Raw genomic sequence first — 144,179 nt, forward strand, 5'->3', positions numbered from 1 at the left:
TCAAAAGTTGAAGCATAAAACCCATTTGTTGGAAGATGTATTGAGAGCTATTGACACGTTTTTCATAATTATAATTTATAATTCGCCATTTAAATGAATAGATAATAGTTGTAATCCATAATAGTACAAAACTGGCCGATACACTGAAGACTAAAGCGATAGATTTTCTTCGCTTTTCTATTTGAGGGTCGTTATGCTTCTCTCCAATTTTACTGTTAATGATTCTCCTGCGGACCCTGTTGGCTGTTAATATGTGTTTGATGGTCAGAGCATTGAAGAGGAAAATCAAAAGTAATACAACTACAGGGGTGAAAACGCGGTGGAACCATGTAAACACTCCCCATATAGGCAAAGTATAATAGGTTGATTTTCCGGTGCAGTAAAATGGTATATTGTTAATGATCACTACAGGAGAGAAGGCAAAGTACCACGGAATACATTGGACACAGCTGAACGCAATGACTGTTGATATAACCAAACAGGCAGTTTTTAGAGTACAATAAGTAGTTTTCAACTTCTGACAACAAATAGCCACAAAACGGTCGAAGCTGAAAACTACAGTAAACCAGGCAGAACATTTTATGGCTGTAGACAATAGAACGCCCTTGAGACTGCACACCGGAGTGTAGAACAAGAAATTAATGGGGAAATAAAAATTATTAACGCGATTCAATATTACATCAGTTATAATGACCATTAGATCTGCCGCTGCCATAGAAATCAAATAGAGAGAGACGCCTTTGGAGAGACCACAGTTTCCCCGGGAGAGAATTAGAATCGACAACAGGTTAACTGCGAAAAAAGTAAGATAAAATAAATAATAATCAGAATTCTTATATTCTATTTGGTACAGGGACAATGAACGATGCAGTTCATGGGGTAATTTTTAGGAGTAATTTTATTAGCGAATTAGGCAGCTAATTTTCGATACGCAAAGTTCTTGAAACAGCCATGGATCAACTGACCAATTTTATTTGGGTGACTGCTTCCAAGAACACTGGAAAAAACTGTCCAATGTGTGGTTGGATTTTTAAATTCCACCTGACCATGGAAATTGGACCACTGTCTCGCCGGAAGGAAGGCACATCCAACAATGCAAGACATTTTCAATATTGCAGTGCAGTATTAGCCCAGACAATATGTGTACAGTCCTGGCGGGTTTCCAAAGTACTGAACAAGTTCCAAGTTGACGTGCCTCACAAAGGAATGTCAAAAACGGGGCAGCTCCATTATCAGAGATGATCCATCAGATTACATTTTGTATCGTGGTCCCTTCATCTAGAGGCAAGCAGCTCTGATAATATAGTTCTTTAAGCAGCACAATGTAAACCTTGACTGTGAGTTCAAAGTCTCAACATAGAGCTACAGCTGACAGTCTTGCATTGCGGGTGACTGATACATGCAGAAAGCAAATAAGTGTTCAAGATTTTTATGTACTGATTACACATGGAAACATCCATGTACCTGAACTGCAAAACACAATCTCTCTTTTCATGTTTGCGTCGTAGTTTCAAAACACCCAAGTTCATTATGCACAGAACGCGGAGTGGCTGAGAGAGGTTCAAGCTTTCGTGATGTCGTGGTGTTCATTGGGGATTTGCTGGAAAACTATAGCTAAAAGCAGCATTGATTGCAATTGAATGTCCTGTCTATCCTGCTTTACTGATCCTTCTCTAGCTGGGAACAAACTACCCGATAAGGCTTTGATTTTCGCCGTTAACCGGATCAGAGACGTAATGGCAGCTGCTCTCAGTACCCCCGAGTTCCCGCTAATGAGCCACGCTGACAAAGCTTGTCTATCATCAGGAATATTCTGCTGTGTTATGACTCCGACCTCCGAGTCAGGAAACTGGCTCAGGAATTCGAACATCAACAATGCCAAATGAGTGATTGGGGTCTGAAATTCCTTTGCCAAGCATTTTACCTTGGAATCAGCTCAGTTCCAAGGATCATCAACCTCCACCCACCGGGAAGCATTGAACGTTGCTAGTGAGCCAAACAGAACAACAAATAACAGAATGCCCGAGCAGTCAGTGACTTGTATATTAATTCATATTTTAAAATAGCTTACCAGGAACTCCTACTACTGCAAGAATGGGGTAGTAAATTGCTTCCACGTCAAAAATCGTTATATAGGCCATGATTTACCTCAGTTAAGCCCTGTGCCTTTCTTCTTCAGGATGGCTCCTATGAACATACTGAAATGGCAGCCTGATCAGAAGATATTTATTATTGCATCAAACCTCCCAGGAGGAATTAATTGGTGTAATCACTGATGTAATTTTACGGCCACTCAACAAACATGTTGCATAAAAAACAGCTCTCTGATATGTAACAAAGAACATCAGAAACTACATGAACCCGAGACTGTTCAAGGCAATCGTCATCGCTTTTCGGTTTGATACATTTTTGAAAGGAGTTAACATAATCTCAGTCAAAATGAATGTGCATTTGAAAATCTTTGCTGCTTACGTTTACTGAACAATAATAATAATCCTTGCGCTTGCTTCAAGCGTGATCACATTTTCGAGACATCTCAAAGCTCTTCACAGAATACATTGTAAATTGAACCGTTTGTTTAATTTGTGGGAGAAAATAGCAAACGACAAATCGAAAAATCATATCTATCTCCTGCATTGATAAAGTAATTGGGTTTAATTTCAACATCTCAGATACCCGGCCATCAAAATTTTTAGCACATTCAACTTCAACCATACAATCAATTGGTATTTATGAATCAACGTATTAGACAGAAAATTATTGCAACAGATGACGGACAATGAAATCTTGTTTATATCAGGCGGGTGTCAGAAATCGATTATCCTGCTTATAGCAAGTTTGAAAATTCCATAATACCTACAAATGGGAATTGCTGTGTTTGGAATTGAAGGAACATGCTTTACCAGGAAATACATCCTGTATAACTAATTTCAGACAACATTTGGAGCAGTTTAGCAAGAACCAGGGCTGAGAGCCAAAACCACAATGTTGATAATTGAAAACTCTCTCTTGTGGACCTTTAATTGAAGTGAATTGTATTCTGATTTTGGTACCAAAATCACCATGTTAAAATGAGCATTCAATTCATGGCTGTTGCACATGGTAAAATTGGATGAACGCTCTCCGAAAACTTACACTGTCATAGTACCTGTCAGTTAAACATATCTTAGGTGGGTATTCGAGTCATCTCGACCTTGCGATAACACATTATCCGAATATACGAAATGCAGTTAATCAAATCAAATCGAAATACAATTATAATTAAGGAAATGAATAAAGGATTCATGTGCAGACAAGATTTTCTCCGAACAAATTCCTTGGTGGTTTGTCAGTAGTCGTGGCCGAGTGCTTAAGGCGATGGACTACAAATCCATTGGGAAACTTATTGCCAGGTCCGAATCCTGCCGACAACGGATATTCCTCTCTTACAATTGTGCCACTGTTTGTAGGAAGGTTTTCCACATTTACAATATGTTTTCATTGTGGAAACCATTCAATATATCTCTAAAAGGGATTGACGGAGGAGATGACACATTCTGCTTGACCAATGTAAAATTTACGTCACTGAAAGGTTTCCTTCATAATGTTGCATNAAAAATTGTCTAGGTCATTAAAACAGGCGTGTTACATTGATGCCAAACCTTTCTTCAATTTGCTGACCATTCCTGTTGAGTCATTTTTATTGTTTATATCGCATAAGCGGCACAACCGTCTCAAATTAAAATATGAAATCAATTATAGAAGATAAAGGGAAAAGATGAGATTGATTATACATGAGCTTTCTTGATTGTTCAGAGCAAGTCATCAATATAAAGTCTACGGCTGTACAAAATAATTTCACTCTTTTCATGGGAAATGGGAAATGAGAAAAGAAAGCTGTTGGATGAGGTTACCCGTCGTTGCTATAACTTTAAAATAAGCAAACGAGAATGACCTCATTATCGGTTTTAGTTTTAACGTGAATTAAGACGTTGACCTCGACATAATTTGATCAGCAGCCTGTGATCTGGAGTCAGGTGAGCCCCAATTGCGCCAAGAGGTCCACAGCTTCTCACACACAAAGGCTCGTTGTAGAGCCGGAAAGGAAAACAAAACCACACACTTTCTGTTGAAATAAATTATTGAGGAAATATCAAATCAGTAAAATTAGATTTAACTCTGGACTGATATTTTTGTTGTCAGCAACTTGGTATGTTTGTTCAGTTTGACTGTGTCACATCCTCGGTATTCCCCAAGTATGTACGTCATGGTTATCTCTGACTGTAACCCTTCTGATTATTCATGCATTTAAATCTCGCACGCATGACTGGGTATATCTAAACTGCTGAATCTTGAATGCATATGATGACATCAGTTTTGAGTCACAGTTTCGACGGTGAGCACTTTGGAATAAAAATCCAGCGATCCGAGTTCAAATCGTGTTGGAATCTTAGCCTAACAGCATAAAAGCTATCAACTAAGAAGCCAATATATAAGAGTTTTGCTTCTTATTTTATCTGACTGCAGCGATCATTTGCGCTTTGAAGAAAATGCGGTCTGAGTCCAGGTTAATGTGCTGCATGGTAAATCACAGAGAGCAGAACCATGAGTATAGAGTAGTCGGCAAAATAAAATAGTAAGCTGTGGTCAACGGGCGAAAATATATCACAGTGATTTTGTTTCTTCTGAAAGGTTTAGGGAGCAGACAACAGCACAATACCCCACAGTCTCTTCGTGGAGTAGTCTAGAATCAACCCAAACCCTTAATTCAGAACAGTTTCGCTATCTTCAATCTTGAAAATTGCAATTATTTCAAGGAAATCAGTATAAGTTAATGAAATGTAGGGTATTTCGACTACCAGAAGGTCTTTAGCAAAGTGTAAGAGGAGAGAATGCTGACTCAGGTCAATATTTGTGGAGGCATGGGTAACGTAGCAGACGAACGGTGTACGAAGGTACGGTAGAAGAAGAGAATTTTGAGACGGGTTTTGAAGTATTCAGATGCAGAGCTGTTGGGGGGAACAAGGTGGCAGTAGAAAAGCACACTGGAACTCAACAAACAGAGTGAGAAAACCGGTTGGAAGGGGAACAGGATATCACAGATATAGGGAGAAGCAAGACCGTAAAGGGCTTTCAAGGTGAGTACCAGTATCTTCAACTGAATACTCTGAGAGAAGGGGATCTATTGGATTCGGACAAAGGATAGTGGTGATGCAGTCACGGAGACTGCTGCGGAGAGGACATGTACATGGGCATTCTGTGGAGGGAGCAATTGGAAAGGCCGAAAATCTGGCGTAATTGAGCTTGGATGTGATGAATGCGTGGACGAGGATTTCGACCGCCTGCAGCAATAGATAGTTATGTAAACGGGCAAAGGTGCGGAGGTGGGGAAAGTCGAATGATGTCGTGGCACGTATTGGCGTTATGAATGAGCGTTGAGTGTCGATCAGAATACATGTTGACTACGTGAGATGCAGAGTGCATCCAAGTAATTTGACGTTGTCAGTGCCCGGGTTATGGGGCCGCTGAGGGGAGACAAGCATCAGTACTCGGTTTTGTTGACATTCAACTGGTGAAAGTTATCTCTGATCCGGGGCTGATACTGGCAGTCATCAAGTTTAGCAGTTGTCCTGGAGTCTCATCTCCTCTCCGCTCACCTGAAACTTCAAGATTCAGTTCTTGCTTAAGATCCTAACTTTCACACCATTTCTTCTTTGTCTCCACAAATGTCTTCCTCTCCAGCCGCCGCAAGGCGTCATTCAGCGTTCCTTGAATTTTCCCCTTGTTCCTCGTTGACTCCGGCTAACCATATCTCTGGACGTTAAATTAACTACGGATTATTATCACTTTATTTTATATGTTCACCTCCCTTATCTGCCTGCATCTTATGTCTTCTGCTTCTGTTTTGCGGTTCCGTGGAGTGGATTCTCCCTGCAAACAGTTACGCAGCTCCTGATCCCCAGCTGCTTCTATGACTGCTTGAACCATTACTCAGTGGAAAAGGATGTTTGAACCGCAATGTTATGGCAATTCTCACTCACATTTTATGCTGATTTGTGTTGTCCACCAGGAACAACAACAACAATATTCCATTTATAGAGCGCCTTTCACGTCGGGAGGATGTCCCAAGACGCTGTACAGTTGGGTCAGGACCCGAGCAGGGGTGAAATGATCAGGGTGAGGGGAGGGAAGGGAGGGAGCGAGGAGTTGGTAGAGACTCGCGATGGGGAGCTGAAGGAACGGTCAAAGTGAAAGGTTTTGAGACCGGCCTTGAAGGAGAAAAGGGAGAAAGCGGCGAACGCACTGGGGGATTGAGTTCCAGAGCCTAGGGGCTGAGAGGCTGAAGGCCCGGTCACCGATGGTAGGGCGGTTGGGGCGGGGGATGTGGAGCAGACCGGAGCCCGAGGAACGCAGGGTATGGGCAGGTAGGTTGGGGGATAGTAGTTGGGGATGTAGGAGGGAGCAAGGCCGTGAATGGTGAGGATGAGGATCTTGAAATCGATCCACTGTGGTATGGGGAGCCAGTGGAGGCGAGCGAGGGTGGGAGTGGTGTGGTCCCGAAACCTGGTGCGGGACAGTACACGATCTGCAGAGTTCTGAATGACCTGCAGCTTGTGGAGGGAGGTGCCGGGAAGGCCGGCGAGGAGAGAGTTCCCTTACTCCAGCCTTGAGGTGATAAAGGCCTGGACCAGAGTTTCAGCAGCGTGAGCGGTGAGGTAGTGCTGTAGTCTGGACACATTCAGCGCCTGAGTTGCGGTGGCGCTAACGCGATCCAAACAGGAAGGCCTGAGTTTTACGCACGTTGAGCTGAAGAAAGTTATCTCTCGTCCAGGACTCGATGTCGGACAGGCAGCTGTCAGGACATCGGTGGTCGTGGAGTTGAGGGTAGAGGAGGAAAAGTAGTGTTGGGTGTCATCCGCATACATGTGGAAGTTGACCCCATGTCTGCGGATTATGTCACCAAGGGGGAGCACATAGAGAGTGAAGAGGAGGGGACCGAGAACAGAGCCCTGAGGGACACTGCAAGAGACAATGCGAAGCTCGAGTTTTGTTATTGTTGCCTGCGATCAACTCAAGTAAAGATTCAAACCCGCGCTTGTTTCAGACTAGACTGTCCTGCTCAGCACAACTATAGGTGTTCATGAAGCTCAACTGGCTCGAAGGTGACATGTTTCTGCATCAGAAAGTCACTCACCTGTGTGATGTATTGTCGAGATGAATAACCACGAACTCCATCCACCAAGGTGGGAATCAACATGAAGCTAGGTAGGTAACATGATGGTAGGTGGAGGTGGTGAGAATCATGAGAGTTTAGTCATTAACAAGAGCCTTCTGGCTCCCGTATGGCTTCCGTCTTGTCAGCCTTCAACTCAAGGAAGTTTGCGTAGGGGGCCAAGGATGGATGCTTGGGTTACCCGCAGGTGACCGTGTGAGTGCGGGAGGAGAAGCTGTTAATGCAGATGTTCTGCTGGTGGTATGTGAGGTAGTACTCGAACCAGGCGAGTGCGGTCCCAATGAGGTCGATGCGGGAGGAAAGAATGTGGAGAAGGATGTCGTGATCGACTGTGTCCAACGCGACGGAGAGGTCCATTATGTCAGGAAGGCAGAGGAAGACCTGGTCACAGATAGAGAGGATGCCGTTTGTGACCCTTACAAGCGCAGACTCTGTACTGTGGTCGAAAACCGGACTGGAGGGTTCAGAAGAGGGAGCGAGAGGACAGGTGTGCGCGAAGTCGGATGGCCGCAACACTTTCTAGAGCTTTTGAGAAGAAGGCCAGGTTAGAAATACGGCGGTATGGCTGGGGTTTGGGGGATCAATGGAGGGTTTTTTTGAAGAGGGGGAGCATATCAGCAGTTTCGAGCGGGGCAGGACCTAATTCAGAGGAAAGAGGATAGTTGATGACATCAGGCAGTAGTGGGCAGAGGAGGGGGAGCTCTGTGTCCATCAAGTGGGTGGGGAGGGGGTCGACGCAGCAGGTGGTGGGTTTCTTTGAGGCGATAGTGAGTAACAGGTAGGAGGGAGTGATTAGGAGGAAGGAATTTAGGATGGGGATCGTGGTAGGAACTTAGGATGGGGCGGGTGAGGGGGGGGAGAGAGAATAGTTGTGGGTGACATAGTCAGGAGGGTGAGGCTGTCTGGCGGGTGTCTTGTATTTTGGATGAAAAGAAGTCCATGACTTGCTCGCACTTTGCATTGGATGTGAAGATTCAGGAGGCCATTAAGGTGAACGGTGAGGATAAGAGAGGAGAGTAAGGCAGTGATTTCAGAAGATTTGGTGCAAGGGGAGTTTAGGTTGAAATAAGCAGAAGCGACACACAGTCATGATATCTCTTGGTCACACATATAGTCACGAAACCTCCCTGTCACACACACAGGTTCACTATAGCTCCCGCTCACACACACTCAATACACAATCCTGTCACGTACACAGTGACTACGACTCCCTGTCACACGCAAAGTCATTACTACTCCGTGTGACCCACACTTTCACTACATCTCCCTGTCAAACACATACTCACTGCGCTTCCCTGTCACAAACATACAATCATTTTACTTCCCTATCACATGCACAATAACTGCATACCCTTGTTCCACACACAGTCTTTACACCTCCCACTCACAAGCACAGTCACTACGCCTCCCAGTCAGACAAACAGTCACTACAACTCCCAGACATAGACCATCACTACACTTCCCTGTCTGACACACATTCACTACTCCTCCATGTCACACACACATTCAATCTGTCACACATACACACACTAAACCACAACACATCCCGCCCACATACAGTCACGAGGCCTTCCTGTCTCACACACAGTTATTACACCTCCATGTCACACACAGTCACTACACCTCCCTGTCACACACAGTTGCTACCACGCCTTGTCACACACACAGTCACTGTTCCTCCCTTTCACTCACACATATATTTATTGCACGTCCACTCACACAAAGTCATTGCATCTCCCTGTCACGCAAACAGAGTAACGACACCTCGTTGTCACACACAGTCACTGCACCTTCCTATCATACACACAGTCACTACATATCCATGTCACACTCACAGTCACCACCTCAAATTCTTCTTTCAAGGTCGCTTTTCAATCCAACTAAGAGATGTGATGTTTCCCGTTGTAAGGAAACCTGTTGTTTGATTGTTGTTGAAATGAAATGATGTGCGAACATTTGGACACTAAACAATGATTTCTTCATGATAGATCGGCAGTAAATAATTATTCAATGAGTAAAAACATTCTAACACAAGACAGGATAACGGAAGCAAAAAAATTATCAAGAAATGAGTGTAGATCAGTTACCATATTTCCTGGAAGAGCAGAAGGCAGCCGGGAGTCAGTCAGATATGCACTTTATTATTTCTGACTGAACTCTCTATTTTTACACCTGATCATATGCTGTGTGAAACCCAGACCAGTCAAATTGCTTATACACACATTATGGTTAAAGCTCACACACCCGATGCCGTTGGGCATGTCAACCAGTTGTGCTTAGCTTCTGATGGATCAGAATGGAAATTTTGTAAGACAAGTCTAACCCCCGGCTTTAACCCTGATACTGACACAGATTAGGGTGAAAAACATTTTGTGTTTGTTCCTCTGCACTGTACTGTGAAGTCAAACACTGCTGTCCCTTCTTCTACGTATTAGACTAAGAAGTTGAAGTCTAATAATAATGAACATTAAACAAACGTAGAATGCAGAAGATACTGACAGACCTGGGATAGGAGACATCTGGTTTTCACTGTCTTTGAAAGAATAACAAGACAGCTTTGAAAAGGGCAGCGGGTCACCTCTTAACAGTAAGTGACAACACTGCCACAGAGGTAACGGTCCACGGCACCGGTCAACACAGGATCTCGACTTAGCAATAAGTCACGAGATTCTGACAGGGCCAAGCGTAAAAAGGCAATTTCAAGAATGGCAGCTAATGAGCAAGTTGTTTAAACTAGAAGACCTTGGTACCATCCCGGGATACTGATAAGAATTAACAATTCAGTTAAAAGTAATGTACTAATGATTCCCCAATGACGAAATAACAAGCACCAGAAGCAGCCCTAAACAGATCAATCTCCTATCTTAGAGAGGACAAATGGAAGACTTCGTAGAGACTCAGTCAGGTTGGCACCAAGCCAAATGTTTGATTAACCTGAGGACGTGACTGTATCAGAAGTGGGTAGCGGTGCCCTTGGAAGGACACTTGGAGAAAGGGTGTAACTATGGCACTCTTGGTGAGAAAAGTTAGAAGAACAGGATGGATTCAGAGAGAGAGAGACCAGTGTGGAGAGAGCCCTTTAAGATCACAAGGCAGATGTTCCGTGATGATCTGTGACTGTCTTCAAAGACTGGTAATATAATGTATTAGGTATTTGTAGTAACTTGTTAATGCATGACAAAAACTGAGACACCTGTCAAGTGAGTTTGACTGATCTGAGATGAACAATGGAAGTCGCTGGGAAATTTTCAAATACATTTTGTGTCACACAATTACGACTTTATCTGCTTCATTTTCTTGTACAAATGCCACAGTTGTCTAAAAGCCTTTTATAATTACGCTTGTTTCTATGGTAAATTCACAGCATTGTGTTAACTTTTACTGCTCTCAGACACGATGTTCTGGATGAAAGTGCAACATGAACAATAACTTATATTCTTGGAGCGCCTTTCCACAGGACAGTCCATGGGAGTGCTATCACGACGGGAAGGGGAGATGAACCCAATTCGAAGATTTTGAGGTGGAACTTAAAGATAATTAAAGAGGAGACGAGGCTGGGGATTGAAGCATGCAATTGCTAAAGTTTGGGACACAGTAGCACATGGCTTCGATACCCATTGGCGAGGTAGATTGAAACATAATTTCAAAATGTTTCAATAAACATGTTTATAACAGCAGTATTTCAATAAACTTTATTATGATACACAGTTACGGTTTGTTATATCAGTGCCAATATCAAAGCTCATAGGATTCTCCTTCTTGAGAACGCTGACAATGGTGGCTATTGAGTCTCACATGTTCTTGTATTGTCGACGTCTGTTCCTCTTTTCATGTTTCTTAATCCGATGTTACTGTAAAAATGGACAGTCGAGAGGGTTCAGTCAAAGAACCTCGGGTGGAAGCTCTGCCAACTTGGAGAATCGACATTCATGCTCAGTCTCTGACTTACTGGATCTGACCACTCGGCCTGACCATGTGTAGCTCAGCGATCATTTTGTATCATAGTTCCTTCTTATTACATTTGCTGACAGATGAAGGACCGCTCACAATCATCTATTGATTCAGGCCGACCTGAGTCCGAAGCCTGACTCAGATTAAGGCAATAAAAGACCAGATCATCAGTAAATATCGCAATAAACTGAAGCTGCACTAACAAGTTCACTTCTTCTCGCTTTGACAATTTTACTCTTCATTATACCAATACATGTTCATTTTATTTATTCTGTTGTTACGCAAGCTATGTGTTGAGTTGAGTTTAGTTTAAACAGGATTACAGTTCTACATGTTTAAGTGGACATAAACTAAAAAGAAGGCATACCGAGCATAGCTGACAATAAATTAAACAGCGATGCATTGCTGAACACAACAAGGAGACCAAAGAGGAACGTAGATGAGGGGACGTTTAGCAGAACTAAACAGTGATAGCATTATATGACACAAATATTATTGGTATGAATGATGATTTACAAGGTAAACACTGTAATAATTATAAATATATGGGTTAACAGTATTTGTTCGTGTAACGTGCGCTCCAGTTTGACTTTTTTTTCACTTTTTAGAATATTTACTAATTATTGTGAAAGGATATTTAATTGCATTCTTCAGCTCCTCTCTGAATTGGGTCTGGGTGACCACATAGATGGCTGTGTTTGTGCAGGAACTCAGCAGCTGAAGCATCAATCCTGCTTCTTCAAACATTCGTAAAGGGTTAAAGAAGCCTCTTGACCTGTAAATCTCTTTAACTCTGTATTGTATGTAGTGTGCAACAGATGTCACCCACAACAATATAAAGCTGAGTGATATAGTGAACAGTAAAATGATGGATTTCTTTCTATTCTCCATTTGCGGATCATTGCGATGATCAGCGCTGCTGGTGCAGACCCGCAGTCTGGTGCGGACTCGACTGGCCACAAGAATGTGTCTGACAGTCAGAGCGTTGAGCACCAAAATCAACACGAATGGGAGCAAAGGGACCAACATCTGCTCAAACCAATAAAATGCGATCCATGCGGGCTGATAGCGAATCTTTGCTTTGAAAAGGCAGCCCCAGGGCAAATGATGAATTCTGGCGTAAGGTTGGAATATAAAATACAAGGGAATATTTTCCAAGCAGAGCAACGCAATTAAAGTTCCTACAACCATAGACGCTGTTCTCTCTGTGCAGTATTTTTGCTTCAGTTTCTGACAACAAATGGCCACAAAGCGATCAAAGGTGAAAGCCACCGTTAGCCACACAGCAGAGTCCACGGCGGCTGCAGAAATGACATGAATGAAGCTACAGACAGGTGTGTAGAACAAATATGAGGTAAGTAAATAAATATCACCGATTTGTTTCAGGATTACTTCAGAGACAATGACTGACAGATCCGCCACTGCCATGGCCACCAGGTAGCGGGTGATACATGTGGACAGTCCACACTTTCCTCGGGACAGGATCACAATCGCCAGTAAATTAACTGTAAGAGAAACACAACAGGTAAGTTAGTTGGAAACTGACCTGTCAAGTAAAATACTGACGATTCGGTTTGTAAAAATATCGGCGAAACAAGAATAAAGTGAAATTAAACGGTATTAGTGTGTTCTAATGAGGAGGTATTCATAACAGAATTAAGCCGTTAAAAATAGAACTTCAGGTTTGTTAAAGTTTAATTTCGTATATTACTGTGCAGAAAAAGGAGAGACGTTCAAGGAATGCCATAGCTAAATCAGTGAGAAAGAGCCAATGGCGAGAGGGGGAATTTGAGCAGCATTACATAGATATTTGGGGAGGACACATTTACTGCACTATGGGGAGAGATCGAAAGTGTTGGGCAAATGGAATAAAGAAACTTGCCGATCGCTTAGGTTTGCTGGGAATCAACAAAGTTCTGTCGCTTGCGAGGGGAGTGCTCTAAACCCTGAGCTACAAAAATCCACTGGTAATTACCAACAATGATTAAACTGACCAGAAATTCCAACTGCTGCAAGAACAGGATAATAAATAACTTGTATTTTCAAAACTTTCGATCTTCGTGGCATCTTTCACAGCAGCGACACCTTTTGCGAAGATGGAGCAACGGCTTCTCTAACATTGACCTAATGCTGTCACCTATTTGTAGCGTTTCGGAAACTCCATGGTGGTTGTGAGATGATGTGATCATCGCATTATTATTAGATGGTGGAACAAACAACTTCATACACGTCAGCAATATGTTTCAGGTATCATTTTCCTGCATTTATATCATTGTGTATCTCAAAATCCATTGTGCAGCAAAATTTTAATAAGGACAGTTGGATTCAATATATTAGATTAGCAAATGCGGTTATATGTGTCCTCCATATTTAATTATTTTTGTGCATGCGACGGATGTTGCACAATACATGAGGGATAGCTGCTCTCGTAGATTGATATCATAGGTCACTATTTGGAGACAGAGAGGGTGAAGGGCAGGGAATAAAGAGGGAGACCGAAGGCTCGGTCTGAGAGGAAGGTCTTGAAACGCATCTTGAAGGTGGTAAGAAGGGAGCGTGGCGAAGGGAATGCGGGATAGAGTTACATAGGGTGGGAGCAGAAAGGCTGAATTCTCGACGGCTAATGATGGGGAGGGTCGGTCGGTGGAATGTGGAACAGGCCAGAGTTTGCTGAGCAGATGGAGGGAACCGGTTGTTGTGGGGTATGGAGGTCAGAGATAGGGATATGTAAGGTCGTGGAGTTATTTAAGGCCTATGTCCGAAACATTGTCGTTTGTGTTTTCAAGCTCCTGTGTTTAATGGAGATCACAAAATGCTCCCCATTTCGCTCTTCTTGTGACTAACTTACAAACTAGGCCCAAAGTCAGAGAGTATCCAATGGTTCATATAATTTCTCTTAGTCCTTTCTTTCAAAATCCCTCATATACTTTCCTATATGAGGTCCCTTATCAACCTTCTTTTTGCCAAATAAAATAGAGCCAACTTGTTCCACATTTCTTCAATACCAAAGAGACTCATCCATCTTTTCATTCTTGTGCAGCTTCCTGGCAACTCTCAAAAGCTTTATTTTGTTTCCTGAAAAGTTATGGCCGAAACTGAATGCAGAACTCCAGCTGAGCCTGAAGGAATGATCTTTAAATGCCGGAATTGTTTCTTTGGTTTCATACTTTTGGCTCCTTTGTGAATAAGTAAAAATAATAACAATATCAGCTTGGAGTTAAAAATCACCCTTCATGCAGGGAGAGCCTTAGACTGCTTGACTCTAATTTGAGGATAATGAATGTAGACGCAATCAAAGTCAATGCAAACATTGTGGATGCGCTGTACACCCCACGGAGCCAAGACGGAAACTTATTGTCCTGCTCGACCACCAACATTGCTTCATACTGCACATCGGTGCCATGACACACTCTGCTTCCCGTACCTGAGTATCATTGCCTTGCCCGGCTACACCATTATTCTCACCACAGGTCCACCGAGATCCTCATCCACACGTTCATCACATCCAGGCTTGACGGCCAAACTGCATGTTTTTGGACCTCCCCATCTCCTCCCTCCACGGGCTGCAGATCATCAAGTACTCCAGCCCAACAACAGGCTCCAAGACCCGTCCGCCCCAAAAATCTCCTCTGTAGATTTCCCACTCTCAACAAATTCCTTCACCAGTTTCACGATGTTAAAGCTTCACTCTGTTCACAACTTAACTCCATTGGGGTCTCTGCTGGAGATTTTCTACGCGTTTTTCAATCCATGCTTATCTCCCCCATGATTCCGCGTGCGCTGATTTTAGTCATAGAATTCTTGCATAATAGTCAAGTGAGTCAATACGTTTCTTGAATAATACCGCTACACCGCAACAGATGCTTACCTCCCCTTTTAAATTAGTTACTTGCTGCATTCCTATTACCAAGTTGGTTTAATTGTTTCAAAATAAAGACAGTATGAGAAACAGACAACATTCTACTAAAATTTGGGCTCGTCCGGGATTTGAACCCGGGACCTCTCGCATATTTATTTAATTGCTAACCCCTAAGCGAGAATCATACCCCTAGACCAACGAGCCACATGTGCACCAATTATCTGAAATATCAACAGGAGAACTTGGCATTTCGAAACTGAATGGAACTTTGTTGGTTTGCTGAACATTCAGCAAAAATCATCGTGATCTTCAAATCGAATCGTCAACAAAAATTATAAAGCAATGCTCGTTAATTGCTGATTCAATGTGCCAGCGAGGCCACGGACTGTAGTAAATCAACTCACAAACCATTTATCAATAAATATTTTCTTTGCATACTGACAAAGTGACGGTTAGTTTTCTGGCGAGTTTGATGACCAATGCAATATAATACTATCATTGCAGCTCAATTTACAGGACTGTCAATTTGCCTGCGATTCGACATCCTCCTGCGTTAACGTACAATGTCTCTTTAACAGGATTTTTTTTTACTTGAAGCCAAAGTTGATGAAATTCAACACCAAGTGCATCATTTATCTAATATTTATTTCCATTTCCTACGGCGCGGCTTCTAGAAGCGTTTATTGAGGTTTGGTAAAACACCGGAATAACCGAGGTTGAATCCGAACCAAAAAGTCATTACTCCGTGACCTGACCTGTTGTCCACTGATGCAACTCGCTTTACTAAACCATTGAAAAATACTGCTCTCGGTGAGAGTCGAACTGCAACCTCGTCAGGAAGTAGTGTCATATAAGTACCGCGCTCTGACCTATTGCGCCACCGGAGCTGCTTTAGTATACTTTTTAGTTGATCATTTCTGTTTTGTTTCAAAAAATGGCAACAATAAATTCCAATTATGTAGAGTGTTTCATTTGAGATAAATACGAGTTTCAATTTCTTCTACACGACAATTCTGTTCATTTTGAAGAATGTTACACAGCTCAGACCCTACCTTCCACCCTTCCCAATCCCGATCCCCAGCTCAGATCCGAAGCACATGCAGTCCTGTTGTGTGTGACGGCGCCTTGAATTTTATTGCTGTGATTGTGGTTGGTTCCGTGGGCCAAAGAAATCGTGAGCAGAAGCTTTGCTGCCAATTTTTATTTTCAGTAACGAAAATTAACTCCGTATCCAGTGACAAAGATTTAGTTTTTTCTTGTGAAGAAGAAAACAATAACAATTTGCATTGACATAGCCTCCCTCACGTAGGACAGCGTCCATGAAGACAGATAAAACCGAGTACAAAGCAGCCCTTCGAGTACAGTGACTACATTAGTTTAAAAAGTATGATTTCTTGGAGTTATAATGTTTCAGTATTGATTGAACAATTCGCTTCTGTGTGAAATAATACCAGTGTGAAAAAATGACGAAATGACGTTGGCAATAGATTCTGTGCTTCTCACAGAATCAAGTTATTTTTTTCTCTCCCTGACTTCCAAATGAACTTGAATTGCATTGGAAATTGATCCGAATCCTGATAACCAAACCAACATGGATTAAGGCAGGACAGTGAATCGATTCATGTCATGCAATTCCTTCTACCTGCATTTTAGATTCCTCTGTTTATATATTCTGTGACTGGTCACACTCACTTTCACAAAACAAAGGTAAATATTGCAGGGCACTAGCAAAGCAACCAATTCATTGATAATCACAAACTATTGTTGCTCTGAATTTCTGAGCATCCAGTGAAAGGTCCGATATGTTATCACGAGTCTGGATTAGCCCTTTTGGATTACAATGTTGCAATTGATTTAAGAATTGAATTCACATTCAAAGAAACATTCGCTCTCAAAATGCACAGTCAAATCACTCTAAAGGAAACCCCTGGAATCTTTTTCATCCTTTTTGCCGAAGGGGAAAATAATACTTCTAAAGCAATTGTTATTATTGATAACTGTTACATGACATTTTGATTCCCTGAAGTAAAAATGACAGCTCGGTTATCTACGGCGCTGTGGCTTAGTCGGTGAAAGCACCTGTCTTATAAACAGGAGATCCTGGGTTCAAATCCCAGTGGTGCATCTTCTGTTGAATTTTTTGAAACACTTAGTCAACAATTCCGTAAAGTGATTTCGGCAGTTTCTTAATCTTCAAGGAGTTTTGCTCTTGCAATTGTTGGCGTTGGAAAGCAGCTTTCATTCCACTGCAGTGTGCAAGTTTGCTGGATTGGCTAAGTTAACAACGAGAAGTTAAGCCGAGGCTACAGCTGACTAGTCAGGTCGACATTTGTGCTGTTGGTGGAATATTGTTGTGCGAAAATTTATTGTCCCATTCTCGCACAAAACACATTCACGGCACATTTCAATATATACTGTAAGGTGCTCGGACGTTCTTGGTCTATACCAATTCAATGGTTAATTATTTGTGTGACTGGTGAGCAAGCTGAAAGTTTACTCATCTCAGTGAGGATGAAGACTTACAATTGATGAAAATTATTTACTCGCCATGAATGACAAAATGTACAAAAAATTGCCGAAACTCGGGATTGAACCAGGGACCTTTAGATCAATAGTCTAACGCTCTCACAACTGTGCTCTTTCGGCTGTCAGTTATTATTCTACTGTAGTGTTCAAGGTACCTTCTGACCAGATCACCATAAACCGAGACAGGAAGGGGGGAATCAAAGAATTAGCGGAGAATGGTCATCCCACTGACATATATTTGTCGACGATCAGATCTTGGAATTTGAGGACTTTAATGTAGAGGGAGCAGTATTTTGCAGGGACAAACAGTTTGCTTGATGAAGGTGAGAGAGGTGGAGTGAAAGAAGGACAGTGCGACGTTTCTTCCCAATTGTTGTAACGCAAGGGCATCGGAGCGGAAATGGGTGTGAAGGCAGTCAGGGCGGCAGCTGTAGGACAACTGTCAGCGCGTACCACCATGAACCTGGCGGAGAATTCACACGATGGGACAGAGTGAGACGCTGAGACGGTCCAGGAGTGAAAGGACGCACTGAGTGAGGAGAACATTGTTGACAGGAACAGGAATGGGTGCATTTGGGGTATAAGGTAACCATGCGGATCATTGGATGCAAACGAGTTGAGCAGTGTGATAGGGTTAACCCTGACACATGGAGAAGAATCCAGTCGCCAATTCTGAAATCTTTTCCTCATTCCCTCCGCTGTGCCGCTTCCATTTTCAAATCATACCTGAAAATCTTCCTTTTTGATCTTACTATTGGTCACCTCCCCTCCTCCCTCTTCACTCTTTGGTGGCCAGACTCCACCACTGCCAAGCATACTGGAGTGCTAACCCGCGTGATGTGTGTGAAATAGATGCAGGTTGCTTTTGTATAAACCAAGCTACAGATATTTTGTATCTGAGAAATAATCCACCACTTCAAATCATGAAAAATTCCATATTTGGTATCGTGGTTTGCGACGCTCCTGGCAAAAATGGAAACTGATTTTGGGGATAAAACAAGTTTGGCCTGTTTCCATGTCAAGAAGTCACTGTCTCTGTTACAAGAAACCGATTGTCGATTTCGTTCCCAATGGTTTCCCAGGCTTCTGTGTGGATTCCAATGGGTTTCGGATCCCCTTTAGCTGTGTGAAATGGTTTGACACGTCCGTGTGAGCTACTTTAATACACAACTGTTGTTCATGTCGCTTATAACTGGAAAGTCCGCATTTATTTATGCACAAATGCATAAATAAGTGAAGGAGGCATTTGGCTGTATTTAACTCTGAGATGCAACCGACCACCAGTAGGATTCTGATGATTAAAAACTTGGACCTACAAGAGAGAGAATATCATCAGGCGAAGGATGAACCTGGTCAGCAAAAGTTTTATTATGTCTATACATTCATTGACAGGAGATTTATGCCGATACTTTAGCATCACTTTGCAGTGTTCAAGCTGCTGTTTTTGGGAGGTACTTCAATTTTCGAATCATTAGCTTCGCAACGATAGGTCTTTGTTTCAAATCCAGACGTCCAATTTTGTTGGGAATATTTTGCAAATGAAAGCTTTTGTCAATGTGGTCAAAGATTGATATGACAAACTTATGACTCAAGAAGCCAATTTCTCGACGTTCACAAACGATATAAACAAGTGCATCTAATAAACCAGTCCTGCAGCCATAAGGTGGGGCTAAACACCGACGGAGAAGTTAACAGTGCAAAGCACCCAGAATATTTGTGTTATAAGTAACGACCTCTAGCTTATTGGTCATACAGCAAGACATATGACAGAGAGAACACGAATGACTGATTTAGAATGTGCTACCTTAATAAGAACAAATCTCTGCAGACTTGTTGTTCACAGTGGCGCAAATTACTCATTACCCGCAACGTTCAGCAGAAGAATCATGAAGCACAGATTTTCTGCATTAAGAGCCTGAGTGCCTCAGTGGTTAGAGCTACCAGGTTTTTAATCTCATGGTCATGACACAATGTTTCGATTAGTTTTATTTTCCAGTTATTCGTTTCATTTTGATTGAAAGTTCACGGGGATCGTTTGCTTAATTATCAAACTTGAGCAATGACGTTCAGTCTGGAACATATAGTCATGTTTGTCTCGCACGAGCAAAGTCCAAGATTCAAAGTGTCCACTAAATTCAATTAGCGCCAGTTTTTTGACCAAATTGTTGCTGTCGACCTCACATTGATGGTTAATGAAGAGGGCTAATCTTCAATCCCAACAAGCTTTCTGTAAATAAAGAAAATCAAATGTAATATAATCTAATTATTTCAACATTACACGTTGAAATTCTGTCTGATATCGCTTCTGGTTTTCAATCAGAAAAAGACTTCGGAGGGCCTCCTGTCGTGTAGGGCACTCCATACATGTACAATCTTTACGAAATTCAAAACTGTGAGTTATGTGGGGATGTAGCTCAGAGGTAGAGCGCATGCTTCGCATGTATGAGGTCCCGGGTTCAATCCCCGGCGTCTCCACGTATGGTGTTAGAAACTTATGCTGGAATGTCGCTTTTCGAAATTTTCGTCACCGTTTATAATTTCACACTGATATTGTGTTCCTCCACAGAACATTGTGATCCAAAGCAGAGTAGATTATGGATCAAAACAAATAAAATTCCATAACAAAGATACCAGGAGGGAAAATGTTCTCTTTGTTGAAGAATTCAATGTAAAACAAAGTTCACGTGTAACGTAAGTCCGGGAAATTGCCATTAGTTAAAGCAATAGTTTCCGGGAATCGAATTGGGACTATGGCGGTTAAAGCACCTAATGTTCACCAATTCAACATCAAGAAACATCAAGGAACATGTGTCTGAAGCACCTTGCACTTCCTGTGGAAGTCCCAATGAGGATGTCGGGGGTTATGGCCAAAGCGTCGATCGACGGGAACGGTTTCGAGACGGATCTTGACGGAGACAAGGGAGGGGGTAAGATAAAGGTTATGTGGAGCGGATTTCCACAGCGTGGGAGCAGAAAGGCTGAAGATCCGGCCGCCAAAGTTTAAGCGGAGGATATCGTGCAGTTCAAGAACAGGTTGGTATGGGATGATCAGTTCACAGATGTTGGGCGGGGCAAAGCCGGAGAGACTTGAAGGCATGGTCGAGAAATTTGAACTCTATCCACTGCGGGATGGCGAGCTATAATTCACGTCACTGTATATTCTCTGAAGAGACTTGAGACGCCTTAATTTAGTCAATAGGCGCTATATCAAATATATCAAATGCAATGATTTTTTTCCGCTGTTATTGATGTCTTTATTGTATAACACTGTCAGTTTCCCGGGTGGTAAACGCAACACAAATGCTCATAGTTGTCAGCTGCATTGATGAATCGACGGTTTCCTCACTGCATCTCCAATATGGACACTTAATTATACTAATTTGACGATTACTCAACAATTTATTTTAATATAATATTTTTAGTATATTATAAATTATAATATTATAACAAATTGTAATATGTTTGATAACTTCATATAGATCTGTTCCGAAACTATGTCCAGCAACTTGAGACCTCGTGCCGACGTGAAACGCACAATACAAATTTATTGTTGTTGTTGTTGTTAATGATACAGGCGTTGTTCTGCTTTCCTTTTCCTCTCTACGGCCCAGAGTGTTGTGTGAGTGAAGAGTTGGACTTCGTGGCGCAACGGTAGCGCGTCTGACTCCAGATCAGAAGGTTCAAATCATGTCGATGTTAATGTTTTGATTCACAGTCTCATGAAAACCAATGAAAGTGGACAATCTTATCTACTCATTTTAAAGTTTTAACAACGGAGAGTAGCATCTTACCTGTTTAAATTTCTGTTTGTGGAGTCCTGTGGCTCACTGGTTTGAGCACTCGCTTTGCAAGCGAAACGTCTGGGGTTCAATTCCACACGCCTAATAATAATACCTTCAAAGCAAAACAAAACTAAGTTGGTCATTTTCAATCCAAGACTGTTTGTGGGACACTGCTGTGTGCAATTGGCTGCCGCGTTTCATCCACAAGTATGCAGTTAATTCACTTTACAGTCTATTCTGTGAGGCGAATTGAGACGTCGAGTAGACTTCAAAAAGCGCTGTATCAAATTCAAGGATTATTATTATTAAAGCAAAAGGGTGCAGTTATTTTAAAAAGACTTTTTACTATCCACATTTATACTTCTATCTTGTTGTGAATGGTAAAGTGAGCTGATCTGTAATCAATCCCAGCATTTCTCTTTACCTTCCAGAATCATGCGCTCATGTTATTTGGAGATGTTGCTGAGCCTTACGAGAAATCAGCAATAAACAACACACGAATTGTCGAAACTATGTCCATAAGTTTTACGATCATCCTGCACTCCCTGATCTACTTATCTACAATAATCATAATTGTCGTTGCGTTTGATATAGCGCTTCTCACCTCTTCTGGATGTCTCAAAGAGCTTCACAGAATATAACGTAAAGTGTATTGACTGTGGCTTTGCGGTCAAAACGCGGCAACCAATTGCATACAGCTGTGTCCCAGTCATTGATTGAGAGAAAACACTTCATCATTTATTTATTTGAGTTAAGATACTAAAATATGTTAAATTTACATTATTATGAAGGATCCCGTTCAGTGGGGGAAAATGCATTGGTCTCGTCTCCACCACGTTTCTTCTGCAGGTTTCCAAAATGCACAATTATTACAATAAAAGGAAACATTTCTAACAAACAGTTCCAGAATTATAATGAAAGTGAGCAAGATTCGTAGATTGCAGGATTCGAAATGAGTGGAAGGTTCCTCATGGATTTCCAACCCATCGACTTAATTATTTGTCCTCGACAACTGAACAACGAAATTGAACTCATTTGGAGTAAATCTTGCTTGCACCTGATTCCTTTAATGTTGTTTCCCTAATTATAATTGGTTTCAGTATGATTTGACTCCTTGCATTTCATACAGTTGGTAGTGTATTATCGCATTGTCGCGGCAACTTCAAAACCTTCGAAAAATATGTTTATAACTGACAGATATTGTGACAATGCATTTCTGGGTGACGATTGACAAATTTTCTCACAACGGATATCCATGAATTGAAATGAGAGAGGGATTTGGGGCTCCAACATAAAAAGTTACTCAATTCAAATAAAGTTCCACCAGACGTTGCTCTCAGTTGTCAAGCTTTGTAGTTCAAGCTTGTTAAACTCCAGTATTTCCCAAAGCACAAACTGTATTCCCACAGAATTGACCGGAATCAAGTCAACAATAATGTAAAGACTTATCTAAAGTAAATATATTCACCCGCTGAAGCATGTACACTCCATTCCAAACATAGGAATTTCTATGTGTAGGTTGCAGTTAATAATTAAATTAGCTCTCAGAATAATAATGGGTTTCTCACATCCGGTAAAAACCTGAAGATTTCAATGTAGGTCATCTGTTTAATATAATTCTTTCAATAAAATTTATTCCTACAGAGTGGTTGATTGCATGTTTGACGCTGGTTAAATGAATATTTATGATATCCGAATGGCTGAGTTGTTGCTATTAAATCCCAATTGTTTATATTAATGCAGGAGACAGATATATTCGAAGCAGTCGTGTATAATGTTTACGCATTTGATTAAAGTTTACGATATGGCATTGGTTATTTTCTCCCACAAAGTAAGCAGTGTATTCTGTAAAATGCTTTGAATCTTCTCGAAGATGTGATATGGCGCTATATTATATCCAATGACTTTTTTTTATTATTACTGATTAAGTGCAAAATGCCGGAAATTTCAAATGCACATTCAATGTGCACTGTCTCAGATTCATCCAGGACTTTTTAAATATATGTCAAACCAAAATGTGATGGCGTTTGCCGTGACTCGGATTCGAACCGAGGTTACTGCGGCCACAATACAGAATACTAACGACTGTACTATCACGGCTGCACATTTGCCTCCATATGCGCCGCAGATGTTCACAATTATAAGAAATAAAGTGCAGTCACGTTTCGGGAATTAACTTGTTATACGCTGCTGCTTTGGTTATGTTTTCTCTTACTCTTGTACCGCAGAATGCTTTTATTTTAAGGAGGTGAGCACAGCGAAAACTTGGCTTTTATTCCAGAAAACATCAATCCATAATATTTGATGAAGTATCATCCCATCAATACAATAAACAGCAACGTTCGTGTGTTCTGTGCACACAACCCTTGGACAGAACAAACCAATGAGTGTCGATCTGTAATGCACGATTTCTGGATTAATTGAATCACACCTGAATTTCTAACCGAACTGGTTGGTGAGCTCCAACCTCTCAGCATCGCGGAGACTGAATTTGTTGATTGTTTGAATGAGGAGAATCCGAGCGTAACTGATTTAGCCGATCCTGTGTCTTCATGGAGCGGCGTATCTATATAACAGTCCTGGATGAATCTTGAGACACTATTTGTAGTCACATCAGGCGAAAACGCCGAGGTCAACATCTTTGAGCCAATCAAATAAATCCAACATATCCTAAGACGTGTTGTTTGGAAATGAAAGTAAATGATACAGCAATATGTCGGTTAAAAATACCTGAAAATTGTCACTAAAGCAAAACAAATACAAATAATTACGAAATTGTTCATCATTGTTTCAAGTGTAATTAATGAATTGAAAAATAATATGCTTAATCCACAAGAGGATCATCCCTGGGTGGGCTTGACCACCAATCTTTCGGTTAACAGCTGAACGTGCTGACCCATTGCGCCACCGAGACTTCTGTCCTCATTCCTCTGCCACAAAGGTTACAGCTTCTTATTGAGGTAACCGGTTTCGGAGGCAAACCTTGAAAATGACAACATCTGTAAGTGACCCATTCAAGGGTGAAATCTGATTGCAAATAGATGGAAACAGTGATCACTTGTAATGTATGATTGTTTGCACATCGCGCTTCTTGATCTCTCACAGCATACAATTAAATGATGTACAAGTGGATTTAAAGTTTGACTTGGATCAATGGAGCAACTAATTCAGGAACAACGTTTTTTGCAGAATAGTTTGAAATGTAGTTAGAAATATAAGATTGATATGACTGTAGTTAACCTTCACTTTTAACAACTATACGGATTTTCATGTCAGAAGAACTTCTTCGGGACAAGGCACGTCACAGAATATATTGGGGGCGGAATGGGGGGAATGGGGTGTGTTCATCTGGACACAGGAGCAGTGTCATTCTCTTTAAAATAACTTCCCAACATGTTTTATTTCCTTGTGCACCAAATATTCAAAGTTCCTATTTTTGATACCGATTCCTACAGAGCCATTTGATTTGACATCGAGAATATGACACAACTAAAACCGTTTTGCGGGTAATACTGCTCTCAATTACCAGAAATTTCAAATCAACTACATCTAAATGAATTTAGGCGCAGATTTAAAATGAAAAAAAGTTTGTTTTCCCCACCCCCAGCTCGGATGTAAGGCTAGAATTGTATAGCGTTTGAGAGGATATGTCGTCTTGGAAAACTGTACAGTGTCAATGTACATTGCAATATATTTCTGATTCTTATCACTTCCTCAATATGGTGTAACTGAACGTGCAAAGGTTACGTTGTGTTGAAACAGTAGGGTTTCGCAAACATCATTGATGAGTAGCTACCAGTTTTCTAATAACTATATTGTAAACCTTACATTATAAACCATGCTATGTTTTCAAATCAAGTCGAGGTCAACAACTGATTAACGTTCACACGAAATACAATAAAATATGTAATGTTACCTGTCGAGTTTAATGTTTGAACGCAGAGGAAGAGCGGCATAACACCACAGTTGTGTTTTCTCCTTTTAAAAGCGAAAGACTAAAATTGCTTTGTAAATAAATTCAGCTCTAAGTTTCCTGGGTGCACGCCTGATGTACAAATTAAATAAACGTATTCAAAAAATATGATGACATTTCGGTTTGCCTAGTTTCACTTTGGTGATTTTCTTTATAATTTTGAGAGTTTAGTGTCAAAGTCAGGGTAATTCAAAACGCTGAACCTTCTCACTAAATATACCAGTAGCACAAGATAGGTGCGCATTGAATCAAAGTCTCTGAATGGATTTTTCTGGCCCATTGCTTTTAGCACTCAGCCACCACTACCGATATCCGGCTGTCGCACAAATATGCAGCACAAATGTCTGCACATGAGCTTTTTCCTGATAACAGTTATTCTTGAATTTAGTAAATTATAATTAGTTGAGGGTCTTCACGCTTTCTCAACACGTGTCTGAGCAACTCACAAATTTTCCGACAAATTGTAGAGACTGCATTCAGCAGAACGCTGCGTTAATATGTCCCCCGCAATAAGAACGCACAAGCAGCCATGCGGTGAATGATTAATTTTATCAAGGATTGTTGTCACTGGAACAATTTCGCTTCTCTTTTCTAATATTGCTTGTGGGATCTTCATAGATCGCATTGACTTGTGTAGCCACCAAAACCTTTATTGCCACTGTTTTTGTTTTACCTTCAGTGAATGAAAATGTCAAGTGAATGTTATTGTAATAGTGGAAATATTTATTGCATTTTATGAAGCTGTTTCGTTCTAGCGGTCATCCCAATGTATTTCATCGCGTTTAATATAAACGTTAGTGTATTTTGGACGTGAGTGTTATTTTTTCAAATTACGAATTTAACTGCATTGCTGACACATCGCAGCATTGCATTTGACTAACTTTGATATGATCTTTCCCACACAATCGAGACCGAATAGTAACACAAAAAGAAGGCCTTCTTTCTCTCTCGCTGTAAAAGCAGCGGCTGAATACAAACATGTTTTGCTTATTTATTGTGAGTGATTGTTAGAGAGCACGATTTCAAATGACATGAAGACTGGTCTTAGCTCAGAAGGTCATCTCGCCATCTATTTCACTTGTATTTAAAACGGCGTCCATTTTTCTTCACTACTTATAATAATAAAATTCCTTGCATACTATCCAGCGCCTTGTTACGTATTCGAGACGCCTAAAACCGCTTCAGATACTCCAATGTAATATAAATTTACTGTCTACTTTGTAGGCGATTCCTTCCTATGGGTGCACAATGCATGTAAAATATATGCACTACATTCTTTATTTCTAATTAAGGTCACAGAAGCTCTTTTACGATACAATTCGGGCCCCAGATCTCTCACAATAGCCTGGATTGTGATAAATGTTTACATGAAGGCAACAAAGCAAAGCTGTGCAAAGCAGTTAACTTTAAAGTTGATCCCAAGCAAATCTGATTCGGTGGGACATCAAATACTCCATTGATGGACATTCGTGCAATTACATTCCAATGTCAGTAAAGTTAGTTTTCTGAATTTGATGCAGTATCGTTTTCTACACGACGTGTACATATTTTTCAAGATGTCATAAAAGGTTTGCCTTAATTATAAGCGTGAATGTATGGCGACTACGGCTTCCACTATTCTTCATTCCTTCTAATAATAGAAGTCGATGCATTTGATCCAGTGCCTTATCACGTAACTGTAAGAGTGATTGTATGTCGACATGTACACGAATGCTGTTTTGTTTTCTTAACTTTAAAATGAGACGCCCAACGTGGGGCTCGAACCCACGACCCTGAGATTAAGAGTCTCATGCTCTACCGACTGAGCTAGCCGGGCCCTTATATTGCCTGTTGTTCAGATTGTGTTGTAGAACAGTTATTCAACTGCCTGGTTTCTCTCTGTGCAAGAGCTCGTAACGAATCGAGCAGGATTAAAGCTTTCTTTCTTTCCAGGGATATTTCTGTTTAAACTCGCAAGAATCAAAAAGCGAACTCACACTCGGCTTCATTTATACGAATGATGTATATCCACCAGCAAACAGATTAATGTTTTGCTTCTGCCAGTACTCTTGATTCCGTCTTAAATAACACTGTTTTTCTAAGCGATTGCCTGTAAAACTATCATGAATATGTGCTCCATCTTGCGGAGCCTCCGTGGATTGTTTGACAACAGAAAGAAAGCGATGCGCTGGGGCATGAAAGCATGTGCAGGTGCTGACTTTGAAGCCGATCAACTACGGATTAAGTGGAGCCCAGGTGAGATGTCGGGTGAATCTGGATTTGACTCCACGTTAGACGAGTTTCACTGCAGTTTGACTGCATTAAAGTATCACGTATTGTTTCTGATAACTTTTAATCAGATGTCCGACTGCTCACATTTAACTTGGAAAAAAGAAAATGATGAAATTTGTTATAAAAAAACGATGTTAATCTGATACTTAATTTCAACTGTTTGATATATGGGAGAAAGTGAGTGAACATATGTATGTACTCCAGCCAACCCACACACCCCCTCAAAAAACAGTAAAGCCAGAAATGATACTTGAAACTTGAACTATCATATTGCGGTTAAATTGGTCACTTTTAAACTTTGGTGCTATAATAACTCAGCTATCTCGGCTAACTTTTCTCTGTGTTGTAAGCCTGCTCTCTGTGTAACAGGCCTGGTATCATAACAGGCCTGTTCTCATTTGAACAAGCTTGGTCTCTGTCTATCAGGCCTGGTCTTTATATAACAGGCCTAATCTCTCTACCATAGCCATGTTCTTTATTTAACATGCCTGATCTCTGTGTTACACACCTGTTCTCTGTGTGACATTGCTTTATCACAGTACAGCCGGTCTGGTATCTGTATAACTGGCCTGTTCTCTTTGTAACAGGTCTCCTCTCTGTGCAACAAGTTCACTGTATAAATGGTCTGAACTCTTTACAGCTGGCCTGGGTTCTGCATAGCTTGTCCATTCCGTGTATAAAGGGTCTGGTCAATGTATAACAGGCCTGGACTCAGGGCAACAGGTCTGCTCTACGTAACTGGCCTGGTCTCAGTAAAACTGATTTGGTCACTGAATAGGACTGACCTGGTGTCTGTATAATAGTTTTGGTGTTCGCATACTGGTCTGGTCTGTGTATAACAATTCTGGCTTCTGTGTAACTGGCAACAAGGATAAATCCTGTCCTTGTAGATTCACTCGCTATGAAAACTAAACGTCTGGTTTTGACAGGCCAAAGCATTTTGTGTTCATGGTACCTCCACTTCAGGAATGGATGGTTTTAAAAATACTAGAAAGGCATGAAAGCAAATAGCGTCTGATAACAATCTGATAACCTAAGTGCTCAATCAGATGTAACCGATCCGCATGTGCTGGATTATGTTTGTTGCATCGACTGGTGGTAGCCGCGGGAACCACGCTGTAGTGTGGAGGAAAAAGATTGTAACATCGGTCAAGTAATCTGGGGAATGAGAAGCCTGGCGAACGAGGCAGAGGTGACCTTTCTGGAAGCAGAATTTCTGAAGAATATGAGAAGGCTTTTCCTATCGATGTGTGTCTCATTGACTGTGTAACTTCGTAACCTCCGTTGTTTCTTTTAAACTTCAGAAAATACAGCCTGGAAGTATTTGGCAATTGAAAAACGCAACTTCTTAACTGTCTGGAAAATTGTTATTCAGAGCACAATACTGACAAGCGACCAAAACATTAATATCGTCCACAAGTATCTCCCAAGAGAAGTGTGAGTTTGAATGGACAGGGTCCGTGTCTCCAGAACTGCGATTGTAACAATGACAGGAAACTTATTGTTTCAGTCAGTATTGTCAACATACTTTAAGTTTCCCCAGTCCATTTCTGAGAATTATTTCCAACTGGTTTGGGTGCGGGAGTGGAGAAAACTGAGACTTCTAGAGGAGAATTCCTTACAAGGTGCCATTCATCGTACCAGATTGGTGGAATCGAGTCGTTCCATTGTGGCGATCTCTTCAGTGCGGTCTCTGGGATTTCGAGGGTAAAGACCAATTGATTGGTACAGAGATTGATAGAGATCAAACAGCCAGACTCAGTCGATAGCTAACCCAATAAATCAATTAGCTTGTTGCTTCATCCAGGGAGAGAGTGCACTTTCGATTCCATGTAAACGTTAAGAGGAATTGCAGCATGAACAAAAAGTTTTCTCTTGAGTGACGAAATTGTCTGTTTACAAAAAATAAAATAATTTTTCATAATTATCCCTTGAATTTAATATTCTACATTTCCACCAAATATGAAATTACATCAGGTTACAGCTGATGCAATAAAATGAGTTTTTCGACAGTTATGCCACGATCCCCATTAACTAGGACTCACAGAAATAATTACAGAAGCTGTAAAGTTTCAGTGTGTAAATTAATTCTGAGAACGCGTTTGTAGGAAATTAATTCGAGCAATAACGCGCAAAAAGCCTTGTACGTCACATTCAACAACGCAACGTGCTCCCAAGCAACGATTTGGAATGTGGGCCCACTTGATATCTGTAAAATGTGGGTTTGAAGACAACAATTTCTTTCACAGAGTAGAGAAGACGTTACAGAAACTCTTATCGAATGAAATATATAACGCTAAGGAATAGTGAATAGTGAAGACTGTTCCATAATTATTTAATAACTGCAAATAATTTTATTCGCATATCTACAACTCAATAGTTATCATAAAAAGAGAATGTTGGTCTCATTCAACATCATCTTTTATATTTTTTGTTTGTGTTCATCAGTCTGATTTCACTGACTCATGTGTATGTACGCTTTATCTCATTGTAAATCATGGGATTCTTAAGGTCCTACACTGATTTATCTATGTTTCTCATTGAAGCAGAATGGTGGTAGCGGATTAAAGAGCAGGTAAAGAACTTACAAATTGTTCACGCATCATGAAAGCACAATCATCATTGGTTTTCCTGCCGGTTAATGTCATTGAGACCTCGCAAAGCACTTCAGAGAAACAAATTACTTCCGGTAAGGTAAATATTCCGCAAATATTCCGATAGCCCTGCATTTTTTCTTCTTTTTAAGCACTTACATGATTCATTCCTGAAAGCACCAATTAAATCTGCTTCCCCACCATTTCAGGGAGATCATTGGAGGCCCTAAACATTCTCATCGTCTCCCTTCTTGTTCTTTTCCCAAATATCTTAAATCGGTGACCTCTTGTTACCGACCCAGCCTCAAAGGAAACAGTTTATTCCTTTCAGATGATCCAAGAGGAGGGTGCACGGGCGAACAGTCACTACACTATTGACAATAAGAACATTAGCAACAAAAATAAAATATCGGCGATATCGATTATAATGACAATATCGACCATAGTAATAAAACTTCCATTTGTTATAGCGCATTTCACGTCGGGAGTACAGTACAAGCGCGACACCATGTTTGCATCGCACGTTTCACACTGAATCATGTGCAATAAGTTTTCACCGCACCTACTTTCTGAAATACTGCTGTTCTGTTAATTTCAAATACTGCTAAGCAATATTTTCAGGATTATTATTTTGGAAATAATGAAGTTAATCTATTCGGATTAAAGTGCAGGACATTAGCAGTTGCAAATCACACCATTGGTTCCAGCGCTTATTGATATTTTTGCTGTTCTTCTGTGGCAATCTGGGTTATATTTTCCTGAGCCCTGTGGTTCCGCAGTTTACCTGGTCTCGGCAGAATGGCCAGTGTGGGTACCAGACAGAATGTGTACGATCAGATTTTGTCTCTCTTACAGTGATTCTCCCACTCACTTTCTGCTAATCCTGAAGACCAAAACCCGAACAGGCCTAAAATGATCACGTATGGTAACTGTCAAATTTTGCTTGAGTCTCTGTGAGTTGCTGCCCACTGACCATGTCCTCGGTTTTTACTAAGTCCCTCGTTAGCTATGAACAATGTGTACGTTATCTTGCATTAACACTCAACTGTGATTTATCCGATGATTTTTTCTCTTTTGCTGCATTAACTCGTTAGCTGTGATCGATGAGCACTTCAGCCTGATCGTTGAGCACTTCCCGCCAACTCCCTCCACAAGCTGCAGGTCATTCAGTACTCTGCAGCTCGTGTACTGTCCCGCACCAGTCTTCGGGACCACATCACTCCCACCCTCGCTCGCCTCCACTGGCTCCCCATTCCCCAGAGGATTGATTTCAAGATCCTCATCCTCACCTACAAGGCCATTCACGGCCTTGCTCCCTCCTACCTCTCCAACCTACTATCCCCCTACCTACCTGCCCGTACCCTCCGTTCCTCTGGCTCTGGTCTGCTCCACGTCCCCCGCCCCAACCGCCCGACCATCGGTGGTCGGACCTTCAGCCTCTCAGCCCCGAGGCTCTGGAACTCCATCCCCCAGTGCCTTCGCCGCTTCCTCCCTTTCCTCCTTCAAGGCCGGTCTCAAAACCTTTCTCTTTGACCGTACCTTCAGCTCTCCTCTCGACTCTCTTCCCCCTCCTCGCTCCCTCCCTTCCCTCCCCTCACCCTGACCATTTCCCCCCTGCTCGGGTCATGACCCAACTGTGCAGCGCCTTGGGACGTCCTCCTGACGTGAAAGGCGCTTTATAAATGGAATCTTGTTGTTGTTGTTGAAACACACACAGGCACATTATCTCCGATTCATTCCGCGCTCTCCCCTCGGTCCATGTTCCTCATGTTAAATGTAGCATTGTGTGAACTCAAGGAATACACGGAATCAGTGAAACACCAGATTCATATTTTCAACATATTTTAAAGATTTCCCAGTCCACATTTGACTGTTTTTTCCTGCTGTCCTGGGTGCGGGAGTAGAACAAACTGGGTCTCCTTGAGGGAAATTCCCTCCAAGGTGTCATTCGTCGTAACGGATTGGAGGACTCGAGTCTGTCCTTTGTGGCGATCTCTGCAGTGCGGTCTCTGAGATTTGTAGGATAGACCAATTGTTTGGTACAGAGATTGATACAGACCAATCAGCCAGGCTCAGTGGATAGCTAACCAACAAACCAATTAGTTGGGTGCTTCATCCTGGGAGTGAATGCGCTTTTCATTCCATGTACACTTTAAGAGGAATTGCAGCTTGAACAAAAAGTTTTATCTTGAACGACGAAATTATCTCTTTGCAAAAAATAAAATCATTTTTCAAACTTACTCCTTGAATTTAATATTCTATATTTCCCACCCAAATATGAAACTACATCACGTTACAACTGATGCGGCAAAATGAATTTTTCGACAATTATGCCACCATTCCCATTAACTGGAACTCACAGAAATAATTTCAGAAGCTGTAAAGTTTATATGTGTAAATTAATTGTGACAACGCCTTTTGAAGAAATTTATGCCCAGCAATGTCTTAAAAAAGCGATTTCGAATGTGAGCCCAGATGATATCAATGTGGGTTTGCAGATAACTTCTTACACAGAGTAGAGAAGACGTCACAAAATCGTATCGAATGAAGTATATAAAGCTAAGGAACATTGAAGACAGATCCCTAATTATTTTGATACCTGCAAATAATATGATCCCCTTATTTAAAGCTCCATAATTAACTCATTTTTCAAAATATCTAAAGCGACGAAGGTGGGATTCGAACCCACGCGTGCAGAGCACAATGGATTAGCAGTCCATCGCCTTAACCACTCGGCCACCTCGTCTGTCACAAAGCCTCACAAAGCCTCAAAACAGAAGTCTACATTTGAAATATTGCTGACTGATAACAAAAGGGATGTTTTTGGGGCAAAGAACTGAAAGGAGAGTTGTGTAACTGAGTAAGAACAGAGTTTATTACCGGAAGAGAAATCACAATCGTTTATATTCGCTATTCGACGACAACAATTAAACTCTTAGTTGGAGACGCTATATTCGTCAACAACGCTCCTGCTGATGTTTTCCATGGGATATTCAACATTTTTTGAAATAGAAGCAAATTGCTATCGAATTCTTGCAGAGGTTGGAGTACCAATTAGGATATTAACAGCTCTCTGTTAGTTATATAATCCAGACACTGGTAGTGAGGTAACATATCTGTCCTGAAAGGTTTATTTCCATTATCCGTTTTTTACCTGTTTGCTAAATTGATCATTGTGAACATAATCGTTATGTTTAATACAACGCTATTAAAATCAGCAGTTTGTCTCGAAACGTCTCACTGGCTATGCTGTCAAATGCAGTTATTGTGCATTTCGTAGGCGTAGAAAGCAGCCGATCTGTGCAGAGGAACAACTCACAGACAATGATTAGACCTGGGTGTCAATTACACAAAACTTTCCATAATAGTGCAGTTCCCAGTGACAGATATTTATCTTGATTCACATTTTGCAGACTTCGAAATACCTTACATATATATGCACTATGGGCACTTGGACATCCGGACTTTAAGGCTTGAGCGGAGAAGCCTAATCTGTCTACTCAACGAGATGCCGACTCCCACTTCTTTCTGTTTTGCTGGGGCTGGGGATTGGCTGAGATCAGAGGAGACGCTGACCTGGACCTGGCAAGCCAAAAATAGTTCATGGCTGGTCCCGCATTATTGGTTAGATGATGGGGGTTTGCGAGTGTGTGGGTCTGTAAGGTGATTGGCAGATATCACCTACTAGACCAGGTGCCTGCACTCTACCGCTGTTGTTGTGTGGCTGTGTCAGTGAACCGGGTGATCTTCAATCATATCTGAAAGATTTGGCATGATTCTACCGGAATAATAACTTAGTATTTTTTACCTTTTCAGTGAACTTTTTGGCGATTCTAGTCCCGGGGAAGATGCGGACTATCCTAAGTCGTCATTCTCTACCTGGTGGCCATTGCAGCGGCGCAGCTAATGGTTATTATCAATGATGTTCTATTGAATCGCAGTAATAATATGTATTTCCGTTTTAGCTTCTTGTACTACACTCCAGTGTGGAAGTTACGAACTGTTCTGCAGGCTTCTGCCACTCGATCCTCTGGCTCACAGTCGCCTTCGCGAACTTCATAACCGTTTACAATCGTCCAGCAATTGAGTGTTTAACAAGACACAGAACCAAATGCATGTACTATGAAGTTCAATGAGTTTCACTAATCTCCCGATGTGAAAGGTGATTTGTATTTATCGTTTTGTATTGCGGTTTATTGTTCAGTAAGTTCCCTTCATGTTATAGAATCAAATTCTAATCTGATACGAGAGATTTCAGTTTCTAAACTGAGGAAAGGCTTATTTCCATTGCATTCAGTAAGACAAAAATTTCGAAATGCTTTCACTCTTCATGTAAAGTTGGAGATTTTCAAACAGGCGTAGTATATTTCACATCTTTTTTTAAAACTTAACTCTCACTAAAGCCACTTTCCGCAAGATTTGCCTGATAAAGAAGATGTGTCTTTATATCTGCACGACTTAGAGACATTCCACTTAACTGCCCGGAAACCAAACAGAATGCGAGATAACCCACAATAAGCCTTTTTATACCCCAAACAATCTTAATCCTTGGGTCGACTCACCTTTCGGCTCCTAATTTCAACTCATTGCAAGTGTGATATTTAAACCGCCATTTTTCGTGTTCTTATCGTGCTCTTTTGTAAAAAATTAAAGTAGCACAAGGGAATTGAGAGAAGAAAACGAAAACAGTCTGTGGCCTTTTGACGTCCTCCCAAAGTGAAAGGCGTTATTTAAATGCAATATGTTTTTATTGTTGCACTAACATTCTGTCCCGTCATGGATATCATTTTTCTTCTCTTTCTTGTGATGATGATTTACTTTATTCGAGGGGATTCATTCCCCTGTGTTGTTATCTAATATTGCGCAACACTATTCTGAGGTTTCAAATCAGTGCAGAATAATGCTCTGCAGATATTGCGTGCTGTTTGACAAAGAGCAAATATAGGTCAAAATGTGTTCATATTATATGTAGCAGACAACCGCCATTGTAACGCCAGCAATCTTAGATCAACCTGTTGTACAAAATTCGGAAATGTAGACGTTTGTTGTGAATTACAGATATTTCCAAGCCACAAGCAAGAATTAGGTGGTCGCCATCAATGGACATCAGTTTAGCAGAAACTTGTGAATAGAGAAATTAAAAACATGTTGTAAAAACAGAACCTTTTAAAATGTTTTCAACATAAATTTGAATAATTCTTTGACACTTTAATCCAGTCATTGTTTGATGAATCTTTCTTCCGACTCCTATTTAAAGCTTAATTCCTCCAGTCCCAACATCGCTCGTATCATACTCTTATGTTGGAAGTTCTACTGCAGAATTCCATCAACTTAGGCCTTCTCTTCCCATTCATCGCCATTTTCGAAACTTATATCTTTGATCATGGCATTCTTTGACAGTCTCGAATGCCCAATCGTTTTTTGCAGTTTCATGTGGATCAATGATTTGAGCACTCGCCTCACAAGCAATTAGTGGATTTGAGGATATCATTTTAGGGGAGATAATTCCTGCAAAAAAAAAATATATAAATGGGTCACTCAAACCACACGTATTTGCGGAACACTTCTGTGTGCAACTGTTTGCCGCGTATCGCCCACAAAACGTACTGTCAATCTATTTTATAGTATATTATGTTATCTGCTTTGATACGTTCGTCTCTATTGATAAGGTGCAATATAAAACGCAAGATAATTATTATTTATATTCTATGGGAGATCTTCTACATTCCTTCAATCTTTCATCCTAAGCGAAAGAAGATGCGCAAGTGCAAATTAGTCATACCCTCTTTCTCTATGAGGAGAAAGCCCACAGCTTCCTTTTCCTGCTTGATGCTTTTGACACAACAGTCCATCCACTTTGACCGCATTTCTTCCTTCCATCTTCACGAGCCTGCACTTCAAAACATAATCTGTACCTCATCTACGCTTCTCCTCCTAACGGTCCACAGTCACTTTTGGCCACATCAGGATTCCATTCTTGCTGCCCGTTTGCCTCACGCAAAGTTGGTAATATCATGTACCGTCTTGGATTCAACCTATGTTTCCATTTCAAGTTGCGAATCATTTTTATTGTCTATTGTCGGTTGCTTGCCGTACGATCTGAATAACAAGCTGGAAAGGAGGGTGACTGAAGGTACGGTCAAAGAGGATGGTCTTTATACGCTTCCTGAAGGAGGTAATGGGGAGGACATGCGGAGGTACTGTGAGGTGGAGTTTCAGAGGGGGAAATGCAGAGAGGCCGATTCACCGGCCTCCATTGGTAACGCGATGGACGTGTAGCATTCCGAAGCCCGCTGAGCGAAAGTAGCAGACATGTTGGTAAGGGGATAGTGGATCAGGGAGGTAAGAGGAGCAAATCCATGGAGGGCTTTTCAGGTGAGCAACAGGATATTAAACGGCATCGTCGGATTGATTGTGGAGCTGAGTGTGGAAGGCGATAATAGGGTTGTGTAGTCTGGTGCGAGAGAGGTCACGGGATGCAGATTTCTGGATGTGTAGCTAATAAGGGAGGAGTTGGGGTGGCCGACAAGCAGGGAGTTTGCACAGTCCAGCCTGATTCTGATGAACACGTGGATGGGGGTCTCGGAGATCTGCGGTGCGGGACTGTGGTGGAGCCGGAAATTTGCAGAGGTGGGATAAGAGTAGCCGGTCATGGCACAGATGCGTGGGATGACGTACAGTTGAGGGTCGAGCAGGTCTGTGAGGTGCTATATTGGCTCCGTGAAATGTAGAGCGATTATATCCAGTAAGCGTGATGCTGTCAGGGTTCGAGTTATGGAGGCGCTTAAGTGAGCCAAACCGGAGGACCTCGTTCTTGCTGATATTCAACTGATTCTCCTCCGCCATAAAAGTCCCTTCATTTTCTCCCTCCCTTATCTCCTTCAAAGCAAGTCTAGAGAGTCTCCTCTTCGGCCGCCAATTCAGCCGTCCTCCTAAAACTACCCTTCCTGCCCTTCAGCCCTCCGGATCGTAGCCGCCTCCTAGGTTTCAAATCCCTGACTTTCCAGCAACTTGTTTTGGACTCCCAACATTAAAGGCGCTTTACAAATAAGTTGTTGTTGTTGTTGTCTGCTTATGCCTTGTTCTCACAAAACTCACTGGAAAATGTTAACCAAGCATTTATCAATTCCTTCCTTGAATTCAACTGTACAAGCATGCATGTTGTTCACAGTTCCAGCTTCCACAAGGTCCATTTAATATAAAAATCCCACCGGCCATATCGCCCGTTCTAATACAATTCACCCTCTCATCACTTAACCCTTGCTGGGTTCCGCTGGGCCTTTGACTCTGACTGAATTGATACGCTCTCATCCCAAACTTTTCAAACTTAACAGCATGCTCTGCTATCTCTCCAATCAGCCAATATTGCACATCGCTACCAAGTACTTCCACTCAGACAACGCTCTCCTACTGCCCGTCACCAGCACTCACTCTGTTATCATCATTGACCAATTCTTCAGTCATTATCAATCACTGGGTCTCCTTGTCTGCATTCAGCACCTTTACCCGTCTCCAGAAATCTAAACTGCCATCTGAAAACTAACCACTTGGAGAACGCCTATGGTCACCTACATTTCTCCCATGCTCAGCCTCCAAACCTTCATTGTGAATCTCGTTGAGAAGCCATGTTACAACAACAATAATAACAAAAACAAAATTACATTGATAGAGCGCCTTTCACGTGGGGAGGACGTCCCAAAGCTCTGAATTTATTTTGTCCTCTTGCCTGACAATACAATACAAGTTGTTGCAGTTTTGTTATATAATAATAATAATAGTCCTTGCGTTTGATAAAGCGCTTTTTACGTCATCTAGAGGTCTCAAAGCGCTTCACAGAATATACTGTAAAGTGAATTGGCTGTATATTTGTGGGCGACACGCGTTAGCCAATTGTGCACATTAGTGTCCCACAAACAGTCGAGTATTGAAAATGCTAAAATTATTTTTGCTTTGTAGGGATGCTTATCAGGAGTGTGGAGTCAGGAAACTTGCCTAAGTTTCGCCCTGACTGGAATTGAACCCAGCTGTCTCGCTTGCAAAGCGAGTCCTCTGACCACTGAGCGACAGGACTCCGCAATGGATTGTTCTACTCAATTAGTTCAAATTGATTATTGTAAAATATAAACTTAAAACACAATGTTTAACGGAACATTATGCTGATAGTTGTGCCTCATCTTTTTTGAGACTTCAATATACCACTGCAGTTAATGACCTACAGTCTGTGGAGGGAAGATTTGTGAAGTACAGTCATCCGTAGATGACAAATGGTAAAACAATATCTTTATATCTGAATCGAACAATGGCATAATGTCATCAAGCACCACTGAAGTGTCATCACATATGCTGGGTGAATATTTAAATAGGCAGACATTGGAGACGACACACTAGGATGCAACTGAAAAATAGCAACAAGAAATTTAATTGCCTGACAGTAATGGTCACAAAAGCTAATTAGCTTCATTTGAATCGTGACCAAAAATCACTCGCTCATAGGTAAACGTAGCATGTAAGAGGTTTGATTTGAGTGGAGAGAACTCAATGAGACCCAGTGCCAGACAGGTGACGGACTACACTTTGCAAAATCTGCCTAATTGTACGGCAGCAGGTGTGGTGGGCGGCCATGGCCCGGATAGTGTTAAGGCAGAGGGTATAGATGGGAGGCCATTGCCTGTCTGATAGTAAGGCAGCAGATGTGGAGGCCATTAAAGCCGAGTCGCTGAAAGCTGCTCCGTGGGGTGAACAGCGAGCATCGCACTCAACGTCTCCAGTAAACGACAACTCGACTTGAAGCTGTCATCGCAGAGCTGGACTACATGTTTCTGCGGCAAACTCTCTATCATTGTTACAGAGTAGAATTCTAATCTCTATCCACAAGTAGGATAACACTAGTGGGAATCTAGATATGCAGAGGAATTTCACTGAGTTCCATTTTGTTAAGATATGGCTTCATATAGTCAATGTTTCACATGAAGCGGAGGTTAATGATTTGATCCGGAATAACTCTGCAGGATTACAGTGCCATTAGGAATATGCGAGACATCTTCACATTGTGGCTTACTATATGAGAGCAGAGATCGTCATGAGGCTAAGGATAAAACCCAACTGCTTTGATTTCATTGATTATGAATCCTTTTTTGAGGCTGGAAGCCAAGAAAATATATGACCAATGTCTTAGATGTAATTCAAAATCCAACTCCAGGATCCATGTTGTTTGAACCTATCCCTTTTGATGTTGGAGTAGGCAAGACAATTATCGCCTGTAGGTTTAGATGTATTTTGGATGGTACCGATGAGGAAGGACTTGGTGTAACATATTCTAGGCGTTCCTGACAGGAATCCTGTTTCTACACGGTTGATGCGGAGCCAGAGAAATTTAGTTTACCACAGAGTCGTTACTATTTGGATGGCATTGCTTGAAGGGGTGGTGCAAGCAGATGCAACAATAACTTTCATGAGCCAACTGGATATATTTTCAAAGAATACATCTCCAAGGCTGTGGGGAAAGAAAGGATGAATGACACTAATTTTATAGCTCTTCCAAAGAGGTGGCAGAGGTACAATGCGCCGAATGGACTATGTCTGGGATGTAAGATTTGAAGATTCTCTGCCAACTTTTCCTTGTGCACCGTTGAGTTCTGATGCCCTGAGCTGACACTGACCTACACTGTGTGTTTCCCGTCCTTCCGTTGTCACCAATTTTGTTGAACTTCAGTCCCCTTGTTTAATGCACAGCAATCACTCTATCTATTTTCAATTTTCACTGTAATACCTTAACGTGCACTTCTCCTGGCTTCATCTCCATTGTCCCATTCTTAGAGTTCCAAGTGTAAACCAAACACTCGCATTGCATTTTGTCAATTATTGTTAAATAAATGTTAAATATATGTTTCCGCCAGGTTTCGAATGCGGGACCATTCGAGTGTAAGGCGCACGTGATAACCACTACACGACGGAAACTTCAGTGAGCTGATGAATATCGAGAAATGGATGAAAATCAAATGCTTCTACACCTGGTTTGTTTGAATACGGGTTAAATAATTGTTGAAATTGTTGATGAATTTACTAACGTCGGTGCTCTTTTACGGAAGAAAAGTGAACAGTTTGTCGGAGTATGGACGCAGCTCTCTGTCATGGCAGGAGAAACTTTTGACATGAATAGTGAGACAGGACGGTATAATCCATCTTGCAGACAAGGGCAAGCAGGGGGTAGCGTGGCCGAGCGGTCTAAGGCGCTGGATTTAGGCTCCAGTCTCTTCGGGGACGTGGGTTCGAATCCCACCGCTATCAAATGTTTACGATCTTGGTCGTTTTTGTACATCTTTTATTTTTGGAACAGAAAGAGCTGTGACCTTATCAATGGCTATTCGACCACTTTCAATCCAGCATAACTCAGCTTCACTCCTTCAGCTCCAGCAATTCTATTCAGTGACAAGATATGAATACCTTCCTGCAAGTACTTTGAATGCAAGAATGCTTTTGAATGCATCCGGAATAAAGAAGGTAGGATGCCGTTGAATTTCGAAGAAAAAGTAAAAGATGTTCCCATTAAGTAATGAACCAATTGAGGAATATTTCAGAATATATTGAAAAAAAAGACACCGGAACCAACAAACAAATTCAATTTGCAATACTTCTTTGTAACGCTTTCCAGCTTAGCGTGAGTAATACCTTAAATTCTTCTCCGAAAATCGCTGTTCCTAAATTAGTTGCTGTTTTGATCCAAGTAAAGTTTTAAAGCCATTTGTACTTGATTTAAATATCTGTTTTGAGGGAACAAGGCGTCTGTTGAGCAAACATTCCAACATCACAGTGATCAGGGAGTTTCCATTCATTGGCATTAAGATATCAGCTTTGAGTAACTCAGTTACTGGTGTTGTGATGACTTATCAACTCAGTTCTTGCCCGTGACATTAATTGTGTCAATCAAACGCTGTAATTATCTTCAAAAATGTGTAGACAGAAGTCTCTGTGGCGCAATGGGTTAGAGCGTTCTGCTGTTAACTGAATGGTTGGTGGTTCAAGCCCGCACTGGGAAGATCCTCTTCTGTAAGAAATATATTCTTCTACAATTCTTTCCTCTCACTTGAAATAATGTCATGAACGACTTCAGAACTGCTGGTCTTTATATATTGGTTCCATTACCTGTTTTTTTTTAACCGACATATTGCTGGAACGTTTGATAACATTTCCAAACCACTCGTCGCAGGGTATGTTGGAACACGATTCCTGTCATTCTCTCGCTCCCATATTCTTTCTGCCTCTCTGCCTTTTTGTTTAATCTTTTCTCTCTCTCTCTCTCTCTCTCTTTCTCTCTCTGTCCTTCTCTCCCTCTCTCTCTCTCTCTCTCGCTCTCTCTTCTCTCTCTCTCTCTCTCTCTCTCTCTCTCTCTCTCTCTCTCTCTATCACTCTCTCTACCTCTATCTCTTTCTCTCTCGCGCGCTCTCTCTCTATCACTCTCACTCTCTCTCCCTGTCCCTCTCCCTGATTGTCTCTCCCTCTCTATCGCAGTCTTTCTGAATCTCCTCACAAGGATCCAGGAAATGAACACTGGGAATTGTCCATTCCTCACATCTCCTGTGGCCTCACTCTGTCCAAGGATCCTTGCGTTTGACACAATGCCTTATCTGAATTTCGAGACATGTCTATTTGAAGGGATTTTTAACCCTGAAATGTGAAACTGAAAACTGGTTCTTACTTACTGTTAATAAACAAAGGCGGTTGGGTGGATTAATGGAATTTTCCTAAGAATTTGCCTATCTGAGAATCAAACCCGTGTCCTCTCGCTAGTGAGGCGTGCGCTCTTGCCAATATGCTACAGGACTCCATAATAATAGGCTGGTGTTGTTACTGTGTGTCGTCCAGTGACTATGTGTGTTACATTGCAAAGAGGAGCCCATTGTTTAGCCTGTATGTGCTAGACTGCCCAAAGCAGCCTAGTGTACTGTCTTTGCCTGCTGTACTGCCCACAGGAGGCCAATGTAGTGACTGTGTGTGTTAGCCTGTCCACAGGAGCTCAATGTAATATCTGTGTCTATTACACCGCCCAGAGGAGGCCAATATAAAGACTGTGTGTTAAACTGACCACAGAAATCAATGTAGGAACTGTGTGTGTTAGACTGCCCACAAGAGGTCAATGTAGTATATGTGTCTGTTACACCGCCCAGAGGAGGCCAATATAATGACTGTCTGTTAAACTGACCACAGGAAATCAATGTAGTGACTGTGTGCGACATACTGCCCACAACAAGTTAGTACCCACACAAGGTTAGTGAAGTGACTGTGGGTTTTGTACTGCCGAAAGGAGATTAGTGTAGTGACTGCGCATGTGTTGCACTGCCCATTGGAGGCTGGTGCATTGATTGAGTGTGCCATACTGCCCACAGGAGGCTAGTGCTGTAAACGTGTGTTAAACTTCCCCCATTCTCATGTCCTCACCGCCATTCCTCTCCTGGACCTTGACATCTAACCCTCCAACTCTATTGCCTTGTGAGAAATGCAAGTTATTGCTGTTTAAAAATAGAAAGGTTGGCCACTGCTTTGCTGTGTTTGGCAAACTCTAAACTGATCATCATTGTAAACAGGAGAATAGATTGTGTACAATAAATTGCTTCATCCTGTCACTGTTTTCACTTTATTGTATTTTGTTTGCTAAAAATATTTCAACAACTTGGGATCAAACGGTACCAATTCCTACCCGTTCAAGTCACCCCATTGGCTTCAACAAGACACTAACAACGGAATTCACTTGAGTCGCAGGAAAAAGGTTTTGTCATAGAATAATAGTGTCATACAGCACCGAAAGATACCATTCGACATGAGACAGAAAGATGTCTGCGCCGGCTCCGAAAAGAGCAATCTAACTCAATCCCGATTTCCCGCTTTCTCTCCGTAGCCCTGCAGTCTTGTCCTCCCTAAATAATCATCTACTTCTCTCTTAAAAGTTATTGTTGAATCGGCTTTCACTTGCCTTTCAGGTAATACGTTGCCGAAACGAACAACTCGTTGAGTGAAAATTTCCCTACAATAGTTGGCACACCCTATCATTCTAACCATTCATCACTTGTTTACAGGGTGGAATTAAAGTACATGCTTCCATGTGAATCCTCGTTAGTATAGTGGTCAGTATCTCCGCCTGTCACTCGGGAGATCGGGGTTCAATTCCCCGACGGGGAGATCATTTTAGTATTTGTTAGCAAATTAATCTACGTTGTTATTGTTTTACGTCAATCAGAAAATATTGGGGGTAGAAGGTTCTTTTGACCCAAGTGTCTTTTCTCCCGAAAACTACACATTCCATACCCTTTGCACTATATTCAGCGAAGCGTTTTTAGAAGTCTCGAAGTTGTGATAAGACACTGTATCAAATGAAACAATTACTGATATTCAAACTCACAATAGACTCTTTGAATAATATCCTTTGACAAATGCGGTGATTATTACAAGTGATTTTGTAGAAGCTGGCGGTTAGCACAGACACACTCTCTCGATTAAATTTGATGTCCATTCATTGTCACGAACACAGTCCTAGGGATATAGGATTGAGGGATTGAGGTATTGAGGGATACCCCATTCCATAAATAGGGTGACCAAAAAGTCGTGATAGATATTCTGTTATCGAGAATAAAAACGTTCATCGTTTCTTTACTACTTATTCTACATGGTAATGGGTTAACCACACCCAAAACTCAGTCAGTTTTTCCATATGAGCAGATATTACTTTGTCTTACACTGTATCTATGAAGTTCGAAAAAACAGCTACTTTTTGCAGTTGGTTGATATCACGTTTTATGTCGTCAATTCGCTTTGAATAGTTTTCTTAATAGTACCCGTTGCACCGATGACAACAGCAACATTTGTTTTACATTGCCACCCACGTCTGCATTGAACAAGTAGATCGATATATTTCCAGAATTTTTGTAGCTCCTTATTTTTCGTATGGTAATTACTTTGGATATTTACAGCCAATCATATTGCACGTCAATTCTAATTACCCATTCATGTTGACATCTGGTCTGTTACAGCTGATTGAAATGCCTGTATGTAATTTAATGTGTCTGTGTCAAATGCAAGGATTATTATATTATTATAAATGTAAACCGCAGATTATTGTAAACTTGTTTAATTGTATGACATTCGCTGATGATATTGTTACGAGTTGAACTTTACAACACAGTCAATATTTTTACGAATTGTCAGTTAATATGTTTAGCGACATTGTTAAGTTTGATGAGATATTCTATTTTTTATTATTATTTATACGATAACTATGATCATGGTCGCGAAAATAATAACATATCGATGTACAAATGAACACAAGCAACAAAACCAGGTACCTTGAGAGGGAAGATAATTGTTAGTGTTACAAGATTACTGAATAAGAACACGGTTTGTAGTCGATTGACGAATCGCTTTTCTGGGGTAATAATCCCTTCAATTATAACAAGAATAAAAGCTATAATAGTAATGAATTGATCACGTTGATTCACAGGTGCTTGAGGGCTGCTTCTGCTAAAACCTGCTGCTTTTCGGTCACAAAACATCCAATAAATTCACTTTGCTTTATATTCTGTGAAGCGCCTTGAGACGTCTTGAACACGTGATAAGGCGCCATAACAAACGCCAGTCTAAATACTGTTATTATTGTTGGCAGCAGCACTGCAGCTAATGTAACATAATTAAAATTATGAACCGTACGGGGATTGAACCCGCGACCTTGGCGTTACCAGCACCACGCTCTAACCAACTCAGCTAACCGGCCTGACTTGCTGAGTGAGTCACAGGAAGCTCTGATTACTGATGTACGGTATGCAAACTTCTTACTAACATATTGTGGTGCATTCTCTGCACAACAGACAGCGACGTTATTCAATTAATCAAACCAATCTGCTGCTTGCAACATAACTTTGATACCTAGTTGCTCAGGAGAAATTATATACTCAGTAGTTCGAAAGAAGTGGTAACAAATCACATTTTAACTAAATTAATTTATTGTCAAACCAGTTCAGGATATTGTATGAGCTTACTCCCTGATTTTCTTTAATAAAGGAAACGATTATCGACAGCTTTTATTTGAATAAAACAGATCATTTGCCCATAAAATATAAAGTCAACTTACTTTAAACTATATTGTGTGAAGAGATTTGAGTCGTCTCGAAGACGCTATATGGGGCTATATCAAAGGCAAGTATTATTATTATTATTGTTGGTGCTGTGAAGCGCAGCCACATTGCAGGACATATCTGCCTGTTGTTTGTACACAAGCAAATTTCGGTTCCAATCGAAAAAACAAAATGAAATGCTTCCCTGACCGGGAATCGAACCCGGGCCGCGGCGGTGAGAGCGCCAAATCCTAACCACTAGACCATCAGGGAACACACAGGAGAGCAATAATCCTCGCATATAAAAAAAAGAGATCCAAAAGAGATTTGAACCGTCATTGAAATGCACGGAGAGAATCCGAGTGGCCAATGGAACTGAGCAACTCTCGTTGCTTCTCATCAACTACAACAACAACAGCAACAAAATTACATTTGTAGAGCGCCTTTCACGTCGGGAGGACGTCACAGAGCTCAATCTCTCATAAGAAAATGAGAATCATTGGGGAACATTGAAGCGCCTTTCTTTAAATTAATTTGCAGGGACGAGAAGAAGAGAAATCTGAAATTATTAAGAGTAGGAAATGTAGTTCTTGCAGAGAGAAACATTGATAAGCAATAGAACATTAGGCATCCAACGTAAGTGAGGGTTCCTCTTCCAGTTGTTCAATCTTTAATTGATAGGGGTGACTTCTTGACGAGAGAAATTCAGAGATAAGGAGATAGGTCGGGTAAATTGAGTTAAATTCGGGGATCAGCCATTATCTTAATAAATGGCGAAGCAGGCTCAGGGGCCGAATGGCCGAATGCTGCTCCTACTTCTTAAGAGAAGTTAAACCGAGGATCTGTACCTGTACAAGTTGACTGGAAAGACCGCATGTCACGGTTTGAAAAGAAAAAGTAGGTTTCTCCTTGTCAGCTGGCCATGATCCTCCAAACCAAGATTAATCAATCACTTCATGGATGTTAGAACCAACTGGTAGCCTCGTTTTCTGAAGCAATACTCCGCAGAACACTTTACAATGACGATAATAATAATCTTTGCATTTGATAGAGCCGCTCATTACGTTTCGAGACGTCTCACAGCATATAGCGGAATGTTCCTCACCATTATTTAGTTCAGATTTGTAATAAAGTGAAATGGCTTTTACATGTTATGGGCAAAATACGGAAGCCAATTGCGTACAACTGAATCCTACAAACACTGATTATCACTCTCATTTGGAAGAAATTGTTACCGCTGGAAAAGTATTCCACCAACGGCCAAACAAACAACCAGGTTCCTACATACGTAAACAGGTGTGTCGAGAACGAAACTTGCCGAACGTCTCGTCCTGCTGGGAATCGAATCAATTAACACACGAGCGAAAAGAGCAACACACTGTGTATTTGGGTGCATTTCAGCTGCAATATCTGTACACAAATCTGTGGTCACGATGTGCGAGACAAATTTTCTTACTCACATCCATCTCCTTATAGGTAGTTTTTCTTCCAGCAGGAACACAAAAAAAAGGACAATGAAAATGTTTTGCTGGTCAAGGTGAGCACTGAGCAGGTTATTTTCTGCCGGTTTGAACAATTCTCCTTCCATCGCGCTCTGTGTCGGACAAAACTCTTGAGCGCTGAGCCACATGACTGTGAGGCTGAGAGAACAAAATGTCAGCGAATATTACAGCAATGTCGTGAACATCTGGACTGGTTACTTTTATTGTTGTGATATTAGCCTCCATTTTACTAAAATAATAATAAATCTTGTTGATAATCCTTGCGTCTGTTACGGCGCCCTACCACATGATCAACATATCTTTGAAGCGTTTTATCAAGATTTTACTATCAAATTGGTCTTGTTACTTTAAAATGTTGTTGTTCTAAGCGAAGCAAAGTTTGTCAAAAATAAATACAATCGATAAATCCTTCTAAATAGACACATACTACCCCAGAAAAGCAGTTAAATATAACAAAAAATACTTTAGGAATTGAGCAATGATCCCAATTTTATTCTTATGAGAATAACAGAAATGCAATGATATTAATCCAATAATCACAATTATTATGATAATAAGAAAGTATCAAGATAATACAATAATGATAGTATATTTATAAAAATAATAAAAGTAATAATAAATTAGTAATAATAACAATAGTAATAACGGTCACTTTAACGTCGCTGCTCCCGTCTCGCCGTGGTTGGTTTGTCCCGCCGCCGCTGCCCCATCTCTCCTGCCCCACAACTGATAACTTACTATGATCTGAGCTTTCTAAACACTGTCGATTAATGCATATTATTATGCTATTAATGATTAGTAAACAATATTTGCCGGACAATCTCCCACCAAAACCCCTAACGCACTTCTTCCCTCTCCGTCACATCCTCCCTCACTATGTCCCGCACGAAACTCCGCGCCCCGATTCCCCCCAGTCCTGGACAGACTGCACTGGCTGCCTGTCCCAGAGAGGATCAACTTCAAGATCCTCACCCTCGTATGCAAGTCACCGCTATCCTCTGCACCCCCCGACCTCTCCGACTTCCTTTCTCCTCAAAACAGCGCCCGTTGCCTTCGTTCCTCCGGGTCTGGTCCCGTGCTCGCTCCATTACCAGATGTCTGTCTCCCTCTTTCTCTCATCCCTATCTGCCTTCATCGCTTCCTCCATCCCAACCATTTCCTCTGTACGTCTCCGTCCATTAACATCTCCTGTCACTGCATATAGTGACCTCCGACTCCTGTCATATAGTGACCCCGGCTCCTGTGACACAGTGACCCCGGCTCCTGTCATTGCATGCAGTGACCTGCGGCTGGTGGAGTGAAAGAGGAGTCAGAGACATTGAGGGAGAGAATGAGCTAGAGATAGAGAGAGAGAAAGAGCGAGAGAGAGAGCGAGAGAGAGAACGTGTATATGAGAGTTAAATAGTGTGTGAGAGAGAGAACGAGATTAATTTCACAGAATGAGGGGAGAGAGAATGATATGACTGTCAGAAGAGAATGAGAGACAGTGATTTTGACAGAGTATGTGTGTGCTTGTGAGTTTGTGAAAGCGAAAGAGAAAGAGTGAGAGAGAGGCAAAGGGGTGTCAGGAAGGATCAGGTCTGCATCCAATCTCACAAGCCGTGATGAGGAATGGGGTAATCGGCGGATAAGGGGCGAGTGGTCAACTCCTTCTTATTGAGGCGACGGCAGAAACCAAACTGCTGTACAAGATGACAGTCATTTTGATGTTAAACGATAGCAAAGGATGTGACAACGGCGCCGTGTCTTAGGAGCTAAAGCGCCTGTCTCGTAAACAGGAAATCACGGGTTCAACTCCCAGCGGTGCCTTGCTGAATTCCCGAACATCACACATGCTGATTATTGCTGGCATGTGTGTCACAGCATGATGTACCTTGTAATTCCAGTCGTTACAAGTAAAACTACAGCTTTATTGTGTCTCGGAAATAATGCACCATTGCTGCCAATTCATGAAAAATCTCTGAGTTCCTGGTACAGATTTATACTGATATCGGAGACACGACATTTGTCATTAGTGTCCTTTCGATGAGTCTATCAGTCTTGATACTAAAGTTGAACGGTTGTTAATTTAATTACCATTTGTTAATCTGACTCGGGTTCGGATTATTGTGGGTTTTAGAGCCTCTTTAGCTCTTTGGTTGACGCATTCACGTGAGCTACAGTAATGACAAAATGTTGTTATTATCACCTACTATGCCTATTCCTTTATGCACAAGGGCATTTGGCTGTTGATATCTAAGAAGCAACAGCCTTCAACCATTTTTCTTTGTACTGACTCAATAATTACATGATCACATGTTCCATAACCTCTCACCCATTTGACCCATTGTTAGTATGTTAATTCTGCACACTTTATGCTAACACAACCGACCAGCGGTGAGCTTCTGGTGAATAAAGACTTGGAACAATCTGTGAGAGAATATCATCTGGTGAAGGAAGAAAATGAAAAAGTGGATTTCAGTTTAGACTTTACATTCATTGACAGGACAGTTATGCTCCTACATTTGTATCTCTGAGCAATGTTCAGGTGGCGAAGGAGTTGCAGCCCTGTGTTGGACGCTTTGAGTACAAACAAGAGGTCTCTGGAACTAATCTATGCTATCCCGTTCAGTTGGAATAATTTCGCAAAGAAAATTTATTGTAACTGCTGTTATATTTTCAATTCTCAAACTTTTGACTCGAGAATATATTTTTCTCCAATATTTCAAAAGAGAAAAACAAATCTGCTTTTCAGAAACGAAACGTGTGGCCATAAACCGGAGCGAAACACCGACTCTGGCGTTATTAGCACAAAATAACAGCAACACTGTTTAACTACAACTTGTAGTTAAATGTTCGTGTAGCATCACGTTTGTCAAAGAGAACACAATTTACTAATTTGCAATATGCAAATTTCATAAGAAAAACGTTTGTGCCAAAAAGACCACGACAGGACTCGAACCTGCAATCTTCTGATTGCCTTCAAGTTCACCGAAGTCAGACGCCTTATCCATTAGGCCACGTGGTCCACGTTACGCACAGATACGTCAGTACTAACTGAAATGCTACTTCCAGTCATTGGGTTTAATTTTATTTTGACATCTCGTTTTCGAAAACGAAAAAAGAAAAAAAGGAAATATATAAGGAAACTTAAGTATTTTCAGTTTGCATTTGCAGCTTCTTCGCATCTATTTCTGTTTCACATTTAATAGTTTGGAATTATATCTCTCCAGCCACGTAGATCTCTGCCAAACCAGGGAAGTATAGGAAGGTATATTCATAGAAAATTAATGAATAGAGAGAGTCATGATTTTCTCGTTCCAGTGCCAGTCAGTTTCCCCAACGATGATCGCAATATAAATGCAAGTGATTGTCAGCATCGAGTGAGCGGAAAGGGTTAATCACTACTTCTCCATTGTCAACGCTTCATTTTATGAATTGCAAGATTCGTCTTTATTTTTCAACCAATCACGTGTTTTTGTGTTTTTATTTCCTGCTTTACAACCCAACCTGTTGTGCGAAATAATCTGCAGAAATCGTGTCTCAACGGTCGCGCGTCTGACTCCAGATCAGAGGCTGGTGTTCAAATCAAGTGGAGGTCAATGTCTTGGTTCACGTTAACACGACAATCAATGCAATAGATTGTCTCATCCACGAAATTCAAAGTTTTACCAAAGAAGAGCATCGTTATACCACAGCTGTGTTTTCTCAGTTGAAAACATAAAGGGAGAAATTATTTTGAAAACAATTACACTGTTATATTTCTGTCTTGCTTTGAACAGTAAAGAGAGCTCATCCCCACTCAACCTCAGCTGCCCTCCTTACCTGAGAGAATCGAGTCCTTATTCTATTTTAAGATGTTGTTGAGTTATATAAGAAATAAATAGTAAAGATAATTCAGAACACGACTTGTCAATAATTTGTGCAAAGATTTCCTGTCAACGTGTCCCATCTGATGTACTGATCTAAAATAACTTTTATCTACAATATTATGAAGGAAAACTTTCAGTGAGATAAGCTTTGCATTGGACGATTCTCCACCATGCCTCTTCCACGGGTTACCACAGTTCACATTTATTATCAATGTGAAACGTTCCTACAAACAGTGGCACAATTAAAATAACCGTAAAATTTCATATGTAGTCAGGATGCTTAGAAGGCTCCAACTTGCAATGATAATAATAATAATCCTTTCATTTGATATAGCGCTTTTCACTTCTTGTAGACGTTCCAAAGCGCTGCACAGAATATAATATAAAGCGAATTGACTGTATATTTTGGGCGAACGCGGCAGCCAATTGCGCACAGCAAAGTCCCACAAACAGTCGTGGATTGAAAATGACCAATTAATTTTTTTTTGGAGGTATTATTATCAGGCGTGTGGAGTAAGGAAACTTGACCAAGGTTTCGCCCTCTGCCTGGAATTGAACTCAGTTCTCTCGCTTGCAAAGCGAGGACTCTAACCTCTGAGCTACAGAAATCCACGTAGTAAACATGATGATGCGTTTCTGAAGCCAGTTTGATAACCAGAAGATTTCATTGTAGGTCATAAGTTACAATATTCATCTTCCAAAAAAATTGATTCATAAATGTTAGTATATTATATGGTTGAAGTGGTGACTAAAGCATTATAATTGCCGAATGGCTGCGATATTGAACTCAAATCTCAAGTGTTTTATCACCGAAGGAGATTGTTATGATCGCAGTATTAATTAATCTGGTATTACCACCGGCGAACAGAACTGACCATTTGGCATTGACTTTATTTTCACAGATAATGTTTATTCTGCAAAGCATTTGGAGACGCCTCGACAAGATAAAGCGCTCCCCCAAAGCATTATGATTATTAGCATTATTGTTGATTAAATGAAGACGGGGCAATTTCAATTTCAGATTAATTGTGCACTTAGTTACGTTAAAACATTTCAAAAATATGTTAAAAGGAAAATCGATGGCGATTGCCGTGACTCGGATTCGAACCGAGGTTGCTGCGGCCACAACGCAGAGTACTAACCACTATACGATCACGGCTGTACACCTCCCGCCACATACAGTGCAGTTGCTCACAAGTATAATAAACGATTTGCATTATTTTTTGTAGAATTAACGCTGATGATCTGGAAGTGTATTCACTTATTCCTGTAACGCAGAATGTTTTATGTTTAAACGAGGTGCATAATTGAGACAATTGTCTTCATTGCGAACATTTTAATCTGACCTTTAAGATCAATTATCATCTCATAGATAGTTTAATCAGCAATGACTGTACACACAATATTTGTGCACGAAGTATCAATAAGTGTGCAGCGGATTTGTGATACTTGTTTTGAATCGACTCTTACCTGAATTTCTAACCTAAACAGATGGTGAGCTCCGGCCACTCAGCGTATCTAAGGTTGACGTTGTGGATTGTTTGACTCGAGTAGGTCCCGAGTGTAACTGATGTTTTTCACAATATTTTTTGAAGGGCGACGGAAAATTGAAGAAGCATATGTTTCTTCCAGTAGAGGACCGTCCCTGGGTGGGCTCGAACCACCAACCTTTCGGTTAACAGCCGAACGCGCTAACCCATTGCGCCACAGAGACTTCTTTCCAACGTTTTGCAAGAGAAATACACCTTTCTATTGACATAATTGTTGTCACGGGCAAACACTGGATTGACAAATTATTACAACATATGTAGGTTAGTTATTCAAAAAGTGAAATCTGAATACAAACAGATGGAAACACTGACCACTGTGTAATGTGGGATTGTTTGCTCATCAGCACCTTATTCTCCCACAACAGACATTCAAGTGAAGTACACATGCCGCAAAACTTGATTTGGATCAACTCAGCAACTAAATTTGAAAGAATGTTTTTTGGAAAATAGTTTGAAATGTAGTCATAAATAAAAGAGTTACGTGATAGTACATAATGTTGTTCACGCTGATCTGGAAAGATTTATAAAGATATATAGTGAAATTGAATTTATTGATCTGTTTTGGTGTGGGTTTTTTTCGAAATATTGCAAAACATTCCTCATTTGGTTCATTGCTGAGCGGGAACAGCTATTATTTTTCTTACTTGTCGGAAGATATTTACCTCTTGACAATGAAATGAATTGCTGGAGCTGGAGAAGTGAATCTAATTTATGATGGAATCAAACTGATCGAACTGCCATTGATACAACCAAAGTCACGGGGTATTACCTCTTGGACAGTAAATATTGGCCGCTGGTTAATTATTGGAAGATGGAGGCATACTGGTAACTTCTGCCACAGCTGTTTCTGTTCCGAAAACACATCCGACGCAGTCGGTCGATGTAAAAGACGAACAAGAGCATGAGCATTTGATAGCATTGGGATTCAAACTCACGTCCCAAAACAGATTGGAAATTAAATCCAGCGCCTTGGACAGCTCGGTCACTATCCTTTGCTTGCCCTTGTCTGCAAAACATACGTAAGAACGTAGCTCACTGATTTTGTTAATTTTTTATTTGCTGCAATATCGGAACCACGGGATCATAATCGGACTATCTTTTGAAATACGTAGAGTAAAACAGCGCAAAATTTAGCAATATTGTTAAAGATTTCAAGCATTGCTGGATTGATATTCGACAAAGCTATTTGGGGATTTCTTTTAATTGATTGTCCTACTGTCCCTTTTTTAAATCAATTTTCAGAAATTAAACTGCTTGGTAGGATCAAGTACTATTGGTTTGAAATATTGCAACGCACCAGTCACTTCCTTCTCGACTGTAAGACCTTGAGCTATTCTTTTCTCCTATTACAGCGATTATAAACCATGACACTACGTGCATTCGGAAGATTCAATTTTGGTTCAGGTGTTACGTCGCATCGTTGAATTACAGGAGTTTTGTGAAAGATCTGAAAATTGGGTGGAAAAATATCTGAGTTTTATTCACTTCTCAACAACAATGAGTTCACATAAGTTTCCGTAATATAATGGTTATCACGTTCGCCTTACACGCGAAAAGTCCCAGGGTCAAAACTTGGCGGGAACATTATTTAACTATTATTATAAAAATATGATTCTCGAATATTAACGAACACACAATCTTTCAATTGAATTGGTTGGAGCCGCATAACAAACATACACTAAGAAAAAAATTGTCATTTTGTAAAGCTGTAAACAAACAAATATTTCAGGCAACAAACAAACATAAAACGTTGTTTCAGCCGATGAACTGAATTCCGTGGTTGCTGCAGTTTTGCAGCACATAACGTCACCTAAACACGTGTAGAGTCGGTTTCCGTTTCATCTGAACTTCTCGAACAGAATATAATCGATTAAATTGAAATGAGTAAAATGATGACGCCATCTATTGCGCTCAACATATTCCCCTGTTAGCAAAAATATCACTTGAGTGCGGCGATCACAGTCAGATGTGGATAATTTGTTTTCATTCAACAGCAATAACTTCCATTTCACACAAGACAATACAGAGTGGAAGGCTTCGACCTGAAACTCCAAGGATGGGAATATTAGGGATGGGGCGAGGAGACGTGCTTGATTAGGTTTTACTGTGGAGTTGAAGACACTTAGAGAGTGGTTGAGTTGCAGTAACAGAGGAAGATTTCCAGAGCCTGGTGTGTTACAGCTGAAAGACAACAACGTTAGTGACATTTAAAGGTCGGGCACAAACAGAAGGTCAGCGATAGCTGAGCGCAGGAGATGCACAGAGAAACATCAGGAAGCTCAGCGTCAGCTCAGTGCATGATGTCACCAGGCTCTCGTTTAACCTGGAAAGAAGAAACTGAGATAGTTTTATATGAAATTACGATATTTATCTCATAGTTAATGTCATACTTTTGACAGAGGAGAAAAGTAAATCAACATTTGTATGTTCTCATTTCCACCCCCCGCGCACACACACACACACAAAAAATTATAAAAGTAAAGCTCAAACAGGGACTTGAAACCTGGCCCCTCAGATTGCCGTCAAATTGGTCACATTAAAAGACTGATGCTCTACCGACTAAGATATCCGGGCTCCATGATATCTGTATCAAAGTGTTTTCTCTGTATCACAGGCCTGGTCTCTGTATAACAGGCCTGGTCTCTGTATAACTGACCTGGTCTCCGTATAACAGGCCTATTCTCCGTATAAGAGGCCTGGTCTCTGTATAACTGACCTGGTCTCCGTATAACAGGCCTATTCTCCGTATAAGAGGCCTGGTCTCTGTATAACAGGCCTGGTCTCTGTATAACTGACCTGGTCTGCGTATATCAGGCCTGGTCTCCGTATAAGATGCCTGGTCTCCGTATAAGATGCCTGATCTCCGTATAAGATGCCTGGTCTCTTTATAACATGCCTGATCTCGGTATAACTGGCCTGGTCTCTGTATAACAGGCCTGGTATCTGTATAAAAGAACGGGTCCCTGTATAACAGCCCAGGTCTCTGGATAAAAGTCTGGGACTCTGTATAACAGTCTTGATCTCTGTGTAACAGTCTTGATCTCTCTGTAACTTTCTTGGTCTCTGTACAACTGGGCTCGTTTTGGATAACAAGACTGGTCACTGCATAATGGCCTCATCTCTTTATAACAGGCCTTACATAAATAAATGAATAACGGGGGCATTATTCACGACTGATTAGATGTGGGGACAGGAGGCAAAGAAATTGTTAATTGTTCCATCGACTGGAGATGGGTTTGAAGGCCACCTGGTATGGGGATGGGAATGCAAAGGAATCAAAGAGATGGAAACCATGAGGAATGTAGAAGTTCCCATTTTTAGTGGGACCACATTAACATCATCTCATGTCTTATCTCTACAGGGCACAATCTGCAGCATTGATTTTGCCGATGAGTTCGCTCATGTTCGATGTTCTCGGGTTTTTTTTGTGGATTTGTTCAAACAAGAAGTCCGAATATATGTGCCTTGACACAAACGCACACGCACACAACGCGCACACAGTGACACACAGATATACACATAAGCTGAGTCACACACACACACATATACAAACATAGATACAAACAGATACTGACACAGACACTCACAGAAACTCACAAACGTAATACACACATACACACAGAGAAGCACACAGAGCCACCCACATACACACATATGCATGATCGGCCTCACAAAATAACACCAGGAATAGGAAGCAGACGGCGCTACCTTATATGGAGCAGATCTGTGTCTGTGAATCCAGATGCTCTGTGAAGGGATAAGTTGTCACTCTGCACTAACATGAATGCATTGTAATTGTGACGTTACTGCACTGTAATTGTCACATCACTAGTTTGAAATGATGATATGACTGGACTGTAATGCTGACATGACTGGACTCTAATGCTTATATCACTGAACTGTAATGGTGACATGACTGGACTGTAATGCTGACATGACTGGACTCTAATGGTTATATCACTGGACTGTAATGCTGACATGACTGGACTGTAATGCTGACATGACTGGACTCTAATGGTTATATCACTGAACTGTAATGGTGACATGACTGGACTGTAATGCTGACATGACTGGACTCTAATGCTGACATGACTGGACTGTAACGGTGACATGGCTGGACTGTAATTGTGACATGAGTGGACTGTAACGGTGACATGAATGAACTGTAATGGTGCTTGACTGGACTGTAATGGTGACATGACTCGTCTGTTATGATGATATAACTGGACTGTAATGTTGACATAACTGGACTGTAATTGTGACATGACTGCAAGGTAATGGTGGCATGATTGGACTGAGCTGGAGAGAGAACGGCAGCGTTTTACAATGTCAGCTCCAGTGTGAACGTCAGTCACTGTGAGAAGCTTCAGTCGCTGTAACTTCAGGGGCACTCGTGTCTATATTCAGCAACATGGGGTTCAGGTCAGAGGGAAGGGAGGCCATTCTGCACATGTGTGCACCTGGGTGGCCCACATTGAAAAGAATTAGCACATATGTGCACTGTAGAGCATTGTTAATTGTGATTAGGGCAGAGAAATAAACAACGAGAAATATATGTGCTTTGCTTCAGTTTATCAATATTTAATATTGGAGACATTGATTTGTTTTCTTCTATATACCATATAGTTTGTAGAACACACAATCCCAGAATGCCTAGATATAACTAATATTTAAAAACGCTATGAAGAAAATAAGTGTGTAAAATTATGCAAGGGCTGTTTTATTTATATTACATTGTAGGGGCAGCGAAAGAAAAGCCATTCTGCACATGTGCGGACCAGTGTTGTCCTCTTTGTAACGAATCAGAGAGAGAAATACATCCAAAAACACAATATCTCTTCCACTATCTCCCCAAAGTCTCACATACACAAGCAGACAAAGCAATCAATATAGAAACCAGTGAATGCGACACACGCAGACACAAACAAACACATACACACTGATACAAACACAAAGGATCAACTCTCGCAATGCCTCTTTCAAGCCAGACACAGAAAGAGGACCTTACACACAAACTCACACGCAATTTGAAAGATGCACTGACAAATACAGACAGGGATATACATATTTAACCATGTCACTCCGTCTCCCCTGTCACACACAATGGGCATCGAGAGATACACATTATGAGAGAGATAGAAAAGAAGGGATAAAAAAGAAAATTCCCCACGAGTTGCGTTTAGGCTCTATGATTTTTTTCCAATTCCCGTTGGCTGTGGTGCTTGTCTCAACCTGTCATGACTAACCTAGCACACACTTTTGTCTCAGCTCCAATCCTCACACTCTTTCTCGTCTGAAGATAATGTACATTCTCTCTTATTTATCTCTTAACTTAAAATGAACTCTTTCTTTCTCTGTCCAGTCTAAACAGCCTCTCCCATTTTCAAGTCTAGCACTATCTGTCTACCTTCTCACACTAACAACTGCGGAATAAGATAGCTCTCTCCCCCTCTCTGGACGAACTATCTTTCTCATCGTCTCCCAGTAACTAAGCAGATGACCAGGTAACTTACTCAGTAACTAACCAGAAGAAATGGTCAGTTAATCAGTAGCTAACCAGGTGACCAGGTTACATACGCAGACACTATATAGATGACCAGGTGCCCCGCTGACTAATCAATTAGCCAGATATCCAACAAACCTGCTGCATTTTAGCCTTATCTGGAGGGATTTCGCTGGGTCCCAGAGAGGGAGAAATTCCCTTTTCTTCCGCAAACTCGCCGTGGGGTCTATAACTTCCAACTGAACAGGAATACCGGAGCTGAGTTTCACAACTCATCTGAAAGACGGCGTCTTCGATAATGCAACACCACCAGCAGATTTGATTTGCTTCTGTGATGCGGTCGCGTTTCTTTGAGTAAATACTCACAGATTGAAATATAGAGAATGAAAATATTGTTTATTCCTTTTCCCTTTTTTAACATGCAAAAACGCCCTGGCAGTGGGCGGTGTGGTGTCGGTGGATGTGTCTGCTGTGGGGTGCTTGAGATATATATATATATATATATATATATATACACAGAGAAAAATAGAGATGAACTCACAAAGATACGGATTGTATCACCACTGCAGTAGAAGTAAGAGAGAGGGAACGGCGACTACTCCCGTGTCCAACAGAACCAAACACATACGCGCACACTCACACACACTGAAACTCAGGCACACATTGATGCATACATGCTAAAACACATAAAAACACAGACATGCACACACATGCACAAACTGACACACAAACACATACTGACCTGCACACGTACACACACTCACACATACTGACCTCATCACGCACAATCACACGCACAATCGCACAGACACTCAAACACACTGACCTTCACACACATTGACCTGCACAAGCGAACGCACACATTGACATATACATACTACAACAAACAAACACCCAGTCTCACAAACTCACAAAGACTGTCAATCACAAATTCAGAAATCTACAAATGCACGTAGACCCTGACATAAACTTGTCAACACACATTCTCGCACACTGATCTACGCACACATTCACACATACACAGGAAAACATATAAAAATGAACACACAAACACACACACTCACGCCCAAAGACACACGCACATACATTCATCTATATACTAACAGAGCCGTACTGGTACATATCTGTTTCAGCGATTTCTGTTGACCCAACAGGTTTTTCAGAGTCGCAAATAACTATTGCTAATGAAATAATTTATCAATTAGAAAGAATGGAAAAGACACCAATTTACTAAGCTCCTCCCTGAATTTTGTCTGGGTAGCCGCATAAATACATGTGTTTGTACAGGAACTCAAAAGCTGCAGCATGAAACCAGTGCTCAATGTGATAAACATGGGTCTGTGAAGGAATATATTTTAGAAATCCTCCAATATAAAGAATATAGAACATACGTCATCCATAATAATATAAAGCTGGTGGAAATAGCACAGACTAAAACGACGGATATTTTCCGGTTCTTCATCTCTGGATCACTGTCACTCGCTCCTCTATTCTTCTCCCTATTGCTGTGTATCCGCAATGTATTGCGGACTCGATTGCCCACCAGTATGTGCCTGACAGTAAGGGTGTTTAGTAGCAAAATCATAACGAATGGGAAACTTGGTATTAAAATGTGATTAAGAGTATCAAACGCTTCCCAACTGATAGAAGTGTAATAGCTTGTTTTAATTTCGCGCCCCCAATGTATATTATTAATCATGTACTGTGGCTCTACTATAAAAACCCCAGGGAATGCTTATCACAACGCAAAACACACTCAATACCGCTATCACTGTACCAGAGGATTTTCCTGAACAATATTTTGTTTTCAGAATTTGGCAACAAATTGCCACATATCGATCAAAGCTGAAAGCCACAGTTAACCAGACAGAGATTATCGTTGTACAGGTAAGCAGGACCATAATGAGTCTACAAAGAGTTGTGATGGACACAAATGAATTTGGGAAATAAGCAGGAATATCTCGATAGAAAATCACTGATGTGATAATCACCATCAGATCTGCTGTTGACATGGCCAACAGATACTGAGAGATAGATTTGGAAAGACCGCACCGCTCTCGGGACAGGATTACCATCGACATCAGGTTAGCTACAGAAAGAAAGAGAGATACCAATCACAAACAATACAACAGCCAGCATTTCCTTAATGCATTTCTGCAGTTGATTTAGTGCCGATAAATCGAAAGCAGTGGACTTTTTGCTTGTACGACAGTCTCCTCTCCCTCCCACTACAAATGTTAATCCTGTGGATTCGATTGAGATGACACAAAACCTGACTCCCAAAGATACGAAGGGAAAGAAAGAGAGATTCACAGATGGCGAAATACGCAGACAGAAAGTTACAGAGACACAGACCGATAGAGACAGATTCAACAACAATAACTTGTGATTATACAGCGCCATTCACGCGGAGCAACGGACGAGAGATTCACTGACACAAACACATATACAGAGATACAAAAACATGGGGGGACAGCAATAAACCCACCCAGAAAGAATGATAGAGTCAAAGATGAAGAGAAAGTAAAACACACACGAATAGCGAGGGAGAGAGACAGATTCAAAGAGTGAGAGACAAACACAAGCGCACACAGCAATAAACACACAGTCAGAGAGATACACACACAAATAGAGAAACAGGGTCCGAGACAGAATGATACACAAACAGTCAGAGAGTAGCACACGCGAGAGAAATACACAGAAAGTGATATCTAGATACAGAGCAAGGCAGAAACAGTGAGATTGAGAAATACAGCGACAGTGAGACACACAGAAGCACACGGACTGGCAGAGAGATAAAGTGATAAACAGAGATAGCTTCAGACAGATAGGGAGAAATCCATTGACATTGCGAGATACAGAGAGAAACACAGGCAGAGATTCAGAGAGATGGAGAGATTCTCGGGGAAAGACATACATAGGCAGAGAGAGATACTATATATTTATGCAGTGTGAGATACAAAGACACATACAGACAGAACCAGATACAGAGATACACACAGGCACATAGAGGAGAGTTTCAGAGACACGCTCATAAAGCCAGAGTGACAGACATAGAAACACAAAACGAGAGACACACCCACAGGCAGCCAGAGAGTACAGGAGCACAAGCAGACACTGAGATCTAGTGCAGCATAGAGACAGAGACACACATAGAGAGATAAACACAGAGAGAGATAAAGAGAGCGAGAGAGAAAGAGAGACAGAGAGAGAGAGCGAGAGAGAGAGAGAGAGAGAAACGGAGAGATACAGAGACACAGAGACACACGCAGACAGAGAAACAGATACAGAGAGAAAGAGAGAGCGAGAGAGATAAACACATGAAGAAAGAAAGACTCAGAGAGACATATTTGTAATTGTTGTAGCTATTATTGTTTGACAATTTGGATTATTTTTGATCTCCAATCTAAAGTATGAATTGTAAATCGTAAATTATATGTTCCTGAAAGACAACCATAAAATTATTGCTTATGTATTTGTGTTTGGCATTCGGCCCTCATTAATAATAATATTGCTAATACTAATTAATACAAAGGCTTGGTTTCGATTCAGCGCTTTAACATGTTGTGAGGTCTCAAAGCGGTTCGCATAATTATCTGAAAAGTGAATTTACTGCATATTTTGTGGGGGAAATGCGGTAGCCAATTGTAACAACCTAAACAACAATAACAAGATTTATAGAGCGCCTTTCACGTCGGGAGGATGTCCCAAGGCGCTGTAAGTTGTGTCAGGACCCAAGCAAAGGGGAAATGGTCAGGGAGAGGGGAGGGAAGGGAGGGAGCGAGGAGGGGGTAAAGAGTCGAGACGGGAGCTGAAGGCGCGGTCCAAGAGAAAGGTATTGAGACCAGCCTTGAAGGAGCAAAGGAAGGAAGCGAGGCGAACACACTGGGGGATAGAGTTCCAGAGCCAAGGGGCTGAGAGGCTGAAGGCTCGGCCACCGATGGTAGGGCGGGGAATATGGAGCAGACCGGAGCCAGAGGAACGGAGTGTACGGGCAGGTAGGTAGGGGGATAGTAGGTCGGAGAGGTAGTAGGGAGCAAGGCCGTGAATGGCCTTGTAGGTGAGGATGAGGATCTTGAAATTGATCCTCTGGGGGATGGGGAGCCAGTGGAGGCGAGCGATGGCGAGGGTGGGAGTGATGTGGTCCCGAAGCCTGGTGCAGGACAATTCACGAGCTGCAGAATTCTGAATGACCTGCAGCTTATAACATTGTCAATAACAGGTTCTCATTACCGACAGTATTTAATTTTGTTGGCATTTAGTTTCTTATTAAAAGGTGCATAGAGATGTTGTCTTCTGACAATGAGCATGGGATTTTCCACATGTAGGACAGACATAAATATGGCTTCCAGACTGAAAGTTCATTGGTCAAATTTGATGATGAAACAATCGCAATCTATGAACAAGGAAACTCAAGTGAAACGAGAAACTTGGGGGAAAACGGATTTAATGATGATAAACGCAATGCAACATAATAGTTATCATTGTTTGAACATTTTCTCAGGTAAGTCAATCTTCTACTCGGATGGTAGGATGAAAGTGAATAATGCGTTTCCTTTACCTGTTAAAACCAACGAGACTTGAAGAGCAACATTTTGTTTGAGAAAGCATCCTATGCGACAATATTTAGAATTGCATCTCAACTCTCTAAATTAATAAAACTACACCTTGTGAATATGATATGTGTTTTTCCATTGTCGAATATATTGCTAGAGTTTGAATAAAATTAGTGAAAGGGCATTCGATGGTGGTATTGCGGCAACGATTTACAATCAATCAGTCTAAATAGTGATATTTTATTTAACAAATTGAAGTAACAGAGCAAATGGGTATTTAAGAATCTTCTTCATTTCCTCTCTAAACTTGCTCTGAGTCACCACGTAGATGCAAGTATTTGTGCAGGTACTCAAGAGCTGAAGCATGAATCCAATCTGTTGGACGGTATACCGAATGCTATTTTCTTTCTTTTCATAGTGATAGTTTGCAACTGACCATTTTAATGAATAGACAACATTTGTCATCCATAAAAGTAGAAAACTGCCCGATATAGCAAAGAGCAAAATGATGGATTTTCTCCGTTTCACCATTTCTGGATCATTCTGTTCATTACTATTGCTGTCACCCCAGATTCGCTCGCGGGCTCTGCTGGCTACTAAAATGTGCCTCACAGTCAGCGCATTGATAAAGATTATGAGAACAGATACAAGTACAGGATTGAACACACGGATCAACCATTCGTACACTCTCCAATATTCTGAAGTGTGATAAATCGGTTTTGCATTGCAGTATGTCGGTATATTATTAATTATGACAAGAGGAACCAGAATAAAATAAAATGGAAGGCATTGTGAACAGCTGAGCACACACATTGTTGTTATAACCAAACAAGCCGATTTTACAGAGCAATATCTGGCTTTTATTTTCTGAAAACAAATGGCGACATAGCGATCAAAGGTGAAGGTGACTGTGAGCCATATGGAACATCGAGTGGCTGAAGCCAGCAGAACGGTTCGTAACTTACACACAGGAGTGTAGTACAAGAAGCTAAATTTGAAATACATATTATTAATGCGGTTCAGCATCACATCATTGACAATTACCATGAGATCAGCCGCTGCCATGGCCACCAGGTAGAGAGTGACGACTTTGGAGAGACCGCAGCTTCCGCGGGACAGGATTACCATCGCCAACAAGTTCACTAAATAGGGGAAAAATAAATGGATATTATTTCAGCAGAATCGGGCCGAATCAGTTAGATCTGATTGAAGATCACAGGTTCACTGACACAGCAACACAACTATAGCTGAAAAGTGCAGGCAACTGGGCGAGTGGGTGATACCTGCCAATCCCCTTACCGAGCCACACACCCGCAAACCATCGCTCATTTAACCATTATTCCGGGGCGAACCGTGTGGCATTAGACTCTTTTTCGCGAGCCAGGGTCAAGGCCAGAGTCTCCACATATCTGAACCCAGCCCCAGCCGCAGCAAACGGGAAAGATGTGGGTGTCGGCATCTCCTTAATAGGACAGATAACGCTTCTCTACTCGAGGCTTAAAGTCCTTGAGACCAAGTGCACACAGCTGTACATATATAATTAAAGTACTTCGGAGTCTGCACAATGTGAACCAAGTTAAATATTCTTCAATAGGAACTGTACTATAGTAGAACGGTTTGTGTAACTGACATCCAGGTCTCATGATTGTCAGTGATATGTTCCTCTACACATATCGGCTGCTCTTTTCACTTACAAAATGCACAATAACTGCATTTTACAGCATAGACAGTGAGAAGCTTGGAGACGATCTGCTGGCTTTAGCGGCAATGTATCAAACATAGGGATTACTAAGACAATGACCAATTCAGCAAACAGGTAAAAACGTATAACTGAAATAAATGTTTCGAGATAATATGTCACATTACTTCCAGCCTCTGAATTCTATGACTAAGAGATAACTTTTAATATTTTACCTGGTACTCCAACTACTGCAAGAATCGGGTAGTATATTGCTTCTATTTCATATAATGTTGAATACGACATGGCAAGATATCAGCAGAAGCGCTGTTGCCGAATACAGAGTCTATAACTAACAGTTTGAGATAACGCATTGAGAGGCAATATTATTTATTCTAATGGAAAACCTCTGGAGAGCTTCCGAATTGCATCAATTGAAATGTTAATACTGTCACTGGATGTCAAGCCAAGCGGTACTCATCTCTATGTCAGGTGCAGTCCTGTAGCCAATTGGCTAATGTGCTCACCTCACAAGCGAGACACTTGTAGTTGAAACGCTGCAGGGCAAAACCTTGCGCAAGTTTCCTTACTCGCACCACCTGTTTATAATCCCTCAATGAAATTAAATAAAATAATCAATTGGTTACGTAAATCCACGATTGTTTGTGGGACACTGCTGCGCGTATTTCGTTACAGGTTACGCCCACAAATATACATTCAATTCACTTTTCACTAATCTCTCTGAATCCTTGACTTCCAGAAGACACGGAAAGCGCTATACCAAATTCACAATTATTATTTTTGTTATTGTTTAACATTTAACATTTATAACATTTATATTGAATGCAATACGGTAACAGCACCGGATATTGATTGAGATATTCAGTTTCTTGTTAAAATCGCTTCGTGAAATCAATCAATTTCTGCTTTACATTTTTTTTTAAAGTCGATTCGTTACTGTGTAACTGAATGACATACACGAATCTAAGATAGTTAGCAATGAAGTGAAGCGGAGATGAGGAGGGATCCACTTACTTATTGGAAGTTAATGATTGAAAATCTAGTCGAGTGCAATAACAAGAATGGAATCATAATGGCTTTCCAAATAATATTATTAATCCTTATATTTCATACAGCGCGAGTGATATCGGGAGGAGGCCTCAAATCGCAGCATATACGGTAAGCTTACCAGGAGTCACATGCATCCCAGCTATCCATGGATCTCTCTCTCTCTTAGAACACATACTGTACACCTAACACCTGAGATTTCTTGGTACAGGGACGCAGGATAGCTATGCGCACTGAGTTGAACCAGCGAAAATTCCAAGGTTTTCCATTGAATGCAAAGTTTGGCAAGTTTCGTGCCGACTACAGTCAAACCTATACGATCGTGCTTTTATCTAGAGGATTATATGCTGCTGACTGCATAAATCGATGACCGCTCACTGGACTGCCCTTTGAACTCCGCCGATGATTGAGCCTGGCTGAACTGTTATCGGTTGTGCCTGGAGCAGTGGGTAAATATGACTATCACGCACAGTTGTCTGGATCCTGCAAAGTCGACACTCTGGAGCAATTCAACTCCTCGTGTCCCCGCTCTTTTACTCTCTCCAAGGAGGATAACTATTATTAAGTCACATGACGTCCGACAGAATGGGTTTTGTACCATCACCTGGAGGGAAAACACGGTGAACACAAAGCAGCTGCCTCAAGTCACATTGTTATTCTGACACTCGGCTTTGAATCAAAGATAACTTTAATTTCCAATAAAGAAACACCTGAGGCAGCTTTTTGTGTTAAAACATTGGAATTCAGTGGGGTGATCTTTTGGTGATGGATTTCTATTGAGAGTCTTTACCAGTGTTCAGCACTCAGTGATGAAGGACGAGCTTGGGGCTTGAATAGGTGAAATGTAGCTTTGATTTGGCTCTGTAACGCACATGCGACGAGCTCCGATGTGAAGAAATTTACCAATTAAATTTCTTTTTGGTGTCCCGAATAATCTTTTAGAACTAACGTTAATTTTGTTTGATGTTAATGTGTTTGAGAATTGACCAGCAGCGGCTTCTGTTGAACGAAGATTTCGATTAATATTAATGCTCCGTAATCTGTATGAATAAAAACTAGGAAATATGAACACATTGGTGTGTAGCTAAGCGGGAGAGTATTCAATTGCAGACCAAGTTCAAATCCAGAGTTTTTTTCAGGTGGAGTCAATATTGCCAATATAAAATCTGTAATTTTCTTCATATTTTAATCATCTGTTAATTAATTACAGTCACTGCATTTGATATAGCAGCTGTCACAATAAGTGAATCAATAGCGGGTCACACAAATTGATGCTCCAAAGACAAGAGACAAATGTATCTAATGTATCCATTTACTAAAGAAAATGTGGCCTGTAAATGGATGTAAGGCAACACAGCGCTAATCATATTCTAGTTATCTGAGTTATCAGGAAATCAGTTTCGGCTGGCTGGTGATCCCCACAACGTGCGCTGCTGCCCCTCCGTCCCTGGTATCGACTGATACCGGTTACTGGATGACCTGCTCTGCTTGCGCCTTTCCTCTCTCTCGCTGTCGAAAGACAGACTTGGCTGATAATCAAGAAGTCCGTCTTGTTACTAACATTCTGCTGTTCCAAATCTTCAGTTTCTGTGGTTTCGGTAAGAGAGGTCAGGCCTTCGCAAGTGTCACCACAGAGCTCCTCCTCTGTTCTCTTCCCGATCCGAGAAAACTTCATTCAGTTTCTAAACGTATTGACATTTACAGTCACATCACCGTCATACCATTTCCTAGCTTCAGATCTGGTCATCTTAACCTACAAATGGTGATCATCGTGTCGGTACCTCTCCGTGATGGGTTCACTGACCCCTCTTCTGCTTTCACCCTCCTCCACAACACCCTCTCCTCCACAATTGACACTCTTGCCCCAATCACATCCCGTAATGTCTCCTACTCTCGCTCCTCCACCGGTTCACCACCCACGTCAGTTCACTGAAGAGCCAGGTGCGGGCCACTGAATGCACCTGGGTCAAATCTGGCCTAACGATTCACGACAAATCTGGCTGGACCTCCTCAAAATCTACCGCTCCACTGTTGTCTCGGCCAAATCGTCCTTCTACTCCAGGATAATCCTGGAGGCGAAGAACAATCCCAGGCTACTGTTTTCTACCACATCACAACTCCTCCGTCCCCCCCGCCACCCCGCGCAGGTCATCACCTCCAACCTTCACTGCGAGGAAATGCTGGATTTCCTTGAATCCAAAATCAAGGGAATTCGCTCCGCGGTCACTTCCCCTCCAACATCCACCCACCCCCCACCCCTCCCTCCCACACTCCGACTCCAACCCATCCTCCCGTACAAACTTTCGTACCCGTTTCCCCACCCTCTGTCACCAAACGCATACCATCCCTGAAACCCACCACCTGCTCCCTTGACCACATTCCACTCCACTCCTTACCTCCCAGCTCCACCTCCTTGCCCCAAATATCACAGATATCGTCAACCTGTCCCTATCCTCTGGCTCTATTCCCTTAAAAACTGCCACCGTCACTCCCACCTTGATAAAACCCTCCCTTGATGCGTCGCAGCTATCATGCTACCGGCCCATCTCCAACCTCCCCTTCCTATCCAAGGTCCTGGAAAGAGTTGTCGCCTCCCAGCTGCCCTTTTTCCTCTCCACCATTCATTATTCGAACCCCTTCAGTCGGGTTTCCGTGCTGCCCATAGCACAGAAACTGTCCTGGTCAAGGTCACCAATGACATCCTGACCATCTGTGACCAGGGCTCCCTCTGCCTCCTCGTCCTCCTCGACCTATTGACAGCATTCGATACGGTCGACCATGCTATCCTCCTCCACAGCTTATCCTCCCACATAAGCCTTCAAGTCCCTGTCCTTGAATGGTTTAGGTCGTACCTCTCCCACCGTCTTCACTTTGTTTGCACGAATATTTTTTTCCTCCGGCCCCCGCACTGTCTCGTGCTGTGTCCCTGAAGGCTATGTCCTCCTTCCCCTCTTCACCCTCTACATGCTCCCCCTTGGTGACATCATCCGCAGACATGGGGTTAACTTCCACATGTATGCGGATGACACCCAACTCTAACTTTTCTCCTCTACACTCAACTCCACGACCACCGATGTCCTGACAGCTGCCTGTCCGACATCGAGTCCTGGACGAGAGACAAATTTCTTCAGCTCAACGTGTAAAGCTGAGGCCCCCTGATTGGCTCAGGTTAGCGACTCCGCACCTCAGGCACTGACAGCATCAGCATCCAAGGCTGCATTCTCCACCAATCAGGAACCTCGGGATTCTCTTCGACCCTGAGCTGTCCTTTCTCACTCATATCGGCGCCACAACTGGCACCGCCTTCCATCACCTCCGGAATGTCGCCAGACTACGGCACTACCTCACCCCTCACGCTGCTGAAACTCTGGTCCACGCCTTTATCACCTCAAGGCTGGACTATGGGAACTCTCTCCATGTCAGCCTTCCCAGCACCTCCCTCCACAAACTGCAGGTCACTCAGAACTCTGCAGCTCGTGTACTGTCCCGGACCAGGCTTCTCGCCCACATCACACCCACCCTCGCTGGCCTCCACTGGCTCCCCATCCCCGAGAGGATCGATTTCAAGATCCTCATCCTCACCTACAAGGCCATTCACGGCCTTGCTCCCTCCTACCTCTCTGACCTACTATCCCCCTACTTACCTGCCCGTACCCTCCGTTCCTCTGGCTCCGGTCTGCTCCACATCCCCCGCGCCAACCGCTCTACCATCGGGCGCCCGGCCTTCAGCCTCTCAGCCCCGAGGCTCTGGAAGTCTATCCCCCAGTGCCTTCGCCTTGCTTCCTCGCTTTCCTCCTTCAAGGACGGTCTCAAGATATTTCTCTTTGACGTGCCTTCAGCTCCCCTCTCTTACTCTCTACCCCCTCCTCGCTCCCTCTCTTCCCTCCCATCACCCTGACCATTTCCTCCTTGCTCGGGTTCTGACCCAACTGTACAGCGCCTTGCGACGTCCTCCCGACGTGAAAGGCGCTCTATAAATGGAATCTTGTTGTTGTTGTTGTTCTTCTATAGCAATCCTTCATACCGCTGGAGCTCATTCCGCCTCTCCAGCTTAATTCTGTTCACAGCTCCTTCCAGTGGCCTCTCTGCTGGCGTTTTAGTACACGTTTGTCTCGACCATAATTGCACGAGCACCGATTTTAGTCTGATTCCTCCCATGTGTCATTTTGTCAAAGCGCATCTGGAAACAAACCTGGTTTACATCTATTACGTTTCGCTTCTTTGATTCTGATCTTCCCAAATAATTCGCTAAGATTCATCACCATGTAATTTTTTGGGAAAATCCATATGGCTGCCGCTCACAATATTCTGCTTCTCCAGATACAATAATAATATTCAACCGCAGGGCAACGCAGAGACAGAGGAACAATGAATTAATCACCAAGAATCAAACATGGCTCACAACAATAGAAATTCTTGCATAATACCATTAAACCACTGGCGCTGCAACGGATGCTTATTTCGCCTATTGAATGGGATACTTACTGCGTTGTTATGACCAAGACAGTTCATTTGCTTCCATATACAATCAGAGTGGGAAACACGGACAATATTCATTAAAATTTAAAATTTGGGCGCGTCCGGGATTTGAACTCGGGACCTCTCACATATTTATTCATTTCCTAACCCCAAAGCGAGCATCATACCCCCAGACCAACGAGCCATTTTATGTACCAAATAACTCACGTATCAACAGAAGAACTTGACAGTATCATACTGAATGAATCCTCGTTGATTTGCTGCACATTAATCGAAATTCCTCACATTTTCAATCATTGCAAATAATAAATTGTGTTCTTGTGATTGAAACTGAAATATGCAGAAGAGTCATAATGTAATGACTCCCAAAGAGTCTTAACAGGACATACGTAAGCTATGAGTTGCAGCCAAACTGAATAAAAAAGATGCCGAAACCCGGGATTGAACCAGGGACCTTTAGATCTTCAGTCTAACGCTCTCCCAACTGAGCTATTTCGGCGGTTGTAAAATTACGTTTTTCTGCTTGTTTTCAAAAATTGCACAAATCTTGATTTCTAGTGAAACTCCTCTTAACTTATGGTCGCTAATTTTGGGGACTTTTAGGAAAGTTATATTCACAAAATGTAAACTGCTGCGCACCCCTTTCAACTTAGGAGAACTGGTTCTAAGGGATTTTTCACAGATGTTCAGGAACCCACTCAGAACATGCAGCGCATCGTCATCTTTCTTTGCATCAAACAGATGTTCAGGAGCTCCGAATATCGTCCTTCAAGCGAGAATTGTTTTCTAATGAAACACCTTTTTACTTCTGTTCGCTCATTATGGGGACTTTATAGCATTTGACTAATTTGTCGAATCCTCATTATTACTTTCATGATACAGGTGTTGCTCTGTTTTATTTTCCGCCTCTACAATTCTAGTCTGTTTTCCAAGAGAAGCTGAAGACCTCGTGGCGCAACGGTAGCGCGTCTGACTCCAGATCAGAAGGCTACGTGTTCAAATCACGTCGAGGTCAATGTTTTGATTTACGTTCACGTGAAAAACAACGAAGTGGACAATCTTATCTGCACATTTTAAAGTTTTACCAGCGAAGTGAAACATCTTACCACAGCTGAGTTTTCTCAGCTTAAAAGCAACATGTTGAAATTATTTTGAAAACAAGTATTAATTTACATTTCTGTCTTCCGGTGAAGAGTAAAGAGAGTTGAACTCTAATCAATTCCAGCATTTCTCTTAACCTTCTCTAATTATTTTCTTGTTTTATTTTGTGGATGGTGATGAGCCCGAATCCGCCACTACCTGACCACTCAGGTCGCTGAAACTCTTGTTCCTGCCTTCATCACCTCCAGGCTCGACTGCTTGTCGGCCTTCCCAACTCCCGCTTCCACTTCTGCTTGTCTGCGTGTGCAAGTCTGTGTGCCTCAGCGTGTGTTTGTGGGACTCAAGGTGCGTGTGTGTGTGTGTCTGTGGTCAAGGTGTGTGCGTGCGTGCGTGTGTGTGCGCGTGTGTTTGTGTGTATGTGTGTGTGTACGTGCGTGTATGTGTGTGTCTGTGTGAGCGTGTGGGTGTGTCTGTGTGCGTGTGTGTGTCAAGGAACATATATCAGGACTTCCTGTTGGAATACACCCACGGAAATAAATCAAGTGCATCAAACAAGAGCTGAATCATCGGCAGAATCAATACGGTAGGCACCACCCTGCAAAGCTAATACGTGAGATCAAGTTAATTTGGTGCCACTAACAATAGGATTTGCTTTGTGTCGCTCATGATTTCCAATCTTTCGATTCATTTGCGACATGTTCTTTTAAAAAATGTCCTCCACAATCTACAGTTAATCCAGAACTCTGCAGCCCGTGTCTTTTCCCGCACCAAACTCCGTGACTCCATCTCCCCCTATTCTCGCCTGACTCCGTTGGCTCCCTATCTTTCAGAGGATCCAGTTCAAAGTCTTGGTTCTCACCTACAACGTCTCGCACCACCCTATATCCTTGATCTCCTAACCCCATACCAACCCGAAATCTACCCTCCGCTCAGCCGGCTCTGGCCTGATCCACGTCTTCCGACTCATCGGCCGAAATATTGTCGTGAGAGACTTCAGCCATTCTGTCCCCAACATTTGGAACACCATAACTCAATCAATTAGCCTCGGCCCCGCCTTAGCCTCCTTCATGTCCCGCCTGGAAGCCCTCCGCTTCGATCATGCTATTGGTCAACCACCTACCCCGCATCTCCTTTCTTCCATCTGACCCCAGTTCGGTTGTGAAATGCTGTACAAGGTCCAGCGCCTTGGAACGTCCTCCTGACGTGGGATGCGCTACACAAATGAAAGCTTGTTGCTGTTACTTGCCTTTTTCATGAGCGATTTACAATGACATGGGAATCAGCGTTGAATTATGAAGGCTTGAATTTAGAACCATTAAGCTATGCTGTGGAAGGTAAAAGGTTATTCAGGCTTAATCTTGCTCCTCAGTCAACGGCACGTTACCTCCAGACACTTTTTGTTTCGGAATTTGCAGGCTTTGATATGAGCAACCGGGTGACTCTCATGAGACTCTTTGTACGCTGCGTCCTGTGTGAATTGAATCCTCGTTATTATCGCGGATAGTATTCCCGCCTGTCACATGGATTCAATTCTCCGACGGGCAGGTAGTTTTGGCCTTTTATTTTTTTAAGCAAACTGGAACCACGAAAATTTTAATTAAAGTAAATATATTGGTGTGAATAGAAGGAAATCGTGCAAAAGTGGTGTTTGCCAGTTGTATGTTCTTGGGGCTGGATGCTTATGGTGACAATTTCCTTTAGTATTATTCTCTGTCGCTTTCACAATCACATTCCTGGAGATTCGGACTCCTTTCGCCAATTTTTACGTTTGCAGATGCTTGTGTATGATATTTGCGATTTGGGCGCTACTGTGGATTCCTGTAGCTCAGTGGTAAGAGCACTCGCTTTGCAAGTGAAAGACCTGAGTTCAATTCCAGGCAGAGGGCGAAACCTTGGGCAAGTTTCCTTACTCCATACGCCTTATAATAATGCCTCCAAAACCCAAAACAATAATAAATTGTTCATTTTCAATCTACGACTGTTTGTGGGACATTGCTGTGCACAATTGACTGCCGCGTTCGCCCACAAATATACAGTCAAATCACTTCACAGTGAGTTCTGTGAAGCGCTTTGGGATGTCCTCCTGACATGAAAAGCGCTATATCAAATGCAAAGATTATTATTATTATTACTGGAATCTGAAACGCAATCGTCCAAATGGTTTAGAATCGGTGTTGTTTACTGTATACATGTATCGAAGCTATGTATTCTGAAGTTTATTGGAAACAAAGGAAGTTACAAATTGATAGTGTCAGAGAGGCACAAACCTAGAGGAACAGACGTCAAATATTATTCAGGAACCCAGCTTTCTACAAACTGCTTCTCTGTCTCATTTCCCAGGTTCCCATTCCCCAGGCTATTTCACCAAGGATTCAATCATCTTTCTCCTTCCCACACAGTGTGGCTCCCACACCCAGCCCCAGTCGATCCAACAAAAATAATCCAACAGATTCGGACCCGGTAAATCTGCTTGAACGCTTATATTGTTAGATTAGGTGAGGACAATAATTGCTGTCAAGATCTAGTATTATTTTCAAATAAATTATTCCTGAAGTTTCACAAATGGAGGAGCCACAATCAACCAACATCAAAAATTTGTGTCAATTCACAACTATTGCAGTTAGTTATACAGAGATCAGGTATACACAACAGAGAAAAGGACTGATATAGAGTGTAGAGGCCTGTGATGCAGAGATCAGGGCTATTTTAAAGAGACCAGGATTGTTATACTGAGAGCAAGCCGGTTATGCAGAGATCGTTCCTGTTATACAAAGTCCAGGCATGTTATTAAGTGACCTGTGTCTTTTACACACAGATTAGGGAGTTAACTTTTCAAAATGGTAAATCAATGCCACCGAATAAACTTACGTGGTATTCCAAATGCTACAAAAATGGGGTAGTAAATAGCGATGATTGCAAGCAGCGTTGGAAGTACCATGCTTTTTTTTTTACGCTACAACATTATTTTTGCTCAAGCCGGAGGCTTCAGTTGACACACTGATGTCACACTGAAAGCAATGTTTACTTATATCGAGCAAGTATATGATACTTGCATTAAGGATTAACTTCAATTAGTCCAATTAGTTCCAGATATGTGAACAAACAAGATAATGCGTTTATGTAAGTACTGCGCTTGTGAAAGTTGAAAAACGTTGGTTATTGTGAAATGGAAAAGAAGTATTTAAAAATCAAGCCTGGAACAAGTAAGTACCGAATGATCGGAACAATATTATTAAAACATTTTACATAAATTTCAAGAACAAATTTTCACTGTATCCAGATACAGCCACATGCAGATGCAGTTCATGCAGAGAAGTGCAATGGAGAATTTAAAGTTTAAATTATATTATATTCCCACACTTGAACATAGAATATTGAAGACCGAGATGGGGTGGTTGTCAAAAGGTGGCGAAGGAATAGTAAACAAGAGTGTGGTCATGTGGCCAATGAAGAATATCTTGAAACTGATCAAGGAAAAGGTGTATGAGCGAGTGAGCTCTGGATTTAAAAGCAATAACAACAATTTGCATTAATAAAACTTACGATCGATAAAGGCTTCAGTTCACAATATTCACTGCAGTGACATCAGCATCTCCTCAAGCTCAGACACTGTCAGCTGGAGCAGCCGGACGCACATTCTTCACATGTGCTTGTCCGGTACTAGCAAAGTAGTACCGGGACTTGTGTCCTGGACTTCCCACATGACTCATGATCTAAAATTTCAGCTGTTCTGCCATTTCCCCAGAAGTTTTTTGAAATATATAATCACGTAATTCCCCTCTGCAGATTTTCAACTCTCAAAAATTCCTTCACCAGTTTCACTATATTACAGCTTCGCTGTATTCACAGCTCACTCCAGAAAGATTTCTGCTGGAGATTTTCTATGAGTTCTTCAATTGGTGCACATCTCCTCCATGATTCCGCGTGCACTGATTTTAGTCATAGGAATCTTGCATAATAGTCAAGTGACTCAATAGGAATCTGCATAATATCACTACACCGCAACAGATGCTTATCTCCCTCTTTTAAATTGTTTACTTACTACATTTATATTTCCACGTTAGTTTATTTGTTTGAAAATGAAAACGGTGTGAGAAACACAGACAACATTCTGCTAAAATTTGGGCTCGTCCGGGATTTGAACCCGGGACCTCTCGCATATTGACTTAGTTGCTAACCCCTAAGCGAGAATCATACCCCTAGACCAACGAGCCACTCGTGCTCCAAATAACTGAAATTTCAAAAAGAGAACTTCGCAATACAAAATTTAATGGAACTTTATTGATTTGCTGAACAATTAACGAAAATCATCGTGATCTTCAAATAGAATCAACAAAAATGATCAAAGAGTGCTGGTTAATTGCTGATTTCATGTGCCAGCGAGACCACAGTTAATCAACTCACATACCACTTATCAACAAATATTTCTATGCACAATGACAAAGAGACGGTTCGTTTACTAACGAGTTTGATGGGCAATGAAACATAAGACTGTCATTGCAGCTCACTTGAAGGAACTCTCATGTTTCCTGAGATTCGATGTCCTCCTGCCTTAACATGCAATGCCTCTGTTGCAGGATTTTTTCACTTGAAACCAAGTTTGATCCAACATTTATGTTATATTTATTTCCAATTCTTACTGAGCGGCCTCCAGGAGCGTTTATTGAGGTTTGGTAAAGCACCGAACTGACAGAGGGTGAATCACAACAAGAAAAACACTACTCCGTGACCTCCCCTGTTGTCCACTCATGCAACTCACTTGACTAAACCAATGAAAAATACTGCTCTAGGTGAGGATCGAACTCACAACCTCAGCATATCTCGAGGAAGTACTGTCATATAAGTACCGCGCGCTAACCTATTGCGCCACTAGAGCCGCTTTAGTATACACTTTAGTTGATGATTTCAGTTTGGCTTTCAAAAATAGCAACAGTAATTACCAATTTAGGTTAATTTTAGGGAAGTCCGAGTTTCAATTTCTTAGACTCGACTTTTCTTCATTTTGAAGAAATGTAACGCAGCTCAGCACCCACCTTCCAAACTCCTCAATACCGATCCCCAGCTCAGGTCCGAAACACATGAAGTCCTGTTCCGTGGGACGTCGCCTCGACGTGAAAGGCGCGATGGAGCGCGATAAGTGAGGGGAGTAATCAGGAAATATATAGTACCCTAAATGTGTTGTGTTCAGCTGCTCAAAACAATAATTATGAACTCGGGAGAACTCAGCACCATGAATAACTGATTTGACCAGTGATCAAAGTGGTGAGTTCCGCTTGAAAGCTCCACAGGTAGTTCCACCTGCAGCACATTAGGGGCCAATGTCGTGTTTCAAACCATTCAGAAAATCCTGCAACAGCGACACCAAGAAATTCTGCCTCAGATCCATCGAATACTTGATTGATGAGCACATTTCACGAAGGAAGAATTCAATTGGAATATTATTTGGAATTTGGAGGTAAAATACACAATATGGATAAAATTTTTGCTAGATTTAGCCAGTTCGGAAAGTTCCCTTGCTGTCCAGTTGCATCGTGAGGGCTTCAAGAGGCTTTATATACATTATATATTATTTTTAAAATCACATATGACATACTATTTTTTATATAGTACGATGTAACCCGGCAATGCTTATTGAACTGAGCGTCCGTTATTTGTTAAAAATTTAATTTTTTTTGCAATGAATCAGAGTAAAGGGATATTTAAACACCTTCTTCATGTCCTCTCTAAACTTAGACTGGGTCACCGCATAGATACATGTGTTTGTACAGGAACTCAAAAGCTTAAGCATAAATCCCGTCTGTTGGAAGATATGTCGAGAGCTGTTGACTTGTGCTTCATAATTGTAGTTTGTAATTGGCCATTTCAATGTATAGATAATATTCGTCATCCATAATAGTAGAAAACTCGCTGATATACTAAAAAGTAAAATAATGGATTTTCTTCGCTTTTCCATCTCTGGATCTTTCTGTTTCTCCCCATTCTCATTGACACGGATTCTCCTGCGGATTCTGCTGGCTAATAAAATGTGTCTGATAGTCAGAGAATTAAAGAGGGAAATCAAAACTAAAACAACTAGAGGAGTGAACACTCGGTAGGACCATGTAAACACTTTCCAAATTGGCAGACTATAATAGCTTGCTTTCCCAGTACAGTAAAATGGGAAATTATTAATGATCACCAAATGAGTAAATGCAAAGTACCAAGGTGCACTTTGGACACAGTTTATCGCACTCACTGTTATAATAATGCAAACAGCAGTTTTCACAGAGCAATATGCAGTTTTTATCTTCTGACGACAAATGGCCACAAAACGATCGAAAGTGAAAGCAGCTGTAAACCAGACAGAACATTGTGTGGCGAAAACCAGCAGAACAGCTCTGATACTGCACACCGGAGTGTAAAATAAGAAACTAATAGGGAAATAAAAAATATTTATGCGATTGAATAATACGTCAGTGATAATGACCATCAGATCTGCCGCTGCCATGGCCACCAAGTAGAGAGTGACGCCTTTGGAGAGACCGCAATTTCCCCGGGCCAGGATCAGAATCGCCAACAAGTTAACTATGGATAAAGTAATAAAAGAGAAATAACGACCAGAAGCCTCATAGTATGTGGGTCAGGGACTTCAAAACTGTTAGAATGGGTTCTTTGTATGATGAGTAATTTTGTTAGCGAATCAGATTTTGGGACATCAATTTCGTCAAAGAAGCAATGAATCAATTTACTCATTTTCTTTCTTCGTTTGCCAGAACACCGATCAAAATGCAATTCTTTATTCAAAGTGTCATTGCTTTATTACAGTCAACCAACTAGTCAAATAGGATCTCTGTCTCATCGGAAGGAAGGCACATTCAACAATGCAAAGCATTTCCATTTCTGCACTCCTGTGTCAGACTAGACTATGTGTGTTAGAATACTGTCGTGTGCTCCTTGGGGCTGACCTGGTTTTAAATTGGCTTGCATCACAAAGTAATACCGGAAGCGAGTCAGGTGCATTATCAGAGATGCTGTACTTTAGATAAAATTTTGAACCGAGTTACCATAATCTGAAGGACAGCATCTCTGATAATCCAACCCTTCTCAATATTGCAATGTGAGCCTTGGTTGTGTGCTTAACTTACCAAAATGGATCTTGAACTGATATTCAGGGTGTGAATTGCGGGTATTGGTGGAAAATAGCCAGCTGTAAAGAGCATGGATGGCAATCAAATATGCTATCTCGCCTGCTTTGCTGCTCTTCCTTGATATCGCAACAACCTACGAGTTAAGGGATTCGGCTTTCAGCGTTGAAAGGTGCAGAGGGTAACAACCCGATTCCCTCAAGGTTCTACTGGTGAGCCAGGATGACACGGCTTATCTATGATCAGCAATATTCTGGTGTAACATAACTCCGACTTCTGACTCACGAACCTGGCTCATCAACCAAAACATCGACATTGTTCTGAAATTCATTTCCCAAGTATTTCTTCATGGAACCTGTTCAGTTCCAAGGAGAACACACTTCACTTCACCCTCCACCAACCGTGAAGGATTGAGTGTTTTCACTGAGCCACACAGAACACCAATTAACAGAATGCACAGCGAGTCAACGACTTTCATAATAATTCATATCTCACCAGGAACTCCAACTATAGCAAGAATGGGGTAGTAAATTACTTCCACGTCATATATTGTTAAATATACCATGTTTTCAAGCAGACAAGCCCACGTTCGTTCTTTCTGCAGGATGGTTCCTCTGAACAGAATGAATTGAACTTTATAACAACTGTAAGCCTCCAGGGAAGAATTAATTGGTATCATGACTGATGTCATTTTACGGTCATTGAACACATATATTGCATCCAAAACAACTCTCTGATATGTGACAAAGAACAACAGAAAAAAATGTGAACTGGACACTGAGAATTTCTGTCTTCATTCACGAACAAATATATTTACTTTTATTTTAAGTTGGTGAGACCCATGAGTTATCTGTCTTAAGTTATTTATTCGCGAAATTTTTCTTAGATTTTTCGCGAAGAATGCACTTTTAGACGTCATTCTGACGTGTCCTCTCCACCTGAAAAGCTTTGGCTAATGCGAAGATTCCTCTCTTTCTATGAATATCGTGTTTTTATTTGTGAGATACACAGTATGTGAGAGAGACAAAGGGAGAGTGTTAGATATAAAATGTTTGAGAAATTAGAGCCTGAGAGTATGGGAGATGAAGTGCGACAGAGAGAGAGAAAGAGAAAAAAAGAAAGAAAGAGATTATTATATGAGGATCACATGAGAAGATTACATTTCAAAAAAATATATTTTCAAACATCATTCAATATCTGCGGATTCTCTGTTACAGTTTCTTCACTTTCGTTCAAAATGTCACTTAATCCATCACAAAAACAGCAATTTGCCTTGAGTTTTGTCTTTCATACCGGGAAGAGGACTCACTCATGTAAAGCACATTTGTGAACTTCCACTGGAAGCTTTCACTTAGGATGTCCACAATCGTGGAAACTAACGTGATGCTGAAAGGAATACTATAGTACAGCACATGAGTTTGTTGATACAACACAAGGCAATATTCAAAGACCGTGAGCTGGACCAGGAGGAGGTGAAAGCCTGAAACCCATATTCAATACGTAGTAAATAAAAGGTCAAAAATATGAGCATATAAAAATTTCTAGGCGAAAGGAACCAAGGTCCACCGAGTTTACCTGCGACCATCGAGTTTACCTTCAAATCAATTGAGCGACAGAGACATGTCTGTATACAATTTTGCCAGAAGAAAACTGCTTTTGGTTGATGTAATTGCTGTCACAGTGAAGCCCTGGGTTGTCGTGAAATGAATACATTTGTAAGTAAGATATTCAAAGATAAAATCTGAATAGAACGAGATAGAAACACTGACCGCTGTGAGACATGGGATTGTTTGCTAATCCGGCTTCATGTTCTCCCACACCGGATATTTAAATGAAGTACAAAAGGCTTTAAAGTTTGATTCGGATGATATCAGCAACTAATTCAGAACATTTTTTTTGTTCAGCGAGTCCAGTAGCTCAGTGGTAAGGGCAGTCGCCTTGCAAGCGAGACACCTGTGGTCAATTCCAGGCAGGGCGAAACCTTGTTAAAGTTTCCTAACTCCACGCGCCTGATAATAATCCCTCCAAAAAAAGAAACAACAATTGATTGGTCATTTTAAATCCACGACTGTTTGTTGGACTGCTTGCGCAATTGGCGGCCGTGTTTCGCCCACATATACACGGTGACTTCACTTTGCATTATATTTTCGGAAGCGCTTGGAGACGTCTAGAATTCGTGAACAGCGCTATATCAAATCCAAAGATTATTATTTATTATTTATTATTGTCGTAGAATAATTTGGAATGAGGTTAGAAATACAGGAATTACGTAATCGCAGAGAATCATCAGTTATGCTATTCACGCTGAGCTGCAATGCTTACAAATAAATATTTCGAAAAAGTTGAATGATTCCAGAAAACGTTACAGACAAAATTTTCTGTGAGGCGATTGATTAGCGCCGTTGGCATTTAACTGAAAGGTTGGTGATTCAAGCCCAACTAGGGACGACACGCTCCTGGATTAAATATATTATTTTTAATTTTTTCTTTGCACTTGAAAGAAATCGTGAAAATGTGATTGACTCTGCGGTCTTTATTTTCTAAACACTGCAAAACATTCCGCAAAACCTTCATTGGTGAATGGGAATTTTTTTTGCTTTTTCTTGGAAATCGAAAGGATTTCTACATCCTGTCATCGGCACGCATTCGAAATTCAAGAACAAATTACTAGTGAGAAGATTTTTAACTCTTGCTGATGAATGGAATTGCTGTAGCTGGTGAAACTACTGAAATTAGTGGAACTAATTGAATCAAAGTGATCGAAGGGCCAATGACACTGTGTTTATCGTATATTATAATGAATGCCCAATTGTTTGACCGCAAGATGGTAGAACGAAGAATGTCGTCAGACTGGGAAAGTAATACCAGAGGAGTCCAATAAGGATTTCCTTTTGGGACTATTTTGTTTAATATGTTTATTAATCATCTTAAACCAGCAGTCACAAGCCCAGTGGCTAAGTTTGCATGTGACACCAATCTAACGACAGCAGTTGATTTGAAAGCTGAACAAGATAGGTTACAGGAGGAAATGAACAAGCTTGGGAATGCGGCCGATCAGCGGGAGATGAAACTCAATGTGGAGAAATGTAAAGTACTCCACATGGGGACAAAATAGACCTGTAATGGACTATTCTTTGGTTAGAAAAAAAAAGTATGGAAAATAAAAAGAATCTGAGGGTCCTGATTGACAATAAACGAAAGCTTTCCCAACAATGCTCTGTGAAAGTGATTAAAGCAAACTAGATTTTCGTATGTATCAAAAGGTGAATAGCAAGCCGAAATAGTAGTGTTATCATGCCATTGTGCAAACTATTGCTGAGAACCTACTTAGGCTGCAGTGCACAGTTCTGGTCGACGCAGTACCAAAATGATGTCAAATAATTCAAAAGATACAGAGGAATGCGAACAAAATGTTTGACAGAATGGAAGGATTGGACAATGAGCAGTGACAAAGTCAATTCGGCACGGAACTCAAACACTATTTCGGTGAGCAATAGAGAACTAGTGGAAGAGTCTGGAAAGAGAAGATTGACAGGATTTAAGATATAAAGTGGAGAGACAATATATATCACGCGATGCTGATTCAACTTGTCCAGAAAGGTAAAACTAGAGGACATTAAGGTCAGAGGTACATTGCTGAGGAGAATGCATTATCTCAACTAGAGGAGAATGCATTATCACATCTTCGAGACGTCTCAAAGCGCTTCCTTGGATGACTCTCAATTGTGTTGACAATATATATGGTCGGTGAAATGTGGCAGCCAATTCCGCACAGCTATTTCCCCAAATCAGTTGTGGATTTATTGCTCAATTTATTATTAGTTTTTAAAGTGAATGTTACACCCTGAATAAGCAGACTGCCAGTCGACTTGCAACTGTGATCCTACTTGCTGCTCAGCAAACAGAGGCACATCGAGTAGGAAAATTTGCCCAACATTTGCCCAGCTGGGAATCGAACCAAGTCTCTCTTGGGAGGCGAGAGCTCCAACGAATTAGCTACATTACTACAATGGACTGAAATGGTCTTTACAAGATGTTTTCCTTTATATGTAAAGCAATGAAAGTAGAGTTCGTTGCAGCGCTTTGCTATTGTCCTTATGCCGCTGTAATAGGTGGATTGAGTAAACAATTTACTATTATTATTTTTTAAAGAGATCATTAGCCCAGAAAAAGCGATCCGCCAATCGATAACCAACTGCGCTCCTACTAACTAAAAATCAAACAGAGGCGTGTGGAGATGGGAATCTTGCCGAATCTCGCGGAGTCCTGTAGCTCAGTGGTTAGAGCACTCGCTTTGCAAATGAGAGACCTGAGTTCAATTCCAGTCAGAGGGCGAAACCTTGGGCAAGTTTCCTTACTCCACATGCCGAATAATAATCCCTCCAAAACCCCAAAAAAATAAGAAATTGGTCATTTTCAATCCATGATTGTTTGTGGGACATTGCTGTGCGCAATTGGCTGCCGCGTTCGCCCACAAATATACAGTCAATTCACTTTACAGTGTGTTCTGTGAAGCGCTTTGGGACGTCCTCCCGACGTGAAAAGCGCTATATCAAAATGCAAGGATTATTATTATTATTGCCCAACATTTTGCCCGGTTGCGAATCAAACAAAAATCCCTCACTTGCGAGCAGAGATTTCTAACATCTAAGCTACGGGCCTTCAATGGACTGAAATCGTCTTGAAAAGAGGTTTTCGTTTATATGTAAAACAACGAAAGCAGAGTTGGTTGGGGTAACATTGTGGCTCAGCGTTAGCTCTGTTCCTGTACAGGGATTTCATTGCCTTGCAGCACTGTGCCTCTGACCTTAAGCCACAATGGTACGTGGCAGCGTCAGTGACAGTTACACTGGGAATGATTAATGTAGTTTCTCTCTTATTCTTGTCAAACTGTGAAGTGAAACGGCGTTTGGTAAAATCTGCAGTGTTGCCAATTACATCAGTAAGCCGGTAGAGAATGTATTGGGGAGCGAGGCCTGGGTGATGTCTGTAACAGTACAGAGCAGCAAAGGACGAACTGGCGGTATATGAGCAGCTCAGACTCACTGTGTCTCCCTCTTGTTTGCTCAGCACCGCTAAATCTTGTCTGACTAAATCTCCCTGCACCTCATCTACCACAAGAGAAATGGATCAAATTCAAGCATGGCGCTATTGTAGTCCTGTAGCTAGGGGGTAAGTGCACTCGCCTCGCAAGTGACAGGAATTGGTTTCCACTCCTTGGCAGGACAGGGAGAAACCTTAGGCCTTACTCCACGCACAGGCTTCCGTTTACCTAACAATACGATGGGATTCCGTTGTTATACGATTGGTGGAATCTTTTTCCGAGCATAATAACGCACAACAAAGAAAATATTGTCTCTCAATCCACGGCTGTTTATGGAATACTGCTGTGTACAATTCGCTGTCTCGTATCGACCACAATATCAAATTATTTCACTTGACAGTGTATCCTGAGAAGCGAGTTGAACCACCGCTAATACATGATAAGGCACAATATGAAATGCAAGGTTTATAATTATTCTTTTTATTCTTATAACTTTTATATTTTCCTTCCCACTATCACAATATTTATAGTTAATTCACTTTACAGTGTATTCTATGCAGCGATTTCAGACTTCTCGAAGACGTGATTAGTGGCTGTATCAAACGCAATGATTAATATTTTTGTTATATTTACCTTTTCACGAATGCGGCTCCCAACATAGTTTGAGAGACAAAGCCACGAATGTCAAGCAAATTCAGATGTCCCTGTTTGATAAAGGCTCTACATCAATGATAGTCTCTGTTGTATGTTAAACAATCTCACCTGCCATAAAGCTAAATAGGTGAAGGAGGTCGATGTACAGTGGCATTGTCGTTCTTCAACAACAACTATTGCCATCAGAGTTTGATGATGGAAAGTGTTTGTCGACGGTGACGGATTTCAAAGTCACAGCCGTGACCTCACAGCAGTGTTTCATTGACAAGCTCACCCACTGCTTGTGGTCAGGCTGATAACTGCGGGCGTTGGGCTGCACTCATTCACCTGATCAGTTAGTTCAAATCCACCAACACGGTCACAAAATTGCTGTGAATAAAGCTTTGGTGAGAAAGAATCATAATAATCATTGCAGTTCGTAAAGCGTCATCGAGACAACAATTAGAAAAAACAAATTGCTTTAAATAACACCTATTATGACAGTACAAGGAACCGAGTCACTGGACATTGAAGCGTTTTGCCCTCGAGCTGCTCTTTGATATGTGAGATGGGTGAAGTACACGGTGAGTGGAGGGACCGTCATCGAAGACAAGGTTGAAAAGGAAGGTGGTGAGATGGGCAACAAAGGAGGCAATGGGACAGAAACATTTGATTACATTTCTGATTACAATAGATCATCTTACACCTTTACATGCTACCACGGTGTCTGCCACCCAACCTCAGCGACCTCCACAAAAACTACAAATCCGGAGACTCACTTCTTCTGTCAGGGATATCGATAATCGTTTCGAGTCGTTCCGTGGAATCTCTTCATCATCGTGAACAGTCACCCATTGAGTGACCAACATTATGGTTGAAGGGCTTATTACCAACGGGATAAGCGATCTGCTCCATGCAATTATATAAAACAACGGAAACATGATTTGCTTTAATTTTATTTGCAAGCGGCATTAAATCAACACCTGGACATGTAACCGATTCATTAATTACACTCTGCATTTATGTGACAGTTAAGGCTGTGAACGTTTAGCTGACAAGTTGATGTGAGGTGAATGTGGTGTCCTCTGAGTCTGTCTACAGACAAGTCTGCTCCCCGCAGGGCCTCAAAGCCTGACCAAGTTTCCTCACACACTTCAACAGACAGATGTACAAAGTGAAGAGAGTTTTTGTACGAGACTTGCAGTGCAGTCTATCACTGTGGTGAGACTAAAGGCACAGTAATACATAGCGTTGTCGGACACCTGCAGCTCAGAGATGGATAAACTGGTGAAGGAACTGGATTTGTATTGTTGAGCAGAGCAACGATTTCCAAATCCTGTTCCTTTGTCTTGATTGTCTTTCCAAGAATATGTCACAACTATAAACTCTGGGTGCCTTTCTCGGTAATGTCGGTACCATAAGAGAATGTAATTGCTTCCAGTTGAGGGAAATGTACATTCAAAAGTGGCAGTCTCTGTTTCTTTCCTAACTATCTGGGCAACTTTCTGACTGACAGAATCCCCATCACAGAGGTCTGAAATAAACATGGAAGAAAACGACAATTCGTTAATCACTATTTTTCTCAATTATTGCTTTCAGCGTCTCGGGACGTTATCCTGATGAGAAAGGCACTAATCATATTGTATTTGTTAATAATGAAATAGTAATAATCAGTGTATATTACATAACAGATTATCACAATTGCGCACAGCAGTGTCCCACATTTATTCACGGAAAGAGTTGTCAAATTACTATTTTTAATTTTGAATGTATTTTTGTCCCCGGAAAAGAGATCCGCCAATCCACTAATAAGGTTTGGTAAATTATTATTATTCAGTTGATATTATTACCGCTTTTGTTAAAACCGTTGATGAGCAAACAAAGTTATTCTGATTGCTAGGTAAACAGAGGCGTGTAAGTGGTGTAAGGAAACGTGCCTAAGTTTTCGTCCTGTCCCGTCCGGGAATCGAACCCAGGTCCTCTGACTTGAGAGGCGACTGCACTAAAGACTTAATTACAGGTCTCCCTGCAAACAATTTTGTTGAATTGGTACTGACATTCAGCAGCAACACTGAATTAGCTCAACACATCCTCACCTGAAATAAAGGTTCCCAGCACAAGACAGACAGCAAACAGCCTCGTTGCTGCCATTCAGTCTGTGTGGTTGTGTCTATGGCATCAGTTTGATTTTCCTCTCTCCATATCTGCTGCCTATCCTACTGTGTACTTCCAGCAATCTGTTTTTATTTAAAATTATCAGCATCTGAAGTATTTGACCTTTTCCCCATGAAATTGGCAATGATTTTTGAACAGGGAAATTATTAATTGCCATAGATAGCTTTGTCATACGTATAAATCTGTGCTGTGTTCGGCAGCGTTTTCTTTCATTAGTTTCAATTACTATAAAAATCAGATAATATACCAGAATTCTTCCGGTCTCATTCACGTATGCCAAATATCCTTTAGTAATCCAGTAAGCGATATCAAAGCGCCAAACCATTTGGGGACAATAAATTGGGGCGTACATTTCTTTACAACTCCTGATTAGTTAGCCTCATACAGAATGCAGAATCCAGTTATTTTCTGAAATGTTTCATCTTGTCTTATCAACCAGGATCTCTCTACAAAACATTAGCAATAGCACAGTTTTCCTGAGAAAAGATGAGTGTAATATTCAAACTGAAAAATATTTTAGTTGATTATCTTAGACCGTGTTTTAAAAAAAATCCAAAGATATTACATGTAAACCAAGAAAAGGGAATAACAATTTTGTAAATTCGATTAATTATTTGTTATCTATTGTAAGCATGGTGCATCACTGAAATATGTGACTAAACCTTCGGTGTGTTAAGTAGTATTGCACATTATTGCTAATGTTGGTGGCAAATCACAGTCATCTTCTCCGTACACAATAGGGATGTCGAAGACCAGAAAACACAATATCAAGAAAATTCTTTAAAAATCCAAGTCACAAGAAATTACTTGAAGTACAAAGCTCTTATTGCACAGCTTCCAAAATAAGCCTCAACGTGGTATTTCTCAATCAGCTCATCTCCAAATAGCCAAACTGTTTGAAAAGCCCCGAACCGTATGTAAAATTTGTGATCTATTCAAATTTGTAGAAGTTTATAAAAGAGTCAGAGAAACATACAACACCTTAGAGTCCATTCGACCCTAAAGTCTGCACCAACTATTTGATGAACGTATGCATTCTGTTTTACTGACGTGTTTAACCTCATAATTTTTAAGGGTCTATTCTTCACATTTGTATCTAGTCTGCTCTTCAGTGGCAAAATGGTATATGACTCTGTCACGATAATCGACAGGGCATTCTTTATTCGAGCATTATTATGAGTAAAATGGATCATCAAAGCTCTCTAATTCGCTCTTCTTGCGGCTAACGTAAACCAAATTCAGCGAATATCGAATGGTTCCTATGGATTCTCACCGCACATTTTCAAAATCCCTCATTTGGTTTCCTCACTGAACTCCCTTATCTTCTCTTTTCCAAGTAAAATAGACCCAACTTGTTCAATATTTCTTCACAACCAAAGACCCTCAACCTTCGAAGCATTCGTGTAAAGCTTCCCTGCAACTCTCCAAACCTTTAGCTTGTTTCCCGAAAAGATGTGGCCAAAACTGAATGCAGAAACACAGATGCGCCTTAAGGAATGTTATGTACAAAGTTAGAAATTCTCTTTGCTCCAGTGTGAATGCGAAGAAATGTACTGACAATAACCGCTTGGAGTTCAAAACGAACCCTTCATGCTGGAAGCGTCTAAGAATGCTGAAGTAAGCCGGTGCTTGAGGCTAAGTTGGAGAGAAAGCTGCTTAAGTGTATTTAGGCACTATCAAAGAGGAAGGAACACAGTGGGTGGAATAAGATTGATAATTCTCGAGTTTAAGATTGAAAACGCGACCGTCATGAAGTCGAGGGATACTGGTCAGGCATATCGTATACGACAGATAGTTGGGATTCCATTCTGTCGTGCAGTTGTGCTACTTGGAAAGGCTATTAAAAAAATTTAGGGAGTCCGTAACTTCGGGACACAAATACAGCGCAGTGACAATGGGATAAATTGTAGGAATCAGAAGGAAATGTGTCACACAATGAGCTGGTGGAAGTTGCTATCTGAATCTTTATTTTTTTGCCACGTATTGAACAGCGCGACACACCTTTATGTGAGGGAAATGGTAACAGAAGGCAAAGGAGGGAATAAAGATTCATATAGATTACAAACTCTAGCACGGTCTGCTTGATCCGAATGGACTATTTACACTCGGTACAAACTTAGTAAATCTTTCTAAATCTTTGATCACAGCCCTTTCCACTTGTTTTGCTACATTCAGCGTTTATTTACTTGCACTTCCCAGTCTATTTGCTCCTCTGAACCATTTATCCCCTCAACCCTCTTTCTCTCTGCAAAATTATAAAGTGATATGTCACATTATAAAATGTCTTCTGCACCCAATAGAGTTAACTTTTCAAAATGGTAAATCAATGCCACCGAATAAACCTACGTGGTATTCCAAATGCTACAAAAATGGGGTAGTAAATAGCGATGATTGCAAGCAGCGTTGGAAGTATCATGCTTTTTTTTTACACTACAACATTATTTTTGCTGAAGCCGGAGGCTTCAGTTGACACACTGATGTCACACTGAAAGCAATGTGTACTTATATGGAGCACGTATATGATTCTTGCATCAAGGATTAACTCCAATTGGTCCAATTAGTTCCAGATATGTGAACAAACAAGATAATGCGTTTACGTAAGTACTGCGCATGTAAACGTTGAACAACATTGGTTATTGTGAAATGGAAAATAAGTATTTAAAAAATCAAGCCTGGAACAAATAAGTACAGAATGATCGGAACAATATTATTAAAACATTTTACATAAATTTCAAGAAGAACAAATTTTCATTGTATCTAGATACAGCCACATGCAGATGCAGTTCATGCAGAGAAGTGCAATGGAGCATTTAAAGTTTAAAAATATATTATATTCCCACACTTGAACATAGAATATTGAAGAGCGAGATGGGGTGGTTGTCAAAAGGTGGGGAAGGAATGGTAAACAAGAGTGTGGTCATGTGGCCAATGAAGAATATCTTGAAACTGAACAAGGAAAAGGTGTGTGAGCGAGTGAGCTCTGGATTTAAAAGCAATAACAATAACAATTTGCATAAATAAAAGTTACGATCGATAAAGGCTTCAGTTCACAATATTCACTGCAGTGACATCAGCATCTCCTCAAGCTCAGACACTGTCAGCTGGAGCAGCCGGACGCACATTCTTCAGATGTGCTTGTCCGGTACTAGGAAAGTGTCCTGGAGTTCCCACATGACTCATGATCTAAAATTTCAGCTGTTCTGCCATTTCCCCAGACGTTTTTGGTAATACATAATCACGTAATTCCCCTCTGCAGATTTCCAACTCTCAACAAATTCCTTCACCAGTTTCACGACATTACAGCTTCTCTGTATTCACAGCTCACTCCAGAAGAATTTCTGCTGGAGATTTTCTATGAGTTCTTCAATTGGTGCACATCTCCTCCATGATTCCGCGTGCACTGATTTTAGTCATAGGAATCTTGCATAATAGTCAAGTGACTCAATAGGAATCTGCATAATACCACTACACCGCAACAGATGCTTACCTCCCTCTATTAAATTGTTTACTTTCTACATTTATATTTCCACGTTCGTTTATTTGTTTGAAAATGAAAACGGTGTGAGAAACACAGACAACATTCTGCTAAAATTTGGGCTCGTCCGGGATTTGAACCCGGGACCTCTCGCATATTGACTTAGTTGCTAACCCCTAAGCGAGAATCATACCCCTAGACCAACGAGCCACTCGTGCTCCAAATAACTGAAATTTCAAAAAGAGAACTTCGCAATACAAAATTTAATGGAACTTTATTGATTTGCTGAACAATTAACAAAAATCATCGTGATCTTCAAATGGAATCGTCAACAAAAATGATCAAAGAATGCTCGTTAAATGCTAATTTCATGTGCCAGCGAGACCACAGTTAATCAACTCACATACCACTTATCAACGAATATTTTCTATGCACAATGACAAAGAGACGGTTCGTTTACTAACGAGTTTGATGGGCAATGAAACAAAAGACTGTCATTGCAGCTCACTTGAAGGAACTCTCATGTTTCCTGAGATTCGACGTCCTCCTGCCTTAACATGCAATGCCTCTGTTGCAGGATTTTTTCACTTGAAACCAAAGTTGATCCAACATTTATGTTATATTTATTTCCAATTCTTACTGAGCGGCCTCCAGGAGCGTTTATTGAGGTTTGGTAAAGCACCGAACTGACAGCGGGTGAATCACAACAAGAAAAACACTACTCCGTGACCTCCCCTGTTGTCCACTCATGCAACTCACTTGACTAAACCAATGAAAAATACTGCTCTAGGTGAGGATCGAACTCACAACCTCGGCATATCTCGAGGAAGTACTGTCATATAAGTACCGCGCGCTAACCTATTGCGCCACTAGAGCTGCTTTAGTATGCACTTTAGTTGATCATTTCACTTTGGCTTTCAAAAATAGCAACAGTAATTACCAATTTAGGTTAATTTTAGGGAAGTCCGAGTTTCAATTTCTTAGACTCGACTTTTGTTCATTTTGAAGAAATGTAACGCAGCTCAGCACCCACCTTCCAAACTCCTCAATACCGATCCCCAGCTCAGGTCCGAAACACATGAAGTCCTGTTCCGTGGGACGTCGCCTCGACATGAAAGTCGCGACGGAGGGCGATACGTGAGGAGAGTAATCAGGAAATATTTAGTACCCTAAATGTGTTGTGTTCATCTGCTCAAAACAATAATTATGAACTCGGGAGAACTCAGCACCATGAATAACTGATTCGACCAGTGATCAAAGTGGTGATTTCAGCTTGAAAGCTCCATAGGTAGTTCCACCTGCAGCACATTAGGGGCCATTGTCGTGTTTCAAACCATTCAGAAAATCCTGCAACAGCGACACCAAGAAATTCTGCCTCAAATCCATCGAATACATGATTGATGAGCACATTTCACGAAGGAAGAATTCAATTAGATTATTACTTGGAATTTGGAGGTAAAATGCACAATATGGATAAATGTTTTGCTAGATTTAGCCTGGTTGGAAAGCTCCCTTGCTATCCAGTTGCATCGTGAGGGCTTCAAGAGGCTTTATATACATTATATATTATTTTTAAAATCACATATGACATACTATTTTTTATATAGTACGATGTAACTTGGCAACGCTTATTGAACTGAGCGTCCGTTATTTGTTAAAAATTAAATTTTTTTTGCAATGAATCAGAGTAAAGGGATATTTAAACACCTTCTTCATGTCCTCTCTAAACTTAGACTGGGTCACTGCATAGATACATGTGTTTGTACAGGAACTCAAAAGCTTCAGCATAAATCCCGTCTGTTGGAAGATATGTCGAGAGCTGTTTACTTGTGCTTGATAATTATAGTTTGTTATTGGCCATTTCAATGTATAGATAATATTCGTCATCCATAATAGTAGAAAACTCGCTGATATACTAAAAAGTAAAATAATGGATTTTCTTCGCTTTTCCATCTCTGGATCTTTCTGTTTCTCCCCATTCTCATTGACACGGATTCTCCTGCGGATTCTGCTGGCTAATAAAATGTGTCTGATAGTCAGAGAATTAAAGAGGGAAATCAAAAGTAAAACAACTAGAGGAGTGAAAACTCGGTAGGACCATGTAAACACTTTCCAAATTGGCAGACTATAATAGCTTGCTTTCCCAGTACAGTAAAATGGGAAATTATTAATGATCACCAAATGAGTAAATGCAAAGTACCAAGGCACACTTTGGACACAGTTTATCGCACTCACTGTTATAATAATGCAAACAGCAGTTTTCACAGAGCAATATGCAGTTTTTATCTTCTGACGACAAATGGCCACAAAACGATCGAAAGTGAAAGCAGCTGTAAACCAGACAGAACATTGTGTGGCGAAAACCAGCAGAACAACTCTGATACTGCACACCGGAGTGTAAAATAAGAAACTAATAGGGAAATAAAAAATATTTATGCGATTGAATAATACGTCAGTGATAATGACCATCAGATCTGCCGCTGCCATGGCCACCAAGTAGAGAGTGACGCCTTTGGAGAGACCGCAATTTCCCCGGGCCAGGATCAGAATCGCCAACAAGTTAACTATGAATAAAGTAATAAAAGCGAAATAACGATCAGAAGCCTCATAGTATGTGGTTCAGGGACTTCAAAACTGTTAGAATGGGTTCTTTGTATGATGAGTATTTTTGTTAGCGAATCAGATTTTGGGAGATCAATTTCCTCAAAGAAGCAATGAATCAATTTACTCATTTTCTTTCTTCGTTTGCCAGAACACCGATCAAAATGCAATTCTTTATTCAAAGTGTCATGGCTTTATTAAAGTCAACCAACTAGTCAAATAGGAACTCTGTCTCATCGGAAGGAAGGCACATTCAACAATGCAAAGCATTTCCATTTCTGCACTCCTGTGTCAGACTAGACTATGTGTGTTAGAATACTGTCGTGTACTCCTTCGGGCTGACCTGGTTCTAAATTGGTATGCATCACGAAGTAATACCGGAAACGAGCCAGGTGCATTATCAGAGATGGTGTACTTTAGATAAAATTTTGAACCGAGTTACCATAATCTGAAGGACAGCATCTCTGATAATCCAACCCTTCTCAATATTGCAATGTGAGCCTTGGTTGTGTGCTTAACTTACCAAAATGGAACTTGAACTGATATTCAGGGTGTGAATTCCGGGTATTGGTGGAAAATAGCCAGCTGTAAAGAGCATGGATGGCAATCAAATATGCTATCTCGCCTGCTTTGCTGCTCCTTCTTGATATCGCAACAACCTACGAGTTAAGGGATTCGGCTTTCAGCGTTAAAAGGTGCAGAGGGTAACAACCCGATTCCCTCCAGGTTCTACTGGTGAGCCACGGTGACACAGCTTATCTATGATCAGCAATATTCTGGTGTAATATAACTCCGACTTCTGACTCACGAACCTGGCTCATCAACCAAAGCATCGACACTGTTCTGAAATTCATTTGCCAAGTATTTCTTCATGGAACCTGTTCAGTTCCAAGGAGAACACACTTCACTTCACCCTCCACCAACCGTGAAGGATTGAGTGTTTCTACTGAGCCACACAGAACACCAATTAACAGAATGCACAGCGAGTCAACGACTTTCATAATAATTCATATGTTAAAGTATCTCACCAGGAACTCCAACTATAGCAAGAATGGGGTAGTAAATTACTTCCACGTCATATATTGTTAAATATACCATGTTTTCAGGCAGACAAGCCCACGTGTGTTCTTTCTGCAGGATGGTTCCTTTGAACAGAATGAATTGGACTTTATAATAACGGTAAGCCTCCAGGGAAGAATTAATTGGTATCATGACTGATGTAATTTTACAGTCATTGAACACATATGTTGCATACAAAACAACTCTCTGATATGTGACAAAGAACATCAGAAAAAAATATGAACTGGGCACTGAGAATTTCTGTCTTCATTGACGAACAAATATATTTACTTTTATTTTAAGTTGGTGAGACCCATGATTTATCTGTCTTAAGTTATTTATTCGCGAAATTTTTCTTAGAGTTTTGGCGTAGAATACATTATTTACACGTCGTGTAATTTCGAGTAGTAGATCGAAAGTTCGTGTTGTTTTCTGGTGAGAAGTAATTAGGTTCATGAATTTGAGACGCTTGTCGGGATATGAGGATAGTAAAGGACAACAAGCTTCATTGGAGCCTCCAACGGATGAAAAACTGCCAATTTCACCTAAGAAAAATGTTTACCAGAAGATAAAATTATGCGAAGCGCTTTTAGACGTCATTCTGACGTGTCCTTTCCAAGTGAAAAGCGTTGGCTAATGCGAAGATTCCTCGTTTTCTAAGCATATCGTGTTTTTCTGTGTGAGATACACAGTATGTGAGAGAGACAAAGGGAGAGTGTTAGATATAAAATATTTGACAAATTAGAGCCTGAGAGTATGGGAGATTAAGTGTGACAGAGAGAGAGAGAGAAAGAAAGAAAGAAAGAGATTATTATATGAGAAGACTACATTTCAAAAAAATCTATTTTCAAACATCATTCAATATCTGCTGATTCTCTGTTACAGTTTCTTCACTTTCGTTCAAAATGTCACTTAATCCATCACAAAAACAGCAAGTTGCCTTGAGTTTTGTCTTTCATACCGGGAAGAGGACTCACTCATGTAAAGCACATTTGTGATCTTCCACTGGAAGCTTTCACTAAGGATGTCCACAATCGTGGAAACTAACGTGATGCTGAAAGTAATACTATAGTACAGCACATGAGTTTGTTGGTACAACACAAGGCAATATTCAAAGACCGTGAGCTGGACCAGGAGGAGGTGAAAGCCTGAAACCCATATTCAATACATAGTAAATAAAAGGTCAAAAATATGAGCATATAAAAATTTCTAGGCGAAAGGAACCAAGGTCCACCGAGTTTACCTGCGACCATCGAGTTTACCTTCAAATCAATTGAGCGACAGAGACATGTCTGTATACAATTTTGCTAGAAGAAAACTGCTTTTGGTTGATGTAATTGCTGTCACAGTGAAGCCCTGGGTTGTCGTGAAATGAATACATTTGTAAGTAAGATATTCAAAGATAAAATCTGAATAGAACGAGATAGAAACACTGACCGCTGTGAGACATGGGATTGTTTGCTAATCCGGCTTCATGTTCTCCCACACCGGATATTTAAATGAAGTACAAAAGGCTTTAAAGTTTGATTCGGATGATATCAGCAACTAATTCAGAACATTTTTTTTTTGTTCAGCGAGTCCAGTAGCTCAGTGGTAAGGGCAGTCGCCTTGCAAGTGAGACACCTGTGGTCAATTCCAGGCAGGGCGAAACCTTGTTAAAGTTTCCTAACTCCACGCGCCTGATAATAATCCCTCCAAAAAAAGAAACAACAATTAATTGGTCATTTTAAATCCACGACTGTTTGTTGGACTGCTTGCGCAATTGGCGGCCGTGTTTCGCCCACATATACACGGTGACTTCACTTTGCATTATATTTTCGGAAGCGCTTGGAGACATCTAGAATTCGTGAACAGCGCTATATCAAATCCAAATATTATTATTTATTATTTATTATTGTCGTAGAATAATTTGGAATGAGGTTAGAAATACAGGAATTACGTAATCGCAGAGAATCATCAGTTATGTTATTCACGCTGAGCTGCAATGCTTACAAATAAATATTTCGAAAAAGTTGAATGATTCCAGAAAACGTTACAGACAAAAGTTTCTGTGAGGCGATTGATTAGCGCCGTTGGCATTTAACTGAAAGGTCGGTGATTCAAGCCCAACTAGGGACGACACGCTCCTGGAATAAATGTTTTTACTTTTTAAAAAATTTCTTTGCACTTGAAAGAAATCGTGAAAATGTGATTGACTCTGCTGTCTTTATTTTCTAAACACTGCAAAACATTCCGCAAAACCTTCATTGGTGAATGGGATTTTTTTTTTGCTTTTTCTTGGAAATCGAAAGGATTTCTACATCCTGTCTTCGGCACGCATTCGAAATTCAAGAACAAATTACTAGTGAGAAGATTTTTAACTCTTGCTGATGAATGGAATTGCTGTAGCTGGTGAAACTACTGAAATTAGTGGAACTAATTGAATCAAAGTCATCGAAGGGCCAATTACACTGTGTTTATCGTATATTATAATGAATGCCCAATTGTTTGACCGCAAGAAACCAGACGATGGTAAAACGAAGAATGTCGTCAGACTGGGAAAGTAATACCAGAGGAGTCCAATAAGGATTTCCTTTTGGGACTATTTTGTTTAATATGTTTATGAATCATCTTAAACCAGCAGTCACAAGCCCAGTGGCTAAGTTTGCATGTGACACCAATCTAACGACAGCAGTAGATTTGAAAGCTGAACAAGAAAGGTTACAGAAGGAAATGAACAAGCTTGGGAATGCGGCCGATCAGCGGGAGATGAAACTCAATATGGAAAAATGTAAAGTACTCCACATGGGGACATAATAGACCTGAAATGGACTATCCTTTGGTTGGAAAAATAAAGAATGTATGGAAAATAAAAAGGATCTGAGGGTCCTGATTGACAATAAACGGAAGCTATCCCAACAATGCTCTGTGGAAGTGACTAAAGCTAACTAGATGTTCGTATGTATCAAAAGATGAATACCAAGCCGAAATAGAAGTGTTATCATGCCATTATGCAAACTATTGCTGAGAACCTACTTAGGCTGCAGTGCACAGTTCTGGTCGACGCAGTACCAAAATGATGTCAAAATAATTCAAAAGATACAGAGGAAGGCAAACAAATTATTTGACAGAATGGAAGGACTGGGCAATGAGCAGCGACAAAGTCAATTCGGCACGGAACTCAAACACTATTTCGGTGAGCAGTAGAGAACTAGTGGAACAGTTTGGAAAGAGAAGGCGGACAGGATTTAAGATATAAAGTGGAGAGACAATATATATCACGCGATGCTGATTCAACTTGTACAGAAAGGTAAAACTAGAGGACATCACTTGAGATTAAACAAGGTTATATTTAGAACGAATCAAATCAAACACTATTTCAGTGAGCGAATAGTGGACATATGCATCAGTCTTCCTTGGGAGGCGGTCGAAGCAAGAAACTGTTGATATTTTCATAGACCTACTGGATAGAGTTTTGGGAGGAAATAATATTATGGGATATAGCACATAGGTATTTTGAGGCATATGTGCATGCGATATTGAGAAATATTTTTGAGTAATGCAGACTTGATCAACATTTGTTACTTTTTACTGTTAGCTTCAAGTGTTACCTTGCCGTAAAGTTTCCATAAAAGGCCAAGAGTTTTTGGGATAGCAAGGAGGAACTATGTACGTTTTCAATTAGTGTATAACATTTCGCAAGAGAAATACAGCATTTGATTCATATAATTGCTGTCACAGTCTAGCCCTGCGTGATGGGTAATGACAACATTTGTAAGACAGACATTGAAAGCTAAATTCTGAATACAACCAGATAAAAACACTGACCACTGTGTGACGTGGTACTGTTTGCTCCTCCGCTTCACGTTCTCCCACGACAGATATTTAAATGAAGTACAAATGGCTTTAAAACTTGGTTTAGATCAAATCAGCAAGTAACGTTGGAAACCATTATTTTGTACAGGGAGTCTTGTAGCTCAGTGTTTAGAGCATTCGCCTTGCAAGCGTGGTACCTGGGGTCAATTGTAGGCAGGGCGAAACCTTGGGCAAGTTTCCTTTCTCCACACGCCTGATGATAATCCCTCCAAAATACGGACAGACAATTAATTGGTCATTTTAAATCGACAAACGTTTGTGCGGAATTGACTGCCGCGTTTGCCCACAAATATACAGTCAATTCACTTTACAGTGTGTTCTGTGAAGCGCTTTGGGACGACCTCCCGACGTGAAAAGTGCTATATCGAATGCAAGGATTATTATTTATTATTAAATATACGGTCTCTTCACTTTACCTTGTATTTTGTGATGCGCTTTGAGAAGTTTAGAAGACGTGAACAGCGCTATATAAAACGCAGGAAGTAATATTTTTTATTAATCATTGTTATAGTAGAATAATTTGAAATGTAGTTAGAAATACTGTAGACAACCATCGGTTATTTCATTCACGTTGAACTGGAATGCTTTACAAATAGATATTGCGAGAAAGCTGAATGATCTTTTAAAAAGCTACAGAAAAGAGTTTCTGTGGGGCAATTGATTAGCGCATCTGGCACTTAACTGAAAGGTTGGTGGTTCAAGCCCAACCAGGGAAGTTACTCTCCTTGAATAAATATATTATTTTTCAATTCTTTCTTTGCACTTGAAATAAATCATGAAAAATATGATTGGCCCTGCTGTCTTTAGTTTCGAAATATTCCAAAACACTCACATGGTTCATTGATAGTTTGGAAAAGATATCACTTTCTCTTGGAAATTCAACGACTTTCTTCATCCTATCTTCCGGAAGCATTCGGAATTCAAAGAGAAATTGCTTGCCGGAAGATATTTACCTCTTGCCGATTAATGGCATTGTTGGAGATGGAGGAGTGAAATTAATCTATGCTGCAATCAAAGTGATCGTTCGGCCAATCACACTGTCGCATTCTGAGGGATTTGCCTCATGAGCAAAAATGTTGGCTGCTCGTTCAGTGAATGGGAGAAGGTGTCATTTTGTTAGCTTCTGCACACAGCACTTTCAGTTCAGAAATCACATCTGATCTGGACAATGTACAAGATGAACTATATAATAAGGATTTGATAGCGGTGGGATTCGAAGCCACGTCCCCGAAGGGACTGGATCCTAAATCCAGCACCTAAGGCCGCTCGGCCACGCTACTCGCGTCTTGAAAACAAATTATACGGTCAAATCTCGCTATTCATGCAAAATGTTTCTCCGGCCATGACATTTTGTGCATTATTGGACAATCTGTTAACGTTGGTTTAGTAACAGAGTACCGACTTTAGCGATTACATCAACAATTTCAACACTTATTAAAACAATATTTAAACAAAGCAGGTGGAGAAGCTTTCGATTTTGATAAATTTCTAGATAGCAAACAGCTCTCTGAAGTTTCCGTACGCCTTACGGTTGGAAAACTGCTAAAAAGATGCACTTAACGTTTGTATTGAAACATTCACATAACTCAATACAGAGTGGTTGGGTTAGACATGAAGCTCCAAATAAGGGGACAATACAATTAAAGTAAGGAGAATCGGATGGTTAGGTTTTACAGTGGAAATTGAAGATAGATAATTAGACGGACGAACGGACGGACGGACGGACGGACAGACTGACTGACGGACGGACGGACGGACGGACGGACAGACAGACAGACAGACAGACAGACAGACAGACAGACAGACAGACAGACAGACAGACAGGCAGGCAGGCAGGCAGGCAGGCAGGCAGGTAGGTAGGTAGGTAGGTAGGTAAGTGGGTAGGTGGGTAGGTCGGTAGGTTGGTAGAGAAAGACAGAGACGGAGGCAGAGATAGAGACAAAGATAGAGACAATGCATATCATTTCAATAAATATTTCAGTAATTTCCATGTCTCCGAGTGATGCATGGAATTCTCAGTTGGTATGGATATCTTTAGCATGTTGATGGGTTTCCAACTGACAGAAAAATACATAAGTCATAGATGAATAATAACGGCCATTTTGAAACTGCAAAATTTATTTCACAACCCAATATCCTTTTCAACAATTGTTCCTTTCTTTTACCCAAAAGCGTCGTTGTTCCTTATTTGTCTATAACTTCTTAGGCCGTTTTTATTTAGCCATATTAGCTTCTTCATTTAAGTCGTCGCAATCGATATCATCCAATGTTTGTGTTACTTTTGAGCACTGCAAAATTTGTGGAAAGAGACATATCGAAATTATTTTGGCATTTTCTGGCTGCTCACAAGTATTAATCAGACTTATCTATTCGTGCGACTTCACATGCGCCAACAGGGCATCGCCCTGTTTTTTCAGCATCCCTATGGTTTCACTAAAGATTACTTAGCCATCGTTTCACAACCAATTAACTCTCCTTTACTGTCTTCACCATTACTTCCTGCACATGATGGACAATGGAAGTGGTTTAACACCACTATCATCCCCCTCTGTTTGCCTGGCTCTGTCTGTTTCTTACATTTTTATACGTCTCCTTCCCGACTGGTGCGTTAAGTCGACCCATGTGTTGCTTCTCGGAATCGAACCCAAACCAAAGTAACAATGGACTTCTTGAGACTGACAGCATCCAGATTGTGGTCCTTAATTATTTACTACTTCTGACAACTGTTGTCTGAGAGAAATTTTTACGTTTGGACGTCGTAACATTTTTTTAAAATTCAGATACCCTTTGAAGTCCAAATTTGAATGAAAAGTTGGACTTATCATTTAATTATTTATGCCATAACCGCAAGACTCAACTATGAGAGCAACCAGGTCTCAAGAAACAGGTATCGATGTAATAAATAAATAATTAAATCTTTGCGTCTCATATAGCGGTTTACACATCTTCTTGACGTCTCAAAGCGCTTCACAGAACATACTGTGTAGTGGCTTGACTGCATAATTGTGGGTGAAACACATCAGCAAATTGCTCGCAGTACTTTCCCACAAACAGTCGTGGATTGAAGTCACCAATTTAATATTATTTTTTGTTTTTGCGGAATTATTATGAAGCGTGTGGAGTAAGGAAATTTGCCCAAGGTTTCGTCCTGTCGGGAGTCAAAAACACATCTCTCGGTTACGAAGCGAGTACTCTTAACTACTGAACTAAATGACTCCAGATTATTTGTTAGAATATCACATGGGAGTCAGTGAGATCACGATATGACTGACACTGGCTAAAGCACGCACATCTGAGTCACATTTGTGCATGTGTCAGACGTGATCCCACCAGAAGAATATTCCAAAATTTTAGGCGATGAATGGTCGTAACCGACATTCCTGTCCAACTCCTGTTCCTTGTAGGACAACATTATAACAAGTCATCTATGGCCAACAAATTTACATTTTGAATCTACGTCCACAAATTTCCACAGTGCTGATCTTTACAATTTCCTTATAGCTGTTATTTTAGGACATCATTTTCCAAAGTGGCTGCTGCTTTTGCTGAGAAATCAATGCTCTACATTGCAGTGAATCCTGTCAGGCGCTTCGAGACGTCCCACTCTCCCTCAACCGACTTTGTGTTGAAAGTGAGAAACGCTGCAGTTGCTTCAGTTGAATGGGTCAGTGACCTAAGGGTAACGGTTGTTTGTTCATCCGCCTGTGAGTAATGCCCAGCGAGTGAGCAAATCAATGGTCTCGCTGGGACATACCCATTACTACAATTAGCGTTACGGGCATCAGTGCAAACCACCGCTACAACATGAAGAGGTTTCACAGTTTTTCGGAGAAGAGTTTTCGGAAAGAAACTGTTTTCCAAATAATGTACGTCGTCTACCCTACCCTGGGCCTTGTCGGTGTGCTCGGTGAGTCAACCAATGTGATCCATGGATCACTTCAGCTCCGAATGTATATTTACAGAAGATAAATCTTGGTGAACATGCATCCAATCTCAATGGTTATCACAGATTTTCACGCTGACACCATTATTCCAATTAAACTAGATTTTTTTCCGGTAATTTTGCCGACGTGTTGTCTGTACAATAATATTGGCATTTAGACAGTGCCCGCATCAACATTAATTGAAATATATGATACATATTTCTGGTTTCGGATCCTGTCAGTTCCTTGTCACTTGAGGCGCTGACAGTAACAAACACCACTGAGTATGCAACGCACCGCTGCTAGCAGTTGTGGGCACCACTTTGACAAATTTCACTCAAAGTCACTCGTTGAGATTTCTTGTATATGGAGTCCTGAAACTCAATAGTTAATCAGAACACTGCGGTTCGTGTCTTCTCCCGCACGAAGCTCGTGAGCCGATCACTCCCATCCTTGCCCGGCTTCATTGGCTCACTATCCCCCAGAGCGACGTGTTCCAGATCCTCGTATTTGCTTTGAAAGTCGTTCGTGTTCTCGCCCCCACCTTTATCTGTGACCTATTCTGACCATCCAAGCAGCTCCAATCAGTCGACTAGCACTCTCTTCTCCACGTCTCTTTGTCTCGCCGTCGGAAACCGGGATTTCAGCGTCGTGGTATCTACTCTCTGGACCTAAATTCCAATGTCGTTCTGCCTCGCTGCCTCCATCTCCGCTTTCCAGAGTCCCCTCAAAATTCTTTCTTTCAAATTTCACTCGGTCCGCACCCTTGGCTCAGTTGACTTCCCATAAATCTCAAGCGCTTTGAGATGTCCACTTGGTGTTAAAGGCCTGTACAGGTAATCATGTTACATTTCACACAGTGAAAAGTCTGAAAAATTTCCAGCATTTATTGTGAAGGTGAAAGTTTTGCCAGTTTGCGAAATAGTCGTAAACCAAGCCATATATTTTATTGAGGAAATTTTGTCTACGAAACACGGAGAATCTCCCTTCTCTGTTCCCATAGCGCCGCAGAAGATCTTTATCATCCACCTGAGCAGCAAATCAGGACCACAGCATAATGACTTATCCGAAAAGTGGCACCCTCTGCCAATATAACACCCCCGCCCCACCCAGAATTGCTGTCCTGCCATCAGCTTAAAACAAGTGATTCTAAGTCTCGACATATGGCTTCAACCCACAAACTTGTAACTCGGGGTGAGATTTGATGGACATTCGAAACCCAGATTGTATATCCGTAATTAAAAGGGAAGCTTTCATACATGTGTTCTTTAAAGTTAAACCAGCGAGTTGCTCTCTCTTTCCGTCTGTATCTCTTTCTGTCGATCGGTCTGTGCGTCTGGTTCTCTGTATTTCTTCGTCTTACTTGTCTTTCTCTCATTCTCTCTTTGTCTCTCTTTGTCTCTCTGTCTGTCTGTCTGTCTGTCTGTCGGGCGGTCGGTCGGTCGGTCGGTCGGTCGGTCTGCATTCCTGTGTTACAGATGTCCCTCTGTGTTACAGGCAACTTGCTGACGATCGTGATCCTTTCCCGAGGAAACTGTGGACTGTCCAAACGCATCACCCGCTATCTCATTGCCATGGCCGCAGCAGACCTGCTGGTTGTGATTTCCGACGTGATATTGACGCGGATGAATTTCCTTTTCTATCCCATCTGCTTCCTGGATCTAACACCCGTTTGCTCACTGTTAACGGCTGTGTTGTGTGCGGCTGCCGACAGCTCGGTCTGGCTGACTGTTGCCTTCACCTTCGATCGCTTCCTCGCCATCTGCTATCAAGGCGCGAGCGGCTCATGCGTCCCCGAGAGAATGGCCGCCATGGTGATAGGGGCGGTCTGGGTGCTGAGCTGTGCCAGCAACGTGCCCTGGTTCCTATCTTACGAGCCATGGTTCGTGATCGGAAACGTGTCTTGGTTCTGCAAGGTCAAGAAAAGCTTCTATGTTTCCCGCAATTGGACGCTGTTTCACTGGTTTGACATAACGCTGACACCGTTTCTTCCTTTCAGTCTGATTTTAACCCTCAACGTCCTCACCGTCAGGCACATTTTAGTCGCTAATAGAATCCGCAAACGCCTGCTGGGCCCCGGCCGTAGAGAGCGGAAAATTTCTGACCCGGAAACGGAAAACCGTATAAAATGCGTTGTTTTACTCTTTGCCATTTCCGGCAGCTTCATGTTGCTGTGGAGCACGTACGTTGTGTTTGTGATCTACGGACAAGTTGTGCATTATTACTACACAGATTACAACCACCCAGTCTACATCCTCTACCATGCGGCCATTATGCTCCAGCTTTCGAACAGCGCCACAAACACATGCGTTTACGCGGTGACCCAGACGAAATTCAGAGAAGAGGTGAAGAAGGCAGTGAAATATCCATTTCTTTTAATGATAAAGGTGTTTAAACCGTGAAAATCCTCCATCGGGGTCTAAAACATAGAACGTTTTCAGCTTCCAGCAATTTAAAAAACATAATTTGGAATATTGGTTCAAGCATCATTTCCTTGTTTTGCATAGAGAAGAAAAAATTAATATTTGATACACCGCCTTTCAAGCCAAGAAGATTCTTCCGAACATTTGCCTACAATCGCACAGCTAAAATTGGATAAGCATTACAATGGTTGTTTGTAATTTTGCAATACTCGGCTGCAAGCCCCTTTGACTAGATATTTAGTCTCTGAATTTCGTAGCAAAACGAGGGGGGACTTGGAAATCCTTCCGCAGTCTTGCAACATTCCACTTCTGCAAACACCTCAAATCTTATAAACCTGGCCATTCTGTGCCTCACACCTTCGTTTGCCTCTTTGAACGTCCGTTTCAATATTTTTCTCTTTGAAAGTGCTTTGAGTCATCTTTGCATCCAACCCAATTGACTTCCACCCTTCCTTAGTCCAAGCTAGCTCAAACTCCGAACCACACTGACATGTCGCTCAACAACGTGGACGCGGAGGCAGCCTCACGACGGGGAGGGATATTTACCAATTCCATTCACCTGAGCATCTGGATTAAGCAGCTGATGCTGATCTGGGCTGGTAGGTGGCATTGGATGGGGACCTCGAGAACATCAAGACGGCTGGAGATCGTAAAAGTCTGTGATTGTAATCCTGGGGTGGAGGAAAGTTAGAAGGATATTCTTGTTAAACTGCGATTTCAATGATGAGCTATAGTAATAATTATAATAATCCTCGCATTTGATGTAGCGCTTTTCACGTCAGAAGGACGTCCCAAAGCGCTTCACGTAACACACTGTAAAGTGAATTGACTGTATATTTGTGGGCCAACACGACAGCCAATTGCGCACAGCAATGTCTCACGAACAGTCGTAGATTGAAAATGATCAATTATTATTGTTTTTGGTTTTGGAGGCATTATTATTAGGCATGTGGATTAAGGAAACTTGCCCAAGGTTTCGCCCTCTGCCTGGAATTGAACTCAGGTCTCTCACTTGCAAAGCGAGTGCTCTAACCACTGAGCTACAGGACTCCACAAGTAAGCAGGAGAGATACTACCAAACAGGCAGGAAGTCATGTCGAAGTTCTGAGGCTGGCACAAAAAATAAACACTTCTCTGGTGAGCTTATGGCTGCAAATTTCTCTGGCTTGCTGCTAACTGCAAACGTTCAAGGTTGAACTTGTCCTCTTTGCGGTCAAGTCCACCTAGAGCTGGACTTATCCTCTTTCCTTTTATCCGCTTCTCTTCTCTTTCTCCATTTCTCCTCTCTACCTTTCTCATGAGAGGCTCCTATGAGACTCTCCAAACGCTCTCCAGAGGCTCTGCAGGGGTCCTTCTCGAGGCTCTTCCAAGTCTCCTCTCGAGCCTGTTCCGAGTCTAGTCCCGCGGCTCTTCCCACAGGTCTGCTCTTCTTCTCTTTTCCTCTCTTTCAACTAATTTTGGCTATCGGTTTTTATAGACTTTTTCATACCCTTGTTCTGCGTTCTAACTCTTTCCCGAGAGTTCTTTCTCACACTCTTTGCACTTTTCCAGGCATTCATTTCCTATCTTCAAGTTGTTTCTGCTTGCACCAGATAGTAGTATCTTCTGCAAGAGAACAATGCTCCTCGTACTACTTCTTACCTAGCCTTATTAAACCACCTGACTCTATGTCCCTGAAGTTTGGGTGCTGTTTCTAAATCTATCCATGGAACGTGCTCAATTTAAGCTTTCCCTCAGTTTGTATCCCATCCATTGTCCTGTCAATTATCCCATGTTCCTATCCCTCCTGTCTGCAAGTCACACAGCACAGCTGGCCTACCATCCATTCTCTGTATCCGTCTATCCTTATCTTCACTGGTCATGGGTCATATGCCCTTGTACTGCGAGATCGGTGCCCCTTTACTAGGATTGTGTGCGTGTGAGTGTGTGGATGTCTCACATGGCAGTTTTTATTTCTTTATTTTTTTCTACTTAATTCAATTATTCGTTACATTATCAATACCAATGATTCTTGTACTACAATCCCAATTATTTCAATTATACTTCTGGATAATATCTTTCTGGAGTGCACTGTCTCAAAGTGTCTGAAAGTGTGGTACACATAGATTCAATAAGAACTTTCAAAAGAGAATGGACAGATGTTTGGGGAGGACACATTTGCACGGAAATCTGGAGAGCGGGGGAGTGGGCATAATTTGGGCAGCTACTTCAACCAGACATGGGAACGGGCATGATGGGCTGAATGGGCATAATGGGATGGGCTTCAAGGGCATAATAGGCTGAACGGCCTTCCTCTGTTCTGTATAATGATTTGATTCTGTACATAGGCTAAACGGTCAGTCAAACTGTCGCCCGTTTGAGAAAAGCAAGCAATCAAGGTAATGTATTGAAAGCGTATAGGTGAACTGAGAATGAGGAATACAATCTAGAAGACGAATGTTAAATTTTAGAGAACAGAAAGGAGGAGCATGCTGCTTTTCACCATAATAATACAAGTTTTGTGCACTGTTGCATTGAAAAATGCCAATCTCATTCCTCTTACATTCAACAAATTGTGATTCCAGATTGAAGCCTTACCAATAATAATAATATTTGCATTCAATAAAGCACATTGTGTAAGGCGGCATATGTGAAGTGGAGTTATCCTTGACAGGGATGTGGAGCAGGAATGGCTGTTTGGAACTAATCTGAGGCACAGGTTATGCAAATTTGGAGGCTGTTATCACTTTTGGGTGAGTCCGTACAAAACAAGGGTCACAAATGTAAGATAGCGATAATAACAATAATAATCCTTGCAGTTGATTCAGTGCCTTACCATTTCATCGAGATTTCTCAAAGTGCTTCGTGGAATAATTGATCAAATGAATTTTGGGCGAAAGGATATTTCAAAACACATATTTTCACTTACCAACCTCAAACTTGCATCCACCCGTCTTTTTAAAATGCAAATTTTGGAAGGAACAACAAGAACAATTTGTATTTGTATTGCACCGTTTCCACGTGATAGCTACTGAGAGTGATCGACAATGACTGAATGTGACACCAAGCCACTGGGAGCTGGAGGAGGTGGTGACCATAATCAGGATGTAAAAGCAAGGTCTTCAGGCAGGATTTGAAAGAAACATAAAGAAAAGAACGGATCAGACTGTCATATTTTTTGATGTTTAAGAAAACTCAACATGTTTTATTTTGTTCAGAATAATTATACACTGGTAACAAACAAAATGCTTCCAAGTAACAAGTGTTCAAATTTCTTTGGAAGACAGTATCTTTAGAAATTTCAGTCATATTTTGTTAAGTATTTCTGACACAAAGCCTATTTCTATACACACTTCTTTCACCAATTTCAGGATACTTTATATTTACGTTTTCCTTTTTCTAAGGGGTAAAAAAGGTTTGGGCTACTGGTTGCTTGGGCTTACGCTCCCCCACTGAATTAAAGGAAAAATATATTTGGATATGCACAGTGCATAATGTATAGCTGTGCATCATTTTAAATATTTTCAGTTTTTGTGGAGGCAATCAATGATATTCGGGTAGTTCTACAATGTGCCTAACCAACTATTATTTTATCTTCATGAACTTAGCAATGATATCAAATGGATAAGCAAACCCTTTCTTGAGCTCTTCTCTGAATTTCGTCTGAGTCAATGCATAAATACATGAGTTGGTACAGCAACTCATCCTTTGAAGCATGCTTCCGATTTCTTGGTCGATATATTAAATGTTATTGACAAGATTTTCTCGATAATTCAAATTGGAACGTTGCCATTTGAATGAATATATAACAAACGTTGCCCATAACAGTATAAAGCTTCTTGAAACGGCGAAGAGTAAAATGACGGATTTTCTTCGGTTCTCCAATTCGGGATCAATTATTTTCTCAGCATTTCTCGGAACGAGAAGCGGACTTTACTCGTCATCAGACAACAACAGCAACAAGATACAATTTATTGAGCGCCTTTCACGTCGGGAGGACGTCCCAACGCGCTCTGCAGTTGGGTCAGGAACCGAGCTATATTTCCAAGGGGGAAATGGTCAGGGTGAGGGGAGGGAAGGGAGGGATCGAGGAGAGTGTAGAGAGTCGAGAGTGGAGCTGAAGGCATGGTCAAAGAGAAAGGCTTTGAGAGCGGCCTTGAAGGAGGAAAGGGAGGAGGCACGGCGAAGGAACTGGGGGAAGATATAAATAAAGAATTTTGCTCCATGAGCAACGTGAACTGGGTCTATGGACGGAGAGTGAAAAGGATGCTTTACTCTGTCTCTAACCCTGACTTGGTTGTGTGGACGGCCAGAGCATAGGTAGCTTTATTCCGTCTCTGAACTTGACCTGGATGGGTGGAAACATATTGTAGCATTTGCACTTTTTTTATTCAGGCAAAAGATTATCGACATCACTGGACAAATTTGTTAATGGAATAATCTAACAATTAAAATATGTGGAAAAGTTAACACTTTCTTCAGCTCCTCTCTGAACTTTGTTTGAGTTACTGCATAAATACACGTGTTTGTACAGCAACTCAACAGCTGCAGCATGTAGCCAGTTTCCTCGACAATATAGAAATGATCATTGGGGTCAGTGGGGTAATATGTTTTGGAAATCCTCCAATATAAGACATATACAACAATTGTCATCCATAACAATATAAAATTGGCGGAAACAGCAAAGAGTAAAACGATGGATTTCCTTCTATTCTTCATCTCTAGATCACCGTCAACCGCACTTTTATTCCTATCCCCATTATTGTTTCCACACAATCTCATGCGGGCTCGATTGGCCACCAGGATATGCCTGACAGTGAGGGTATTGAGCAGTAAAATCAGAAGGAATGGCATAATCGGGGTTAAAATAAGATCGAGCAGGTCAAACGCTATCCACGTGAGAGAAGTAGAAAACTCTGTTTTAAATGCACAACCCCTTGGCACATTGTTAACTACCTGCACTGATCTCAAAACAAAATACCAGGGAAAGTTTTGTCCAATGAGAAACACACTAATTACGGCCATCACAACACAAGCAATTTTTTCAGTGCAATATTTTGTTTTCAGTTGCTGGCAACAAATAGCAACATATCGATCAAAAGTGAAAGTCACAGTAAACCAGACCGAAGTTGCAGTTGTTGCTGTGAGCAGGAATAATATGAGTCGACATACATGAGTGACGAACACAAACGAATTTGGGAAATAATAAGAAAGAATGCGATTGAAAATCACATCGGTGAAAATCACCATCAGATCTGCCGCTGACATGGCCACCAGATAGCAAGTGATGCATTTGGAGAGTCCGCACCTCCCTCGAGACAGGATGACAATCGACACGAGGTTAGCTACAAAAAGAGAAACAAATAGTAATAATAATCGTTTACTGCAGCTAAATAACGCGGCAATGAATGGGCGAGGCGGAAAGACTGTGGCCTGGAGTTTCAGTCGTTGGGGGTAGAGAGTCTGAAGACTTGCCGCCAAAGATGGAACGGGAATGGCGTGGATGTGAAGTAGGCTGGAGCTTGATGAGTGGAAGGAGCGAACAGGTTGATAGGGGGTTAGTAGCTCAGAGTGGTAGTTAGGATCAAGGCAATTGTGAGCTTTGAAATTGAGAAACAGGATCTTGAAATGTATCCATTCTGGATGTGCAGCCGGGAAATGATGGGGGAGAATGAATTGGAGAAGTCGTGTCCTGCTAAAGATAGGAGGGCAGATGACCAAAACTGGAGATGAAACAAATGCAATCATGGCTCGTGACAAGATTCTAAGTTCAAAGAGTTAATGCTAGTCTCATATAAATCTTTAGTTAGCCTGAAGTTAGAACATTGCTTCCAATCCTCGACACGTTATGTTTGGTTTGAAATTAATGCGATAATCAGAGATTCCAAGGGAGATTTGCAGGATTTGTGCTGTGGCATCAATTTGAGGTAATTGTCAATCTAGTGAGGCTAAAAAAATGCAAAAGCAAAGAGAAGTTATGGTATGGAAGGCTCCGCTGTATTGGTTGAGAAAGAATCCATATCAGCTTCAAGAAAGCAACAGATAAATTAACTTCTGTAACAGCAAAAACAATAATCCTTTCATTTGCTATCGCACCTTAACAAGTCTTCAATAAATAACTAAGCGCTTCACACAATATACATTGAAATAAATTGACTCTATATTTTTGGGCGAAAGACAGCACGCATTTCTACACATCAGTATTGCACAAACCATGGTGAAGTAATTGACAACATTATTATTATTATTGTGAAGTATTAAAGTCCTCCACCAATCGACTAGCAACCGGCTTCCTACTTGCTGCTAGATAATCCCGAGGGTGTGAAGTGATTTAATTTACCCAACAGTTCGCCCTCTTTGTAATCGTCGTATTTGATCGCGGAGACCGGGAGAAATTCGACACAGACTATTTTGGTAGCAACGCCTCTGATTCACACGGTTGCGGGGTGCAGACCCCTATTCAATCTTGAGTCTTGCAATCAATTGTGGTTGCACTGGATTGTCGGAGATACCCTCCTTTCGAATAGACTAAAATCGATGTTCTTACAGTTAGGAACATTTCGAACTCATTGTAAATATGTGAAATATGGCAGCTAAATCTTCCCACATTTGTTTATTCCACAATAAATCTCAGTCTTTGAAAAACAGAGAGCATGTTGCTATTCGGCATTTTCGATAATCAATAGATCATCCGCCAGTGTTTTACATTCAGATAAACCTTTAACTTGAATCTTCTCGCATTAGCAGATTAATAATTAATATTAAAATACCTACGTGGGTTTAATAGTCACACGTTATCCCTTTCTAATGGCAGCGTGTTACGGACATATTAAAGTAACATTTTTACATTAAGAGATCGGTATTAATATCATTTTATGATGACTAGCAGTAATCGCTGTCGAGGATTCTGCTGTAAAGATTGCGGTCGTAAGCAAACGAGAAGTTAAGAAGGCAAACCGGCAATTTATCTTCTCATTCTCATGATAGCAGCTGCATCATTGGGAAATTCCAGTGTATTTCAGTCTCAGTCTAGAGTATGAGGTCTGTGTCCCAGCATGAGGCTTGAATAATATTCACATTAGAAGCTGATGAAAATCAAAGCGAAATATTCCGTGGAGTCATTTTACTGTTTGATATAGCATGAATTTCAGCCATGTTAAAAAAACATTTTCTTTCACTCTATTACCCAATTTAATTCAACATTGCATTTTTGATCAACCTCTTGTAACATCCATCCGAATATCCATCGCCATACCTATAATATCAGAGATGCTCCCACGTGAGAATCCCCATCACTTACAAATATAAATCACCTTTATTTGTAATGCAAGTCTCACTCTCTCCCTGGAGCCGCGCATCTTACTTAACTGATACAGCAGTGTATAAAGAGGAGGAATGCAAAAAGCAATGCTTTGTGACCCCTGAATGGGACTCAGGTGTAAATTGTTTCTTTTCCTTAAATATCCAAACCAGTCTGAGCAATTTAAAAATGAAAACTGCTCTGCGCCAGGAACACTCCATTTTAACTTTTAAGAAAATCCACCACGTATTTAAACTGCATCATAGAAGGCAGTCTGGCCGCCAGCTACTCATTCCAAAGAGAACAGCTCCAACACTGGAGCGAACCCGCTACCTCTGTATTCAAGTGTCAGTTTCCAGTATCAAGCCAGAGCCTGAAATCGAGCTGGAAAACACAGCTCTCTGATTCATAGGGATGAGAGCGAGCGAGAGAGAGAGAGAGAGAGATAGAGTGAGAGAGCTGCAAACAGTGTCAGGCTAAACAGTTTGCTACATATTCATCTAACTAATCAGATGTATAAATCACTTGCCAGGAACTCCAACAACCGCGAGAATCGGGTAGTAAACGTATTGAATCTTGTAAATTAGCGGAACTGGCATCTTCAGTGAGAAACGATGCTACCTCCTCTCGGTACAGGCAGTGCTTCACACTGACAAGATGAAGACCGAGATCATAGACAGAGTTTTATTTAAATAAGTAAAGGATCGCTTCATTTAGCAACCTAACCACGTCATCACGGAAATGTTGCACAAGTTAATATCTAAAATAACAAATTCACAAGTATATCACTTAGAAAGAAAAATCAACATTTCAATGTTGTTTGTTATTCAATCCTTACTCTCTCCCTGGAGACTCGCATCCTGCTTCGCTGATACCGCGGAGTACTGGGTGCAGGTGGGAAAAATCAAAGCTTTGGGACCCCATATTGTGTGATCAGGTGCAATTCAGTTACTTCTGAAGGCTTCACATCCGAGCCTTGCACAATCACATGCAAAACCGTTATTCTTGTCCTTCTTTTCTTCAGTATCAACAGGGATTTCGTTCATTGACATACTACACAGACCTCGTGTTACCATTAAAAATTATGCGACGTGACACACAAGTCTATCTCAGTCTCTGTCCTCGATTGGGTTAATCTGGACTGCTGTTCTGAACAGTCAGTCTTAGGTTGAACGTCAACAAGACTGACTGGTGCCCTGGCAGCAGTGTGATGCACTTGAAGACGTCTACATAACATTAAAGACATAATATCAATGCTTATTTTTAGTGAATTATACAACAATGTGGAAGCTAGTTACACAAATCTTTAAATAAAACGATTTCATTTTAAATACAAATTTACATAGATATAAAGGCTTTCAATTTGGGAGGACGTGGCAGGACTCGGTTAACATTACTGACAATAGTGGGTGTTGGAGCTGAGATGTGTGAGGAAGCGAAGGGTAACCGCTGGCGCTAGCAAATAGATTGGTCTTGAGACAGGCTTGCATAAATTAAGTTAAGCTGCTCCTTAAAACAATGGTGGCACGTAGTAAGGTTGCATGTCGCCATGATGGCTGATGTCTCATATTATGATGGATAATTTGATGTAACTAAAGAAGAAATTTAATGTTTGAGAGTTGCTGGCCGGATTTCACATTGCGGCAGAAATAGAGTAGGAGAAACGTCGATCCTCAGGGGGTTGGATAGCCAAAGGATATCGGCTAAAACGTAGATTGAGGCCCGCGAGCATTATGCATATAGCACATGAGCTAACGATATTTTGTCGATTGTGCAGGGAAGCCCGATTCAACTCAATGGGTTGGTGTTGTAATGCAAACGCGATTATACAACAACAGTATCTTGTGATACAACAGCGCCTTCAACCCGCGTAGCAGTCCAGAGGTCTTGAAAGTAGCGGAGCCCGACGCTGAGCCGGGCGAAAGGTAAGAATAGGCATGCTCGAATAGGAAGGCCTTCAGCTGCAACCTAACGACTGCGAAGGAAGCTGCAAACCAGATTGATAGAAGAAAAGTGATCCAGCATTTCTGGACAGATGGCTGAAAGGACAACCACCATTGCTGGATCGGAGGGCAAAGAGGACATCCAGAAGGCCGAAGCCATTTGAGCGGATGCAGCGGATTGTGGGTTGGCGGTAAGCAGATCGGAGATATAGGGAGGTTCCAGTGCATGAAGATACTTGAGAATGAGTTTTATATCTTGATATCGAACCGTTCGACGATGTAGAGCCGTGGAATTTGTTAAAATCTGTTTAGATACGAAATTCTGTATGTGTAAGTATGCAGAATGCGCACTTTGGGATCAGTTGGAAACTGTCCATGGTGGAGCTGAGGAGAATGGAAAGTGGGCATTTCAGAAATCCAGTTGTGAGGTTGGCATCCATAATGATTGTGTGGATAGCGGGAAACAGAATCATACCAACAGGCGTATGGCCATCTGACACTCGAGCCTGTTCCACATTCTACAAAATCGTGGCTGATCTGCACCTCATGTCCAATTATTCACCATGCTCCATACCCCTTGATATCCTGACCTAACAAATGTCTGTCCAACTCGCTCTTGAAGTTGTGAATAGATTCAGCATCCAGAACATTTTTGGGGGGGAGAGATTCAGATTTTCGTGACCATCAAAATCTCCTAATCGCATTCCCAAATGTCTTAACTCCAATTTTAAGATTAAACGTTGGACCCGCACTAAGGCGAGTATATCCGCTGTGAGTTAAGGAGACCAAAATTGCACACTTTATTTCAGCTGCTGTCTCTCCAAGGTCCTATATAATTGCAGCAAGCCTTTCCACTCTTGTGCTCTAACACCTTTGCAATAAACGTTAATATGTCATTAGCCTTCACAATTGCTTGCTGTAACTGCATGTTAACTATCTGTGTTTGGTGAACAAGAACACCTAAATCCCTCTAAATACGAACATTGTCTTGTCTCTCCTCCTCTAGAAAATAATATGCTTTTCCATGTTATCTACCAAGGTGAATAACTTTACACTTCTCCACATTATACTCCATCTGCCTCCTTCGTGCACATTCACTTAACCTGTGAGTGGGCAAGCAGCTGGCAGATTGAATACAATATGTGGAAATATGAAGTTAGCCACTCCAATGAAACTTCCCTTACTTAAATTTTGAAAATTGGTTTCTGACTTTTTCTTCTTCCTCAAATCTCATTTCTAATTCGGCCATATTAACGTCACTATAAGATAATCCCTTAACGTCGGATTGCTAACTAATTCCGGTTTGATACTAAACATCAAATTTGGCAAATTTCCTTGTCAGTTTTGAATTATGTTGAAGAAAACTGTCCTAACTATTTTCTATAAATTAATTGCCTCGCCTTCTTTAGCTGTTCTGCTTCTCGCAGTGTATGTAAATTAAAATTTCCGATTGGAACCACATTGCGCTACCTACAGTGTTCCCCAATCTCGTGTGGGGTCGTGTTGCTCAGTGGTTGGAGGCACTGCTAAAGTCCTAAATGCCGATTCCTGCCAGGGAAAAAAGTTGGACATTTTCCTTTCTCCACACGCCTTATAATAAACCCTCAAGATAACACAATAATAAATTGGTCAATTCAATACAAGTGTTTCCGGCGAAATTTCAGTGCGTAATTGGCTGCCGAGTTTCGCACACAAATATTCAGTCAATTTACCATGCAGTCTACCCGGTGATGCGCTTTAAGTTCTACAGACGACATGAAAAGTGCTATATCAAATCCATGGTTTATTACTTTTATTATAAGAGAAGGTCGAGGGATTCTAAAGGGACTAGTTAAGATTCTAAAAGGACTAGATAATGTATAACATGATTAGCTGCTTTAAGTTGTCTGGAAGAGAAAACCAGAGTTCATGGCCTGATTTTGAAAGGGGATGAATCCAATACAGCTCGGAAGAAACACGACTTCAATTGTTGAGAAGTAAATGTACTGAAACGGCTTCCAAGGGAGACTGTAGTAGTAGAAATTTTTGATTATATCTTTTATATTACATCAGAAAAAATTAGGTAGGCCTTTGTTACAAAATAATATCTTGGGATACATTGTATAGTTTGGGGCATCATATATGCATGTGACTGCCAGGATCGTGGAAAGCGAATTCTACGGACATTGGTCTTATTTCGTTTGACAACTTTTACGTTCTTATGCTCTCATTTAGTGACTACGTATAGGGTGTTGTGATTCTGCGTGGCGTTGTCAAGGTATCTTGTCTCCGGGTGCGAATTACACGCTCCTCACTGTTGTAATCTGAAAGAGCAATCCTTCCCGTTTCAATTTTTTGAAGATATGTGCCAGGTCAGAGCGGTCTCACAAAATAATCCCAACGCTTGACTTTAAATAAAATAATTTCTATTTTTCCAAACCAACTTAATTCAATATATGCATATTCCGTGTTCATGGCTATCCTTCGTTCGACAGGCCTGCTTCACTTGACTGTCCTACCAGGCCCACCATCGGCGGTCGGGCCTTCAGACTCTCCTCCCCCAACCTCTGGTTCACCATCCTGGAATCCCTTCTCCACTCGCACCTCCCTTGCCTCCTTCAGGCCGGCCTCAAGACCATCCTCTTTCATCGTGGAGACAATCATCCTCAAAAAGTAATTTGCCCTTTTCCCATTTTGATCCAAACCCCAACCCACGTTGAAATCATTGGTTTTACCACTTAAGTGTAATGCGCTGTGTAATTACAAACTTTTGTTGTTTTTGATGTTCATATAATGCTTCACCGCTACATTGTATTGGATTCTGATTCTGTATTAATGCGAACTTTTCAGGGTTTACTATTTTTGAATCGCATGATAATTCATATAGAGCCAGGTATCCTGACAGAAAAAAACCTTTCTGGCTGTGCATTGATTGCAAGTGAGGAGTTTTTTTAGAATGAGGCAGTGAGTGAGTGAGTTGAATAGTCCTACAAAATGTAGAAGTTTGGGAAGAGCAAAGAAGTCCGCAAAGAAGATGAGAAGACTTGTTGAATATAGGAGGACATGAAGAACCAGGTTGGTGGAAAGTTCTGCAGAGCGTAGGACAACGGCAGGAGCGAGGGAATGAGCGATGGAGGTGAGGTCAAGTCTTTTCTGGAAATTCCAGGATCAATATTGCTTGACGCTGTCAAATACCATTTGAAATTCCTTATAAACAGCACAAAAATCAGTAGGTTTATCCAAGCGTTCTATTACTTACTTCAGTAAACCAATCAAGTTAGTGGAATCTGCTTTGTTGTCATCGGTTAATCCAGGTTTTGGCAAATCGGAAATAATTTTGTGTTGGATTAGACTCTAAGAATTTCCCAATCACCGATCATCTGCTGACGGGCACGTTATAACGGTTTTATCTTATCCTCTTTGTGAAAAGTTGTTAACATTTGCAACCCCCACAGTCCTCCCCCACGCCACACCCCCATAGCCCCCATCAGGAATCCAAGTAGGATTGAAACATTGTGGCCAGAGCCTCCGTCATTACTACTCTTACTTTCCTCATCAAACAATCAGAACCGGATATTCTGTGAAGCGCTTTCAGATGTCTTCTTAACACAATTAGGCGCTCCATCACATTTAAGGATCATTAATATTATACTATGCTAACAATAGAACGAAACTGAATTGAAAATTATTTCTTGTTTTGTACCGTTTATTCATATATCTCTGTTGTAGCTTTCCAGTACATATGCCGTTTGATTTTGGCAAAACATTATGTGACATATTATCTTGTGTTCAATTAAACTCTACGGATGTCAAATGATGATGTAACTAAACATTTCTCTGGAGATTTCTCTGAAGATTTATCTCATTTATAAAGCAAGTCTCGCTTTAGTTCTCGACTGATTTTTTTTTCTTGAGGAAGAACGTGTGTTCATCCGTTCTCACAAAAAATGGCAAATAAATTTAATCCACTTCCGACAAACTCTAACATAGAGTTTATTTATTGCCCTTTACTTGGAGCTTTTGGTGTTCCTGGTACGTTTGCATAAAAGGCTTTAGAGTCCATTGTGTAAATTATGTTAAATCTCTATTTTCAGTGACATAACTAACAGCAATTTGAATTACTGAAATTTCAGCACTGTTAGTATCATAATGCTTATCTAATAATAATTCGTACGTAGATTATTCCATTTAACACGGCGTTAAGACACCTCCAATCAATGAATACAATGCAGTCTAAAGTGAATTGATTGTGTGTTTTGAGGCGAACATCATTTCGCAACAAATCGTGGTGGATACAGTTATCATTTTTTAGGGATTATTAACCCGTGAAAAGCAACGGATCGATTAACAACGGAGATCCTACTAACTATTAAGTAACAACAACAAGATTCCATTTATAGAGCGCGGTAGGTAAACGGAATAGTGTGGAGTAAGGAAACTTGAAAAATGTTTCGCTCAGCTCGCGAAACGAACCCTGTTATGATGATTTTTTTATTTTATAATCGACAATATTTTTTTCTGGTTTGTCTTACCGTGCGGCAGGTGGTAGTAGGTGGGTGAAGAAGGGCAAATAGGTACAAGTCGGAGTCTCCACTGTCTGGAGACTAAACAGGGTTTGCATAGCAATAAGAGTCCAGAATGGTGACATCCTTACCAAAACAACTAGCATTTATATAGAATCCCTCACGCCGGCCAACATCTCGGAACGCTTAACTGTGGGCGAACCTGATATTGGGCCACAAGTGGAAGGAGACGTCTGTAAAAGAATACGGAGAAAGCTCTTGAGTCGCAATCTGAAAGAGAGGTTGGAGAGGACAAGGAATATAGATTGGGCACAGTTGCTGAAAGCACGTCCGATGTTGGGGACGAGAGACAAGCAATAGATCGGAGCCAGCCTAAAAGCAGCGGGAGTTGTGGGGAGAAAGCAGTTCTCAGTAGTTATTGGGTCGCGGAGCTGTAGAAATGGGCGAGGATGGCATTGAGCAAGTGGAGGCAGGAGGTGGCAGATTAGTATGTATAACAGGGCGTGTGATATGAAAGCAGAGACGGAAGTTGAGGAAAATTCGGATACATTCAGTTGAAAAGACCTGTTATAATCTGAGGATAACTGCCTGTGCCATATGAGAGTAACCACCACACGAACGTGCTCACCTCGCAAGCTTCAAGGCCTAATCGTCGATTGAATAATTATTCCGTTAGTTGAATAGGAGCGGTTTTAACAGAAACTTGTGACATACAATTTTTATTGAGGGATTATTACGGCAGGAAAGCAATTCCAAACGGTTAGCATTCGGTTTCTTACTTGATGCAAGGTAAACAGAGGCATGTGGAGTACGAAAACTTGTCTAAGGTTTCTCCGCGTCGGGGAAACTAAATGGTCCCCTCACTTGTGAGGCAAGTGCTCCAATATCTAAATCATGCGTTTGACACTAAAACATACGTGTGTGTGGTGGTCAGTTGGAGTAGAAGGGTGAATGAAGTTTTAACCTGGAAGCCGGTAAATCTGTTAGCGGTTTTATGGTTTGCACGATTATTAATTTGATATGACTAGAAGAATTTATAGTGTTCTATTTCAATTGCAAGGATTATTAATGTTATTATTATAAAGAAAGACTTGAACAGCATAAATCTCATTGGTGTGTAATGTGTAATCGCTTAATTCGTACAAGACCCAGCGAACTTCCTATTTAAACCACTTGAACGTATATGCATTGGTCGTATTAACAATGATGGAAACCGTAACACTGCTATCGAATTTAACAGCTGCCGGCAAAAAACGTGATTCCCGCGCCTACCTCCAACTCACCACTGCACACATTACTATTGTTTTTAAAAAGTGATTGATAGTTGAGATACATTGATGTTGCTGTAGTTATTTGTAAGAGTTTATATTTTATTAAAGCACGTCGTTTTTGAAACCGCTTTGGTTATACCATTCCTTCCACAGGGCATGTGTTCTGCACATGAGTTAGAGTAAGCGCTCTGAGATGCCATCCGACGTTGAGGGCTCTATATAAATCCAAGGTGTTGTTCGTGTTGCAGTATTATACAGCACTTTTTACGGAAATTATGTACTTCCATAGCTTTGACATACATAGGTGATAGATAGTACAAAACCTTGCCTTAATATCATCAGATAATCCAATACTTGAGTATATGTTTTACGTAATCATACAAAATCTGGTTTGCACACAACTTTACATAAGACTTATGCAAGGTTTACATATCGCATACATTCCACTGTCAAATGTAATGTATCATGTCGACTGTTAAGAACTGGAGCACCCCGGGTTAATTATATAGTCAGTCAAACATCCGCGGTGGGCAATCCTTCAATGGATATTGTATTAACAACGGCTTTGAAAGACATGATTGGTGTGCAATCGTTATTGTTAAAAACTGCTGCGTAGATTTGTTCAATACAGAGTCTGCCGCATTGCATTGAATCTTCAGCTATTTTCTAAAGTTGAACGTTTTCGGCGAATTTGAGTAACACTCCTCTTTTGTCCTTCTTTCTTACAGTTAACATAGTGGCGATTGTGATCCTATCTCGAGGAAATTGTGATCTCTCCAAATGTGTCACTCGCTATCTGGTGGCCATGGCAGCGGCAGATCTAATGGTGGTTGTCACTGATGTTATTTTACGATGGGTTATTATTTATTTCCCACTTACTTTCCTGGACATCACTCCCGTTTGCAGTATCGTTATGGTGCTTATTTTTGCAGCCACTGTGAGTTCTGTTTGGTTAACTGTGGCCTTCACATTTGATCGATTTGTAGCAATTTGCTGGCACCAACTGAAAGCCAATGTTTGCTGCATGAAAACTGCTTCGTTGGTGGTAGCAACAGTGGGTGTGCTGAGCTGTTTGGAAAGCATACCTATGTACTTTAAATTTCAACCTCGCTTGAAAATTAAAATTGTGCCCTGGTTTTGTGATGTAAAGCAAAACTATTACAATTTCCGCGGATGGGCAGCATTTGAGCTGCTTCACCGCGCATTAACTCCATTGATTGCATTTCTTTTTATATTGACATGCAATGACCTGAGCGTCAGGTACACTTAAGCTGCCAGCAAAGTCAGGAGAAAGCTCCGAAGCCACGGTACATTGAGCAGCACAGTTATCCTGAAATGAGGAAACGTAGGAAGTTAATTATCCTACTCTTCAGTATATCGGGCAGTTTTATCCTGTTATGGATGGCATATGTGGTTTATTTTATATATCAGCGAGTAGGGTTCATGTCACATTCGTTTGTGCCTTCCAATTTGGCAGCGACTCTCGGATACATGCTTCAGCTTTTAAGCTCCTGCACAAACAGCTGCATTTATGCCGTGACTCAAACCAAGTTCAGAGAAGAGTTGAAGAATATGGTTCAATATCCCTTGCGGTTTTTTTACTGCTGATTCGGGAAAATAATAATGAAAATATCTTGCAGTAGAATTTGTAATTAAAAGTCAGCTTGTTTCATGAACGTTGGAGTATCTGAAATCGAATTACTTACCCTCTGAAATGAAGCCCCGGCAGGAGCGAGGGAATGAGCGATGGAGGTGAGGTCAAGTCTTTTCTGGAAATTCCAGGATCAATATTGCTTGACGCTGTCAAATACCATTTGAAATTCCTTATAAACAGCACAAAAATCAGTAGGTTTATCCAAGCGTTCTATTACTTACTTGAGTAAACCAATCAAGTTAGTGAAATCTGCTTTGTTGTCATCGGTTAATCCAGGTTTTGGCAAATCGGAAATAATTTTGTGTTGGATTAGACTCTAAGAATTTCCCCATCACCGATCATCTGCTGACGGGCACGTTATAACGGTTTTATTTTATCCTCTTTGTGAAAAGTTGTTAACATTTGCAACCCCCACAGTCCTCCCCCACGCCACACCCCCATAGCCCCCATCAGGAATCCAAGTAGGATTGAAACATTTTGGCCAGAGCCTCCGTCATTACTACTCTTACTTTCCTCATCAAACAATCAGAACCGGATATTCTGTGAAGCGCTTTCAGATGTCTTCTTAACACAATTAGGCGCTCCATCACATTTAAGGATCATTAATATTATACTATGCTAACAATAGAACGAAACTGAATTGAAAATTATTTCTTGTTTTGTACCGTTTATTCATATATCTCTGTTGTAGCTTTCCAGTACATATGCCGTTTGATTTTGGCAAAAACATTATGTGACATATTATCTTGTGTTCAATTAAACTCTACGGATGTCAAATGATGATGTAACTAAACATTTCTCTGGAGATTTCTCTGAAGATTTATCTCATTTATAAAGCAAGTCTCGCTTTAGTTCTCGACTGATTTTTTTTTCTTGAGGAAGAACGTGTGTTCATCCGTTCTCACAAAAAATGGCAAATAAATTTAATCCACTTCCGACAAACTCTAACATAGAGTTTATTTATTGCCCTTTACTTGGAGCTTTTGGTGTTCCTGGTACGTTTGCATAAAAGGCTTTAGAGTCCATTGTGTAAATTATGTTAAATCTCTATTTTCAGTGACATAACTAACAGCAATTTGAATTACTGAAATTTCAGCACTGTTAGTATCATAATGCTTATCTAATAATAATTCGTACGTAGATTATTCCATTTAACACGGCGTTAAGACACCTCCAATCAATGAATACAATGCAGTCTAAAGTGAATTGATTGTGTGTTTTGAGGCGAACATCATTTCGCAACAAATCGTGGTGGATACAGTTATCATTTTTTAGGGATTATTAACCCGTGAAAAGCAACGGATCGATTAACAACGGAGATCCTACTAACTATTAGGTAACAACAACAAGATTCCATTTATAGAGCGCGGTAGGTAAACGGAATAGTGTGGAGTAAGGAAACTTGAAAAATGTTTCGCTCAGCTCGCGAAACGAACCCTGTTATGATGATTTTTTTATTTTATAATCGACAATATTTTTTTCTGGTTTGTCTTACCGTACGGCAGGTGGTAGTAGGTGGGTGAAGAAGGGCAAATAGGTACAAGTCGGAGTCTCCACTGTCTGGAGACTAAACAGGGTTTGCATAGTAATAAGAGTCCAGAATGGTGACATCCTTACCAAAACAACTAGCATTTATATAGAATCCCTCACGCCGGCCAACATCTCGGAACGCTTAACTGTGGGCGAACCTGATATTGGGCCACAAGTGGAAGGAGACGTCTGTAAAAGAATATGGAGAAAGCTCTTGAGTCGCAATCTGAAAGAGAGGTTGGAGAGGACAAGGAATATAGATTGGGCACAGTTGCTGAAAGCACGTCCGGTGTTGGGGACGAGAGACAAGCAATAGATCGGAGCCAGCCTAAAAGCAGCGGGAGTTGTGGGGAGAAAGCAGTTCTCAGTAGTTATTGGGTCGCGGAGCTGTAGAAATGGGCGAGGATGGCATTGAACAAGTGGAGGCAGGAGGTGGCAGATTAGTATGTAGGTCATGACCCAACTGTGCAGCGCCTTGGGACGTCCTCCTGACGTGAAAGGCGCTCTATAAATGGAATCTTCTTGTTGTTGTTGTTAACTCCAATTTTAAGATTACATGTTGGACCCCCACTAAGGCGAGTATATCCGCTCTGAGTTAAGGAGACCAAAATTGCACACTATATTTCAGCTGCTGTCTCTCCAAGGTCCTATACAATTGCAACAAGCCTTTCCTCATCTTGTGCTCTAACACCTTTGCAATAAACGTTAATATGTCATTAGCCTTCACAATTGCTTGTTGTAACTGCATTTTAACTATCTGTGTTTGGTGTACAAGTACACCTAAATCCCTCTAAATACGAACATTGTCTTGTCTCTCCTCCTATAGCAAATAATGTGCTTTTCTATTTTATCTACCAAGGTGAAAAACTTTACACTTCTCCACATTATACTCCATCTGCCTCCTTCGTGCACATTCACTTAACCTGTGAGTGGGCAAGCTGCTGGCAGATAGAATACAATATGGGGAACTATGAAGTTAGCCATCCCAATGAAACTTCCCTTACTTAAATTTTGAAAATTGGTTTCTGACTCTTTCTTCTTCTTCTTCTCACATCTCATATCCAATTCAGCCAAATTAATGTCATTATAAGATATTCCCTTAACGTCGGATTGCTAACTAATTTCGGCTTGATACTCAACGTCAAATTTGGCAAATTTCCTTGTCGGTTTTGAATTACGTTGCTGAAAACTGTCCTAAGTATTTTCTATAAATTAATTGCATCGCCTTCTTCAGCTGTTCTGCTTCTCGCAGTCTATGTAAATTTAAAATCTTCGATTGGAAACACATTGCGGTACCTTCAGTGTTCCTGTTGCTCAGTGGTTGGAGCTCTCCTAAAGTCCTAAATGCCGATTCCTGCCAGGGAAAAAAATGTTGGACATTTTCCTTTCTCCACACGCCTTATAATAAACCCTCAAGATAACACAATAATAAATTGGTCAATTCAATCCAAGGTTGTTTGTGGGACAATTCCGTGCGCAATTGGCTGCCGCGTTTCGCCTACAAATATTCAGTCAATTTACCTTGCAGTCTACCCTGTGATGCGCTTTGAGTCCTACAGACGACGTGAAAAGTGCTATATCAAATCCAAAGATTATTATTATTATAAGAGAAGGTCGAGTGATTCTAAAGGGAGTAGTTCAGATTCTAAAGGTACTCGATAAGCTATAACATGTTAAGCTGCTTTAAGTTGTCTGGAAGAGAAAACCAGAGTTCATGGCCTGATTTTGAAAGGGGATGAATCCAAAACAGCTCGAAAGAAACACGACTTCAATTGTTGAGAAGTAAATGTACGGAAAAGGCTTCCAAGGGAGACTGTAATAGTAGAAATTTTTGATTATAAAAAAAAAATAGGTAGGCCTTTGATACAAAATAATATCTTGTGGTACATTGTATAGTTTGGGGCAACATATATGCATGCGACTGCCAGGATGGTGGAAAGCGAGTTGCATGGACATTGGTCTTATTTCGTCTGACAAATCTTCCGTTCTTATGCTCTCATTTAGTGACTACGTATAGGGTGTAGTGACTCTGCGTGGCGTTGTCAAGTTATCTTGTCTCCGGGTACGAATTAAACGCTCCTCCCTGTTGTAATCTGAAAGAGCGATCCTTCCAGTCTCAATTTTTTGAAGATATGTGCCAGGTCAGAGTGGTCTCACAAAATAATCCCAACACTTGGCTTTAAATAAAATAATTCCTATTTATTCAAACACACTTAATTCAATATATACATATTCCCGCGTTCATGGCTATCCTTCGTTCGACAGGTCTGCTCCACATGAATATCCTACCAGGCCCACCAACGGCGGTCGGGCCTTCAGACTCTCCTCCCCTAACCTCTGGAACACCATCCTGGAATCCATTCTCCACACATACCTCACTTGCCTCCTTCAGGCCGGCCTCAAGATCATCCTATTTCATCGTGGAGACAATCATCTCAAAAAAAGTACGCCTGTTGCCCTTTTCCCATTTTGATCCAAACCCCAACCCACGTTCAAATCATTGGTTGTACCGCTTACGTGTAATGCACTGTGTAAATACAAACTTTTGTTGTTTTTGATGATGATATAATGCTTCACCGCTACATTGTATTGGATCTGATTCTATATTAATGCGAACTTTTCAGGGTTTAACATTTTTGAATCGCATGATAAATCATATAGAGCCAAGTATCCAGACAGAAAAAAAATCTTTTTCTGACTGGGCATAGATTGCAAGTGAGGAGCTTTTTTAGAATGAGGCAGTGAGCGAGTGAGTTGAATCGTCCTACAAAGTGCAGGAGCTTGGGAAGAGCAAAGAAGTCGGCAACGGAGATGACAAGTCAAGTTGAATATAGGAGGGCAGGAAGAACGAGGTAGGTGGAAATTTCTGCAGAGCGTAGGACAACGGCAGGAGCGAGGGAGTGTGCGATCGTATGAGGTCAAGTCTTTTGTGGAAATTCCAGGATCAATATTGTTTGACGCTGTCAAATACCATTTGAAATTTCTTATAGACAGCACAAAAATCAGTACGTTTATGAAACTTTCTATTACTTACTTCAGTAAACCAATCAAGTCTGTTTTGTTGTCATCGGTTAATCCAGGTTTTGGCAAATCGGAAATAATTTTGTGCTGGATTAGACTCTAAGAATTTCACAATCACCGACCATCTGCTGCCTGGCACGTTATAACGGTTTTATCTTATCCTCTTTGTTGAAAAGATGCTAACATTTGCAACCCCCACAGTCCTCCGCCACGCCACACAACCACACACCCCCACCCACCCGAATCAAGTAGTAGTGAAACATTGTGGCCAGAGCCTCCGTTATTTCAACTTTTACTCTCCTCCACAAACAATCTGGACCGGATATACTGTGAAGCATTTTCAGATGTCCTCTTCATACAACTAGGCACTGCATCACATATAAGGATCATTATTGTTATACTATGCTAACAATAGAAAGAAATTGAATTGAAAACTATTATTGTTTTGGACCGTTGATTCATGTATCTCTGTTGTAGCCGTTTATTTTGCCGTTCATATGCCGGTTTGATTATGGCAGAAACATATTGTGACATATTATCTTGTGTTCAGTTAATCTTACGATGTCAAATATTGATGTAACCTCGACATTTGTCTGGAGATTTCTCTGAAGATTTATCTCCTTTATAAAACAAGTCTCGCTTTTGTTCACCACTGATATTGTTTTCTTGGGGAACAACGTGTGTTCATCCATTCTCACAAAAAATTGGCAAATCAATTTAATCCACTTCAGACAAACTGTAACATAGAATTTATTTATTGCCCTTTACTAGGAGCTTTTGGTGTTCCTAGTAAGTTTGCATAACAGATTTTAGAGTCCATTGTATAAATTAGATTAAACCTCTATTTTCAGTGATATGGAGTCCTGTAGCTCAGTGGTTAGAGCACTCGCTTTGCAAGCGAGAGACCTGAGTTCAATTCCAGGCAGAGGGCGAAACCTTGGGCAAGTTTCCTTACTCCACACAGAGCCTAATAATAATCCATCCAAAAACCAAAAACAATAATAACTTGGTCATTTTCAATCTACGACTGTTTGTGGGACATTGCTGTGCGCAATTGGTCGCCGCGTTCGCCCACAAATATACAGTCAATTCACTTTACAGTGTGTTCTGTGAAGCGCTTTGGGACGTCCTCCCGACGTGAAAAGCGCTATATCAAATGCAAGGATTATTATTATTATATAACTAACAGCAATTTTAGTTACTGAAATTTTAGCATAGTTAGTATCATAATCCTTATTTAATAATAATAATTCTTACGATCATTATACCATTTTAGCACGTCGTTAAGATATCTCAAAGCAATGAATGCAATGTAGTCTAAAGTGAATTAACGGTTTGTTTTAGAGAGAACATCAGTTCCACCCAAATAGTTGTGGATTCAGTGATCATTTTTTAGGGATTATTAACCCTGGAAGAGCAACCCATCAAGTAGCAAAGGAGATCGTACTTCCTATTAGGTAAGCAGATTAGTATGGAGTAAGGAAACTTGACTGACGTTTCGCCCAGCTCGCGAAATGAACCCTGTTATCAGGAATTTTTAATGTTATAATCAACAATAATATTTTCTGCTTTGTCTTACCGTGCGGCAGGTGGTAGGACGTGGGTGAGGAAGAGCAAATAGGTACAGGTCGGGGTCTCCACTGTCTGGAGACTAAACAGGGTTTGTACAGCAATAAGTGTCAAGAATGATGACATCCTTACCAAAGCAACTAGCATTTATAAGAATCCTTCACGCTGGACAACATCTCGGAACGCTTAACGGTGGGCGAACCTGATGTTGGGCCACAAGCGGAAGAAGACGTCTGTAAAAGAACATAGAGAAAGCTCTTCAGTCGTAATCTGCAAGAGAGGCGTGAGAGGACAAGGAATACGGATAGGGGAGAGATTGCCGAACCTTTCGGGCACAGTTGCTGAAAGCAGGTCCGATGTTGGGGACGAGAGCCAAGCAGTAGGTCGGAGCTAGCCTAAAGGCAGCGAGAGTTGTGGGGAGAAAGTAGTTCTGAATCAGTTGTAGTTAGTGCGTCGCGTAGCTGTAGAGATTGGTGATGTTGGCATTGAACAAGTCGAGGCAGGAGGTTGCAGGTTAATATATATAACAGGGCGTGTGATATGAAAGCAGAGATGGAAGTTGAGGGAAATACGGACACATTCAGTTGAAAAGACCTGTTATAATCTGAGGATAACTCCCTGTGCCATATGAGAGTAACCACAACACGAAAGTGTTCACCTCGCAAGCTACAAGGCCTAATCATCGACTGAATAATTATTCCGTTAGTTTATTACTAGCGGTTTTAACAGGAAACTTGTAACCTCCAAATTTTATTGAGTGATTATTACGGCAGGAAAGCATTGCCAAACGACTAGCACTGGGTTTCTTACTTGCTGCAAGGTAAACAGAGGTATGTGGAGTAAGAAAATTTGCCTAAGGTTTCTCCGCGTCTGGGAATCGAAATGGTCCTCTCACTTGTGAGCCAAGTGCTCCAATCACTGAATTATGCGTTTAACTCTAAAACATTCGTGTGTGAGTTGGTCAGTTGTAGGTAGATGCGGGAATGAAGTTTTAACCTGGTAACCGGTAAATTTGGTAGCAGTTTTACGGATTGCACTATTATTAATTTCATATGACTAGAAGAATTTATAATGCTCTATGTCAAATGCAAGGATTATTATTGTTATTATTATAAAACGAGACTTCAACTGGCATAAATCTGATTTGTATAAAATGTGTAATCCCCTAATTCGTGCAAGACCCAACGGATTTCCCATTTAAACCATTTGAACGTACACGCACTGGTCGCATTAAGAATGATGCAAACCGTAACAATGCTATCGAATTTACCGACTGCCGGGACTAAACGTGATTCCCGCGCCTACCTCCAACTCACCACTGCAAACATTACTATTTTCTTTAAAAAGTGATTGATAGTTGAGATACATTGATGTTGCTGTAGTTATTTGTAAGAGTTTATATTCTAATAAAACACGTCGTTTTTGAAAGCGCGTAGCGTATACCATTCCTTCCACTGTATGATTTCAGCACGCGAGTTAGAGTAAGCGCTCTGAGATGCCGTCCGGCGTTGAGGGCTCTATATAAATCCAAGGTGTTGTTCTTGTTGCAGAATTATACCGCACTTGTTTACGGAAAGAATGGACTTCCATAGCTTTGACATACATAGTTGATAGATAGTACAAAACCTCGCCTTAACATCATCAGATAATCCAATACTTGAGTATTTGTTTTACGTACTCCTACAAAATCTGATTTACACACAACTTTACATAAGACTTATGCAAGGTTCACATATCTCACAGTTTCCACTGTCAAATGTAATGTATCATCTCAACTGTTAATAACTGGAGCACCCCGGGTTAATTATATAGTTAGTCAAACATCCGCGATGGGCAATCCATCAATGGATATGTTATTAATAACGGCTTGGAAAGACAAGATTTGCGTGCAATGGTTATTGTTAAAAACTGCTTCGTAGATTTGTTCTCGACAGACTCTGCCACATTGCACTGAATCTTCAGCTACTTTCTAAAAGTTGAACCTTTGTGGCGAATTTGAGTAAGACTCCTCTTTTGTCCTTCTTTCTTACAGTTAACATAGTGGCGATTGTGATCCTATCTCGAGGAAATTGTGATCTCTCCAAATGAGTCACTCGCTATCTGGTGGCCATGGCAGCGGCAGATCTAATGGTGGTTGTCACTGATGTTATTTTACGATGGGTTATTATTTATTTCCCACTTACTTTCCTGGACATCACTACCGTTTGCAGTATCGTTATGGTGCTTATTTTTGCAGCCACTGTGAGTTCTGTTTGGTTAACTGTGGCCTTCACATTTGATCGATTTGTAGCAATTTGCTGGCACCAACTGAAAGCCAATGTTTGCTGCATGAAAACTGCTTCGTTGGTGGTAGCAACAGTGGGTGTGCTGAGCTGTTTGGAAAGCATACCTATGTACTTTAAATTTCAACCTCGCTTGAAAATTAAAATTGTCCCCTGGTTTTGTGATGTAAAGCAAAGCTATTACAATTCCCGCGGATGGGCAGCATTTGAGCTGCTTCACCGCGCATTAACTCCATTGATTCCATTTCTTATAATATTGACATGCAACGACCTGACCGTCAGGTACACGTTAGCTGCCAGCAAAGTCAGGAGAAAGCTCCGAAGCCACGGTACATTGAGCAGCACAGTGATCCTGAAATGAGGAAACGTAGGAAGTCAATCATCCTACTCTTCAGTATATCGGGCAGTCTTATCCTGTTATGGATGACATATGTGGTTTATTTTATATATCAGCGAGTGGGGTTCATGTCACATTCGTTTGTCCCTTCCAATTTGGCAGCGACACTCGGATACATGCTTCAGCTTTTAAGCTCCTGCACAAACAGCTGCATTTATGCCGTGACTCAAACCAAGTTCAGAGAAGAGTTGAAGAATATGGTTCAATATCCCTTGGGGTTTTTTACTGCTGATTCGGGAAAATAATAATGAAAATATCTTGCAGTAGAATTTGTAATTAAAAGTCAGCTTGTTTCATGAACGTTGGAGTATCTGAAATCGAATTACTTACCCACTGAAATGAAGTCCAAAGTTGCTACACAGTGTTCCAGATAACTGCTTTGAATGATTTGATATTTCAAGTAATTAAAAAATTCAATATTGATTCCCCATCATCGAACGCATCGACTTCAAGATCCTCAATCTCAATTTCAAATCCATTCACACCCTGGCACTTCACCCCCTCCCCCCCCCCCCCCCCCTTCTCTCAACTGGCAAAGTCGCTAACAACCGCCACTCCACCATCGGACGTTTCAGTTTCAGCCATTTCGCCCCGAAACTCTGGAAGAGTTTCCTGCAACCCGCCGCCGCCTCTCTCCACTTTTACATTTCCCGACTGAAAAATCTCCTTTACTGGGGCTATAGCGTGGAATCCCCTCCTCGTGTTCTTCAATGCCAGATAGCAATGGCATGCTACACATCCCTTTAGGTTTCTGCGGAGAACCTCGGATTACGTTAGCCAATGATTGATTTAGCAATCCCAAAATGGATATAAAGCAGAGTTTGTTGTATAATTTGTAGAATCATTCGTACACACATTACATCAGCGATAATTAGTTCAGCGTCTTTTAATCTTGTTAGAATCTCATCCAGCAGGAATAAATGTTCCTCTTGCGATTCCTTGGCGATTAGTATGTCACCAGTATGTTCGATTATGGAATCCTTGTGGTCGGCAAGTCTATGTATACTGCTAAATGTTGAAAGTGAAGGCAAATTTATAAAGCTCGTCGGCTTCTACTGTGACACTCCATAATCCATTAGCAATATCAAACGTAGAGAAATATTTTGTTTGCTTCGGAATTTGGGCAAGAAGGTAAGCAATTCGCTTACAACTGGAATGGATGCAGGAATAAAAAAGTTTTTTCGATAATCGATCGTTAGTCTACAACAGCCATCCGGTTTCTTAGCTGGCCAGGTTGGGTCATTAAAAGTAAAATAACTCCTTGCTTGACCAGGGTGTCTGCAGTGGCTTGGACCTGTGGATATCTAGCAGTGGGAATAGTATGTTGTTACACAACCCGTGAGGGGGACAATTGACCCTCTCTACTGATATTAACCTGCCAAACAAATTTGGGCGTAGCTGCGACCCCCTTCCTCCGATCCAAAAACTACCACGCCCCATTATAAGCCTGAATCAAGGGACAATATGGTGCATTTTTTTNATTGCAAACGCATCTAATATTAGGCATAGTTACTTGTCCTTAGAGGACCCTGAAGGCTGTCATTGCATTTGCGGGCCCCGCTCCGCCTGTTCTCCCAAGAAAGGAGGTGCCATGCACTGCACCGCATTTACCTTTCTCATAGCTGTCAGCTTCTGAGTGCTCATTAGGGCTATTCATTTATTCATTTTTGGTCTCTCTGAGAGAGACGATGGGACATGTAAGGGGATGCGTTATAGCGTTGTTGTCTCGATTCTGCCTGTTATTTCGCGAACGTAGATGGCCTCGACATTCTCGGGTGAAATGTCCGCACCTCCCAACCTGTAGCATTCTTCGCCATCCCTTGCAATGTTGCTGCCCGTGCCGATACCACCGCCACGGTTGTTATTACAGCGACCTCTAACTTGCCCAGTTCCCTTGTTCGGATAGGGAATCTTTAAATTCAATAATTTCTCGATCTTAATGTACGGTTGGGTATCCGCTTTTGTTGGCTGAGCCTGTGGTTCCCTCCATGCCTGAACAACCAAATTCATTATCTCATTGCAAGGAGTGTTCTCGTTCGCTGCCATCGAAGAGCCACTTATGGGGTAAGAAATAATTTTGTCCAAAACAGCCTTTTACATTCTGCCTGATTCCAGAGAATAGTTCTTGCTGGAGCTGGAGCTTGTGGCAATCCGTGTAATGTTAACAGTCTTTTCTCTGACAATTTCAGGTGCTCCTTCTGACCTTGGGTACAGATCCCAACGGTCCCGATTGCATCCAAACCTCGCATACCTCGGGCGTCTGCTTCCGCCCTCTTGCTTTCATGGGAATTTGAGGCAGGCGTGAACATTTTCTGGCCTGACATTACTTTCAGAATAGATTTCAAACAATACAATAGGACGCATTTTAGATATTGATCGCCCAATTCGGGATGATTCTGAACAACTGTGTCCCAAGATCGGCTGCATTCCAATAGCACCTGCTCTCCTGGACTGCCCCCCTCTCTCTTCCCCCAGAGCCTGACACTCCTGATGAGTGATGGGCCGTTTCTCCTCAGATGTAGCGGTTGTACCAAGGATTCCACGGTCCTACTTCAAGGGGTTGAGACGATTACCTATGAGGAGCTGTGGATCAAACCCAGTAGTCATCAGCACTATGATACTTTGCCGCCTCATCGACCAGTGAATGTATACTATTGAAACTACATTGAATATCGACATGAATACTCTAGTGTTTTCCCTTTTTTCAGCTTCTTTATTTCAATCTGCTCTTGTGTCCAAACACTAATTACCTTGCATGGTTACTCTGAACCATTAATAACACAAGTCAGTAGTTTTACTTGGTCACCCTCTTTCCTCTTTACCTAATCCTCTTAACGTATGAAATCCTCCAGCGAACCTATGTTTCCCTGAACTGCCTTCTTACATTGGTTGTTCTTGCTCATGCTGATTTTTGTACGTTGGTGGACACCCTCCCAGTTTCCTAACGTGCAGTCTGTTTCTTACTCTGAGTAATAGCTTGTAAACGTTGCTGCACGGAATGTTTCTACCTACTCTACTTTTCCTTAATTAACTTTTGAAGTTATTCCGTGGTTGGAAATTCTTTCGGCTTCTGGGGTGAAGCCTGGGATTACCTTCGCCAATCATTCGATTTCAAAATCGCAATGTGCTTCTAAAGAAGATTTTATTGAACACTTGAAAAATCACTTGTACACCCAGAATATAAATGATAATTAATTGAAACGGAACATTATTACACGTTCCGAGCTATGGACAGCGTTACAGCCCTCGTGTTCACCAGGTCACCCTCGTTTCTGATGTGCTGTACAATATTAGCGATCTTTCTTTATACACTAATAAAAAATGTTAATGTCCATTGTACCACTTTATTCCATCCACACGTGGGGTTGTTATTTCTAGTATACTACTTCCCTATATTATCTCAAGTTAAATCATTGATTCAGGTTCCAGTTGTGTCATGGTACCCTGCTGGTCACGCGTGTGATTTAGACCACACACTCCTGTCACGTACCGACGTGCTAACTATTTACTACCTTTTTGCCTTTTTGCCTCTCAAAATATGTATCAATATAAAATGCACTTAAATTGCTATATTCAAAAATATTGTGTCAATTTAAGTTCTCAGTATAATTCCTAACCCAAATAATACCATCTTTCACAGAGCTCAGATCACTTTTGATTTTCAGAATTTTGTGTGTTTCGTGTGATATTGGCTTAATTTATTGAGGGAATTATTTCCCTGTGGGATTCACAAATGTTACAAGACAATGTTGTGCGATTTAATATCAGTGTAGAAAAATACTCTGCAGATATAACGTAACATTAGGCGAGGCGTTCATATAAATTGGAGTGGTCAAAATGTTTAATCACATTCTTTGTAGAGAATCAAAATGGTTACGTCCCTACTATAAATCAGGTTGCTGTGCATAATGCGTGCATGTCAACAATGATTTCAAACATTGTTACCCACCAGTTTGGATGTATTCATCAATGGCGTTTCAGATGGCGCCGAGGAGGAAGGGCTTGTTTGTATCTCTTCCAGTCTTTCCTGACAAGAATCCTCTTACTGCATGGTTCATCAGCAGAAAACTAAGTTTATTTACCCAGCGAATTTACTATCTGGAATGTATCGTATAAAAAGGCGGCAAGCGGTTTCAGTAACAACATTAAAAAGCGAATTGTATGTATGGTTGCAAAGGAAAGAAAAAGGAATTCTGCGGGAAATTAATGAAGAAGGATATTGCTTAGGGTAGCTCTTAGAAAGAATGGGTACAATGGCCAAATGCCCATCGTCTGTGGTTAAATTTTCTATGATTCTATGTCCATAATCTTACAACATTACTTCCAAATACAAAAGTCTCAATAAGGGATTCGAATTATAAAAACATCAGGAAACTAACCGTTGCAATTCATATAGTTCCTCATCAGGTCGCCAAAATCACAAACGCTCACATTATCAACTGTAAAAGTGGAAATTATATGTATATTTTGGTGAAACATAAGTACATAGGAAACAATAGATGCAAAAACGACCAAGGGCCATCTAGTTCTTCCATACACTTGGCTTTCGCAAGCACATATGGCCCGAACAGCCCAGTTATCCACATTTAGTGCTTCAACCGTCTTCCAAGGGGACCTGTTCCACAGCTTTACTCTTTCATCACTCAAATAGCATTTCTGTAGATTCCAAACACAACAGCCAGATTGCGCACAGCAATGTCCGAGAAACATTCATGAAGTGAGTGATTAATTGTATCTGGGGGATTGTTGGCCAGGAGATGGCAGAAACGCTTTGCGCTTTTTTAGCAGTGCCATGAGATATTTTAACATTCATCTGAACAGGCAACCGGAACCTCAGTTTAACGTTTAATTCAAAGGCCGGCATTTACAACAATGTCATACATCCCCAGCAATACATTGAACCCCAAATCATCTGAGTTAGAATTGATATTACTACCATTGTGCCAGGATGAGACCTTGGCATCTGATACAGCAATTCACAATGAGATGTAAGTTTATAAGTCAGTCATATTGGAATTGTACGGAGTAGTATACTCTGTGGCATGTATTTCACAATTAGCTGGCTGAACTTCAACAGTATCCTCAATGCCAACACTGAGTTCCCAAATTCTTTCTGTGCCCAACACCTTCTGCTATTCCTTAAACATGACGTTAGTTGAGCAGCGTGTGTGTCCCTGCAGGGTCACATTTGTATCTGTCTGTTGATTTAGATACTTTATTTCAGATAAATACATTTGCATTTACGCATTGTTGCGTATGGAATATTCTTGGCTAATTTTTAGCTTGGAGGAGTCAACCATCTGCTAATAATGAAATCACTCAGGCAAATTGCATCAATCTGGGAGGTTGTGTTTTCCACATGACTCGAAGTCATCCATGATCATGTGGTCAAATTGTTCAGCAAAACGTTCTCCCCTTTTATTTAAATAAGACTTCGTTTTATGCTCTAAATTATCATCATATTAGCGTGAGCTTCTGCCTGCAGGAAGAGGAGGAACCATTTTTATTTCACTTGAAAGATGTCAATACCGATCATTTTTAGGATAGAAAGCGTTTACGACCCGATTCTCGCTGCTGTTGGAGTTCCAGGCAAGTAGTTTAACAAATTCATTATTCCGATTAATATACAGTTGGTTTTTCAGATTGACTCAGTTGGTTATACGCTACTCTCTCAATTGGAGAATCGTGGAGTTCAGTCCCATGTCCAGACTTTGACATCACAATGGAGAATGACAACAAAATCAAAGTATATTTGTACGGTGCTCCTGACATAGGGTAGCATCTCAGACCTTACACACAGCGATGGAGGGTGATTGTTGGTGATTGTTGGTGATTGTTGGTGGTGCCGTCATGAGAAATAAAACTTGAAACGAAAAGAGAGGCTTGTTGCTTGTGTTTTTTAACGTCTTGCAGTAATATTAATATTAAGTCCACTTGATGTAGCGCCTCTTCAATTCTTCGTGACGTCTCGAAAAGAAAAGCAGTTTTTTATAGGTGTCCTGGACAAAAATCTGCGGGAAAAAAATGATCACCCACTTCATGGATGGCTGTGAGCCGTTTATCTGCAGTGTTGGTATAAAATACAGTCATTGCAGTAAATGCCTTTCTTGCACGTTGAGAGGTTTGAACGACCCCAGATGTCGCTTTATCAAGTGCAAGGCTGTTTGACATTGAGTTAATAAGCAGGTATTAATATCGTTCTGTTAGCCTTAAATGCGACTGAAAAAATGTTTATTGCAAAAGAGAAATATATGTTATTGAAATCAACAGGGTTTGTTAGATTGTATCTCGTTACCGGAGAAATAATGCTATTAAAATGCAGCAATTGTATGAACATTACATACGGCAGATGAGCCAGTCTCCATTATTGGAAGACGCACGGAAATATTTGTGATTGACAACCTGTGATTTGTAATGTCATTAAACACGCGCCTTCAGATTGAACAGTCTAAATTTACTGCAGGGCTATATTAGCTGACGCGTTTAACCCGCATAATGTACACTTTGGCATATTTTGTGAAGTGCTTCGAGCCGTCTCAAAGACATGGTACGGCGCCATTTTAAATCCAAGGATTATTATGATTAAGGTTGTCGATTGAAGTCCAAAGTATTATCTTGAGCCTGGGTGATCCACCCTCTTTTAGCAACTGACTGCCGGACGCGACATTTGAGAAGGTTCCTGGGGACACATAAGCAGTATTTTGGTGTTTCCCGTCCGAAAATATAACCTGCAATAGTAACACAGAAATGCTATATTTTTAATGTTGTAACTGCATTACGTAAACTCACTCCATTTTAGTTACATGTAGAAGGATATTTTGAAAATTTCGACAAATTTTGAACAATAACAGAGGTATTTTTCTCTAGGTGTCTTTCTCTCTGTGTGCCCCTGCATATGTGTCTCACTCTGTTTGCATAGCTCTGCATCTCTCTCGCTCTCTCTCTCTCTGCCTCTTTATGTCTGTGTCTCCTTAAACCTCTTTCTGTTGGTGATTCTGTATCTCGCTCTGTCTGTGTGCCTCTCTGTGTGCCTCTCTGTGTCTCTATATCTATCTGTATGTATGCGTTGTACCTGGATCTGTATCACTTTCTCTGTCGGGCCATCCTTATATCTCTCTGCATATATGTTTGTGTGTCACTGCATCTCTGTATATATCTGTGTGTGTCTCTCTATCTCTGTGTATATCTGTGTCGGACTCTGTACATATCTGTCTCCCTTTTCCTGTGCCTCTCCGTGTCTTTGCATCTGTGTCTCTATATCGCTCGTTGTCTTTACTCTCTTTGTCTTTGGGTTTCTGTCTCAAATTCTCGTCCTCTTTCTCCCTTTCTATCTGGATCTAGCTTTAAATATCTTTGTGATTTTGTGTGTGTGTGTGTGTGTGTGCGTGCGTGTTTCTCGCTCTGCATCTTTTCTCGGTCTGTGTGCATTCTTCTCACTCCCTCTCTGCTTCTGTGCGTATTTCTTCCTTTCTCTGTGTCAAACGCCTCTCGCTCCTTTTCTCTTTCCGCCTGTATTACACTCCATCTGCGTCTCCCTCTCTCCCTCTTTCTCTCTCTCTCTCTCTCTCTCTCTCTCTCTCTCTCTCTCACTCTGTCACTCTCTCTCAAAGCATATATATATATATGTCTTTCTCTCTTTAAGTGACAGAGTGCATCTCTCTCTGTACCGCAAGCTTTGTCACTGTAACTCTTTACCACTATGCATACAACGGGCGGAGAGCTTCCGAGAGCGAAGTAGGATTTGTTCCTTCTCCCTTTCAATCTACACAATTGCGACTTGATTTGGAAAAGGCGACTGTTGCTCCAGCAGAATGCGCACAGCTTCCATTTCATCAGCACTATGTAAACTGTACAAATGGATCATTATGACTGATCATGTCTCTCTCTCTCTCTCTCTCTCTCTCTCTCTTTCTCTCCCTCTCATTCTCTCTGTAGCTAACCTAGTGGCGATTGTGATCCTGGCTGGAGGGACGTGCGGTCTCTCCAAATGTATCTCTCTCTATTTGGTGACCATGTCAGTGGCTGATCTGATGGTGGTTATTGTCGGGGTGATTTCCAATCGCATAGTTTCTTTTTACTTCCCATATTCATTCGTGTACATCACTCACGTTTGCCGTCTGGTAAACGCACTGGTTTGTGCAACAAGGGCAATTTCTGTCTGGTTAACTGTGGCTTTCACCTTTGATCGATACGTCGCCATCTGTTGCCAAAAACTGAAAGCTAAATATTGCACTGAAAAAACAGCTTGTACAATGATAGCGGTATTCAGTGTATTCTTCCTTGTGCAAAACTTTCCCTGGTACTTTGCATATGAACCATATAACATAGTTAATAACATACCGTGGGGTTGTCAATATAAAACAAACTATTATACGTCTCTCCCATGGATAGTATTTGACACGCTCAACATTATTTTAACTCCGTTTCTCCCATTTGTTTTGATTTTGCTGCTGAACGCCCTGACTGTCAGCCACATACTGATGGCCAGCCGAGCCCGCAGTAGATTTCGGGGACACAGCAATGGGGACAGGAATAGAGGAGCGAGTGACAGTGATCCAGAGATGAGGAACAGAAGGAAATCCATCATTTTACTATTTGCTGTTTCTGCCAATTTTATATTATTATGGATAACATTTGTTTTATTTTTCTTATATTGGAGGGTTTCAAAAATATATTACGCCACAGGGCCTTATGATCCTTTGTTTATTTTCTGGCGAACTGGCTACATGCTGCAGCTTTTGTGCTCTTGCACAAACACGTGTATTTATGCGGGAACCCAGACTAAATTTAGAGAGGAACTTAAGAAAGCGGTGACACTTCCTTTTATTCTAATTGTTAGATTAGTTCGACGACAAACTTGCCAGTGGTTAACCAGTGTAACTGGATAGACAATGGGTCCATTGTGTTCCTTTGTGAGCGTCTCTGTTTATATTCACTGCGTTTGTCTGTATGTGTGATTGTGTGTGTGCAGGTTATTGTCTGTGTCTGCGTGTGGGTGTGAGTTTGTGCATGTGCGTATGTGATTGTCTGTGTGTGTGTGTGTATCAGCATCTGTGTGTATATGTTTACTTGTGTTTGACTGTGTGTCCGTGTATGTGTCTGTGATTGTTTGTGGGAGTGAAGGGTACTTGGGAGCCGCAAAATTGCCTTAATCACATACTTCTGTGGGGGGATAATACTTTCTGTGTCGTGTGTGTGTGCGAATGCGTGTGTGAGATGGTGTGTGTGACTTCGTTGTGTCGGATATCACTTTTCAACAACAACATTAACAAACTTACATTTGAATAGCGTCTTTCCCGTCTGGAGGATTTCCCAAAGCGCTGTACAGATAACCGATTGGGAGTTTGTACGGTATTCAACGATGTTGTCAATAAAACGAGCCAACACATTTTTCTCGTATGTTCAGCATTTAAATTGTTTGATTTTAAGGCACTCTCGAGTTTTCCACTCTCTCTGCTTTTGCTGCTCAAAGCTCTGACTGTCAGTCATATTCTCGTTGCCAGTCGAGCCCACCGTACATTGTTGTGGAGCTGCAATGAGGACAGGAATAGAGGTGCGAGTGAAGGAGTGCGGAAATGGCTGCCGCGTTTCGCCCCTAAAATGCACAATCATTTCACATGACACTCTATTCTGTGAAGCGCTTTGAGATATCTCGAAGAAGAGATACGGCGTTGTGAAAATGCAACGATTTATTACGGTTAATATTCTTAACGTTTTCCCAATTAGAAGAATAAGTCAAGGAGCCTTTCTGCACACAGTTCTTCACGCATTGCTTCGCACAACAAGCAATGATTTATCAATTTCATGACAGTTCACATAATGATTCTCAATCCACAGCACTAGTGAATTAACAACTTGATATATTCTCACTTTAATTTACTTGATAATGCAGAAACATATAAAAATAATAAAACACACTTCTAAACGCATTTCGCCCGCAAAATGCACAGTCAATTCACTTTAGAGTTTACCCTTTGAAGCGTTTTCAGATATCTCGAAACCGTGACAAGGCGCTATACCAAATGAAATAATTATTTTTATTATTATAGGAGTTTGACATTACTTTCCACTTCCGAGAAGGCCTCGGTGTAGAATGCAATTTTGATGATACTAATCATAATTAATAATAATAATGCTTGCATTTGCTATAGCGCTTTTCACTCCTTCGCGACGTCTCAAAACGCTTCACAGAATAGACTGCAAAGTGAAATGACTGTATAGTTGTGGGCGAAACCCGGCAGCCAATTGCGCACAGCAGTGTCACACAAACAGTCGTGGACAGTCATTGAAAATGACAAACATATTTTTGTTTGGTTTTCGAGGTATTATTATTAGGCGTGTGGAGTTTATTCATGTCATCGAGGCTTCTAAAGCGCTTTGCTGAATGTACTTTGTCAGAGAGTGAGTGTGTGCGTTTTTCAGAGACATAAAGACAGATAAATTGTTTTGCGATTTTGTGTTTTGTTGGTGAATACAAAAAATACAAGAAGACTTGTTTCTCTACCCATCAGTTAAACTACGATTTTCATGTGAAAAATGCTTCCTAATTTCCTCCTTACTCCCACCTAAAACGTGTCATAACTATTGAAAGGCAAAATTAAAGGTCAGCAAATCTATATTTGAGTTGATAGAGACCAAAATCAACTGAAAAGTTGAATGTACACTTTGTAGGTGAAACGTGGCATACAATCGTGGGCTTAGTGAGCGAATTGTTACAGTTAAATTTTAAAAAGAATTATTGCCCCCGTAAAATAATGTTTTTCCACAGTGTTGAGTTAATATCAGAACACAAGTTCATAGTAGATATACGGTCATGTGAATGAAATTAATTCAAGATTAGAAGCATTTTCCTATTTTGCAATTTAAAACCCAGGAATCTGGGGTAAGCGGGAGACCGAGGTTTGAATCGTAGCAGCCGAATTGATGGCCAGGTTTCCTAAGACCAGAGGTTTCATAATAATCCATCAAGGATAAAGATAAACAATAAATTGTTCAATTCAATCCACCGTTGTTTGTGGGACACTGCTGCGCGAAATTGGCTGCCCAGTTTCACCCAGAATAATATATTTAATTCACTTTGCAGAATACTCTTTGATGCGCTTTGCGACAACTTGAAGACAGGTAAATCTGTCAATCGACTGACAAGCTTATTCCTGCTTACTGATGGTAAAATTAGGCACGTGTGTGGACCAACGAAACGAGCCCAACCTTTCGCCCTATCGGAATCAAACCCAGGTCCTTCGCTTGCTCCACATCCCTAGGGTTTAAATTGTAACACGGCAAATATTACTAAATCTGCATTAATCTCAATTATATCAATGTGCTACTGTTTTGACAATGAATATTGATATTAATCCAAAAATGTGGAAAAACATGCGGAATGGGTTGTAGAATCCGCAGATCAAGATTATAAATGCAACAAAAATATTGCGAATTCTGCATTAATCTCAAATATATAAAACTCTTTTTGCTTTAACGCTCTCTCACTCTCTCTCTCTCTCTCACACACGCACACATAGACACACACACTCAGGAACACTCTCTCTGTCTCACAATGTCCATCACACTCTTTCTCTCGCCCACTCTCTCACACATCCTCACACACACGCTCTCTCAAATACACTGTCTCGCTTAAACATACACTCTAACTCTCGCATACACTCTCATACACTTTCTATCACACTTTCTCTCACACTCTCTCACACATATTCCTCTCATAAACACTCTCACGCACAATCTCTCACATACTCTCACACACATTCCCTTATACACATTCTCTCTCAAAGTATCTTTCACACGCACCCTCACACACTCTCTCAATCACACAAACTCTCATGCAAATTCTCACAAACACATTCCCTCACTTACATACTCTCTCACACTCTCTCACACATACTCTCTTACAAGCACTCCCTCACACATTCTCGCAGAAACAAACACTCTCTCAAACACACTCTCTCACACACACTCTTTCATAGACTATCTCTCAAACACTCACTTACAAACACTCCATCACATACTCTCGCGGACAAACTTCTCCTGTAGCTCAGGGACAGAGCACTTGCATCGCAAACGACAGGAGCTGGGTTTCATTTTCGGCATAGAAAAATGTTGAGCAAGTTTCCTTATTCCATACGGCTCTGAATACTTAGCAGTAAATTGGAACCCAGTTGTTTGTCGACTAATCGCATTTCATGGAGCAATTATTCTTTAAAAAAATAATCTTCAATAAAGTCGCTCAATCCAGGTTTGTTTTGGTACTCTGCTATCTGCAATTGACTGCCAAGTTTCAAACAAAAAATATAGAATCAATTCACTTGATGGTGTATTCTTTGAGGAGTCAGAGCTCTGTGCGTCCCAGTGAGTTTCAGTGGCTATGAATTCCTATGACGAGAGGCACAAAGAGAGTGTGCATGTGATACACAGTAAGAGATCGCTCACATGTCTGCGAGAAACTGTTGGTCACCCTCTTTCCCCTTTACCTATCCTCTAACGTTGAAATCCTAGGAACCTTGTTTCCCTGAATGCCTTCTTACATTGGTTGTTCTTGCTCAGCTGATTTTTGTACGTGGTTGGACCCCTCCCAGTTTCCTAACGTGCAGTTGTTTCTTCTCTGAGTAAAGTTGAAACGTTGCTCACGGAATGTTTCTACCTCTCTACTTTTCCTTATTAACTTATTAAGTTATTCCGTGTTGGAAATTTTCGGCTATTGGGGGAACCTGGATTGACATCTTTCAAAATCGCAATGTGCTTCTAAAGAAATTTTATTAACACTTAAAAATCACTTGTACACCCAGAATATAATGATAATTAATTGAAACGGAACATTATTACCGTTCCGAGCTATGGAAGCTCACAGCCCTCGTGTTCACCAGGTCACCCTCTTTCTGAAGTGCTGTACAATATTAGCGATCTTTCTTTATACCTAATAAAAAATTTAATGTCCATTGTACCACTTTATTCCATCACACGTGGGCTTGTTATTTCCAGTATACTACTTCCCTATATTATCTCAAGTTAAATCATTGATTCAGGTTCCAGTTGTGTCATGGTACCCTGCTGGTCACGCGTGTGATTTAGACCACACACTCCTGTCACGTACCGACATGCTAACTGTTTACTACCTTTTTGCTTTTTTGCCTCGCAAAATATATATTAATATAAAATGCACTTAAATTGCTATATTCAAAAATATTGTGTCAATTTAAGTTCTCAGTATAATTCCTAACACAAAATAATACCATCTGTCACAGAGCCCAGGTAACTTTTGATTTTCAGAATTTTTGTGTGTTTCGTGTGATATTGGCTTAATTTATTGAGGGAATTATTTCCCTGTGGGATTCAGAAATGTTACAAGACAATGTTGTGCGATTTAATATCAGTGTAGAAAAATACTCTGCAGATATAACGTAACATTAGGCGAGGCGTTCATATAAATTGGAGTGGTCAAAATGTTTAATCACATTCTTTGTAGAGAATCAAAATGGTTACGTCCCTACTATAAATCAGGTTGCTGTGCATAATGCGGCATGTCAACAATGATTTCAAACATTGTTACCCACCAGTTTGGATGTATTCATCAATGGCGTTTCAGATGGCGCCGAGGAGGAAGGGCTTGTTTGTATCTCTTCCAGTCTTTCCTGACAAGAATCCTCTTACTGCATGGTTCATCAGCAGAAAACTAAGTTTATTTACCCAGCGAATTTACTATCTGGAATGTATCGTATAAAAAGGCGGCAAGCGGTTTCAGTAACAACATTAAAAAGCGAATTGTATGTATGGTTGCAAAGGAAAGAAATAGGAATTCTGCGGGAAATTAATGAAGAAGGATATTGCTTAGGGTAGATCTTAGAAAGAACAGGTACAATGGCCAAATGCCCATCGTCTGTGGTTAAATTTTCTATGATTCTATGTCCATAATCTTACAACATTACTTCCAAATACAAAAGTCTCAATAAGGGATTCGAATTATAAAAACATCAGGAAACTAACCGTTGCAATTCATATAGTTCCTCATCAGGTCGCTAAAATCACAAACGTTCACAGTATCAACTGTAAAAGTGGAAATTATATGTATATTTTGGTGAAACATAAGTACATAGGAAATAATAGATGCAAAAACGACCAAGGGCCATCTAGTTCTTCCGCCAACTTGGCTTTCGCAAGCACATATGGCCCGAACAGCCCAGTTATCCACATTTAGTGCTTCAACCGTCTTCCAAGGGGACCTGTTCCACAGATTTACTCTTTCATCACTCAAATAGCATTTCTGTAGATTCCAAACACAACAGCCAGATTGCGCACAGCAATGTCCGAGAAACATTCATGAAGTGAGTGATTAATTGTATCTGGGGATTGTTGGCCAGGAGATGGCAGAAACGCTTTGCGCTTTTTGAGCAGTGCCATGAGATATTTTAACATTCATCTGAACAGGCAACCGGAACCTCAGTTTAACGTTTAATTCAAAGGCCGGCATTTACAACAATGTCATACATCCCCAGCAATACATTGAACCCCAAACATCTGAGTTAGAATTGATATTACTACCATTGTGCCAGGATGAGACCTTGGCATCTGATACAGCAATTCACAATGAGATGTAAGTTTATAAGTCAGTCATATTGGAATTGTACGGAGTAGTATACTCTGTGGCATGTATTTCACAATTAGCTGGCTGAACTTCAACAGTATCCTCAATGCCAACACTGAGTTCCCAAATTCTTTCTGTGCCCAACACCTTCTGCTATTCCTTAAACATGACGTTAGTTGAGCAGCGTGTGTGTCCCTGCAGGGTCACATTTGTATCTCTCTGTTGATTTAGATACTTTATTTCAGATAAATACATTTGCATTTACGCATTGTTGCGTATGGAATATTCTTGGCTAATTTTTAGCTTGGAGGAGGCAACCATCTGCTAATAATGAAATCACTCAGGCAAATTGCATCAATCTGGGAGGTTGTGTTTTCCACATGACTCGAAGTCATCCATGATCATGTGGTCAAATTGTTCAGCAAAACGTTCTCCCCTTTTATTTAAATAAGACTTCGTTTTATGCTCTTAATTATCAACATACTAGCGTGAGCTTCTGCCTGCAGGAAGAGGAGGAACCATTTTTATTTCACTTGAAAAATGTCAATACCGATCATTTTTAGAATAGAAAGCGTTTACGACCCGATTCTCGCTGCTGTTGGAGTTCCAGACAAGTAGTTTAACAAATTCATTATTCCGATAAATATGCAGTTGATTTTTCAGATTGACTCAGTTGGTTGTACGCTACTCTCTCAATTGGAGAATCGTGGAGTTGAGGCCCATGTCCAGACTTCACAATGGAGAATGACAACAAAATCAAAGTATATTTGTACGGTGCTCCTGACTTAGTGTAGCATCTCAGACCTTACACACAGCGATGGAGGGTGATTGTTGGTGATTGCTGGTGATTGTTGGTGGTGCCATCATGAGAAATAAAACTTGAAACGAAAAGAGAGGCTTGTTGCTTTTGTTTAAGGTCTTGAAGTAATATTAATATTAAGTCCACTTTATGTAGCGCCTCTTCAATTCTTCATGACGTCTCGAAAAGAAAAACAGTTTTTTAGAGGTATCCTGGACAAAAATCTGGGGGGACAAAAATGATCACCCACTTCATGGCTGGCTGTGAGCCGTTTATCTGCAGTGTTGTCATAAAATACAGTCATTGCAGTAAATACCTTTCTTGCACGTTGAGAGGTTTGAACGTCGCCAGATGGCGCTATATCAAGTGCAAGGCTGTTTGACATTGAGTCAATAAGCAGTTATTAATATCGTTCTGTTTGCCTTAAATGCGACTGAAAAAATGTTGATTGCAAAAGTGAAATATATGTTATTGA

General features: G+C 41.1%; 16 non-coding genes across 16 annotated transcripts; 3 read left to right on the forward strand and 13 right to left on the reverse strand.

Annotated features, from left to right (window-relative positions):
* Positions 1-15,136: 15,136 nt before the first annotated feature.
* On the reverse strand, positions 15,137-15,227 carry trnap-agg. Its single transcript is given in 2 exon segments — positions 15,137-15,172; positions 15,192-15,227. It is a non-coding gene; the product is annotated as a tRNA-Pro (tRNA).
* Positions 15,228-17,074: 1,847 nt separating this feature from the next.
* On the forward strand, positions 17,075-17,150 carry trnai-uau. The gene has a single exon. It is a non-coding gene; the product is annotated as a tRNA-Ile (tRNA).
* Positions 17,151-27,047: 9,897 nt separating this feature from the next.
* On the reverse strand, positions 27,048-27,120 carry trnak-cuu. The gene has a single exon. It is a non-coding gene; the product is annotated as a tRNA-Lys (tRNA).
* Positions 27,121-32,833: 5,713 nt separating this feature from the next.
* Positions 32,834-32,915, reverse strand: trnas-gcu. The gene has a single exon. It is a non-coding gene; the product is annotated as a tRNA-Ser (tRNA).
* A 7,459-nt stretch (positions 32,916-40,374) lies between these two features.
* Positions 40,375-40,456, forward strand: trnal-uag. Its single transcript has one exon. It is a non-coding gene; the product is annotated as a tRNA-Leu (tRNA).
* Positions 40,457-44,853: 4,397 nt separating this feature from the next.
* Positions 44,854-44,927, reverse strand: trnat-ggu. Its single transcript has one exon. It is a non-coding gene; the product is annotated as a tRNA-Thr (tRNA).
* Positions 44,928-45,468: 541 nt separating this feature from the next.
* On the reverse strand, positions 45,469-45,540 carry trnae-cuc. The gene has a single exon. It is a non-coding gene; the product is annotated as a tRNA-Glu (tRNA).
* Positions 45,541-49,689: 4,149 nt separating this feature from the next.
* On the reverse strand, positions 49,690-49,776 carry trnar-ucg. The gene is given in 2 exon segments: positions 49,690-49,725; positions 49,740-49,776. It is a non-coding gene; the product is annotated as a tRNA-Arg (tRNA).
* Positions 49,777-51,707: 1,931 nt separating this feature from the next.
* trnah-gug lies at positions 51,708-51,779 on the reverse strand. Its single transcript has one exon. It is a non-coding gene; the product is annotated as a tRNA-His (tRNA).
* Positions 51,780-52,260: 481 nt separating this feature from the next.
* On the reverse strand, positions 52,261-52,334 carry trnan-guu. The gene has a single exon. It is a non-coding gene; the product is annotated as a tRNA-Asn (tRNA).
* A 17,546-nt stretch (positions 52,335-69,880) lies between these two features.
* Positions 69,881-69,953, reverse strand: trnaf-gaa. Its single transcript has one exon. It is a non-coding gene; the product is annotated as a tRNA-Phe (tRNA).
* A 444-nt stretch (positions 69,954-70,397) lies between these two features.
* On the forward strand, positions 70,398-70,469 carry trnaw-cca. Its single transcript has one exon. It is a non-coding gene; the product is annotated as a tRNA-Trp (tRNA).
* A 4,209-nt stretch (positions 70,470-74,678) lies between these two features.
* Positions 74,679-74,769, reverse strand: trnap-agg. Its single transcript is given in 2 exon segments — positions 74,679-74,714; positions 74,734-74,769. It is a non-coding gene; the product is annotated as a tRNA-Pro (tRNA).
* Positions 74,770-75,337: 568 nt separating this feature from the next.
* On the reverse strand, positions 75,338-75,431 carry trnai-uau. The gene is made up of 2 exons: positions 75,394-75,431; positions 75,338-75,373 (listed from the first exon to the last, which is right to left on the reverse strand). It is a non-coding gene; the product is annotated as a tRNA-Ile (tRNA).
* Positions 75,432-89,125: 13,694 nt separating this feature from the next.
* trnap-agg lies at positions 89,126-89,216 on the reverse strand. The gene is given in 2 exon segments: positions 89,126-89,161; positions 89,181-89,216. It is a non-coding gene; the product is annotated as a tRNA-Pro (tRNA).
* A 572-nt stretch (positions 89,217-89,788) lies between these two features.
* trnai-uau lies at positions 89,789-89,882 on the reverse strand. Its single transcript has 2 exons — positions 89,845-89,882; positions 89,789-89,824 (listed from the first exon to the last, which is right to left on the reverse strand). It is a non-coding gene; the product is annotated as a tRNA-Ile (tRNA).
* Positions 89,883-144,179: the final 54,297 nt, after the last annotated feature.

The sequence above is a fragment of the Callorhinchus milii genome, unplaced genomic scaffold (genome assembly GCF_018977255.1).
Source record: "Callorhinchus milii isolate IMCB2004 unplaced genomic scaffold, IMCB_Cmil_1.0 Scaffold38, whole genome shotgun sequence".
Taxonomy (NCBI): Eukaryota; Metazoa; Chordata; class Chondrichthyes; order Chimaeriformes; family Callorhinchidae; genus Callorhinchus; species Callorhinchus milii.